The sequence below is a fragment of the Bidens hawaiensis genome, unplaced genomic scaffold (assembly GCF_021521415.1).
Source record: "Bidens hawaiensis isolate Kalapana, Puna unplaced genomic scaffold, B.hawaiensis_p1.1 tig00007028_1, whole genome shotgun sequence".
NCBI lineage: Eukaryota > Viridiplantae > Streptophyta > Magnoliopsida > Asterales > Asteraceae > Bidens > Bidens hawaiensis.
Window position 1 is genome coordinate 931,792 of NW_027491480.1, and position 144,179 is coordinate 1,075,970.

Below are 144,179 nucleotides of genomic sequence, written 5' to 3' on the forward strand. Positions count from 1 at the left end.
GTGGACGCCTGAGGCCGAGCAAGCTTTCAGTGAGATTAAAGAATGTCTGATAAATCTGCCTGCGCTCACAGCTCCACTTCCTGGTGAAACTTTAACGTTGTACCTGTCAGCAGGAGAGCGCGCAATTGGCGCAGTATTACTGGTGGATCGCAAAGGAATCCAAACACCAATCTATTATGTAAGTCGGGTGCTGACAGATCCTGAGACGCGCTACACCATCATAGAAAAGTTAGTTTTATCACTAACGCATGCGTCGCGCAAGCTTCACAGATATTTCAATGGTCATCCTATTGAAGTCCTGACTGGTTACAACATCCAGCAAGTCTTGCGGCGTCCCGCGCTCTCAGGAAGGCTGACAAAATGGGCGCTGGAATTAGGGGAGCACGCGATCACCTATAAGCCTCGTCCAGCAATCAAGGGACAAGTCTTAGCTGATTTCATCGCAGAAATCCCTGAAGGAAAAGTCGAAGAGGCTCAGCGCGAAGTAGACCCTCCACAATCCAATAATGAAGAAAGCGTTTGGAGATTATTCACTGATGGAGCTTCAAACAACGAAGGGTCCGGCGTAGGCCTCAAACTGGTGGATCCAGAAAATCATGAGTATACCTACGCAATCAGGTTGGATTTCAAGAGCACCAATAATGAAACTGAGTATGAAGCCTTGCTGGATGGTTTGCGCATCGCGCACAAGTTTGGAGTCAAAAAACTAGAGGCTCATGTAGATTCATACCTGGTAGCAGCGCAGGTCAATGGCCTTTATGATGCCAAGGAGAACACCATGCCTCTGTATCTTGAGCAGGCGAAGAAACTCACTGAACAATTTGACTCTTTCAGAATCATACACATTCCACCCATTGAAAATAAGTCTGCCGACGCGCTAAGCAAGATGGCATCAACCAGCTTCGATCATTTTGGCAAAGATGTCAGGGTGGAAGTAATGAGCAACCCGTCAGTGGGAGCGAAGTCTGTCCTTGTAATTCATACAACACCCTGATCATGGATAACTCCAATAATGGAATTCTTGAAGGAGGGAAAGGTACCGGACGATCGCGCACAGGCGAGGAAGATAAGACACAAGTCGCAGAACTACGAACTGCTTGATGGTACGTTATATCGACGCTCTTATCTGGGACCGCTCATGAAATGCCTAGACGCTGAGGAAGCAAGCTATGTGATCAGAGAGATACATGAAAGAATCTGTGGAATACATGCTGGCCCGCGCATGGTGGTTGCCAAGGCAATGAACGCAGGTTACTATTGGCCAGGCATGTACTTGGACGCGTTAAAGGAAATCCAAAAATGCAAAGCATGTCAGAGCTATGCGCCAAACACCATGCGGCCAAAGAACAACTTGATTCCGGTGACCTCTGCATGGCCTTTCCACAAGTGGGCAATCGATATTGTGGGTCCCTTATCACAAGCGCCGGGGCGAGTAAAGTTTTTGGTAGTGGCAGTAGACTATTTCACAAAATGGGTTGAAGCCAAGCCACTAGCAAAAATCACAGCCGAGGCAATGAAGCAATTTATTTGGAGCCACATCGTATGCCGTTTTGGCCTGCCCATGGAAATTGTGAGCGACAACGGCAAACAATTCACTGACAGGAAGATATCCAGTTGGCTCAAGGAATTGCGCATCAACCAAGTCTTCACTTCAGTATACCACCCTCAAGGGAATGGCCAAGTGGAGCGCGCAAACCAAAGCTTGCTGAATGGGCTGAAGAAAAGGTTGGAGGGAGAGTCCCATGCATGGGTCGAGGAGTTACCTAATGTCCTGTGGGCGCACAGGACATTAAGCAAAACCAGCAATGGCGAGTCCCCGTTCAGCCTAACCTATGGAACGGAGGCTATGATTCCAGCAGAGATTGGATGCCCGTCCTATAGAGTGCTCATGATGTGTAAGACAGATAACGAGCAAGAAAGGAGGTTGGATCTCAACTTACTTGAAGGGCGCAGAGAGGCGGCTATCATCAGTGAAGCCAAATACAAGAAAAAACTAGAAAAATATTACAATCAGCGCGTGAAAGAATGCCACTTCAAGAAGAATGATTTTGTCCTTCGGAACAATGAATCTAGTCGCGCAATACCCCCGGGAAAGATGTCTCCCAACTGGGAGGGACCTTATCAAGTCTCGGAAGAATTGGGAAAAGGCGCATACGCTTTAAAAGATTTAAATGGAAAGAAGATCCCGCGCACATGGAACGCAGCACAACTCAGAAAATGTTTCATGTGAAAATTGTTAACTTTTTAATCAAGGCTTTTTAAGCCATTATGAATAATGATACGCGCTATTTTTTCTTAATATGCGTTCTATTACCTTTTGCATACATGTTTCACACTTCCCTTTATTAATTTTGAGCAATATGACAACATTGTATTGACATCAAACTAAAAATAAAACGAAGTAAAACATACATGCGCGAGCTTCAAGCTCAAACGTGTTAACGAGTTTCAACTCCAAAACGTCAGGGCCTTAGCCCAATAATATGAGCCTTAGCTCAGGGCCTTAGCCCAATAATATGGGCCTTAGCTCAAATTACTCATAGCATCCATCCTACGTATTGCGCAGCTGGACCATAAAAATACCTAAGCACAGCTAAGGCAAAGCACATGCCAAAGCATAGTTGTTAAGGTCTCAGGTCGAGGTTGCGCATGGGATTATAACGGATATCAGAGTAACACATACTGACACATAAAGGCTAAAAAACTCATTCATAGTTCCCTATAATGAATGCGCGATAACGTCGCGCAAAAGAGGAATAATGAAATGCCAAGGCACGTGTCAGCATATTCAGAATATTGCAAAATAACTTGAAATATGACAACTGTTAAGGATTTAATAAAATAATTTCCTTACAACCTTGTCCAGGTTTCAATGTGTAAGCATACCTTATATTCAACGAGCACAAACATGCAATATAAAGGGATGAATTGGGAATGCGCAAGACGCGAATAAGGGAAAAACAAAATTTCATTCCAAAACATAGAAGTTTACAAATTTACAAATGATGAGGTAAAAACTATAAACACAAAAAAAAAAAACAAGAAGGGCTTTTCAAGTCTCTATATCAATATCAGCCTCTTCATCGTCCTCATCATTATTTCCTCCCTCAGCATCTGGCGCAGCCCGCTCCTCCTCATCTCCAAACTTACCATAATTAAGCTGTTCGTCTTGAAGGCAGTCGTCTTCTATCACGATAGTTTCAGGAGTAGGTCCTTTTGCCACGCCAGAGCCACTGGCAGAGGTAGCATTGCCCGCGCCATAATCACTGCCACCAGACCCTTCGCATTCATCAAGTAGTTTCTTTAATGCGCCAAGATCGGGCTGGTCAGCAAGCGCGGCTATCTGCAAATCACAAGGAACAGTATGAGTACAAAAGATTATAAAAATTAGTCAAGCAAACTCATTAAGGTTACAATACCTGCTCAAGGATGGGAATTGGAGTATTCAAATACTTCTCCCCCACCTCAGCCATGTCAGCGCAGACAACGTCGAGCTGATAAGGGTAGTCGGATGGGTTCTTCCTTAGCATGCCATATTCATAACCATCCTTAAACCCTTCAGCCCGACCCACCAAGCGCGACGCTGCGTTACAGTCCATCACAAGGGTCTGAAACTCGTCTGAGTATTTCATCGCATAAGCGCAACGAGTCACACCCTGTGAAATTAGCCATTGACGGTCCTGCGCAAGGGAAGAAACAGACGTCTCAAGAGCAGGAATCTGAGAGTTTAACAACTCAACAGTTTCCTTGGCTTGTTTTAGCTCTTCTTTGTCAGACGCTGCTGCCGCCAAGGCTTCATTCTTTTCCGCTCGCGCAGCGTCGAGATCTTTCTTCAGGCGCGCAACCTCACTCTCCAATAAGGATTTGTCAGTATTAGCCTGCGCAATAGTTTGGTTACGCGCCTCTGCTTCCAACTCCAAGTCACGCGCTCGACGCGCGTACTTGGCCACGTCTGCCTCTGCCGCCTGTAGCTTCTCCCGCGCAGCTTGCAGCTCATGCCCGCGCTTCACAAAAGCGGCGTTGGCACTTGCCCGGTTCTCATTAAGTTCTGCTTGGAGTTTCTCAGCCCTCTCTCGGGCATCAGAAAGTTTCCAAGGAGAAACCTTAGCCTCTTGCTTGGCCTCCACAAGAGCATCACGCACTTTGATATAATCATTGCGAAGCTCTTGGAGGCAGCAAAGAACGCAGACCCCGCAAAAAGGTGGTCATTAAGCAAGTCCACGCGAGCGCGGTCCTCTTGAAACCTCCTTTCAGCCGGAGGAACAGAGTGAGCCCAGAAGTCTTCACACACGCCCATGGATTGAAATGAGCTATCTTCAGTGATATTCCAGCTCGGGCGGTATATGTGATCGGCTTCCTACGAACACAAAGCAACGCAAAGAAACGTTTTAGTTATCTACACTAATTTGGAAGTCTGCACAGCGGAGCAAAACAAACTTATACCTGAGGAGAATCGGCGGAAAGATTAGCGCCAGCTGAGGAGCTCCTGCCTGCCCCACGAGAAGAAGGCTGCGCCACGAAATCTCGTGGCGCTATAGGGCTTGCGCGGCCACCATCAGAACCTTCAGAATTAACCTCATCATCCTCTAGAACAGGTCTCTTCTCCTGCGACTTGGAAGAATTAAAAGTAGTCTCACGAGGAGGGCTGCGCGCAGGAGGAGGTGAGGGAGGTCTTGGCGCTGTTAGATCAGCGCGTAAAATAGTCTCCTGCTCCTTAGTGATCCCAATGAGAGGAGATTCAGTGCTTGTTGGAGCAGGAGCAGAACTAACGGCGCCAGCGCTAGTGGTACCACCAGCAGCTTGTGTACCAGCTATAATTCCTATAAAAAAATCAACAAGGAGAAATGATTCATGACTTGAACTAAAGGAAAAAATCACAGTCAAAGCGCAATAAATACCTTGGCGCACCGCAGTCCGCGAATTGAGCATCGCCATAAAGTCCATTTTCCCCCTTTTCGAGGGTAAAACAGGGGACTTCAAAACAACCTTCGGCGTAGCCTCGGCACCTTGCTGCGCCTGAGGTTGAGCCACCAACGTCGCCGACTCTACAAATATTTGAGTGAACAAAGTTTCATTAATAACTCTATCGGAATCACGCTCATAAAATCACAAAATATAAACAAAGTATACCTGTTGGGGAAGACGAAACAGCAGGTGCAGCGCCGCTTCCCTGGTCCGCCGTGCGAAGAGACGAGGTGGCAGCACCATACCTCGTGTGGACTGGAGGATGGCCCACACCTCGAGGAAAAGAAAACGAGGAAAACTGGGAGGTAAAACCCTTGGTTTTCTCAAATCCTTTCACCTGAGCAGGAGGAAGATTCTGGGCAACAGGGGCATCATCTTTTTTCTGTTTTTTACTGGCCCCTGCGCCAGTTTTGCCTTTAGCCTTGCGTTTGAGTTGCGGCACTTCAGCTTCCTCCTCCACTTCCTCTTCTGCAAGCTCCAACTCATAATTCTCGAGCGCATCTACAATACGCGCAACAGAAATGGTAAAACAAAACGCAGGTATTCTAAGGGCCTAAGCACAAATACAAAGGCTCACCAGGCGCATCGCTGTCAAAACAAAATTCTAAATCGACAGGGATGAACATATCATCGAAGCGATCAGGGAAAGCAACTTTCCCAGCGCTCAGCGCGACAGAGCCACCCTCCATATGCTCGTCATAGGCGGCGTGGATGTATTCCTTGCTTTCTGCATAAAACAAGACAAATGATATCAGCAAAACGAATTATACTCGCGCAAAATTAACGCAATGAACAAACAACCCACCTGAGCCATCAACTTGGATGACAGGCTCAGTCCCGCTGTCAATCCACCTCTTGCTCATGCCAACCCCCACCAACGCTTCCTCGCAAATTTTCCTAGCGGGGGATGGTTCAGCAGATAACTTATTAACCCATGCGCCCGTTGGGTTCTTAAGAACATTGTCATCCGCGGGCGCAGAAGTGATCGAGCGCATAGTCATGCGAATTGGGATAACACCAGCCTTGATGAAAAAGAATTTTTCAGCCCAGTCATGAAGGCTTTTGAAAGAAACAGTGCAGCACTTAACCTTCTGACTGCGCGGTGTGAATGAGAACCAAGAATCTTGGATCTTTGGCTTATAAAATATTGAAAGCGCCGAGGGGTGGGCTCCTCGCGCTGAGCTTTGCACATGAACTCAAAATGAGTCATGCGCACTAATCCACAGGGATGGACTTGGGATATGTGAATCCCATAAAACTGAAGGAGCGCACCTATAAACCTTGTCATCGGAAGACGAAGGTTACAGTGAGTAAAAAAATGAGAATATAGAGAGATGTAGCCGGCATGAGAATCTGCCGCCGTCTGCCCGGCTGCCGGAAGCAGACAACCATACTCAGGGAGAAAACCCTGAGAAGCAAGGAGACTATCAAAGTCAGCTTGTTTCAACTTGCAGGGAATCTCGTCCCATCTCTTCACTGCCTTATTCTTCCCTCCCTCCTCCGACGAGGCCTCTGCAACCCGTTTACCCTTGCCGATCTTCTTCAAAGTAGACATAACAACAGATTTGACACGGCGTTTACTAGGGGAAATTGTGGTGTCTGGGTTATCAGACATATAATTGTGAACCAAACAATATGCTTACTTTAAGCACGGAGTTCAGGGACAAAGATAAAGGCTCTCAATCGGAATGTAAATGGAAGAAGCAAAAGGCTCTGAAAATAACAATGGAGATGAAGAAAAAACCGTTCAAAAGGTTTGATTTTATAGGCCCAGGGGAGAGAAAGAGAAACAAGTAATGAGCAGATCTACGCTCACGCGCCCCCACGCGCAGGCGTAGGCCAACATAAGCGCGACACGTGTTCCTGACACTGTATGAGGAGACGTGAAAGACAACTGTAGCACCTCGAGCACGCAAAAGGTCTGACACATGACGTCTCCATCTCTGATGCACGTCAGCATCAACCAACCACGTGCAACCACGTGCAACGCACACATGACGTCTCCATCTCTGACGATTCGTTTTAACCAAAGGGATAGAATTTCGCGCAACGCACATATGAGAAATGAAAAAGAAAAGACAAACCCTATTAAAAGAGCAAACTATTAAGTCTAATATCTATCTTACCTCGCTCGCGCGAGACAAGACACACATTAGACTGGGGGGGCTTGAAGGGGTATGCACCCGCCTTAACATCGAGCGGGGCGGGTCAACCCACAAGATATAGACAAGAGGCTTGAAATCAGGATGTCATGAAGACACAAAGCCAAAACCTATGCGCGTGGCGCATATCACACTTGCTCACGCATATCACATATGCTCACGCATCACATATGCTCACGCATATCACATCTGCACGTGGCGCATATCACATATGCTCACGCATATTACATATGCTTGCGCATCACATGCTCACGCATATCACATCTGCGCATGAAACATCTGCGCGTGAGAATAAAGAGAAGACCTCGCGCATCCCCAGGATAGGCGCATATCACACATGCACACAATCACCACGTCCTTATCCAAATCAGGATAAGGACAACCATGATTGTGCTCATCAGACAACCTTCCAGAAGGTATCTTTTAAGGAATAAAGAATATGCTGATGTTGACAGCTGCCAATGAAGGGTGGACAACTCAGCAAAACCCATGTGCTACCATGTGATGGCACATGGGTCAGGTGAAATACCTTGGTCAGAGAATAATCAATAAAAAAGCACCAGGTGTCCTAAGTACACGTGGCGCGAAGCAATAGGAGGAGGCCAAAAAGGCCCTAATTGGGTCTGAGCCCAATCATTGGAAACCCTAATACTATAAATACCACACCACCCCACAGTGGGAGGTAAGCAAGAAAATATATTCTAAGTCCTTACTCATTTTCACATTCTCATTATCTTCTCCTACAATATCTTATTCTCACACCGGAGGGTTACCCCAAAGAGGACCCCTCTGTCCCTTTCTGAGGGGTAAGTTCACGGTGTTGTTCGTTTTGTAGGTGAAAGAACTCATATTCCGGAAAACCATCGGTGACATAGCATACTCACACCCGAGGAACGTAGATCGAATACAAGTAAGTCGATCCACGCTTCTTCATCACACATACATGATACATGTGCTCAGGTGTCTGTTAAAGTTACTTTAACCTTGTCTTCAAATGAAGGTAAGAATAAAAATTACAACCAAGCAATTGGAATGTTATAATGGATAGTATTCAATCCCTAACGTATTGTAAATATAAAGTTAATTCCACGAGTTTCACATGAATAGTGGCTTAACATATAATAATACTCCAATAAAGTTGAAGTTGTCTGATATGTTACAACTTACAAGTATTTCAGTTTTTTTTAAGTGTTAAATCATTATTTACATATTTTTTTAAATAAATAATCGATGATAGTCATAGTAAGAACAAGAGCACTTGGCTAACACCCTTCTACACATCAGCGATGAAAGACGCGACACACCATTACACAATTGCCATAGGGTGCGTCAAAGGGCTGGCTGCCCTTTTTTGGCGACACTGCTTTAACCTATTTTCCAACCAATCAGATAACACCACTCAATTTTAAATATAAAATGAAAGTTAAATAATAATTGTCTTGTTGGTTAATATATTACATGTATTTTTTATGAGAAAGTTAGTGAGAGCAGTCGTGTCATCTCTCGTTTCCATCCAAAACCGTCTGCCAAATCCCCTTCATGGGCTGCTGTTTCTTTTTATTCGTAGACTATGATTTCTTATTGTGATATCCCTAAGAATGAAGTTACAATAAGACAACAGGCTACTGACCTAAGGATAAGTTGGATAACATGTTTCAGCAATAAGTCTGTCCAATTAGAAAATTTCCTTATTTATAGTGTTAGTATTTATACCATTTGTTAAAACTCTGTGGGATTTTCATGCAAATTTTTTTCGTCTAGGTCATCATGCAAAATTGCATTATTGACATCCAACTGATGAATTATCCAATTCTTCTTTACTGCAATTGCTAAAATTGTACGACCAGTGACAAGTTTGCCACCAGGGCAAAGGTTTAATGGAAGTCAATTCCTTCTATTTGAGTGAAACCCTTTGCCACCAATCTTTCTATCTCTCTGTTTGATTTGTATATTACTTTGTACACCCACTTTGAATCTATGGCACGTTTTTCCTCCGGTAGATATATTCTCAAGGGTTCACGTACCATTAGTCTCAGATGTTCGTATTTCTTTCTTCGTCATCTCTCTTAGTTGCTTGATTATAAGTCTTTGGCTCGTCATTTAAACTAATGGCCGTCAAAAGCTTTATGCGAATAAGAAAACTTATCGTGAGAAATAAAATTGACAATAGAGTATACCGTCGAGGATTGTTGATTGGACTCTACTGAAGCTTGATCAATGGATGGTGGGAGATTCACAACATAATAATTGAGTCGCGCATGACGAGTTTTAATTCGTGTTTCTCTTGTGGGTTGTTCATGTTCTATTTTTGTTTGGGTCATGGATTTGGTCACATTGACCTGCCCAATATTTTCAGCTCGGGCCATGGGTTTCGCCACTTAGGCCGAGTTTCATTTTGTTACATACTGTCACTGTTTGTATCTTTTCTATAGTCCCTATATTTTCAAAGATTTGCCGCTTCTTAGGTGGTGTTTGTTTTTTTAGAGTTAAGATATCTGTAGTCTACGGACCACATCTGCAGGCTAGCAGCAAAAGAGATTGACTAAATATCTGTAGTCTGTAAGAAGAATACTGTTTGTTTTTAAATATCTGATTGATAAACTGGTAGTAGTGTATAAACTGTGGTAGTGGGTAGTGGTGGTGCTAGATGATGATACTGGTAGTGGTGGGTGGATGTGGCGAACGGTGGGTGGCGGTGGACGGTGGTGGTGGATGGTGGCGGTGGTAGAAGGAGGTGGTGGGTGGTGGATAATGGTGGTAAAGGTGGTGGTGGTGTGCAACATCTCGGATTTTTCAACCCCATATTCGTTTACGTATAACCTGACCGGAAATATTTTAGATCTTTAAATGATAATTAAAAACAAATATTTATAAGTTATTAAGTTTATAATGTTCATTTTAGGCCCCTTATACTTTATATGTTGTTCAAATCTTAAACTACGCATAAAAAGTTTATTAAATGACCTAAATCCAAACTATAGGGACTAAAGTTAACAAAAACTGAAATTTCCATTTTTTTGGCTGGAGCACCACGTGGTGGGGTGGCCTAGGCCCACCACGCGGCGCCTTGGGCTACCGCACAGCTCGTTTCGTTTATTATTGATTCCTAGTTCGTTTTTGGCCCGAAATCGCTTATTTTAGGACATAATCGAGTGAATTAAGCTCCAAGAAATCCCACAAAGCTTAGATACATGTCCATATTCATTAACCCTTGTCCAAGAACGAAATTTACTGATTATACTATTGATTTGATCATTAAAACTCGATTCAGTTTCCTAAATGAGTGAATATACTAAATATGGTTCGTTATTGCTTTTCCTATATTAACAACCCCTAATTGTGACATCTGCCCGATCCGACCCGACCCAGGTACCCGTTTCTCTGACCCGATCTCTTTCTTTTATGATTTAATATTTATTTATACTTATATTTTACTTTTAATAATAATATATATATTTTCCTTCCCGCCTCTCTCTCTCTCTTTCTTTCCGCCGTCCCGTCCCTCTCCTTCTCTCTTTCCGCCTTCTTTTCCCTTTTGTCGCCGTCCCGCCCTTAAGCCTTGTTTCCCTCTTTTTCTTCTAACTCTTTGCTTGTCCTTTGTTCCTTCCCGCCTAAGGTTGTCTGCGCAGCTCCACGCGCCAGACCCCTTACAAGGAATCCTGCGTGAAGACCACCTGTTTCAGCGATTCGCGAGACGAACTCTTCTCGCAGCGCGCTAAGAATTGTAATTCTTCTCGCAGCGCGCTAAGAACGGTAGTTCTTCCCGCGACGCGCTAAGGATTTGTAGTTCTTCTCGCAGCGCGCTAAGAGTCGTAGTTCATCCCTCGACGCGCGAAGAATTATAGTTCTTCCCGCGGCACGCTAGGAATTTTAGTTCCTCCCGCGGCGCGCTAAGAAATGTGATTCTTCCCGCGGCGCGCTTGGAAATGTAGTTCTTTCCGCGACGCGTTAAGGTTGGTTCTGTCTGCCTTCGCGCTCGCGCTCTCTTGACCTTCTGTGTCTGCCTTCGCGCTCGAGCTTTCTCGCGCTGAACCCCTTTTGAGTTGTCTTCTGTTTAATCTAGCCGTTGCTTTTGAGTTGTCTTATCTTTTGAGTTGTTGACCTAATCTGCTTTATGTCTGAAAAGTTACTTTCGGCGCAGCATGCGCACCAACCCCATTGGTTGACAGATAAAGTGACTGACATAATCTTTTGAGAATCTGCTTTTGCCATGCTTGACCAGTAACTTTATCTGTCCTCTCCCATGCCTTTTTCTGAATCCTGTCAGCCTTTTTCTCTTTTTCCCTGCTACCATATCTTTTGATATCTTTACTTTTCAGAACTTTTTACTGTTGATATCTTTTCTTTTACTTTTGGAGATCTTTTCTAGGGTTTGTGTCCCCTAGGGTTTGCCTATATATAGTACTATTTTCTTAACACTTCACACACTACACTTACTCTCTCCTGGTTTCCTTGCTCTCTGCCGCCTCCCTCTCTTGCCTCCGTTTTCTCCTCTCCTCTGCCCTACTTTTCCGGTAATATATATTATATATAATAATTTACTTATTAATTATGCTAACTTATAATCAAGACTTAAAACCAATCATTAAAACAACAATCTTATTTATAGGTTAACTTGTGCTTGTTTAAGTTGATTCTTGCTTTATCTTACACCGCACCGATTATCAAGTGAGTAATCTCGTACCTAATCCCTTTTTGCTTTTAATGTTTTGGGATGTTCATGTGTTCATACAAACTTTGAGTCTTAAACTTGTTTATGAACTTTAGTCGCGCAGTATCCCATGTGTTGAGGACGTAGACTTGGCTGTTTATTTGTATGTGTGGATCATTAACCGTCTTGTCGGTCTATTCCGCAGTTTTCATGGTACCATTAGATGAACACGGGAGAACTATCGTTTATGATTTTCTCTTTTGTTACACTTGCACAGTTAGTCTTGTTTGTGAGCTCAATTGTGAGCACTGGCAGTCTTGTCTCTTAGAGTTGGTCCCGATCTGATTACACCCTTGTTGAAACCCAGACATACACATGTTGCGCGCAGATTTGTTGTTATCTATGTATTGTATTAAACTTGATTTCTCACCAACACGCAAGTGTTTGACGTTTATTTTAACTCATGTTCAGGTTTGCAGTAGCTGTTTTGGAGCTTGTGGACACGTAGGAAGTTTTCTTTATTTTTTTTGACCTAGATTAAAATGTATCAAGACAAGTTATTGCTGTTCGAATATTATGATTTATAATATATTGATTTATGATGATTTATGTTATCTTATGTTTACCCTGCGCGTGCGCGAATGAATGTATTTATTAAATATTGACACCCAATAGTGTCACGAGTAATGAAACAATATGTGGCGCCCCGATGTATAATCCGCCTTTGGTCGGGGTGTTACAGATTGGTATCAGAGCTCGTTGACTTTAGGATAGGTGGTTAGACGTAACGGCCTAGAATACCTAAGAGTCCCTTCTCGCGCATGAGAGAAATCTCATGTTTGCGCGCTTATTGTTAATTACTCGTTATTTATGAATATGCTCGCGCTTGCGCAGTGTATGATTTTATGTTCTATTTCGCGATATTTCGATTTTTGTTGAATTTCGATTTTTACTGATTTTACTTACATATTCGTTTGTTGGATTTGAAAATCCGAAAAGTCATGGTGATACATGAATAGTTGATTTTCAATTTTCATTTACGATTATGTTCTGAGGTTGGAGACTTGAAAAGTCATGGTGATACATGAATTGTCAACCTCCAATACTCATTTTCTTGTATATTTTATATTGAAGATTGAAAAGTCATGGTGATACATGAATCGTCAATCTCCAATACTCGTTTACTAGTCATTTTAAATTGGGAATTCGGAAAGTCATGGTGATACATGAATTGCCGATTCTTGGTTCGAGTTTGTTACCTTTATTAAGTCTGCATTTAGGGTCATTTATTTTACTTTAACTTTTGACAGTAACTGACTCCGTGAAACCAAGCTTTATAAAGTTATACTTTGCGATAAAACCAAGATATTAACTAAAATTAAAACTTTTATAGAATGCCTCCGCTATCTCGCCGATTTCAGAGAAGAGAAGCCTCGCGCATGCGTAGACAGCAACGTTCCCAGGAAATGGCCGCCGCGATAGCCCAAGCCTTGAGCCAAAACAATACCTCCAGTTATAACATTAAGTCCTTTAACGCGGGTAACCCTCCAAAGTTCACAGGTCTTGAAGGAGCCACCGTGATGCTCCAATGGCTCGAAAAGATTGAAAACACTTTCCTCCATACCCAATGCCCCTCAGACAGACGAACCCTGTATGCTTCCAGTGTCCTGGAATCTAGAGCGCTTACATGGTGGAATGGAGTAGCTCATGCGCGTGGCGCAGAGGCTGCTTCTAGCATGACATGGGAGGAATTCAAGGAAATTCTGACGCGAGAATTCTGCCCTCCCAACGAAATTAAGCGCCTAGAGGAGGAATTTTGGAATCTTAAGCAATACAGCGGTGAAGCGCGCAAGTACGCGACGCGCTTCCATGAACTAAGCCTGCTTGTCCCTCACCTTGTTACCCCTTCCCGCAGAGCCATAGAGAAATTCCTTGGGGGTCTCCCCATGGAAATTCAAGATTCTGTATGGGCCAGAAACCCAGTAACCCTCTCTGACGCCATCGAGTTGGCCGCTGTGCTCAGCGACAACCATGTCAGAGCAGGAACCCTGTTCCTGCGGGGAACAGAAAAGACCAAACTCACCAAGACTGTCACTGAACCAACAGAAACCAAACCTGAACCCTCGAACCATAACAACCTCAAGCGCAGGCGCAAGGCCTATGCGCTTACCAACCCGCCCATTGTCCAGCAACCCATTTACCAACCTCCAGTTTATGCGCCTAACCCTCTGTCAACCTACCCAACGCCTCCTGTAGTCCACAACTATGCCCTAACCAATCCAGCACTCCCTGCCCCGCCAACTAAGAAACCTTACACAGGAAACCATCCCTTTTGCCCAACCTGTAGATTTCACCACCCAACCCAAACCCCGTGTCGACTTTGTACCCGATGTGGCCGTACTGGTCACCTTGCAGAAAACTGTAGAGTCCTTCTCGCCAATCCAATTGCACCAACACCACCAGTCTACCCGCAGAACCCACAACCAACCTACCAAAACCCACGACCCAGATCGTGCTTTAACTGCGGTGATCCCAGTCATTTCCGGAACGCGTGCCCGAGACTACAAGTGCAAATCACACAAGCGAATCCGGTGAACCAGATTTCGAACCAAGTGACGCGTGGACGAGCTTTTAACATAACCGCGCACCAAGCGCAAGCGAATAATGACGTAGTTAATGGTACATTTTTACTTAACGGATTTTATGCTTCTGTACTTTTTGATACTGGCGCCGATCGAAGTTTTATCTCTCGCGCCTTCGAGCAGAAGCTTGCGCGACCGCGCAGCGATTTAAAAGAAAATTTTTCAGTTGAATTGGCTAATGGTGAAACTGTTTTAATTAACTCAGTGATTAAAGATTGTACGCTTAACCTTAACGAAAACGATTTTCTGATTGATCTCATCCCTATGCCTCTTGGAAGCTTTGATGTTATCATTGGTATGGACTGGCTTACGCATAATCGCGCCGAAGTTATTTGCGCCAAGAAGATGATTCGCATACCTCGAGAAAATGGTGATCTTCATATCTACGGCGAGAAACCCTCCCGCGGTCTTAAACTTATGTCTTGCGCCGAAGCCCGAAGGCTCATGCGGAAGAAGTGTGTTGCATTCTTAGCCCATGTGGTTAAACCTGCTGAAGAGAAGAAGCTTCGCGATATCCCTGTTGTGCGTGATTTCCCTGAAGTTTTTCCTGATGATCTTCCTGGTATCCCTCCCGCTCGTGAAGTCGAGTTTCGTGTTGATCTTGTCCCTGGTGCTTCCCCCGTAGCTAAATCTCCTTACCGTCTTGCACCCGCTGAGATGCAAGAATTGGCCAGCCAACTTCAAGAGTTGACTGCTAAAGGATTCATTCGCCCTAGCTCTTCGCCCTGGGGTGCTCCGGTGTTGTTCGTTAAAAAGAAAGATGGATCGTTTCGCATGTGTATTGATTACCGCGAGTTGAACAAACTCACCATTAAGAACCGGTATCCCTTACCGCGTATTGACGACCTCTTTGATCAACTCCAAGGTGCCTCTTGTTTCTCGAAGATTGATCTCCGCTCTGGCTATCACCAGTTGCGCATCCGCGATGAAGATGTTCCGAAGACTGCTTTTCGAACTCGTTATGGCCATTTTGAATTCTTGGTCATGTCCTTCGATTTGACCAACGCACCCGCCGTTTTCATGGATCTAATGAATCGGGTGTGTAGGCCTTTCTTGGATAAATTCGTGATTGTGTTTATCGATGATGTTCTGGTGTATTCTAAGACCAAGGCCGAGCACGAGCAACATCTTCGGTTGGTGTTGCAAAAGCTTAGAGCTGAACAACTCTATGCTAAGCTTTCCAAGTGTGAATTCTGGTCTGATGAAGTACAGTTTCTTGGTCATGTTGTCAACAAGATGGGTATTCATGTCGACCCATCCAAGATTGAAGCAATCAAGAACTGGTTTACGCCATCCTCTCCTTCTGAGATCCGTTCCTTTCTGGGCTTAGCTGGTTATTACCGGCGCTTCATTTCGAACTTCTCGAAGATCGCTTTGCCTTTAACAGCTCTAACGCACAAAGGTAAACCGTATATTTGGGGCTCGAAGCAAGAAGAAGCCTTTCTGACGCTCAAGCGTTTGTTGTGTGAAGCTCCTGTTCTTGCGCTACCTGAGGGTAATGATGATTTTGTCGTGTATTGCGATGCATCCAACCAAGGTCTCGGTTGTGTTCTTATGCAACGAGGCAAGGTTATCGCTTACGCATCAAGGCAACTTAAGGTTCATGAAAAGAATTATACAACTCACGACCTCGAACTTGGTGCAGTTGTTTTTGCCTTGAAGATCTGGAGACACTACCTTTATGGTACTAAGTGTATCCTTTACACTGACCATAAAAGCCTTCAGCATATCTTTGATCAAAAGGAACTTAACATGAGGCAACGCCGATGGAACGAACTCATCAGCGATTACAATTGTGAGATCCGGTATCATCCTGGTAAGGCTAATGTGGTAGCTGATGCGCTCAGCCGAAAACCCTGCCAACTTAACTGTATCTTGCCGCGCACCCAGCTTCACTTCGCGCCGATTCAAAACAACCTTGAATCGCGTATTCGTGACGCGCAGCGCGCATCCATCAGTAATGGTAACCTTCGCGCCGAGTTAGCGTGTGGCGCGGAAGCACATTTTGTGCCTAATCTGAGTGGAATTCTCTGCTATCTCAATCGCATTTGGATTCCCTTTGATGAGAATCTTCGCGCTGATATCCTGAGTGAAGCGCACAAATCTCGGTATTCTATTCATCCTGGCGCTGATAAGATGTACAAGGATTTGCGCATTACTTATTGGTGGCCCGGTATGAAAAAGGATATTGCTGTGTTCGTAGCTAAATGTCTGACTTGTTCTAAAGTAAAAGCTGAACACCAACGCCCATCTGGTTTGCTCGAACAACCAGAAATTCCTACGTGGAAATGGGAAGGTATAGCGATGGACTTTATTACCAAGTTACCTTTGACAGCAAGCAAACATGATAGCATTTGGGTAATAGTGGATCGTTTGACTAAGTCTGCTCACTTTCTGCCCATTCGTGAAAACTACCGTGTTGAGCATCTCGCGCAGCTTTATGTCAAGGAAATTGTCTGCCGCCATGGTACTCCTTTGAGCATCATATCCGATCGCGATGGCCATTTTATATCTCGCTTTTGGAAATCTCTCCAATCTGCGCTAGGAACTCGCTTGGACATGAGTACGGCATATCATCCCCAGACTGACGGTCAGTCTGAGCGAACTATTCAAACTCTTGAGGATATGCTCCGATCTTGTGTTCTTGATTTTGGAGGTAATTGGGATTCACACCTGCCTTTGATTGAGTTCTCTTATAATAACAGCTATCATTCCAGTATCGGTATGGCCCCATTTGAAGCACTTTACGGTCGTAAGTGCCGCTCCCCGATTTGTTGGAGCGAAGTGGGTGAAACTCAAATCACAGGACCCGAACTTGTTCAAGAGACAACCGATAAAATCGCCAAGATCCGTGATCATCTGCTGACTGCCAGAAGCCGACAGAAGAGTTACGCAGATCGTAGGCGGAAGCCTCTCGAATTTCAAGTTGGTGATCTTGTTCTCCTCAAAGTGTCGCCTTGGAGAGGTGTTGTCCGCTTTGGGAAGAAGGGTAAGCTTGCTCCTCGTTATGTTGGTCCATTCAAGATTCTCGCGCGTGTGGGAAAAGTTGCCTACAGACTTGACCTGCCGCCCGCGCTCAGTAATGTGCATCCAACGTTCCATGTATCCAATCTCAAGAAGTGTTTAGCCGACGAGAACCTTCACATTCCACTTGATGAAGTTCAAGTTGATGAAACTATGCATTTCGTTGAGAAGCCTGTTGAGATTATGGATCGCGAGGTAAAGCAAACCAAGCGCAGTCGTATCCCTATCGTGAAGGTTCGCTGGGAGTCCAAGCGCGGAGCCGAGTTTACATGGGAAAGGGAAGATCAAATGAAGATCAAGTACCCGCACCTGTTCTCTGCGCAACCTACTTCGAGATAAATTTCGGGACGAAATTTCTTAAAGTAGGGGAGACTGTGACATCTGCCCGATCCGACCCGACCCAGGTACCCGTTTCTCTGACCCGATCTCTTTCTTTTATGATTTAATATTTATTTATACTTATATTTTACTTTTAATAATAATATATATATTTTCCTTCCCGCCTCTCTCTCTCTCTTTCTTTCCGCCGTCCCGTCCCTCTCCTTCTCTCTTTCCGCCTTCTTTTCCCTTTTGTCGCCGTCCCGCCCTTAAGCCTTGTTTCCCTCTTTTTCTTCTAACTCTTTGCTTGTCCTTTGTTCCTTCCCGCCTAAGGTTGTCTGCGCAGCTCCACGCGCCAGACCCCTTACAAGGAATCCTGCGTGAAGACCACCTGTTTCAGCGATTCGCGAGACGAACTCTTCTCGCAGCGCGCTAAGAATTGTAATTCTTCTCGCAGCGCGCTAAGAACGGTAGTTCTTCCCGCGACGCGCTAAGGATTTGTAGTTCTTCTCGCAGCGCGCTAAGAGTCGTAGTTCATCCCTCGACGCGCGAAGAATTATAGTTCTTCCCGCGGCACGCTAGGAATTTTAGTTCCTCCCGCGGCGCGCTAAGAAATGTGATTCTTCCCGCGGCGCGCTTGGAAATGTAGTTCTTTCCGCGACGCGTTAAGGTTGGTTCTGTCTGCCTTCGCGCTCGCGCTCTCTTGACCTTCTGTGTCTGCCTTCGCGCTCGAGCTTTCTCGCGCTGAACCCCTTTTGAGTTTTCTTCTGTTTAATCTAGCCGTTGCTTTTGAGTTGTCTTATCTTTTGAGCTGTTGACCTAATCTGCTTTATGTCTGAAAAGTTACTTTCGGCGCAGCATGCGCACCAACCCCATTGGTTGACAGATAAAGTGACTGACATAATCTTTTGAGAATCTGCTTTTGCCATGCTTGACCAGTAACTTTATCTGTCCTCTCCCATGCCTTTTTCTGAATCCTGTCAGCCTTTTTCTCTTTTTCCCTGCTACCATATCTTTTGATATCTTTACTTTTCAGAACTTTTTACTGTTGATATCTTTTCTTTTACTTTTGGAGATCTTTTCTAGGGTTTGTGTCCCCTAGGGTTTGCCTATATATAGTACTATTTTCTTAACACTTCACACACTACACTTACTCTCTCCTGGTTTCCTTGCTCTCTGCCGCCTCCCTCTCTTGCCTCCGTTTTCTCCTCTCCTCTGCCCTACTTTTCCGGTAATATATATTATATATAATAATTTACTTATTAATTATGCTAACTTATAATCAAGACTTAAAACCAATCATTAAAACAACAATCTTATTTATAGGTTAACTTGTGCTTGTTTAAGTTGATTCTTGCTTTATCTTACACCGCACCGATTATCAAGTGAGTAATCTCGTACCTAATCCCTTTTTGCTTTTAATGTTTTGGGATGTTCATGTGTTCATACAAACTTTGAGTCTTAAACTTGTTTATGAACTTTAGTCGCGCAGTATCCCATGTGTTGAGGACGTAGACTTGGCTGTTTATTTGTATGTGTGGATCATCAACCGTCTTGTCGGTCTATTCCGCAGTTTTCATGGTACCATTAGATGAACACGGGAGAACTATCGTTTATGATTTTCTCTTTTGTTACACTTGCACAGTTAGTCTTGTTTGTGAGCTCAATTGTGAGCACTGGCAGTCTTGTCTCTTAGAGTTGGTCCCGATCTGATTACACCCTTGTTGAAACCCAGACATACACATGTTGCGCGCAGATTTGTTGTTATCTATGTATTGTATTAAACTTGATTTCTCACCAACACGCAAGTGTTTGACGTTTATTTTAACTCATGTTCAGGTTTGCAGTAGCTGTTTTGGAGCTTGTGGACACGTAGGAAGTTTTCTTTATTTTTTTTGACCTAGATTAAAATGTATCAAGACAAGTTATTGCTGTTCGAATATTATGATTTATAATATATTGATTTATGATGATTTATGTTATCTTATGTTTACCCTGCGCGTGCGCGAATGAATGTATTTATTAAATATTGACACCCAATAGTGTCACGAGTAATGAAACAATATGTGGCGCCCCGATGTATAATCCGCCTTTGGTCGGGGTGTTACACTAATCTCCTGCCACAATACTTTACACAAACCCTAGAGGAGCCTTCTTAGCGTCCTACCTTTGTTCATCACTAAGCCCTTCGGTTTTTGCTTATTCGTTGAAGATACAAGCTTTTGTAATTAATGACAACTCAGCGGCCACATTAGCGGTTTAATGACAACTCAACGGCCACGTCAGCTGGTTAATGACAAGTCAGCTGTCACGTCACACAAAACTAACGGAAGGTTAACTTCCCGTTAATTTTCCACCCACATATAGTTAGTCCTTATATTTGCCAATGAGCCATAGTTGGGATTATATGAGGCCAATATTCCAAGATTAAAATATTAATAAACTTTGTATATTTTTTAATGTAAAAACATTGACATAGCTAGAAACTTATAACTTAATATGTGTATGTGTATGTGTCTGTGTATATATATATATATATAATATTTTTATGTAGGGGAGGGATAATTTGATAACCATGTTGAGTTTTAATAATTTAAGAACTCAATTCATGGCCACACATTTAATTAAATGGATTGAAATATGTGGCTAAGATTAAATCTGGCAAAAAAGTCAAAGTAGAAGAGAGAATAAAGATGTAACTTGTTATACTAACTTTTACGTCCGTTACACATGTGTAAAAAGTCGACACGGTACGTAAAAAATTCTGTAATTTTTTTACGTGTATATAACCTACATATATTACGCATGTGCAAAAAAAATTCGAAAAAAAAATCGTTGCACTGAGTTCTTTCGAGTTCTTAAAACTCAAATGGGTTTAAAATGAAAAGATAAAATAATAAAATAACAAATTAAAGTAAATAGAAACTAATTAATTAGAAAGGAACTACAAAAGCCTTCGTAACCAACTAAAAAATTAAATTTATTTAAATTATTCTAAAAAGTCAAATTAAAACATATGCAGACACTTAATATATATCCATTTTTATATCAAGTTGTATTCCCGAGACTCAAAGTCTCGAACCATTAAGTATTTCTTCCGACAATATTTCTTTTTCTTCTTCACCGCTGCAAATCCTCACTCGCCGGACTTTTTTCCGGCAATATTTCTTCTTCACCATTCTATCTTTTCTCCTTATTTTCTTAGTATTTAACAGGGGTCGGTGTCTAAATTCTACCGGATCAGTCGGTATTGGTACAAAGATGATATGTAATATTCCTAAATATATGTCTACTTAAAGTTACTTACATAAGCAAGTGCTCCCTTATGGTATATATACACTGTCACACATACATGATACATGTGCTCAGGTGTCTGTTAAAGTTTCTTACTTTAACCTTGTCTTCAAATGAAGGTAAGAATAATAATTACAACCAAGCAATTGGAATGTTATGATGGATAGTATTCAATCCCTAACGTATTGTAAATATAAAGTTAATTCCACGAGTTTCACATGAATAGTGGCTTAACATATATAATAGTTGTCTGATATGTTACAAGTGTTAATTCAGTTCTTTTTAAAGTGTTAAATCATTATTTGCCTATTTTTCCAAAGGTATATTGGTTTTTAATGATCCCAGTTATTGTTTTTTGGTCATCATTGGTCCCAACTAATAAATTGACTACTGATGGTTTCAACTTTTAAAGTATTTATTTCTAACGGTCCGCGACTAACAGAATCTTAACGTCGTTAGTTTCAGGTCGCCGGAAAAACGGTTTTGGCCGGAAAACTCAATTTTTCTCCCGAAAACTCAACATTTTCGTCCCAAACATCTTGGTAACTTCGTATCGGACCTTTAGGAACCTTTTTCTAGTAAAAGAGGGAATTATTGAGGTCGGCGGAAACCCTATAATCATCGTCGGAATCGGTTGATGGTGCTCAAGTGGTGGTAGTTTGTTAGCGGTGAGTCAATTAGCGATGGGTGCGGTGATCAGGTGGTGTTTTCCGGCAACCAATTTGAATTTTCCGACCAAAAACGTTTTCCCGGCGACCTGAAACTAACGGCGTTAGGATTCTATTAGTCGCGGACCATTATGAACAAATGCTTTAAAGTTGAGACCATCAATAACCAATTCATTAGTTGAAACCAACAGTGACCAAAAGGCAATAGTTGGGATCATTAAAAACCAATATACTTTTTTTAAATAAATAATAGATTCTAGTCTTAGTAAGAACAAGTGCACTTTGCTAATACCCTTCTACACATCAGTGTTGGAAGTCGCCATACACCATTACACAGTTGCCAAAGGGGGCGTCGAAGGGCAGATTGCCTTTTTTGGCGTCAAATGTGCGCAAGACTAACCTATTTTCTAACCAATCACACTATACCACTCAATTTTAAATATAAATAAAAATTAAATAATAATTTTCTTCTTAGTTAATACACTCCCCGTTTTTTATGAGAAAGTTAGTGAGAGCGTCCATGCCGTCTCCCCTTTCCCCTTTCCGTCCAAAACCGTCCACCAAATCCCCTTCGCGGGCTGCTGTTTCTTTGTTCGCAGGCTACGATTTCTTATTGTGATGGCCCAGCCCATTTGCTTCTCTTTTAATTCTCCTTTGAAGCCCAAGAATTTATTGTTTCTTTTCAACCCACGTTCCATTTTCCGTTGGGCCATTTGTGTTTCCTGTAGGCTTCTTGTTTCCTTCCATGGGCGGAAATAAATTAGGGCTGTTCACGAGCCAAGAAAAACCGAACAAAGGCTTGCTCGTTGCTTGACTCGTTTACAACCGAACCGAACGACAGAAATTCAAACTGAGCGAAAATTGAATCGAGCATTTTTCGATCGAATATCGAGCGATTTTCGTACACTATTTATTACTTTTTCACATTAAAATTTTCAATAAGAAACACGTTTGAAGGTTGTAAATAGTATATTTGTAAACATATTTGCAGTTTTTAGACAAGCGTTTAATAGGTTGTAAACTTTTATAAGTAATAAATTTGAACTAAGATATAATGAACATGTAACAAACTTCATGTATTTTGAAAACTTGAAACGAACAAATAAAACTATAAAATTGAAGGAATTGGGAAAATTTTAAAGGGGTTAAAAGGTTGTATAATTATATTTATGTTTGTTGTTTATATATTTATATATTTGTTCATATATAATTATATATAAAATAAATTAAAAATATTCTAGCCAAACCGAGTGTAGCGGACCTTTGCTCGTTGCTTGGCTTGTTTACAAACCAAACCGAGCAAAGCGGCTCGTTTACAATCGAGCGAGTGAGTTCGAGTGGCAAGCGGTTTGGACGGCCCTAAAATAAATGTCCAAATAAGTAGAGGTGCACAAATCGGGTTTTTCAAATACCCGGTTTGTAACACCCCGGCTAAAGTGGAAACGCCTGAGTGTGACGTACAGATTGCTCAAACACACGTGACACTATTAGGTGACCATAATAACATTATTTCATTAAATCTTTATATAACACAAGTTTATCAAATAATACAAGTAGTAACAAATAAATAAACAATGATAAGTTGTTCTTTGAATATCCTATAGGCATGCTATGTGTCTTTGAACTTTCATCCTTGTATCTTTACACATGTAATATATGTATAAAATAAAGTCAGCTATGAACATAGCTGGTGAGATTTTCACAGTTTGATATAATATGTAAAAATCATACAATTCATGGACAAGTGATAAACGAGCAAGTAAGTCCTTTCCAGTTGGTAACAACCAACGTACTTGGGTAATCGCGCAAGTAAGGTCCTTTCCAATTGGTAACAACCAACGTACTTGGATAATGAGGCCCTTTTCCACTCGATACAAATGGACCGGAGTGCAAAGGGGGGCGTATGATCATACTTAATGAGGCTTCCCAACGTGCAAGTAATACAAGTAGCACACAAGTCCATATACGAATTGTAGTTTTGTAATAGAAAAAACAATGCTTGAATTTATATAAGGATACATATGCTACCCCAAAACATTAAAACATTAAAAAGGGGTGGTGAAAAACTCACCTCAAAATTGAAGATAACATTGCAATTGAAACCGAAAGTACGATAATGAAACCGAGGCAGCCGAAAGTACGTTTAAAGAATCCCGAAACGATTGAACTTTTCGAGCTATAAATGAAATGTAAAGAAAAATCAAGACTAGCTAACGGAATAACAAGAGTTAATTATTTGTTGGGAATATCTATTATTTTATTATATCTTTTATTAGCATTTTATGGTATTATAGTATTTTTAAGTTTTAACGGATTTTAATTGGTAATCATATCTCGAATGATATTTATGTTAACGAATTAAGGTTAAAGAAATTAAAAGCTAAGAAAGCATAAAGCTACCTTTAATGATTTAATGAATTACAAGATAATGAATTAATGTTTGATGAATTAATATTACCGAACTAAAGTTTAACGGGCGAATTAATATTAGCAAGTTTTAAAGTTATGACGATTTATTTTAATGACCAAAGTAATGAGGTTCAAAACATTTATTAAGTGAGATTTGAAAGATAAAAACTTATTTTAACGATGCAAGGTTAACTAATTATTAATATAATATTAATCGGGTTTAAAGGTAACTAACGGTTTAACGGGTAATGATTTATTAATATTTTAATATTAATCTTGTAATTTATAAGAATTAAAAATAAATTAAAGGCTTAAATAAAATACAAAGAAGAATACACTGACTCGGGTCCTCTTGGACATATTAACATGAACTAACCACTAGGCCAGATTAATTATTTGTTGAAAGATCAGAAATAAACATATATATGTATTATACTTTGAACTCATCTTCTCCATTAAAACCCTAAATTTCAATCCATTAATCCGTTCAAGTTTGGGTTTTCGTTTAACAGGTTATTGAGATACAAAATAGTAGCTTATTTACCTTGTGAGGTGACGGGAAGATGGTGAACCGTAGTCGCCGGAAAACAAACTTGAAGGATTGATTCTGAGTTCCAGAGTGTTTATTATGATGATTTGTCGTAGTGAACGAGTTTAGATGAATATTTAAGGTCTATTTATACTTTTAATTAGAGCGTGTATCGATTAATGTTAGTTAATTGATTTGGCCGGAATTCCGGCGACTTCAACGGGATTAAATTGAAGATTATAGGACGTTATAATCTAATTAGTATATTGATTAATGTTGAATGACGAAGACTAAAGCCGTTACCATAACTATCATGGTCTAATCGCGAGATTTATGGGGTTTTACGCTCTCGCCTGAACCGCCGCCGTCGCCGGAATCCACGCCGGAAAAACGATCAGCGGGGGGCGCTGTAGGTTTGGGTTTTATATAATTTAAATGAAAGTTACACAACTAGTCCTTGCTCTTTCATGCTTCATTAGATCATAAAACAAAAGTTATTTTTACAAGCTTAGTCCCTTAACCTTGAATTGGTTTAAGATTAGAAAATTTAAAATGGAATTGACGAATTAAATACTGAACTTTGAAACGTGATAAAAAGGTGGAATAAATGTTTAAATACTTGGACTGGTTTTGTTTTGTTATAAGTGTATTGTTTGAGGATCGTTTAACTAAGAAATTAAATCTCGGAATTTCGTGAAAATGAAAAGAAATCGAACGAACGATAAACGTACATCATTGTGAGCGATGAATAATAAATAAGAATATACGTAAAGGATAAATCGGGTTGATTTAACGAATCCAAAAAAAAAAAATCAACGAATATTAAATACAGTAAACAAAACTTGAGTTGTATATAAATATATATCTTTTTAACAAAACCGAAAGTTTGAAACGAGTCGGATTTTCGGGTTTGAAAAATAACGAATGTTACACGGTTCCAGGTATGGAGTCGGATTCGGGTTTGACCGGTATTGGGAAATCGGGTATTGACGATACCCGGTCGGGTCTGGGTATTGTCTCTAAAAACCGTACCCTGTTCATCGGGTTCGGGTCGGGTATAGAACCGGTATTTTAAAACTGGGTTACCCGATTTTCGATGGGTATTGAAAAAACCCTATTTTCGGGTTCTTTTCGGGTTTTTTCCGGATTTTTTAAGGGTTTGCACTTTTTAGAGGTATTTTCGGGTAATTTTGGGCATAGATCGGGTATTAGAAAAACCCAGTTTCGGGTATTGGAAAAACCCGGCTCCGGGTATGAAACCGGTTCCAGTTTTCGAGTATTACCGGGTATAAATCAGGTCTGGTTCCGGATACTGACTTAAGGATAACATATTTAAGCAGCAAGTCAATCCATATAGAAAATATATTATTTGTGACGCTTTCCTTATTTATAGTGTTTGTATTTATACCATTTTGTTAAAACCCTATGATATCTTCATGTAAATTTTTTCGTTTAGGTCATCATGCAAAAATGCATTATTGACATCCAACTGACGAATTATCACATTCTTGTTTACTGTAATTGCCAAAAGTGTACGAACAATGATACGTTTGCCACCGAGGCTGTTTTTACGGCGAGCTTTAACTGTTGAATTAACGACCAAATTCGGTTCACAGGTTGACTCGAAACTGTTAACCGAGCGTATCGCCACCATTATTGGAATTTAATTCGTGTTTTTAAATCTCAAATCAATTGAGCCGAAATCACCGGCAAGTATCACGGGTTTTCCTAAATTATGAAACGCGATTCTTTTTTTTTTTTTTTTCCTATAACAAGCTTTCCGCACCTCTCACAAATCGATCATACGAGGTAATTAAGTTTCCATTCTATTCGCTTCCTAATCAATGTTCTAACTGTTATTTTGTTTATACAAAACGATAAAAAAAAAATAGGCAAATACTAGAGTTTGTACAGGGAAGAAGACGAGATGAACAGATGATCTTTTTTATTTCCTTGGTTCCTGTTTAAATCCAAAATATGTGCAGAATCCACCCATTTTGACCAAGGTGGGTTTTTTTATATTCATCTCTTTTTTTATAAAAAAAAACTTATATATTGTTTAATTCAATTAGATTTGTCGTTTATGAAACCAAAAGGGTAAATTTTTGTTTTTCTTTTAATGAATAAAATATTGCAAATGTTCATTTAGAAGATATATGTTTGACGGTAAACGAATATCGTTATGCTTTTAACAACTAAGTTATAAAATATGGTTATTAGTTTAGAATTTGTCAAAACTATTTTATTTACAAGAAATCGTTAAACTAGTCATACTTATCATACCAAAATTTATATAAGAACCGCTTGACCCGGTTTTGTTTATATTTTTTTTATCTATTGTTTTAATTTACTTTAATAATAATAATAAATAAACATTATTTTAGTGAAACCGAATTCAAGAGGCATTATTTTGACCATGGCTTCACGTCGTATTAGTAGGCATACATATATACGTGTAAACATACATATATATTATAATATTTTTTTTACAATTACATGAAACAAATATTATTTTATTTATTTATTCATTTATTTGTTTTCTTTTTTAAATCGAGCTAGCTTAAAAGCCTGAATAATTTTCCCGTAATACATATGTGTTACTTTTATAAATGATTAACATTAGTGTTTAATCAAAACATATATAATGTTTAATAATACTTAATATCGGTTATTATTTATTTAAAATCCATTTACTTGAAGATATGAGCATGGATAAAATATATCACTTATATTATACTAAATAATAATATTAACACGAATAATAATAATAGTTATAATAAATATAATGCTAATACTAACAATACTAAAATTAGTTAATAAATAACAAATAAAATAACCAAAACCCTACAAGACTCCAAATTTATTTTAACAATAAACTATAAATTCGTTAATCACAAACCACCATCGAATCTCAAATCATTACGTCTCATTAAATCTTCTTGGTTTATTAATATTATTGTTAACAAATAGGCCCTTTAGTTGATGTATCTCGAGGAGCTCGACCGTTTTCACTTTAATTGTTTTTTGTCGCTTCATCTTCACTGCTCTACTCGCTAAAGGTAAGTAATTCACATCCCCCTTTTTACCGTTTTATGTTTTGGGGGCGTTATGCGTTCACAATTTAATCATTTTATTTCACACTACAATTCCATTATTTGCGTTATATGATATTGCTCAATTAGTTATACGTGCAAATATGAATATGTGTTTATTTTATGTTTTGATGGTTGGTATCTCATCCTCATCCTCATCCTCATTAGTATGATCATATGCCGTCGGAGTAGCTCGTTATCTATGTGATTCGAGTGAAAAAACAATTTTTATATTTATTGTTATGCTAGTTGTAGTAGTTCATATTTACCGCAAGGAATTGTCATTTTCAATATTATATGTATTCAAAAACCGTGATTACTTGCTCAACTTTATGTTGACAAACTATCTATTTTCACGCATGATGCAGGTAGCTATATTGGATGAAGAAACAAGCTAAAGAATAGTTGGACCTTAGGTTGCATGATGAATAAAAACTTATTTATTGAATTTTATTTTTAATTATTTAAGATGTAATGTTTATTCATTTGAAAAAATGTTTGTGCTTTTGCGTACTTGAATAATATGAAATAAATAATTTAGATATTGACACGTGTATTTACTTTAGTGTCTTTTGAGTTATGATACAATTATGTCGCGCCCCGGCATATTCCGCCATAGGTTGGGGTGTGACAAGATCTACAAGTGTCCGTGCGCCATTAGTCTCAAATGTCTATAGTTCTTTCTTCGTCACCTCTCTCCGATTTTCATTCAAATTAGCTGCTTGCTTAAAAGTCTTTAGCTCATTGTCACACACCAATCTACGGCGGAAATGCCTGGGTGCGAACCTTTTGTTCACAACTCAGAAGACACTATCAAGCAATTTATGACAATATCTAATTTATTTATTTATTGAAAATTTCCAAATCAAGTGCATATCTTTCGTCCAAGTACAAAATTAATTCAAAGACAAATAACAAAGGTAAATAATTCAAAACACTGTCTTTCTTTTATTAAGTAGCCTAATATCCTTTATAAATGATCTTCTCCTTCACTTCAAATCAGATGATAACCTGCAATATGCGTACAAAATATGTAGGTTTGTCAACATGAGGTTGAGTAAGAAAATCACTAGTTTTTGATAATATGATAATGTGTATAAATGAGTAAACCCATATTGTGAGTATCGGCAATTAAACAAATTCAAGTAATTGGTCTCGTTTGGCCATTGTTATTCGAATCAGGTTTTGACTACTAAGACGTTATCAATGAGTTTCTAAAATCAATGATGGACCTCTTCGAATGCTAGAATTAAACAAATAAGCAAGTAAGCAAATAACAAATAATCATTTAATCGATCAACACAAAATATTCGCAATTTGCTAGTTGTGTGTAGTATGTAATATGTAAAGTATGAATAGATATGCATAAGTCCCCAAAAGGTTTTAAAAGCAGAAAAATAGGGGATTCATTACGCACCTTACTAATTAAGCGGGTTTAATGATAATAAGAATGAAAAACAAGAAACTTGAACTTTAACGTGCTAACTGAGGCAACATGAATGGACCTAAAACTTGGAGGCAATAAAGTATAATTAAAACCAAGAATAATGCAACTGGAATTAGGTTAAATGGATATGCAAAACTCAAGTTATGAGATTTTTAAGATTTAAACGAGCTGGTATTGTTCAGAATTCGAACTCCAAGTTGGAAGTCGGGTTCTAACCAGTACACTCAATATTTCATGGTGAACAAAAAAGTCTTCTGGCCCGAAAGTTAGTTTCGACCAGAATTAGAGAAGTTGAATAGTCAAAGGATTTGACTATTACGCCCTTAAACAGGCCGGAATCAAATTAACCACCGAGACTCCTCAATCCCAGAAACTGATTAATGGCTTTTGTTAATTGAATGAAAACAAATGAAATCACATAAGACAGCTTACTCGGACGATGAATGAAACTATGAGAAAACACGATTTAAAGGGTATTGGAACTTGAAAGTCAACCCAAAAGATGAAAACTTGATGAAGAACACCAAAAACACCAAAGGAATCGACTCGAGGACGATGGAGGCTTATGTTGTAGAATATTTTAGGGTTTAGGAATATGATTTGATTGTATAACAATCCAAATCAATTTGTTAGGTAATAGCTCGATTGAGGAAACTGAATAAGTTTAATATAGCAAAATTTGGTCAATTAACCAAGAGACTTCGGTTTGATCAACAAGAAATTGAATGTGGATAGGTTATAATATCAGAGGACATAACTTGAGGCTTAATTTTCATGATTTAGGGTCGTTTAAGGAAAGATTTCACAAGAAACGAACCAAAAATAACAATTTGCTGATCTGAAGTTAGTAGAGATACGCTATGGGGTTTAGGAAAACCCATCGCGTATCCCTGAAGGCAGATTTCTACCAGATTTTGATTTTTGACAGTTTTAACCCCTGAAGTTTCGAAAATACGTTTTAGCCATTTTAAGCGATTTTAAGAATTTCTAAGGGTTGCTTGACAAGTTTGAAAGTTATAAGGATATAAAATAGGTTAAACCAAGTTAAATACTTCAATATGAAAATTCCGAATTGCATTCCCGAGTCGGGTAAACGAATATGAATACAAATACGAAACTTCCGAAATGTTACACTCATCATTTAGACTAATGGCCGTCAAAAAAGCTTTATGCGAATAAGAAAATTTATCGTAAGAAATAAAATTTGCAATAGAGTATACTGTCAAGGATTGCTGATTGGACTCGAGTGAAGCTTGATCAATGGATGGTGTCCGATACGTCTCATAATCATTTAGCCAAGCAGGACGTACTAATTTTATTTTTTTTTCCCTTATAGGTTGTTCATGTTCTGTTTTTGCTTGTGTCATGGGTTGGTCACACTGACTTGCCCAATATTTTCAACTTAAGTCATGGATTTTGTCACTTAGGTCGACCCTTCATTTTGTGCCATATTGCCAATGTTTCTCTCTTTTCTATAGTCACCATAGTTTTGAAGATTTACTACTTTTTAGTGTTGTCAAATGTAATTTTTTTTCTTCTTTTCTTTTTTGTTGAAATTTTTTTGGAAAAGTTAATCTTCATAGATTTATGAGTAGGTTTAAAAGGTGTTTGAGTTAGTTTTTTTTTTCTAATATGCATTATGTATTAATCAAATGTATTTGCTCATACCATACAATATATGCTTCTATGTTTTCTAGCTCGTAAATGTTTTGATATTTAATAACTTGAGGATTTAATCATGTCCCGGCGAACATTTTTGGGACCTCAATATTGCTCGCAAATCTGTCGCAAAAGGTGATTTGTAATCTTCATTAACTTTGCCAATACCCATTTTTCTAGAAGTTAGTGTTTTGATTTGTAGACTCTCAATCAAGAAGAGAACAAAAACTATTACGTTTGCTAATACCCATCGGGTCACATTATTGATATACCGGCAGAACCCAAAACACCAACCGAACACAAAACACGAAAGTGAGCTAGTTCTATTAGTTTTCTTTTCTTCTTTTTCATAATAAAACTTGGTTAGTTTCACTTTGTTCGAATTTTCACACACAAACGAATACAAACACGAAAGCAGATAAACAAACACGAGGGTTTAATATGGCCCGGTCTAGACTGACCTACATCCACAAAAGCAAATATATGCTTATGTAGTAGTTGTCGAGTAGAATTAAGGAAGTGCATTATATGTTAGCAGTTCTAGTATAAAGACAAATCTCTAGAAAATAATAACATACTTTTACAATTTCACCAATTTCACCAACAGCAGCTTAGTTAAAACATTATCATAGAATAATAAAATACTTTTATTATTTTACCAATCATAGTAGCATCATGATTACACTAAATTAAGAAAAAGACCAAGCATATTAATTGGAGTTGCAACACTCAAATCAAACACAACACACCAAAACACACCAAAATAAGATACAATAAAAATCAAACACCACACATCAAAACACACCAAAAGATACAATAAGAACGATAGAGTTGAAGACTCTCATAAGTGATGGTTCTTCTTCAAAAACTTGCAGAGATCATCGCATTCACCAGTGAGACCTGAATAAGTTTGAACAGCGGTAAGTACAAGACCTAACAAAGCTCCAAGAAGTACAAAAATTGCCCATGGGCTCTTGAAATATTCATTCTTCAGTTGGGAGAAAAGTCTATTTCTCCGACTTCCATAATGCATTTGTGTCTTGTGCTTGGCTTCCAAATATGCATGCTTATTCGGAACTAAACAGTGGCTATTTCGTTGAACAATTTTGCGACTTCTTCATCGCTGCCTAAAAAGGTTTCAAGCACCCAAGCTTTTCTAAGAATCCTAACGTCCTCAGGGTGATCAATTAGAGAATCAAGAAGACATACGTACGATTTAACCCACGCATTTTTATCACGTAAGGATATTTCATATGCTATCAAGTTTAACAATATATGCTTGGTGAAACCATTCACTTTTATTCGAGGGAGCTTTACGTTCGCTGAAAACCTCCACCAGCCTCTAGAGAACTTAACGTTAGACAACAACATGCTGTCACTTGGCTTGAAATGAATCCCTGAATTCGCAAGCTCGCCAGCATTACGTAAAGTGCACCAGTCGCCTTTTGGAGTGAATTCGTAATCACTGGGAACTTTGACGTTGTCGGTAACACTACGTTGTAAAATATGGAGAATATGATCACACTCATCGAACTTAAAAATATTCCTAATAAACCTCCTTCCTTTCGGCCACACAGGTGTTACAAAAGTACTGACTTCGATGAACGATTCAAGCGATTCTTGAAGAGGAACGCCCATCGACCCCTTCACCTCTATTAGAACTTTGTACGGAATTTGGTTTTCCAACAAAAGCAAATCACGATGAGCAAACTTAATCTGGCTGTCTTCTAACTCTTGACAATTTTCGGGCCTATTAAATATATAAGTTTTATAATACAAAATAAAAAAAGCATCCAACAACATCATCTTAGCGAAGTCCATATCGCTAAAATCTATTGTCGAGTTTTCTTCATAGAAGTCTCTTAATTCTTGCACCATTTTTGGTTCACAAAGCTTATTGCACGCACTTCTTATTAGGTCTTCCCGCTGATCAAGGTACTTCATTGCGAAATGAGCCTTGAGTTTCTCTACCGGCTTGAGTGCTGGCCTCCCAAAATGGTAGGGGCCAATGGAGACAACCTTCGGAACATAGTATTCCATGTAGTCATCTGACTCTCTCACCGTTTTGGGAGCTCTGGGGATTCGTACGGGTGATGGCGGTTGGGAAGTGACAGTGGTGTTCCTGGCTGAGTCAGAAATCGAGTGAAAAATCATGTCACTAGTGGCCTCGATGTTGCCTTGGTTTTGGTCTTGCGCCGATGTCATCTTTTGGATTTCAGAGTTTAGGTTAGATGATTATGCAAGTGTTTGGTTATGGTATTGGTGAAAAGATGGTATGTATACACACCACACACACAAAAGTGTTCATGTGTCTTCAGCAGGTGCTCGTTAGAGAATCTTGAAACTATATTACTTTAGCCATTATGAAGTAAAGAATAATTAAAGAAGCTATGGTGCGAGTACGACGCATGAGTTCCTACCACTTAGGGTAGTAATATTCTTAAGGCATATTGGATTTTAATAATATTAACTTTGGTTTATCCGGTATTAATTCCAACTTAAAAAAATTCTCTAGGTTAATCCCAACGTTCATTTTATTAGCCTTCACCGAGCGACTAACCTAGTTAGTTTTAAGGGAAAAACTGTCATTTCTCCAATTTAAGAGAATAAATAAACTTCAAAGCCCATCGTCACCTCCGTCACCACCAGCGTGGCCAGCGGCACCTCCGCCGCCGCCCCCACCACCTCACCTTCGCCGTCACCACCACCACTACCGCCATCATCACCTCCATCGCCATCACCGTCGCCGCCATGCAGATTATAGGTATATGAAGGAGTGTTTTAAAATTTATATTATTATTATTAATTAATATAATATAATATATATATAGTAACAAAAAAATAAAGAAATAATGCATATTGTATAATATTATTTTTATATATTCTTTTAATTATAAATATATAAAAATTGATTAATAAAAGGTAAACGAGCTGACCTCGAGTTTGAAAAATCATTCATGCGCCGAGCTCGAGCTTTAGAAATAAAGATGGAAGCGAGTCGAGCTTGAGCTCGTCTTGGCTCGTTTGCACCCCTAGTTTGAGAGAAAGATAAAGTTGGTTTATAATAAACAAAAGCTTTTACCCTGTCAACTTAAAAATGTGACATATTTTGTCAAAAAACTAACTGGGTTAGTCTTCGTGAGGAAAAAGCTAAGTGGAGACCAATATAATAAAAGTTGGGATTAACATAGAGAATATCTTATGTTGTGATTATGCCGGCCAATTGGCCAAAGTTTGTATTAATGTATTATTATTAAAAATCCAATATCCCTATTCCTAAATGCATAAAAGTTATTCCCTTGAGTTTCGCATGCTTAATTAAAGGGTTTCCCTATGAGATTGGAAGGCCGATGTTAGGTGTGAAACTCCTTGGGGGAGCCGTTAGTTGGGATGCAGAATTCATCAGCGGACTTGCTGTGAAAAGGACTTCGCGGGCTATAGAACTGATGAGCCATCTCCCACGTTTGCGGGACCCTCAATGCGAGCTCCTTTCGCTTCGATCATGTATGGAAGTAGGTAAGTTGTTGTTCGGCCTCAAAACGTGCCAGCCCGAGTATGTAGGGGAAGCTGTTTCTGTTTGTGACAATGGCCTTCGGGGGGCGATTGAGGACATCGTGGTTTGTGGTGGTCCCTTCTTTGGAGATTTTCAATGGAGGTTGGCATCACTTCCAACTAGTTTTGGAGGTTTGGGTTTATGTTCAGCTTCAGACGTATCTGCATATGCGTTTGTGGCCTCGAGGGCACAATCTTGGAAATTGCAAGACCACGATCTTCGAGATTGTGGTATTGATGAGTTTGACTCCGATTATGGGAGTGCAATAGATCGGTTGCATATTTCACTTCCTGATTTTGATATTAGCGGTTTCTCTAATAAAGGCACCGCCCCACCTAAAGCCCAGCATGCTTTGGCGGTGCCCTTATAGTGGAATCATTCAGAGTTCGGAAATGAAGTTTGATTTATCTCCTCGTCAAAAAGCGGTGTTTGAGTGCCTTCGAGCTCCACGGGCCCAAGATTTCTTAAGTGTTATCCCTATTGAAGGACTGGACCAACATATGTCGGCTTTGGAGTACCGAACCATCCTTAAGTATCGGCTAATGATTCATTTGTTCCCGGTAGATGAGGCATGCCCAGTTTGCCGCAAGGTCTGTTTGGATTCTTTTGGCGAGCACGCAATTCATTGCAAAGAGTTTCCTGGGTTTAAGTACATACATGATTTGGTGAGGGATGTTCTATGCGATGTTCTTAAACGGGCAAGAATTTCAGCTAAAAAGGAGGCTCCCGTAAACTTTCTTACGGATCCTCTTGAAGGAAGGTCTACGTTACGACCGGCCGATATTCTTGTTTTTGGGTGGGTAGGGGGGAAACACGCCTGTGTGGATCTCACAGGAGTGTCCCCCCTTGTTGGGCTAAGGGACAATGGGTTTATAGCCTGTCAGGCAGCTTTGAAGGCGGCATCGGGCAAGGTTGTTAAACACGAGAAAGCTTGTTTGGAGAATCAACACGTGTTTATCCCATTTGCCTTCGACACTTTTGGTTACTTAGCTCCAAATGCCGTGGACCTTTTAAATAGAGTTCAGAAAGTCATGCATAGCAATTTATCGACCCGTAAGAATTAGAACTTTGTTTTTAGTATGGTTGGGTTTGCTATCCAAAAGGGGGTTGCGGCGCAGCTTGTTGCCCGCTTACCTGCTATTTCATTGTAAATCGTTTGGTTGTTTTTTATTATTAATAATTTAAAATTTGTAAATTAAAGGGTAAATTAGCTTATGACGAGTACTTTATTTGATATAATGCAAGTGCTCTTTTCTTTTTTAAAGTTTTAAATCATTATTACATATTTGCAAAATAAATTATATGGAAGGATTAGGCCAACACATGTTGGGGTTGGTGTGACAACTGCCCAAATCCGACCCGACCCAGGTACCCGTTTTCGGATCCGCTTTTAAGATTTAAAATTTGATTATAATCTTTATAAATTTATCATATATATATATATATATATATATTACTAATAATAATAATGATAATAATAATAATTCCTTTCCGCCGTCCCGCCCCTTTTTCTCTTTAACTCTTTGCTTGTCCTTTGGTTCTTCCCGCCTAAGGATGTCTGCGCAGCTCCACGCGCCAGACTCCTTACAAGGAAGCCTGCGTGAAGACCAGCTGTTCCTGCGATACGCGAGGCGAACTGTTCCCGCGGCGCGCAAAAGATTGTAGTTCTTCCCGCGGCGCTAAGGATTGTAGTTCTTCCCGCGGCGCGCTAAGGATTGTAGTTCTTCCCGCAGCGCGCTAAGGATTGTTCTGTCTGCCTTCGCCCTCGCGCACTCAAGCCTTCTCGCGCTAGACAATTAAGTCTTTTCTCCAGTTTAAGCCAGCCTGTAGGCTTTTGAAATATCTTATCTTCTGTGCTGTACCTGCCAAGGTATGGGCACAGTAGGCCAGATCTGACATCTGTCCGAAAAGTCACTTTCGGCGCAGCTTGCTTACCAACCCTCTTGGTTGTTAGAAAAAGTAACTGGCATAATCTTTTAAAATCTTCTTTTCCAGGTCTTGAACAGTACTTTGACTGACCCCTCCCATGCCATGAACAGTAACCTGTCAGCCTTCCCCATCCCCTGCAGCTGCCACCATATCTCTTGCTTTTGATATCTTTTGCTTTGATTTGATAAGATCTTTTTCCCCAATTCAAGGGATGTGTTCACTAGGGTTTTCCTATAAATAAAACTAATTTCTTGGATAATTAAACACTACACTCAAACACTTAAACACTCCCCAAAAATCTTTCTCCCTTACCCTCAGCCGAAGATCCTCAGCGACGCCTCCAACTCCCCTCTTTGCAATCCGTCTTCTCTTCTTTTCTGCCCAGAAATCTCGGTAAATAAATAATATATAATTTTTTTTAATTTTGTTTAAGTGACTTACATATATTCAAGACATAAAAACCAATCGTTAAACCAATAACCTCTTATTTATAGGTTAACTTTCGCTTGTTTAAAAGTTGGTTCTTGCATTATCTTTCAACGCACCTTTTACAGGTGAGTAATCTCGTACCTAATCCCCTTTTATTTTTAACGTTTTGGGATGTTCATGTGTTCGTACAACTTGAGTCTTAAACTTGTTTATGAAATTATGAGCGCAAAACCCATGTGTTATGGACGTTTACTAGTGTTGTATATTTGTATGTGTTGATCATTAACCGCTTTGATCGGCCTATTCCGAAGTTTTCATAGATCCATTAGATAAACACGGGAGACCTATTGTTACGATTTTCTTTGTTTGTTTGCACATACACGAATGATTATTTGTTTTTGCTCGATTTGGAGCACGCTATGAACTATGAGCTATGATCTATTTAGGCTTGATCAAAATCTGTTTACACACTATGTTGAACACCAGTTATACACATGTTGCGCGCAGTGCTTTGTTATTATCTATTTATATCCATTAAACTTGATTTCTCACCGACACGCAAGTGTTGACGTTTTATTTTAACACATGTTCAGGTTTGCTGTAGCTGCTTTTGGAAACTCGGGGACACGTAGGATGTTTTCTTTTACTTTGGACCTAGTTTAAAATATAACAAGACAAATTTATGTATTTGAATATTATGAGTTATGATATGTGATTTATGTTACTTTATGGTGTGTTATGCGCATGCGCAATGAAATGTATTTATTAAATATTGACACCCAAATAGTGTCACGAGTAATGAAACAATTCGTAGCGCCCCGATGTATAATCCGCCATCGGTCGGGGTGTTACAGATTGGTATCAGAGCTCCGTGACCTTAGGATTAGGTGGTTAGACGTAACGACCTAGAATACCTAAGAGTCCCTTCTCGCGCATGAGAAAAATCTCATGATTGCGCGCTAATTGTTAATTACTCGATATTTATAAAATATGCTTGCGCATACGCAGCACATGATTTCATGTTTTATCCGCGATCTTTCGATTTTTATTGTTAAATTTCAATTCGTTTCTTTACTTACATATTCGTTTGTTGTTGGGACTTAACATTGAAAATCCGAAAAGTCATGGTGATACATGAATAGTTGATTTTCAATCCCCATTAACTTTATGTTCTAAAATTGAAGATTTGAAAAGTAATGGTGATACATGAATTGTCAACCTCCAATACTTATTTACTCGTATATTTTAAATTGAAGATTTGAAAAGTCATGGTGATACATGAATTGTCAACCTCCAATACTCATTTACTCGTATATTTTAAATTGAAGATTTGAAAAGCCATGGTGATGCATGAATTGTCGATTTTCAATTCGAATTCATTACCTGTATTAAGTTTGCATTTAAATTCATATTTTACTTCAAAATTTGATAGCATTTAACTCCGCGAAACAAGCTTTACAATGATATACTTTGCGCTAAAACGATTTCCCATACCAAGATATTAACAAAAACTAAAACTTTTATAGAATGCCTCCGCTATCAGCTCGCCGTCATCAGAGGAGAGAAGCCTCGCGCAGACGTATGCAGCGTCGTTCCCAGGAAATGGCCGCCGCAATAGCCCAAGCCTTAAATCAAAATAATACCAACCCCTCCGGATACAATATTAAGTCCTTTAATGCAGGTAACCCTCCGAAATTCACAGGGCTCGAAGGAGCCACCGTAATGCTCCAATGGCTCGAGAAAATTGAGAACACCTTCCTCCATACCCATTGCCCTCCAGACCGACGAACCTTATACGCTTCAAGTGTCCTGGAATCAAGGGCGCTTACATGGTGGAACGGAGTAGCTCACGCGCGTGGCGCAGAGGCTGCTTCTAGCATGCTCTGGGAGGAATTCAAGGATCTTTTGACTCGAGAATTCTGCCCTCCCAACGAAGTAAAGCGCCTTGAGGAGGAATTTTGGAACTTGAAACAGTACAGTGGCGAAGCGCGCGAGTACGCTACGCGCTTTCACGAACTAAGTTTGCTTGTCCCGCACCTAGTTACCCCTTCCCGCCGCGCCATCGAAAAGTTTCTTGGGGGTCTCCCCATGGAAATTCAAGATTCTGTATGGGCCAGGAACCCTGTAACCCTCTCTGACGCCATCGAGTTGGCCGCTGTGCTCAGCGACAACCATGTCAGGGCAGGAACCCTGTTCCTGCGGGGAGCCGAGAGACCAAACTCACCAAGACTGTCCCAGAACCAACAGAAACCAAGCCAGAACCCTCAAACCGTAACAACCTCAAACGCAGGCACAAACCCAATCATCAAGCCTACGCGCTTACCAACCCGCTCATTGTCCAGCAACCCGCCTACCAACCTCCAGTACACGCTCCTAACCCACTGTCAACCTACCCAACACCCCCTGTAGTCCATAACTATGCCTTAACCAATTCCGCGCTCCCTGCCCCGTCAACTAAGAAACCTTACACAGGAAACCAACCCTTTTGCCCAACCTGTAAACTTCATCACCCAACTCAAGCCCCGTGTCGACAATGCAACCGATGTGGCCGTATTGGTCACACTGCTGAGTACTGTAGAGTCCTTCCCGCCAACCCAATCGCGCAAACACCACCAACCTACCCGCAAAACCCACAATCAACATACCATAATCCACGACCCAGGTCGTGCTATAACTGCGGTGACCCCAGTCATTTCCGGAACGCGTGCCCGAGACTGCAAGTACAAATTACGCAAGCTAATCCGGTTAACCAAATTTCAAACCAAGTGGCGCGCGGACGAGCTTTTAATATAACCGCGCACCAAGCGCAAGCGAATAATGACGTGGTTAATGGTACATTTTTACTTAACGGACAATATGCATCTATACTTTTTGATACTGGCGCCGATAGGAGTTTTATTTCTCGCGCATTTGAACAAAAACTTGCGCGACCGCGAATAAACTTAAACGGAAACTTTACAGTTGAAATGGCTAACGGTGAAACAATTATAATAAACTCCGTGATCAAAGATTGCACGCTTAACCTTAATGAACACGATTTTCTAATCGACCTCATTCCCATGCCTCTTGGAAGTTTTGATGTTATTATTGGTATGGACTGGCTCTCGCAAAATCGCGCCGAAGTAATCTGCGCCAAGAAATTGATTCGCATTCCTCGGGAAAATGGTCAAGATCTTCTTATCTACGGCGAGAAACCATCTAACGGTCTTAAACTTATGTCATGCGCTGAAACCCGAAGACTTTTACGAAAGAAATGTGTCGCGTTCTTAGCTCATGTGGTCAAACCCGATGAAGGAAATAAGAAACTTCATGAAATCCCCATCGTGCGTGACTTTCCTGAAGTCTTTCCCGAAGATCTTTCTGGTTTACCTCCCGCTCGGGAAGTCGAGTTTCGTGTTGATCTTGTTCCTGGTGCATCCCCCGTAGCCAAATCTCCTTATCGACTTGCACCCGCTGAAATGCAAGAATTAGCAAGTCAACTTCAAGAGTTGACCGATAAAGGATTCATTCGCCCTAGCTCTTCGCCGTGGGGTGCTCCGGTTTTGTTCGTTAAAAAGAAAGACGGTTCGTTTCGCATGTGTATCGATTACCGCGAGCTGAACAAGCTCACCATTAAGAACCGGTACCCCTTACCGCGTATTGACGACCTCTTTGACCAACTCCAAGGTGCCTCTTGTTTCTCCAAAATCGATCTCCGTTCTGGCTATCACCAGTTGCGTATCCGCGAAGAAGATATTCCCAAAACTGCCTTTCGAACCCGCTACGGTCATTTTGAATTCTTGGTCATGCCCTTCGGTTTAACCAACGCATCCGCTGTCTTCATGGATCTAATGAACCGGGTGTGTAGGCCTTTCTTGGACCAATTCGTGATCGTGTTTATCGATGACGTTCTGGTATATTCCAAAACCAAGGCCGAGCATGAACAACATCTTCTGTTGGTGTTGCAAAAGCTCCGAACCGAACAACTCTATGCCAAACTCTCTAAGTGTGAGTTTTGGTCTGACGAAGTACAGTTTCTTGGTCATGTTGTAAACAAGATGGGTATTCATGTCGACCCATCCAAAATTGAAGCAATCAAGAACTGGATTACACCGACCACTCCTACCGAAATCCGTTCCTTTTTGGGCTTAGCTGGTTACTACCGGCGATTCATTTCGAACTTCTCAAAAATCGCCTTGCCTTTAACAGCATTAACGCACAAAGGCAAACCGTATATTTGGGGCTCGAAGCAAGAAGAAGCCTTTCAAACGCTCAAGCGAAAGTTGTGCGAAGCTCCTGTTCTAACGTTACCAGAGGGTACTGACGACCTTGTCGTTTATTGTGATGCCTCCAACCAAGGTCTCGGTTGTGTACTTATGCAACGAGGCAAGGTTATCGCTTACGCGTCAAGGCAACTCAAAATTCATGAAAAGAATTATATGACTCACGACCTCGAGCTTGGCGCAGTTGTATTTGCCTTAAAAATCTGGAGACACTACATCTATGGTACTAAGTGCATCATTTACACCGACCATAAAAGCCTTCAGCACATTTTTGATCAAAAGGAACTTAACATGAGACAACGCCGATGGAACGAACTCATCAGCGATTACGATTGTGAGATCCGATATCACCCTGGAAAGGCTAATGTGGTAGCCGATGCGCTCAGCCGCAAACCCAGTCAACTCAACTGTATTTTGCCGCGCAGCAGCTTCACTTCGCGCCGATCCAAAGCAATCTTGAATCGCGCATTCGCGACGCGCATCGCGCATCGATCAGCAAAGGCAACCTACGCGCCGAGTTAGCGTGTGGTGCGGAAGCGCATCTAGTCCCTAACCTGAATGGAACTCTCAGTTATCTCAATCGCATCTGGATTCCCAATGATGAGATTCTTCGCGCTGACATACTGAGTGAAGCGCACAAAACTCGATATTCCATTCATCCTGGCGCTGACAAAATGTACAAAGATTTGCGCCTTACTTATTGGTGGCCCGGTATGAAAAAGGATATTGCTGTGTTCGTAGCTAAATGCCTAACTTGTTCTAAGGTAAAAGCTGAACATCAACGCCCATCTGGTTTGCTCGAACAACCAGAAATTCCTACGTGGAAATGGGAAAGTATAGCAATGGACTTTATCACTAAGTTACCCTCGACCGCAAGCAAACATGATAGCATTTGGGTAATAGTGGATCGATTGACCAAGTCTGTCCACTTTCTGCCCATTCGTGAAACCTACCGTGTTGAACAACTTGCGCATCTATATGTCAAAGAAATTGTCTGCCGTCATGGTACTCCCTTGAGCATCATATCCGATCGCGATGGCCGTTTTATATCTCGCTTTTGGAAATCTCTCCAATCTGCGTTAGGAACTCGTTTGGACATGAGTACTGCATATCATCCTCAGACTGACGGACAGTCTGAGCGAACCATCCAAACCCTTGAGGATATGCTTCGATCTTGTGTTCTTGATTTTGGAGGTAATTGGGATTCACACCTACCTCTGATCGAGTTCTCTTATAATAACAGCTATCATTCCAGCATCGGTATGGCCCCATTTGAAGCACTTTACGGTCGAAAGTGCCGCTCACCGATTTGTTGGATCGAAGTGGGTGAAGTTCAAATCACAGGACCCGAACTAGTTCAAGAGACAACCGATAAAATCGCCAAGATCCGTGATCATCTGCTGACTGCCAGAAGCCGACAGAATAGTTACGCAGATCGCAGGCGGAAGCCTCTCGAATTTCTAGTTGGTGATCTTGTTCTCCTCAAAGTGTCGCCCTGGAAGGGTGTTGTCCGCTTTGGGAAGAAAGGTAAGCTTGCACCTCGTTATGTTGGTCCGTTCAAGATTCTTGCGAGAGTGGGAAAGGTTGCCTACAAACTGGACCTGCCGCCCGCGCTCAGCAATGTGCATCCAACGTTCCATGTATCCAATCTCAAGAAATGTTTAGCTGACGAGAACCTCCACATACCACTTGATGAAGTTCAAGTTGATGAGTCTATGCATTTCGTTGAGAAGCCTGTTGAGATTATGGATCGCGAGGTGAAGCAAACCAAGCGCAGTCGCATCCCTATTGTCAAAGTTCACTGAGAGTCCAAGCGCGGAGCCGAGTTCACTTGGGAAAGGGAAGATCAAATGAAGATCAAATACCCGCACCTTTTCTCTGCGCATCCTACTTCGAGATAAATTTCGGGACGAAATTTCTTAAAGTAGGGGAGACTGTGACAACTGCCCAAATCCGACCCGACCCAGGTACCCGTTTTCGGATCCGCTTTTAAGATTTAAAATTTGATTATAATCTTTATAAATTTATCATATATATATATATATATTACTAATAATAATAATGATAATAATAATATAATTCCTTTCCGCCGTCCCGCCCCTTTTTCTCTTTAACTCTTTGCTTGTCCTTTGGTTCTTCCCGCCTAAGGATGTCTGCGCAGCTCCACGCGCCAGACTCCTTACAAGGAAGCCTGCGTGAAGACTAGTTGTTCCTGCGATACGCGAGGCGAACTGTTCCCGCGGCGCGCAAAAGATTGTAGTTCTTCCCGCGGCGCGCTAAGGATTGTAGTTCTTCCCGCGGCGCGCTAAGGATTGTAGTTCTTCCCGCGGCGCGCTAAGGATTGTTCTGTCTGCCTTCGCCCTCGCGCACTCAAGCCTTCTCGCGCTAGACAATTAAGTCTTTTCTCCAGTTTAAGCCAGCCTGTATGCTTTTGAAATATCTTATCTTCTGTGCTGTACCTGCCAAGGTATGGGCACAGTAGGCCAGATCTGACATCTGTCCGAAAAGTCACTTTCGGCGCAGCTTGCTTACCAACCCTCTTGGTTGTTAGAAAAAGTAACTGGCATAATCTTTTAAAATCTTCTTTTCCAGGTCTTGAACAGTACTTTGACTGACCCCTCCCATGCCATGAACAGTAACCTGTCAGCCTTCCCCATCCCCTGCAGCTGCCACCATATCTCTTGCTTTTGATATCTTTTGCTTTGATTTGATAAGATCTTTTTCCCCAATTCAAGGGATGTGTTCCCTAGGGTTTTCCTATAAATAAAACTAATTTCTTGGATAATTAAACACTACACTCAAACACTTAAACACTCCCCAAAAATCTTTCTCCCTTACCCTCAGCCGAAGATCCTCAGCGACGCCTCCAACTCCCCTCTTTGCAATCCGTCTTCTCTTCTTTTCTGCCCAGAAATCTCGGTAAATAAATAATATATAATTTTTTTTAATTTTGTTTAAGTGACTTACATATATTCAAGACATAAAAACCAATCGTTAAACCAATAACCTCTTATTTATAGGTTAACTTTCGCTTGTTTAAAAGTTGGTTCTTGCATTATCTTTCAACGCACCTTTTACAGGTGAGTAATCTCGTACCTAATCCCCTTTTATTTTTAACGTTTTGGGATGTTCATGTGTTCGTACAACTTGAGTCTTAAACTTGTTTATGAAATTATGAGCGCAAAACCCATGTGTTATGGACGTTTACTAGTGTTGTATATTTGTATGTGTTGATCATTAACCGCTTTGATCGGCCTATTCCGAAGTTTTCATGGATCCATTAGATAAACACGGGAGACCTATTGTTACGATTTTCTTTGTTTGTTTGCACATACACGAATGATTATTTGTTTTTGCTCGATTTGGAGCACGCTATGAACTATGAGCTATGATCTATTTAGGCTTGATCAAAATCTGTTTACACACTATGTTGAACACCAGTTATACACATGTTGCGCGCAGTGCTTTGTTATTATCTATTTATATCCATTAAACTTGATTTCTCACCGACACGCAAGTGTTGACGTTTTATTTTAACACATGTTCAGGTTTGCTGTAGCTGCTTTTGGAAACTCGGGGACACGTAGGATGTTTTCTTTTACTTTGGACCTAGTTTAAAATATAACAAGACAAATTTATGTATTTGAATATTATGAGTTATGATATGTGATTTATGTTACTTTATGGTGTGTTATGCGCATGCGCAATGAAATGTATTTATTAAATATTGACACCCAAATAGTGTCACGAGTAATGAAATAATTCGTAGCGCCCCGATGTATAATCCGCCATCGGTCGGGGTGTTACAGTTGGAGTACCGGGCTATCCTTAAGTACCGGTTATTGATCCATATGTTTCCGATTGATGAGCCTTGCCCAGTTTGCCGCAAAGTCTGTTTGGATTCCTTTGGAGACCATGTGGTGCATTGCAAAGAATTACCCGGTTTTAAATATATGCATGATTTGGTTAGGGATGTCCTGTGCGATGTTCTTAAAAGGGCAGGGATTTCTGCAAAAAAGGAGGCCCCAGTTAACTTTCTTACAGATCCGCTCGAAAGGAGGTCCACGTTACGACCAGCTGATATTCTTGTGTTTGGGTGGGCAGGGGGGAAACACGCTTGTGTGGACCTTACAGGAGTGTCTCCTTTTGTCGGGCTCAGGGACCGCGGATTTGTTGTGGGTCAGGCTGCGTTGAAGGCCGAATCGGGCAAAGTTGCCAAACACGAGAAAGCCTGTTTAGAAAATCAACATGTGTTTCTCCCTTTTGCTTTTGATACATTTGGGTTTCTGGCCCCGGAGGCCGTGAATTTTCTAAACAGGGTTCAGCGTGTCGTTCATGGTACTTTGTCGTCTCCAACGACCCAACGCTTTGTTTTTAGTAGAATTGGTTTTACTATTCAAAAGGGGGTTGCGGCGCAGCTTGTTGCCCGTTTGCTTGCCACTTTATTGTAATCGTTTTGATTTTAATGATAAATAAGCGTGTTATGATAAAAAAAATTATATGGAATAAAAACAATCTTGAAAACACACCGACAGAAACAAATCATACAAAGATTAATAAAATTAACTTGGTTTATGGGTGACTTAGAAAAACAGTATGTTTTGATCCTAGAAAAAGTGAGTGGAAGTCACGTATTTGTGTTTCATTGTGTCACATTATTTCGTCTTAGATAAAAAGTAAGAATTATAACTATTCTTTCTACATATATATTTTTTGAATGTCGAATTTCTTTTAATATTAGTTGTATGTGGGACTTGAAATAAAGACCTTCACTTCATCTCAAACTCAGGTGTTTAAGGGCATTCTTAACCTATTCACCATATTATATAAGTGGGATTTTTACGATATTGGAATTGATTTAGGTTGCTCTGAGTGGGGGAGGTGACGGTGGTTGTGAAAAATTCATGAAGCACCTTATAAATTTTTATAAGGTCTTCTCTAATCACAACCATTTCTCCAAGCAAATGTTGTGATAATGGTTGTGATTTTTTTGTATATTTGAAAAATTTATGTAGCATCTTATAATTTTTTTTAATATTTTTTAAAGTGGTTGTGATTAGAGAAGAGAAAAAAATATAATGATAAAGATATAAAAAAGTATTATTTAATTAAAAAAGAAAAAGAAAAAATACATTTATTTCTAATTTAATTTTAAATTTGAAGATAGAACGTATAAGAATGCTCCAAAGGTTTTGTCTTTCTTAATAGAATGCCACCCATTAATGAATATTCTTTTTATATATACGACCGATCATTGTTCAAGTTAATACAGCTACCAATCAATTTGAGTATTATAATGGGTAGTAATATTCCTAAATGTATATATAAAGTTACTCCCACAAGTTTCACATAACTTAAAAAGTGTGTGAACTAGCTTATGATAAAGTTGTTTGATATGTTACATGCACTTTAAATTATCATTGTTTGCATATTGTAAATTAAAAGATGAATTGTGATCTTTATTACCTTTGCCAATAACCATACTTTAGTTTTTTGATTTGAAGACTCTTTTTTGGAAGGGAACAAAAATAAATTACCTATTTATGTAAGACTGGTTTCGTTAAGAAGGAAATAATATGTAGCAGTTTTGAGTAGATTTACAAAAATGCATTATATGTTAGCAGACAGACATGGACAGAGACTATGTTCGTTCAATAGTGTCCGTGAACGTCCAGTAACGTCCGATAACGTTCATTAGTGTCGTTTATGTATGTTTATACCATTAATTTTCATTAGTGTCTGTTAGTGCATTAATGTCCGTGTGTTCGTCTGTCCGTTAGTGTCCATTAGGGTTGGTTAGTGTCATTTTGTTTCTTAGCGTCCATTTACAATATTAACGAACGGACAAAAATGGACATGGACAAACATAATTCCTTAATGTACGAACACGGACACAAATTTTCGGTCGGTAGAGTTCTGTCTATCCGACAAAAGCTTAACGGAGGAATACGGACAAGATCTCGTCCGATTCAGTTCGGTCCTAATGCATCACTATCTGCTGGCAGCTATGATGTAAGCCGTGCAAACCGAACAACCATCCAACCTGCATTTGATTTGACATGACAGGCCTCCGCCTTAAAAGTGAAAACAATCGTCTTCTTAGTTGCCAAACAACCATCAGTCCATGATGGCCGTCCATATATAACACGGACAATGGTTCGCACGTATTTTATAATTAGAACTAGATTTTCTCCCGGCGCGTTGCGCCGAGGCATTGGTAAAACCTCAACATTGAAACCTATGTGTTGGTAGAACCCGAGCGTTGGTAAAGGCCGAGCGTTACATCGGTAAGTTGACGTGAATTTAGTTAGTATCGTTTACGTTCGTTACGGTACAGACACCATTAACATATAAAAAGTATATTCGTTAAATTAGCATATAAAATAAATAAATTCTTTAAAACGACGTTTGTTTGGTCGGTAAACTTGGGCGATGGTAAAACACTAAAACCCAATCGTTATCGGTGCCGGGCATTAAGGCGGTGACTTGACACAAATTCGGTCGGTTCCGGCTAGGTTACGTTTGTCACGATACCGGAGCTAAAAAAAAAGAAAAAAAATATAAAAATTGAGTGGACCAATGGAGTGGTGTCGGTCGGTAAACCCGAGCGTTGTCGGTCTCGGGTGTTGAGACGTTGAGTCTATGCGAATTCGGTCGGTTTCCGTCACGTTCGTTATGATATCGGAAGTAAAACAAACAAAAGAAAAAACAGAATTAATGTCATTTGGCCAACTTTCGTTATGTTTGTTACGACACCGAAACGAAAAAAAGAAAAAAAAAACAAATGATATGGACAGGTATGGTGCCGCCAAGTGACACAATGGTAGCCTAGCAGCACCAAACTTATGTTTTATATATATTAGATAGATAATACACGTGTAACTAACACGTTTCTCCTCTTTACGTGTAACTAAAATCCAAAAAAACCCAACCAAACCAAAACAACCCATGTTCGATCTAGCCCAAAACAAACTGATCCAAGTCCTTACATAAGTGAATTTCGAGATAATAAGGTTGTAAGTTTATAACTAATAAATGATAAGGTTGTAACTTTTATATTTTTTCTCGAAATAGTTTTTGGGGCCCGACCCTTATCTCCTTATTCAGATAATCCACAAAATATCTCTAGCCGTTTTTCAGTTCCCACGTGTAAGTTCCTCACATAGATCATGCACACGTGTTAGCATTATGCATGCATAACAAAACATCGTAGCATGTGTCAATCCTAACCGAAACACTCTTATCCAAACATATTCAAACCCTATATATATCTCACTCCACTAGTCAAAATATATATAACCAACAACCCAACTATCATATTATTTATATAACATATTAATTATTATTTATTTACAGCTCAGTTAGTTAAGGAGCATAAAACTAGCATAAGACTTGAAACAATAACATGGAGCCATCAATCCCATGGGAAGTTGTTGATCTTGTTGCAAATAATCTAGACCCGAAAACCCTAGCCACCACAGCCTGCGTGTCGAAATCATGGTTCTCCACCATGTCCTCGGACCACCGGTGGGAACACCTGTGCACCTCCCACTTCCCATCCCTCAAACACCTCCGGTCCATCGCCTCGCCGCCTCTTCCGTACCACCGCCTCTACAATATCGGCTCCACCGCCTTGAAACGCCGCCAACGGACCCCCCAAAACCCTAAAATCACCCTAAATTGTCTAATTTTCATAATAACTTTAAACAACCCTAAATCTAAACCAGTTAGTATAATCCGACAAGGTACCGAGCTCGAATTGGACCATAAACCCTTGTTTCGGTTCGATTTTGACGTTCGGGACCGAAGCAAGTGGTTGGATTTCGAGGTGTCGGACGAGACAACGGTGACGTGGAATGTTGTGTTGAGAGGGTTTGAGGGTGTTTTTACTATGATGGATTGTAAAGGGAAGGGGAGTTTTATTTCGGGTAGTGACGGGTGGTTTTCGGCCGAGTTGCCTACCTCAGGGTGTTGTTGTGCGTCGAGTTGTGGCGCGTCTAGCGGGATGGTGTCGGAGATGCGGTTGGTGATTAAGGAGGAGGGTGGTGGTGGTGGTGGTGGTGAAGGGCGGAGGACGGTGGTGGGGAGTGTGAATGTGGGAGTGTTGAGTATTGTGAGTTGGAGATATGTTAGTGTGGATGATTGTCTTAGGTATTTGCAACATTTTCTTGAACCTTTTAACGTGTGATATATGTTGGGTTGGTTATATGTGTGTTTATGTTTGGTCTTTGTAAAATAATTAAGTTGTGATTGATAAAATAATATCATTTATATTTACTTTAGTAAAAGTTTCGTGTTCATCTATGTAATGCTTTCTAATTATTTATTTATTTATTTATTTATTTATTTATTTTGTTTTTACCCATTCTATCTGATAACCTGAAAGATGAAAGCAAGACCAGTAACAAGTGCAACCACCAGAAAGCAACCCAATTACACACATGGGATCAGGTGAACATGTCCAAAACAAAGAAGAATTGTCTGGTTTTTAACTACCCATCAACGGATCAGGATGAATCCAATAACTAAACATCCAGCTGGACCTCTAAACTAGTTAAAACTCAAGTCCATGCAGCTGGGCCTCCCTGAATTATTAAAGTTGGTTGATATTACCTTTTCCTTTCTTTTTAAAAGAGTTTGTGTTTTGTGAAGTATTAGTCTCATCGTGTGTTACGCCAGAGACTTCTACCCTTGTGGTGACACAACGACTGTCAAGTGGCAGTCGGTGGTATGGTTTTCGGAGGAAACACCTAAGTCAAACTCTGCAGCCAGCGTGGACTCAGGTAAGACAACATAGTCTGATCAGAATGAGGCAACGAGACTCTTCAAATTAAAGAGTGCGGCTTAATGCACAAAAATTCGGCATTCTAAACGAAAAATAATTGTTCTCTTTAGTTAAGAGTATCATCAGCAAACATATTTAGTTTCATCACTTCATGCATAGATCTTTAATAACTGAATAATAATTTGGGCCACTTATAGTTCAACATCAAATTGTGCCTATGTTAATTGGGCTACAAAATTGAAATTCTCAACTTCATATTCACAGAGGTCTTCAGGAAACAATTAGCATATAGGCCCGCGAGAACCGTTTTGTACCCGAACCGCATTAGAATAATGCGGCCAAGTCCCGGTTCTGACTTTTGTCTGTTACTGGGTAATGGGTCCAAGTTGGGTCGGGTTTGACCCGTTGCTAAGGTCTAGCTACCGAGCCTACATGTCCTTTCATGACTTATATATAAATTATAAAGTCCAAATCAGCTCAAATATAAAGCCTAAGCAACATCACATTATGAACATGAGCACAAAAACATGCCATGATGCAACTGCATACATCCAACAACAATCATAAATTTGACCAGTAACTACTATTTCCATTCTTTAAACATAAGTTCATTGACCTGGTCAATTCCAATATCAGAATAAGGCTCGATCGGTCGATCATCTTCCTCTAACGCAGGATCAAAGCACGCCGGATCTTTGCTGTTTTCGTCTGCATAAAATAATTATTAAAAACTAAAATACTAATTATTAGTATTGAAGGAAAACCAACTCACCATATATAGAGTTTAAGGATGTTGGAGGTGGAGTTGACATAAAGTTGAGGCCAATGTAGAATAAGAGCATGGTTACAACCGTCACCATCACGTACGTTGGAAGTGCTAAAGCCCAATACCTTAAAAAGGCGATGTTTAAGAGCATAAATATTAGGGTTTGGGTTAAGTCTGGTAATGCTGGACAAAGTTAAGTCGGTTGACTGCCGTAACTAGGGGTGTGTGTTAAACGGGACAAGCATGAACCCATACGCGACAAGCATGTTCGCTAGTACACGAATACGACCCGTTTAACCCTTATTTTTTTATATTAATATACTTTTTGTATTAACAGTTTTATACTCTAAAACAACAAATTTACAACATAACATAAATATATAAATATGTACAAAAAACTACGTTTAATTATATCATATGATGCCACGTTCTCTTTTAACTTTTAAAAGACGTAAATTACTCAAAAACATTTCAAGTAATGAGATTAAAAAAGCTTTTTTTCTGTAATAAATAAACTGGTTAAGTGGGTCGACCCGAACCTAACCTGCTTAACTAAACCTGTTCGCAGGTTCAACAAAAAGTAGCCCAAACATGTTCATACCCCTACATAACCTTTTCTGTCCAAAAAAATTCGAACTTTAGTACATGCTTAGTGTCTATGATTACAAAACAGAACAATTTTTTTCTAATTCATTTTCCACCAGACAGTCAATCTCGGTTATGCAGACATTATTAAAACCTAAATGAATGAAGGAGTTTTACAGAGAATTGTATGTACTTGCTAGGATAGTAGAAGATCCCAATGGAATGTAACCAAGGGTCAGGAACGTACGCCCATACCATAAAGATAACTGTCAGTATCACAAAGAAAAGAAAATATTAAGATCCTTCAAACACACAAATATATAAATATGTTCGTTCATTTGCATTCATTTATGTTCAATACTTTACGTCTGCTTAAGTCCGTTTGTTTGTAAATACATTCATTTATCTTGTTTAGGCCCATAACATGATAGTCTAGTTTTAACAGCTCTTTAGGCCCAAAACATTGTTGTTCACATCTACATTTAATTAGTTTTAGCTCAGTTATATTTGTTCAATTATGTTTGTTCGTGAACTGTTCATCTATACTGTTAATAAACGAACGTAAATGAGCACATACAAGTTCATTTTCTAAACAAATGAAAAACTCCGCTCGTTTAATGTTCGTGTCCAATCATTTGTTCAGGTAAAGTTAAACGAGCAAACACGAACATGCTCTATTCGTGTTCATTTAGTTCCCATTTGAACGGTTCCTCTTTTAGCTAGCTATTTACCATTTTACCCTTTTGGTCTGTTATATATAAAACATATCCAAATCAACACATTCATAAGTAAAACATGTGTAAAAGGAGAAGAATACCCGTGGCAACAACGGTTGAAATGGCTCCAACAAACCCATAAACTTCAGACGGGTTAGGACCCGAAACACCAACACCAGAAGCCTTATTATCCGCTTCAAAAACCGAGAGCGTTGCTCCCCTGTTTCTTGAATAACTAAGGGTCCTTCTAGGGCTATTGAATGACATCTGATCTTCCATTTGACTTTTGTATGCAGCCCTCAAAAGTCAAAGCTAGTATATATGAGCTATTTTAGTAACAAATAATAAGCCACCTTAAAATTGTTATAGATGAGCTATAGGCCTGTAAATGAACCGAACGTTCAGTGAACTGTTAGTGATCGTTCATTTATAAACGAACGAGCACGAACAAAAAGTCCGTGTTTATTTAATTAAGCGAACGAAGATAAACACACTTTTCGTTCGTTCATTCCTTGTGAACGTTCGTATATGTCCGTTCATTTACGTTCAGTCATGTTCGTTTACATATTAATAGAAAATAATTAAACATTATTTGTGTTGTACAAATTATATCACCCTAATATGTTTTATTGTTCCGAAAACATGTTCCGGACACGCAAACCGGCCCACGTCAGACCGTCCCAGGCCCATCACGTGAGAGATAAATCAGCCTCACGCAGAGGCAAAGCGATTGGCGCTTAGGATCGGATTAGAACCCACTCTAGGTTATTGTTCCAAGTCTTACGCCCCCTTAACCAACTGAGCTACACGACGGGGACCCTAATATGTTTTATATTTGCTCCTTTGTGTTCATTTATGTTCGTTTACGTATGATCATATACGTTTGTTAATGTTCGTTTATGTTTGTTCAATTATGTTCGGTTATGTTCGTTTATTTATGTTTGTGAACTTATGTTCGTTTATTTGTGTTCGTTTATTTATGTTCGTGAACTGTTCGTTTAGATTTTTAAATGAGCGAACATGAACACAACTATTTGTCTGGTTAAGTGTTCGTGTCGGTTTAAAGTTAAATGAACGGAGCAATTTTTAAATTTTAATCTAAATCCCTAAATTTAACCTAAACTAGTGGATCAAAATTGAGCAAATAAAGATCAATTGGCAGCCAAAAGAAATCAAAATATCTAATTGAAGAATCAAAATCGATCGGCAAAAACGAAATTGATACCTGTTAGCAGACAACGATGGAGGTGCTGGTGAAAAACCCGACCCGAATAAGCTGGGAATTCGCCGTAATTAGATAAGGAAAACGGGGATGGGGTTCGGGTTTGGATTCGGGTTCGAATTTAAATTGTTCAAGAGTGGTTAAAATAATTTGAGTCTACTCAATGAAGGTGTTTCACATGTTCGGTTTAAAACCGTAAAACTATTCAAACTTATTATCGGTTTGGTTTTTTTTGGTTGGTTTTATTCTTCTAAATGTTGGTTGGTCGGTTTAAAATCTTCAAATTGTAATGTGCGTTTTGGTTTGCGCTTCATACCAAGAACTGAACGTTTTGGTTTAGTTTTATTTCAGTTAATACCCCTCTAAGTGCCTACAAATTTTGTCCATATGGTTGCAAGAGTTGTTTAAAAAGATCATGTTTCTTTGAATTGAATTTATTTACGTAATGACTAATTTATATCTATGAACTCCAATAAAAAGCTACAAGTTTTGTCGTTTCACTCTCACATTAAAAATCTAACTCTTTTTAACAATTTAATAAAAATAATAATAATAATAATAATTTTGAAGACCAATGAATCCTTCAAATAGATTGCTGGTTAAATTCACCACATCGGGATACACTCGTCTTTCAATCCGGGAAATACCATCACCTAAGGCCAACGTCTGTAAACACTCGCCCGAAGGCACAAAAATTGGTGAGATAAAGCCCGTTCAGTTCAAGCATTAAATAATAATAATAATAATAATAATAATAATCATCATCATTCTTAAAATTTATGCTAAAAAATTGTTAATTTAATATTACTTTCAATTTTGTTTGCAAATGCCTGTAATTTATCTCTTATTCTATTAAAAAAACTTTAGATAGGTTTATTGTTTATTATGTATCAATTATTTACTAAATATTATTTTCATGAGTTATCAATGTAATAGACGGGTTTTAAACTAGTTTGATTTATTAATAGAATAATAAGTGCATTGTGCATCTGCATTTTATTTGTAACAACATGTGCCCACTAGATCTGGAAGTAAATAAAATAAAATTCAGGTGGTGTTAGATATTTAAATATAAATGAAGAACTCATAAAATGACCAAAAGGCAAATATAATATTATTATATATATTAAATTGCAAAAATCTCATCCGAGGGGTTTCTACTATTCCTTTTATCTGACTGCTTTACATGTTGTAAACAAGGCTTTATATTTTGTGCTTATTTGTTTGCCTTATTAACCCTACACGTGTGTACACACGTGGTGTGTATGCTAACTCCCCTCAGCCATATCTCTATGTACAAGTAATTATTCATATATATCTTTCCACGTGTAGCCGAAAGACGAGGGTACATGCACCAATCAGCCGGTGTCCCGATGATTGAGTGCTATGTGCTTTATGTCCAAGGCTTGATGCAAAACTACTATCGAGCCGGGGGTCTCATCGGAAGCAGCCTCTCTATCCCTATGGGGTAGAGGTAAGGCTGTCTACATCTTACCCTCCTCAGACCCTAACATAGCTTTGCTATTGGTGGGATATACTGAGTACGATGATGATGATGATGATGATGATGATGATGATCTTTCCACGTGTTGCTATTTGCCTTCCACTTTGTTAATAGCTGAAACCAAACAACCTCAGATTTGCCATCGTTTATCCATCGGAACCACCATTACTTTAATCAGATTATAACCAGATTTGGCATGTTTCCATCGATTTCGTTTTTATAATATAAAAATTGAATTATTAATAATAATTCATAAATTGAATTATTAATAAATTTAATAATAATTTATAAATTGAATTATTGTTATTATTATTACAAGTACAAGAAAGAAGTTTGCAAGGTTTGGTTGCCTGGATATTTTATTAGCACCTATCAATAATAGATCACAATTTGTGATTCTGTGTGTTGTTTGTGACTCACATTGTGGTTCAAACTCTTCTACAAATGATGCTACTTTCTATTCTTAAATTGAGGACCTCGGATTTGTGGTCCGTGGCATTTTTGGGGTTTTATATGTACCACGTTTAAAAACGTGTGTATAATATAATATAATATAATATATTATGTTATGTTGTTTTATGTTGTGAAGTGCACGTCTTATAATACACGAGCTGCAAAGGTTGAGACAATAGATCTCAAATCCGAAATGGGGACAAGTGGTTGAAGCACCACCTGATGTTTTGGAAGTTATTTGTTTAACATGGCAATGTTTCATGTAATGTTTGCTACTTTGTCAAAGAAAAGTTGCGCTAATTATAAGTTATTGATGAGATCTAGCGTGTTCGGTTTTCTTAGTTAAAAAGGGTATTTTAGTAACTGACAAGTTTAATACTTTGGAAGGTGGAGAGGGCAGTGAGATGTGCAAGCTGAAGTAGATGTCGAACGAGAAGAGACCAAGACATGTTATCAATTTGTATCGTAAAAAGTGAAAACTGGCTAAACAAAATAAAGTTGTAGGGTGCTAGAGAGAGATATAGTGAAATATGAAAAGCAGTTGAAAGACGGCGCCCCACTCAAACCATGATATCGCGTTCACTATTTACTTTTGTTTCACGGTCTTCTAGACTGTGTGTAGTGGAGAGGAGCGGGGGCCAACTAGGCCGAGTCATCACTCCTTTTGGACGTGCAAGGGCAGGGGTGCAAGGGGGTTAACATATTTCCTAGGCCTGTAAACGAACCGAACGTTCGGTGAACTATTCGTGAACCGTTCGGCAGGAAGTTCGTTTATGTTTGTTTATTTAATAAACGAACGAACATGAACTAAACATTTGTGTTCATTTAGTTAAATGAACGAACATGAACACATGTTTCGTTCGTTCATTTATGTTCATGAACGTTCGTTTATGTCTGTTTATTTATGTTCGTTTATGTATTAATAGAAAATAATTAAATATTATCTTGATAGGTCATCTGTTTAAAGGTTTTATTTGTTAATTTGTGTTCATTTAAGTTCGTTTATGTTTGTTTGTGTTTATTTACATTTGTTCATGTACGTTCGTTTATCTTTGTTAAGTTATGTTCGTTTAGATTTTAAACAAACGAACACAAATGTCCCTTTTTAAATAAACAAACATGAACATAAATATTTGTTCGATTAAGTGTATGTGCTCTTTTAAAGTTAAATGAACGAACACGAACATGCCCTTGTTCGTGTTCATTCGATTCGTTTACAGGCTTTCATTATTCACATTGATGAATACATCGGTCTCAATCTCTAGGCTCTGCCGAGTTTATTTGTGTTGTGAACACATTAATTTCCTTAACACGAACATAAAATCTCTTTCGGTAAGTGTTCGTGAACACATTATTTTCTTAACGAACGAACATGAACAAGGCCTTGTTTGTGTTCATTCGGTTCGTTTACAGCCCCAGTATTTCCTTTTGATTTGGAATAGTATTTTACACATGTTTAAGTGTTAATTCTGATTCATTAAGTAACATTAAGTAACAAAAGAACATAAAAAAAACATATCTCAAATATTAACATGTTAACATCTATGTAAGTTTGATATTATTCATTTATATTTATAGAGTTGCAAGTCTCCATGACCACATCAACATAAAAACACAAGAACATAACAAAACAAGAACATAAAAAAGTTTGATTACTAGAATCACTTAGTCATCTAATCTATATATATCACACAACCATCTCTCAAAGATGGAGGCATGCTCATTTTTGTTTGTCGATCACGGAAAGCTTGAGCGTCTTGACTTGCTTCTTGACGCTATTAGTAGGCTTCATCATGGTCATCTCCTCACGTAACACCTCTGGCTTCTGTGTATTCAACAAAATAGTTTGGGAAAGGGTTTTATCTGTATTAACCGATGCAGGTTTAGGATACAAGAAATCTGTGGGGAAGAAATTGTATTGGAGGCCAGCCATCAATGCGTGAAGATTATATGAATATGAGTAGATGGAAGAATTGAAAGAAAATCAACTTCAAGGAATTTAGTTCTTGAAATAGTGTATTTATAGAACTCAAAAATCAAAATTTGGCCACAATGTAACGTTGTGATAACACGCCCTTGTTGACCATTTGAACCTATAATATAAACATGGCCTAATTTTTAGCTTATATACATTATTATATACATTATTCACCCTCAAGTTTTCTATTTGCAAATGAGGATCCATTAAATCAAGGATGCTAATCGGGTCGTCGGGTTCTAATTGCGGGTTAAGAGTTTCAAACTAAACGTGAAACAAAATCGAAAAACGTATCAGACATGTGAACTCGAACAAAGAAAGTGTGACATTTTACTATTTTTCTCGCCCGCAATCATATTAGAAGTGAAATTGTAATCGGAGTATTCATGGGGGACCTTTTATGCCAAAAAACTGAAAAACAAAACAAACATGAATCATGAGCTCATTTTGAATATTCAACTTAAATATAAAAAAATACAATATTTTATAATTTTATAATCACCTTTAATAGAAAATTGATTAAATTTCACCAAAACATAAAATGTTTGTGTTCGTCCGTTTAACTTTAACCAAACACTCAGTTACCACAACAATTTAACGAATATGAGTTTCGTGTTCGTTTATGTTCATTTTTTTGATAATATAAACAAACGAGCAAAACTGGACATAGATTAATGAAAATCATTGTGCTACAACCGAATAAAGTAAATGTAAACAACAATGTGTTAGACCTAAAACGTTTCTAAAAATAGACTAAATTGTAATGAAATATTAACGAGCATAAACAAGCGACTTAAAGAAATTAATATAAACTAGGGGTGTAAACGAGCCGAGCCCGAGCTCGACAAAGCTGAGCGCGGCGTTTAACTTACACAGAGCTCAAGCTCGAACTCGGCTCGTTTTGAGCTCTATTTTCAAAGCTCGGCTCGTGAGTAGATTCTCAAGCTCGAGCTCGGCTCGTTTACCATTTCTCAATTATTTTTTATATAATTATAATTATTTCTATATATATTTTTTATTTTAATTTTATGTATAAAAATATATTATTTAGTTATTTTTATTTATTTTTTCATAACATTACATATATTAATTAATAATTATTAAATATATATTTATAAAAATTACATAAATGACAGCCTTGTTTAGCCTTGCGAGCCGGCTCGAGTTGATAAGTGAAGCTCGGGCTCGGGCTCGATTATAAAACGAGCTTACTTTCTGAGCTCAGGCTCGATCAAGCTTTTTAACGAGCCGATCTCGAGTAGCTCGTGAGCAGCTCAACTCGTTTGCACCCCTAATCTATACAAACATAAACTAACATAAATAAATGTAAACGAACGAACATAAACAAATTCAAATAACCGTTCACATATTCAAAGCGAGTGCGTTTATTTCTCAAATTAATTATAATAATATTTCATTAAACTCCTTGTATGCAAAATTCATAACTACTATAACTAACATGAGAAACAAACAACTGATGACTATACAACAAAAATTGACTGGAAATACATTTGTTTTACCACTCAATAATCAACAAATATCTATATACCAACACAAGTATCAAACTATCAATACGAAAACATACGACACGTCGTTCGCAGATCAACCGTACCTGCCTTAACGCAACAAACGTTTAAAAGCGTTGTCGGATATTCAAATGTCTGGAAGCGGGACGACCGCCTCGAAAGCTTCAACGAGCATCGAGACTCTCTTTTTACGACTGGGAGTTAACTTAGTCACGATATGTTGAACCGCATAATCCAGCATCCATTGCTCAGCTTTCTTCCGTTCATCCATCATTTGTCGCCTCAACTCGACCCGTTCATCTTCGTGGTCACTTTTTAATGTTTCTCGTTGCGGGGTTTGTGTTTTCATGCTTCTGAAACCTTCTAAAGCCCGGATCGATCGGTTTAGCAAGATCAGTTTCTTCAGTTTGGCCCAGTTCTTTGACTTTTGATGCTGTAATCTTGTAATTGTCGGTTTCGTGTTTTCATCGGGGTTTATAATGGGTGCTTGTTTGGGCTCGGACCCGATGTCGGTTGCAACCGACTGAGTGTTGGGTGAAATATTATCAGGAGTGTCGGTTGCAACCGACTGAGTGTCTTGTGAAATATTATCATGAATGTCGGTTGCAACCGACTTAGTGTCAGGAGCGTCAGTTGCAACCGACTGAGTGTCTGGTGAAATATTATCGGAAATGTCGGTTGCAACCGACTGAGTGTCGTCTGAAATATTATCAGGAACGTCGGGAAGGAGGATTTCGTTGACGGATTCTTGAACGAGTTTAACGGCGTCACTTATGGTGAACTGGATCCGGTAACTTCGTTCGGTTTGATTATTATCATCTTCTTGCGGATTCTTCTCGTCACCGTTTGTTGACTCTTCGTCGCTGACAAGGAGGTCCGATCCGATCCTTGTCGCGATGTCGGTCGCCACGTGTTGGTAGATCATATGCCACATTTTCAAGTGCTTTTCTTTCTCCAAATCCTGTTTCGGGTCTTCAGTCTTGTTAGGAAATGAACTCGATACATTCACCTCTTGAAGTTCATTGATCTCTTGAAGTTTGCCTGTAAATGAACCAAATGTTCGGTGAACTGTCTAATGGAAAGTTTGTTAATGCTTGTTTATTTGATAAACGAACGAACATGAACAACATAAACACATGTCTCGTTCGTTCATTTTTGTCTGTAAACGTTTGTTTATGTTCGTTAATACTTCTAACTGGTGTTTGCTTGATTATGTTCGTTAATCTATGTTCGGCCTTTAGTGTTCGTTTATGTCATGAACATACTCATTTCTTAACGAATGAACATAAACAAGAAAACCCCATTTGTTTAATTGTCCGTGTTCGATCGTTGTTCGGCTAAAGTTAAACGAACAAACGCTAACATGCCATGTTCGTGTTTGCTCAAGTATGTTCGTTCATTTGTGTTTGTTTATGTTCGTGAACCGTTCGTTTATAACGAGCATAATTGAACACGAACACGTTCATTTTCTTAATGAACGAAGACAAACGCAAAAGCCCGTTATGTTTGTCAGTTTAGTTCTTTTACAGTCCTATCTCGAAGTTTGTTTACCTTTCGATTCAGACCCAGCTCGTAGAATTTCATCACTACATTCCGATTCCGCTAAATCATCGTTCCCCGGAGCCACGGTTTCAAACGCCTTAACAAGCAAAGCCACTTTCCGTTTCTGAGTCGGAGCGAGTTCACTCACCACCTTCTGAAGAGCATAATCAAGCATCCACTCATCCGAGTTTTTCTTGCCGCCTGCCGCCAATCGTCTGAGCGACACAGTTTCCGGTTCCGCCTCCGCCACCACCGGAAGGTGTCGGGGTTTCCGGGGATTGAATTTCTTAACCTTTTCGAGTTCTTTAACGAACTTCGTTAAAAGAATGACTTTCTTTAGATGGCTCCACCGGCTCGGTGTATCTTTCACGGTTTTCTTGGCGGGTTTTCGTTCAGTCACCGGTGCCAGAGATTCATCTTTCGGGTCACTCGATATTTCAGTCTTTTTTGATAAATCTTGTTCGGATATTACTTCACTTGTAGTCGACTGATCGTCTTGAACTTCTGGAAGAAGTATCTTCTCGATTGCGTCACGTACAAGTTTGATCGCGAACATCTTTCTGAGCTCGGTTTCTTGACTCGCAGCATCATCAAGATCTGTTATAAAAAATTAAGTTAAATCAGCAACCTTTGTATTTACCGATTCTCATATATCGTTTAAGGCATAGATATGTAACTGAGCCGAGCCCGATTCAAGCTTTATTTCTAAAGCTCGAGCGATATTCCTTATGAATTAATTTATATATACTTTTAGTTACTTTTATATAGTTCAATTATAATATTTATTATATAAATATACTTAATATATTATTATTTATTAAATAAAAAATAAATAAATAATAGGCTCGTGAGCCAACTAGAGCCTGATAAGTGAAGCTCTGGTTCAGGCTCGTTTATCAAACAAGCTTATTCTTAGGCTTGAGCCCGTTTAAGCTCGGCTCGGGAGGTTTTAGCGAGCCGATCTCAAGCAGCTCATGGTTGCACCTCGTGCATGAAATGGTATCTTAATGAATGAAAAACATGAATTATGAGTATGAACCTTTAGTTTCCGATATCGGTTCTTCATCCACTTTTTGAACATTAGTGTCCCCGGATTCTGCTGCAAGACCGGATACCATATGCTGATGGATCATACCCCACATGCTTATCCGGTTCTTTTTCCTTAAAGATTTCTTCTTTTCAAGAACCCGCTTCGACCCGTTTGAGTTCTCGTCTTTCTCGTCGTTTAAATCACTAAAATCACGATTTTTTGAAACGGGTATCTCGCTTTTCGTCATATCAGCAAACTCAGCATCATCATGACCATTTGAATTCTTTTTCTTTAAAGATTGTTTCTTTTCAAGAACCCGCTTCGACCCATTTGAATTCTCGTCTTTCTCGTCGCTTAAATCACTAAAGTCTTGATTTTTTGAAACGGGTATCTCGTTTTTCTTCTCTTCGAGGCTGTTAACCCCGAATAACATATCAGCAAACTCAGCGTCATCATGAGCATGAGCATGGCCCGAATGCGGTTCAAATCTTGTTTTAGCATAAAACTCTATCGAGAAATCAACATCTTTCTTGTGGTCAGACACCTTTTTAGTTACTTTCGGGTCTCGTTTTTTCACAAAACTTTTATCCGTTTCTTGGGTCTTGGAATTCGTGATCTTCGGGTTGTTTGCCGTGCGTCTTTTAAGGTATGCAAAGCGTTTTACTGGGGGCTCGTGGTGGTGATGGTGGCCGTGCAGAGAACAATGTTGATACGGACAAACTTTTGCTACCGGGAGTACTTCTTCGGGTTCTGATGGGTGGGATTGGTGTTTAAGGTGTTCGGGAAACTTTGAGTCTTTGAGAATGGACGAGAATGTGGCCCGTTCCACGTGGGATTCTTCTGAAACTTGTGAAAAGTTGTCGGTTGAAGATGTTTTCGCTTTGGAAGTTGTCTTGTTCTTATTTCGGTTCTTGCTGTTGGTTCTGAAGATCTTGACAGATCTTAGACTTCCTGTTCTTGTGAACCTTGGCATAGGTTTCTGAAATAGAAACAATCATATGTTCATTATTCGAATCAGACTCGAAAAATTTGAAATCCTAGATTTTTTATTTAATATAGTTTTTAAACAGTATTCGTAACAATTGTTCATTATTCGAATTAAACTCGAAAATTTTGAAACCCGGTCTGTGAATTCCGAATTTGCTTTCCGAATCGTATTTGAAGTTGTGATTTTCGAACCGAATATCCGAATTCAAACTATCTATGCATTCTTTTAATTTTCAATAAATGCATACATATAGTTTTTTTTTCTTAATTCAAACTATATACACGTATTATTACCTTTTTTTTAATAATAAAACACATACAGTTTTTTCGAATCTAATTCGAGCTTGTAAACGTTGACCCGAATATTTGAATTCAAACTAGATATGTACTTTTATTTTTTTTTTAATAAATAAACACATATAAACTTTTTATTTCTTTCATATATTTAGATATAATATACTGAATTCTAAATCATTTTAAAATTATTGTAACTCAAATAACTTGGAAAAAAGCTGTTCAATCAACACCTGAAACTGTCAACATTAACTAATAAATTTGCATTTAATATGCACAACTAAAATCTTGAAATTTAGAGGGTTGGGGTGGGAAGTCGGCAGTTGTCCTATGCATTTAATTCTTATTCATTCTCACAACTCACCACTTGACTATTGGTCAAATGTGATATATATTGATAATGACAAAATAAATTAATTAACCAGATCATATTGTCTACATTTATAATAACAACAATTGACAAATAAGTATGCATCAATATAAAATTTGGTAAATTGGAGTTAAAAGTTAAAATTACTACATTTACGCGAAAGGTAACGCGCGAGTAAAAGTAGATACACGACCAACGATTCGCGTTTTTTATTGCTATATGTGTGAAATTGTTCTGACATAACCAATATAACACACCCAAGAAAATGACTATTTTCGTGATTTTCTGCATAATCAATTAGTAACTAACTTTAAACAAAAAATTCACAAAAAGCATCCATTTTTCAAAAACCATGATAAAACTGTTCGGTCACATTTTACGGGTTCGGATCAAAATTGGTCAAGATTTCCCTAAATAATCAATTAGTAACTACTTTTATAATCTAATAACCATTTCATGGCATTCATGAGTGAAGTAAAAGTATGATACCCTTTATTGCAATTTTCAACTTTCGTGGGATGATGTTTGTCTTATGTTTGACTTATGAAGTCAAACATGTTTTGTGTTTTGACTTTTGTGAATATGAGGAGTACCTGAACATAATTAAAAGATTCATCCGATACTTCAATGGAAGAAGGATGTGTTGGTGTGGTTGAAGTTGACCCATCGTCTGACAATTTTACGGAAGTTTGACTGAGCTTTGACTGGGCCCGCCTTCTTGAAGACATGAAGCTGCCGAAAGACGCGACTGTCTTTGAAATCGACTTCTTTAGTTGTTTCTTTTGTGAGGTTTCTTCTTTGACATTGCTACTATATTGATCGAGTGACGATGTGGCACTTGATATTGAGCCTTGCATTGATGAAGAAACCGAAGAGGATTCCATATCACCATCTCCCTATCAAACACAAGATAATGCATGAATCTTAAACGGGTGTTTGGGATTGCTTATTAAAACTTTTTATTGGTATCCGTGCAAACCCATCCGGGAAAACTCACTGGGCCCCACCAATACCCTATAACTCGTAGTTTTCAATAGGCATGTAACCTTTAGGAGTTAATAGTAATACATTATACATAATTCAAAACTCTGCTAGACGGGAATCATATGCATACCCCCTAAATATATGCATAGGGGGGTATGTGGATAACTTTTTAACATAGACAAGTTATAGGGTCAGTGGGCCACAACCAACCCATAAAATGGCTGGATGTGGCCCATAATCAGGCCCAAACTCGATTATTTGGCTTCTTTATCTTTTCTCCTAATCTCAATATATGTTTTCTTTCATTTTTCCACCACCCCCCCCCCCCCACCAAATTTAACTTCTTTATGATCTCCCACAACTCGCTTAACCATTAATAATCTTATGCATGGTTGTAAAAGCGGGTCCTGAGACGACTTTCTCTAACTCCGCCTAGTTACTTGGAATCAGTCAATGGTGGTCAACATTAGCCAGAATTGGATCTAGTCGGTTAACTTGAGCCGATTTTAACTTAAAAAGGTAAAACATAATTCCCATGTTGGTTAAAAGTCAGGCTAGGTGACGCTGAGTAGGCTAGAATACCTTTTTTTACGTGAACCATATTAATTTTTGACATATATATAATACCAAAATTTGATTTTCTTTATATTTAGCATGTCCGAGTACTCTCCGACTACTCCCCGAGTAGTCCGAGTAGACCCAACTCCCCAGTCGACCGCCTAGCGACTTTTGCAACCTTGATCTTATGTGAGCTTAAAATCAGTTCTCATTTTTCAATTATTCATAACTCTAGAATTAATGGATTATATAACTTTAATTTTAAGTTATCTTATCTCATTTTTCAATTGTTCAGCATCTCTTCCAAATCGAAATTCTTAAAAATAAAATAAAATAAAATAAAACCCTTCAAACAATTGATGAAAATACTAACCTGAGTCAACGATGATTCAACCGAATCGCAGTCGAATTGCTCCAACTGCGTTGTCTTCTTTCCCGCGATTTGTTGAGTCAAAGATGATTCAATCGCCATCTTTGAGCCACTAACCGATTAAATCGTCAATACCCAGATAGAAAAATTCAATCTTTAGGACAGTAATCGATTGAATCTTCAATACCCAGATGAAATTTTTCAATCTTTATCACAAATTCACCTTCAATTTTCTCGATTCAGTTTATAAATTGAACGAATTTGATAAAAATCGATTGAATCGTCGATACCCAGATGAAAAAATTCAATCTTTATCACAAATTCGCCTTCAAAATTCTTGATTCAGCTCATAAACTGAACAAAATTGATAAAAATCGATTGAATTTTCAATACCCAGATGAAAAAAATCAATCTTTATCACAAATTCGCCTTCAATTTTCTCGATTCAGTTCAAAAATCGAAAGAATATGACAAAAATCGAGTAAATCTACAACACCCAGATGGAAAGTTTGAATCTTTAAGAAGAAATGTGAAGGGGTTTAGGTGAAATTGGCGGTGTGATTGTGTAGACAAAATGATGAAATGAAGCTGGCAATGTGATTTGGTGAGGTGTGATTTGGTTAGGTGTGATGACTTTTGCATGTGGGATATTTGTGTGATTGAAGAATGGGTGGTATTGACTTGGCCTTTTGTTTGACTTAAACAAACAAAGCTTGCTTGCTTTCTCACGGAATGATGTAATGTTGAATCGTCAAAAGTTGGATTTTATCATTTAGGTCTGGGGTTTATATCAAAATTCAAAACTAAAGATAGAGGTGGGTAAAAATATGGGTTCCATATTCGATCTAGAATCGGTTCCTACCTAGTTTGACCTGTAGATACGAATTGAGTTTCGGTTCTTCGGAAGAATCGTACACTCGGAACCGGACCTGGCCCAGACTAGCCAGAAACAGTTCCACCTTTTCCCCGGTCTAAACCCGGACCTGACCTGAACACACCCGGAAAACCCCGGTCAAATACCTGACCATGCCCAAAACTGGTTCCTACCTCTCATATCTGTAGCTGGTTCCTACTCAGTTCCGATTTTTGAAAATACCCAATTTGTGCAAAAGGCATTATTTAACCCTTGCACGCTTCCACGAAGACATAGCAAGAATTTGGATGGATTGGTTTGCGCGTTATGATAACATTGTGATATTAACACTCGTTATAGCAATCACGAGAGAAACCAAAAAAATATAGTTATATGCTTAAAAGTGTATCCAAACATGTTCAGTTCATTGAATTCTTTATTATTTTAGCTAAAAATTAATATTTTTTTCTTTTATTTTATTATTATTTAAAACTTAATTAAAAGAATATTACAAAAAAAATTCAAAAAAGGAAAACAAAATATAAAATAATGTATGACACATTTTTCCACTAAACCAATTAACAATTTTAAAAATCAATAAATAAACAAGAATTTTTTTTTTATTCTAGACTGTTTATTTCATAAAATCATCAGTCAGTCATATTTATTTGACTATAAATCATGTTGATAACAAGATTTTTATTCACCTAAAAAATATCAACTAGAAATGTTACTTGTCATTGTTCTGATTGTGACCATATTACTTTTATGGAACCTTCCTACACTTGTTTGCCAACCCCTAAAGGCCGTAGATCTGGCATAAACCCAAAATCTTTTATAATTACGTTATATTGGGTTCATCTTCTTCATTATCAAGCACGCGTGCACGCTTGATTACATCTCAAATATCTAACACGCATCGAAAGAGTACAAGTGTCATAAATATGATTGTGAACTAAAATAAGTATATTTGACATTATATTTTTTTATTAAATGTATAAAATATTTATGACATAACTGAGATATATAAATCGAGCACCCGCATCGTAGCTGTAGGCATACACGCTGTAGCAGAGGTATTTTTATTTTAGACTTTCGGATGTTTTGTGGAGACATAGTTTTAGAAAGAATACTTGTGGATGAAGTATGATGAAATGCATTAAATTGTGTCCATGACTTGAGGCTTTTTTGAAATAATACTTTAATTTTTATAAAAATGTAGGAATTTATGATACGATACTACTATTGAACATAAAACGTAAACTCAAAAAAGTTATCCATTTAAAACGTGTACTAATATTTTACATTTATTCACAAAAGTAATTATTATTTAAAAAAATAGCAAAGTATATAAAAGTTTTTATTGTTTTACCCTTTTAGTCATTAAATCAAACAGTTTATGGTCATATAACATCTTAATACAATAATTAATTTGAATTGATTATATTGCTCACTATGGGCTTTAACATGGGGCGGTAAAGGGGCATTTAAGATGGGGAGGGGGTTGCTTCGGACGACCAGCGGACGACGGTATAGGGGTTTTGGTGGGGCCATGTGTTTTTTTTTCTCTCTCCCTCTTTCATACACACACATACATATACATGTGTATATATATAATGGGACGGTAAAGGGGCTGTAAACCACAACGGATTGTTATGAAGAAAGGCTTCAAAGCCCCGTTTTCTACGTAACGATAACGTCGAGGGACTTTAAAGCCCCTCTGAACAACATTAGAGGTCTAAATCACTTTCTACAGTCTATACTTTCAAGAATAAATAATAAAGTTTGTATTCTATTCTTATTTTATATATATACTAGTCTATATACCCGTGTGATACACGGATTAAAAAAATATATTTAAAACATATTAATAAATATAATATATGAAAATTTAATAATGAAACAAAATATGTAACCCAAAATATTTATGCATGCATTAAACAAAGTATCTTTTGTATGCTTTAGCGGGTCAGACTTAATCATCTGCTTTTGTTTTCCATCAAAAGCTTGATACACTTGAATGGGCATGCGCTACGAGGCACGGGCGTGTTTATGTATTTACATATAGCCGATATAAAAGAAGACAAATGACAAAAGATATATACTCTATAACTAATGTCGAAGTGAAATAATAAGCATTGAACATAGAACAAAAATTGATATTTGATGCTTTTATTTATTCTCTTTTTGGAAAGAACTTTGTCTCATCATTCCCATAGCTTTCTTTAACGGTCTCCTCCACACCAAAACTATATTGTTACACCACGCGTCATTTAAACACATCAAACACAAAAAACAAAACACTATTAGAATAAAAAAATAACTCTTCTTATATTGACCCGGCTTTCATAATCGCTAGGGCTAGTCTCTTTTGACACCAAAATTGACCCATATCTCAATTACTCATGAACTCAAATATCAAACCAAAAGAGTTAAAACTCGCAATTACAACAAATTAACCCAAATTAGGTTTCAAAAACTTCACAATCAAACATGCCCTACAATGTTAACAAGTTTAAAATATATACTTAATTGGCTAACTGTATTTGTTAATGAAAACATAACAACTACAATCAACTAAAAATTTACAACGCAAGGTAATAGAATAGCTTCAGGCCCGTGTATTATATATGGTTTTTTTTTAAAAAAAAAAAAACTTACAATGATTGAGCAACTATTATATAGAAAGAATCATAAACATATTACAAAATACGATTTTGTTTACCTACATTAACTCCACTTCAAAAGGGATGCTATTCTTCGAATGTACAAAAGTTTGAACTTTACTTCATCACGATGTTTCCATCCTTGGCTAAAAATGCAGTTGTAACCAAGTTTCCCTACATTAAGGAAGGATTCAAGTAAGTAGAATAAACAAAAAAAATCACAATATTTCCTTTTGTCTTCACAAAACAAACCATATTCATGACTGTTTGACCTCTAAAAGTCAAACTAACGCATCCCTTGCATTCGAATGGACCAAATTGGGCCAGACTTTAGAAATAAAAAATGACCAAAATGAGCCAGTCATTTAATCTATTTGCATATTCAACTTAATCATAGACATAAAAAAGACCTATATACCCTTGCGTACGAATGCTAAAAGGCCTAGGTTCCATCGCCAAATGGCTGCATAAAAGTTCAGTTACTATGACTGTATTTATGTTTCAATTTTCAATTGCAAAATGCATATGGGTCAAAAAAGCATATTAGTGCTCTATCCATAATTCCATATAAGTCATAATAACTCTTTAAAACATCAATTGTTAACGGGTCGAATCATATTGAACGACAAATCATATACCTTTGAAATACATAATTGTATTAAGATAAAAAATATGAAGTAATAAAAATCAACGGTGATGTACCTTTCCGGTGGCCCTCTTTTGTCTAAGCATAATAGAACTCATAGTCCAATAGCTTCTGATTGTTTGCCCCCACATCAATGGTTTTCCATCATCGCCCATTCTCTTGTCCTGAAAAGCAAACCAATTGGGAATTTGTAAACATACTGGCATATTGCTACATCAATAAGAACTAATTGCTTTTAGTTTTAAACTTACGTTTATATATTGATAAGTCCATAAAGTCATATACTCACATAAAACTAACAAATATTTATACATTTGTAAGCATACTGGCTACACCTAAAAGAATAATATTGTACATAATTTTAATAAAAAATGTTGGTCGTTAAGTAGCCAAACGGAAGAGAAGCAAAACGTTGAAATTAAGAATGTAGATTAGCATGCTTTCATTTTATTTCAAGACATAAAGTTGTGACCCAATGTTTTTCAAGAGATTAGCTGATGTAAACTATACCAAATACAAGCATCCCAATTAGTCCCAGAAAAAAACATGATTGCAAAAAAACCTCAAAGCGAGAAACTAATAATCTTTTATAACTTCCATAAAAGAAATGGCATTATTGAATTGCTTGTTTGTCTCCTATAGCTGTTTGTGAAAAATAGTTCGAGCACCCTTAAAAAGGAGAGGCAATTAAAAAGAACATTAGTTTATAGTCAAATAATATTAGTTAAAAATTTTCTAATAAATTATTCCGGTTAAAACAAATTGACCAAATATAAAACCAACCTGCGTGCTGTTAACCAAACACCGATAACCGAATTATCGAAAATTGGCCGGTTAATACAAACCCATGCTTGCAAGATGTTTTTTCCACTAAAAACCAAATTATCAAAAACTTTTTTCATTCCTACTTTGTATTTTGATTTATGGTTACTCAAACTTATAATTTCCCTTTATTGCAACCAAAAAAGAAATCTACTTAAAAGATATTCATAACCCAATTCAGTAATTTGGGGAAAAAATGACCTAAAATAATATCTTCTTTCAGCCTATCAATCAAAATTTGTGCCAATTAAGGACATAAACGCAAAGTTTCAACCATAATTTCCACAAATCATACCTTTTTTAAGCTTCTTCGACGATTTCCACACTAATTTTCAACCGAATCGCCCTTCATACTTCTTCACCTCAGCAACGCCGGCCCTCGCAACTGCTCGGCTTACCAAACGAACGACAATGAAAAACAAAAGACTGAGTTAGGGTTTGTTGAGATTGAGTGTAATGTTAGTGTTAAAGCAGAAATTAGAGAATCGTGAACTCAAAAATAGGAGTGTTCAAAACTTTTCAAGAGAGAGAGTACAGATCTGTCGTCACATTCGTCAATTTCGGGTCTTATTTGTATTCGTTTTTGTATTTGTTTATTATGTAAACCGACCCGATTTGTAAACCGAAGCTTATGTTATAATCAAAATGATGGATTTATGTTACAATATTGTTTCACACTTGTTGGGTCTTGAAAACATCCTACCTTTATTTTTATTTTTTTTATTATTATTTTTTTTTTATTATGTTTTTTTTTGTTTTGTGTTTTTGTCTTGATCCATTTTACATGAAAACTCTTGTGTCTCACACCCATATTTGACCACCAACATTACCCTATATATACACCACCTTTCCTCTTCATTTTCCCTTGTTACAACTCCAAAAAAAAAACTCTCTCAAACATCAAAGATTCAAGGTTATCTTCTTAAGTGTTCTTGAAGGATTTTGGTTTTTCATCTTAATTAGTTTATGTAGCCTTATTAATATTTGTTTATGGTTGTGCAACATATATATAATATACACCCCTTGTTTACCTTTGGTAGTTACTTCTCCGATTCCGGTCGGTGAGGTTTCGGACCCCATAAGGCAAGGCTTCATGGAGGACTTCGTGTCCTTGATATATATACATCTATATAACTTGTTCATACATATTAATCTTGCTTATTTTAGTTTGTTGGTCATGTTTACAAGTTCCATGGTTATGGGTTTTTAAAAGTCTATGCTTCGGTTTAACCGTAAATAGCTCTAAACCGTAAACCGAACTTTGTTACTAGTTTTGTTTGTTTAAACATACTTAGTGTTAGATCTAAGTTTCTAAAATCATTTTTACAAATTCTATGGTTATGGGTTTGTAGAATCTTACCTCGGTCTTAACCCGAAACACGATCTGAACCGAAAACCGAACTTTTGTTTAAAGACTTTATTGTTAACTTTTGGTATTTTTTTTATTTGTACATTATTATACAAGTTCTTTAGTGATTGGACATCTGGAAACCATCTATGAACTTGTTGTGAGATGGAAACCGAACCAAACCGATTCTTGCTCGCTTAAGACACACAAGTGTGTTTTTTTTTAGCCATCAAGACTTGTATATTTCTTTAAAAATAGTTACAAATTGATTTTTAAATATTTTCTTAAGTACTTGGAAATGTTGGATCCAACTTGATCTCATAACAAAGTTTGGACCGACAAAACCGAACACTCGCTTAACGTGCGTTGTTAGTTCTAAAACAATGGAACTACATACTTGGTTAAGTCTTATTAAATTTTACTGAGTTATCTCATAACATTCAATATTTTGGAAAGTTGACTTTGTGTTTGACCAATTATCAAGACCCGAACCGACAACCCGAACACTCGATAAAAAAAACCTGTTTTAGTATCTTTATTCCAAAGGGATTTGCATTCTTGCATTTTACCCACCTTATTACTTAACATAGGTTGAGTAAATATTAAGGTTAGATACTTTAACCCGGTTTCGAGCAAACTTACATTTTTAAAGGGTTATTATTATAAATTCTTAAATAGTCACATTTTAAACCTTGAACTTTAATTATTTACATTTCTCAACATTTATTTTGTTTAAAGACCTTCAAGACAACCTTTCTAAATTCAAGACTTCTTTTCTTTTTAGGCATTGTGCGTTAAACTCGTCGTTCCGACAAATCTCCAAATTATCATCTTTCAAGTTTACCACTTGAAGGTGAGTACTTCATATCCCATTTTCCATCTTTTATTTTGGGGGTGACATTTCATACTTATTCAACAAAATGTTTTATATTTGAATCTTAAACCACAAACGTAGTTGTATACTTTACCTAAATAATTGTTCGATTTGGTGTTCTATGCTTATATGCCTATCTGTTTATCGCTTTTGGTTGGTGGAACTATAAAATCCTAGACTATTTGGCATCCCCTTATAGCAAGGTGTCGTTAACGTAATGCAATTAACGATAACTATAAAATCCTAGACTATTTGGCATCCCCTTATAGCTAGGTGTCGCTAATGTGTTTAGCGATATCTATTTATCCAAATTACCACTTTTATTTATCGTTTCGTATGCAAGTTTTGTGGCTATCTTTATTATATACTAATATGATTAAACTTATGAATTGCTCACCGACCTTTGTGTTGACAAACTTTATTTTATGAAATGTTGCAGGTTTGCATCTTGGTTGATTTATGATTGTGAAGAAAACGACATCAAAGACCTTAAGATATTAGTAAAAATGAACAATATCAATTTGCCATATTTTGTGATATCTTGTTTATGGTTATTTTATGGATAATTTTTATGTGACATTTTTGATGTTGTGAAATGAAATGAGTTTATTAAATACTGTCACTTTAATTAGTGTCATGTGCTTATGAACAATCATTACACCTCGGCATGTTCCGCCGCCTTTGATCGGGGTGTGACATCTGTGTTTTGAATTTTGAAATTGCAAATGAGAAGGGGAAACATATGTAGCAGGCTTTCAATTTCAATTTAGGAGTTTACGGAAGAAAGAGAGTGTTTGTAAGGGTGAAGCTTCCATAGGAAGGAAGCTATGTAAAGGGGGAGAACGTGGATAACCTAGTGACGAATATGGTATCAAAGTTAATATTCTGGTGACACGTGTCCCAACAGGTTCTTTTATTATATAGGGTGATATATATATATATATGTATATATATATATATATATATATATCACCGACTATTCACTGGTCACCTGTCCAAGTTGTCGTCCCCGCTATTCTTTTTAATTTTTAATTTAACCAAAATGCTATGATAATAAATATAAGAGTAAACTATCTCTCTCATCCCTGCATAAATAAATAAATAAAATATTTAAATAATAATCGTTTCTTATCTTAATCTTAATTCTTACATAATACAATTAATAATATGCTCCCTCTTTGGTCAAAGATAACACAGATCATTTATAAGCAAGTGAGGGCTTTTTGGTCTTAAAAGTTGTCTCATGTGTTATTCAACATCCATCTTCTTTAGCAAACGATTTGATTCTCTACAAAACAAATGAAGAATCTTAGGGGGTGTTAGGATTCCTTATTTTTGTCTCCTTACGAATTATAACTTATTAAAAAGTTAAAAATGTGTAAACTTCAGGTATGACTATAAGGTGGACAAATATGTAGTAATCAAGCATTATTCGTCGATGATTTAACTCAATAACATTGTAAACTTCAAGTATCCTCGATGGGTGCAGAGATGGCAATAGCCAACAGGTTATGTTGTGGACGGGTTGAGTCAATCATACTAGATTGTAGAATCATGTCTCATACATAATTTGGATATCAATTACATAGGGTTGTCAATTTATAGCACGATTTGCTCACCGACATAGCTCAACATGAAGTTAAAAAAAGCCATAAACGGGCCAACACGTTAATGACAGAGTTAAAGGTGTCTAAATGGGTTCAACCCGCTTACCCGTTTCTAACACGCATAACATGCTTAGCTTATCATGTTAAATAGGTTGATCGGCCGATAAGACATGCTAGTGGTCCATTTATTAAAATGATAGGTTTTTAGCTTTATTTTAAAAAATAAATATTAAATACTAATTGCATATCATCATCATCGTACTCAGTATATCCCACCAATAGCAAAGCTATGGTAGGGTCTGAGGAGGGTAAGATGTAGACAGTCTTACCTCTACCCCATGGGGATAGAGAGGCTGCTTCCGGTGAGACCCCCGGCTCGATAGTAGTTTTGCATCAAGCCTTGGACATATTACATAAGGCACATAGCACTCAATCATCGGGACGCCGGCTGATTGGTGCATGTACCCTTGTCTTTCAGCTATCAACGCCACCACATGATGCCTGATTAACCTTCCATCACTTTTAACGTTATTTTCACAAAATTAGTAAAATAACGTCAAAATTAGTGCAATTTTACCTTTGCCCACCCGAGAGTTCACACATATATACATTATATGCGCGCACCGCAAGCAGGGCACACTAATTGCATATGTTGGTAACTTTTATTTATCATGTTTATTATGTCCTGTTATTTTTTAACTGTGTTTAGTCAATTATTTGTTAAATGAGTCGTGCCATTCATGTTATTGAAGTCATTATGTTTAATAGCGTAAATATGCCCGAGTCTTGTAACCTGCTAATTGAGCATATATACGTGTTAGGCTCGTTCAACACAGCACGCTTTACCAACTCTAATGCCCGCTTATTTCCATACACGGTTAAATCTTACAGATTAAAATTCCAATTACACGAAACTTGATCTTAAACTCACTACAAAAGCTAACTTGAAATATCAAATAAGTACACTACTAATGATATTTTCAATAACTTTAAATTTTCTAACAACTTCAAAATACCAATAATAAATATTAATGCCTAATAGGATACTTGTACCGCTGTACAAAACCCGAAAAATACCATTGGTACTTTACCTTAAAGACCAAGTCATAGATCTCACTCAACTCGCTTGCAATATGCATTCCAACCTTGGACTCGATACTCCCTAGCCGCATCAACAGGATTATCAGCCTTTATTATTCCCCGTCCGACAATAATAATATCACTACCCCTCTCATAAATCACCTAAAAATCAAAACATTTATATTTCACAAACCTGAATAAACACACACATAAAAAAAAAATAAAAAAAAAAAACATTTCATAACTTACAGAATATGGGGTGTTATACTGCTGGCCCAACCCATCACCTCCTTTAACCAACTGAACACCCGGGGTTGCGTGAATAAACGCGGGATTAGACGGGCCCACAGGCCACGATGCGGGATTAACCGAAATAAACCCAATTACAAAATCAGAATTCTCTTCTGCAATTTTTACTGCTGCGGTTGTGTAATCACCTTTAGCATAGTTACCAGCCGAACTCATTTCTGCAAGCAGAAACAACCCCCTTCCACGAAGTAAGCCCTAAAAGTCAACAAATTAATCAACTCGTTTATGTTGACCCTAGGGGTGTAAATAAGCCAAGCTACTTGTGAGCTACTCGTGATCACCGAGCCGAGCTTAAAGAGCTCAAAGCCTAAATAAGCTTGTTTGACAAATGAGCCCAAGCCCGCGCTTCACTTATCGAGCTCGAGCTAGGTCATGAGCCTACAAGTCTATTATTTATTTAATAAATAATAAACCTGCTGAACCCGAGCCAAGCTTGAGCTTTAAAATTAGAGCTCAAAACGAGCCCCTAGTACTGGTCACTACGGGACTCTAAACCGAAAGAGATCAAAGAGTCAACAAACCTTTGATTTCAGACCGTCAACGATTCCTGGACCCGAAATAATGTGACAATTCACTATATCTGCCCACTCCAATATACGAAAGATGCCTCTGCGTTAAGTTAGCGAGTCGGCTTTGATTAGTTCATTTTCAAAAATCTGAAATATTAATAATACTGTTATTCTGCTAATAATTTTGTTAGTTGAGAAAAATGCATAATACTCACCCTTCGTACTGCATTGTTACCGTGTTGCCGATGTCAGCAAATTTACGGTCTTCAAAAATAAGGAAATTATGTTTGTCTGCAATCTTGGTAAATTGCAGGGAATGTGAGCGGAATTAGAATAAAGGCCATTCACCATATTATTATTGTTAAATATTAGGGGTTTTAAAAAACCGTTAAAATCAACCGAACAGTTTAAACCAAAGCAAGTCAGCCAGTTTGAGATTCAACGGTCTGGTTTGAGCAGTTTAACGGTTTGGTCTAGTTTAAAACATGGAACCACCTGTGTAAACCGAACCGTTAAACGACCAAACTACCCCCAGCACACCAAACCTAGTCGGTTTAGTTTACGTTTCTCGAAACCACAGTTAATGGTCTGGCTCTCTAGCTTTCATTAAAACCGGTCGAAATACCCTATTAATCAATTTAAAATGAGTTCATCATAATATAAGTACAAACAACTTACTTAGCATATAAGTACAAATAAAATTTTCAAACTTAGAAATCGAAAGCTGAAACCTTTGTAAGAGTTTATAGATATACCGCTCGAAGCTTGGATCCAAAATCAGGAGTGAAATCAGGCAAAATGTCCGCATGAGTTTTCAACATACAGATCTCGGGTCCAATCTGCATAATAAATGAATAACCAACACTAACCACAAAATCAAGAACCACAAAAAAATTGTACCTTTTTTATAGAGAACCAAAAACAAAATGTTAGATTATGATTTTTAACTTGTTACCTACTTAGTAGCAATTAGATACCACCCGAACCCGACCAGTTTATTAAATGGATTTAACGTGCAAATCCAAAGCACAACTTCAAATAAATTCAACAAAACAGGATATTAAATTATTAATCACCTTATCAGCAAATGTCAACAATTCAGAAGCAGTGGACACATCAGCTGATAAGCACAAATTACTCTCTTTCTCCACCATAATCTGAAACAACTTTTTCGCAGTCGGATTCTTCACCAATTCAGCCCTCTCCCCATACGAAACCCTAACCTTAACCGCCTCCGCACCACTCGCCGAAACACCACTTGACGGAGCAACCTTATTATTCTCTTTCAAAAACCTAAGCACCATCGCCTCATCCTCCTCACTAACCCTACCTTCTCGCCTTAAAACCCTAACCAAATCCCTAATTTTCATCACCGAATGAAGCCTAACCCCATTCGCCGCCAAATTCTCCCTCCCGCCCTGCTCCCGATCAATCAACACCACCGCATCATTAACCTAAATCAACATAAAGAAACAAACTTAAGCACACATAAATGAACAAATATAAGCGAACACAAATGAACAAAATTGACCAAACATAAACGAATACAAACAAACATAAGTTGACATAAAATTATGTAGATTAATAAGTTGAGCAAAATATCTTGTTCATGTTCGCCCGTTTATGAAATAAATAAACATATACGAACTTCCAGCCGAATAGTTCACTAACAGTTCGTGAATGTTCGGTTCGTTTACACGTACAAGCCTAAATATAACTACTTATGTATTTATTAAAATTTAAACGAACAAACATAATCGCATGAAAATAAATAAGCGAATGAAATAAATAATTGCACATAAATTAACATAAACGAACGTTCATGAACATAAATGAAGGAACAGAGCAAAACATGTGTTCATGTTCGTTCGTTTGATTAAATGAACACAAAAAAAATGTTAGAGATGGTGTTACGGATGTCGTTCGTTTAATTAAATGAACATAAAATCTTGTTCATGCTCGTTTGTTTATTAAATAAATGAACACAAACGGACGTTCACGTACATAAATGAACAAAACAAAACGTGTGTTCATGTTCGTTCGTTTAATTAAGCAAAAAAAAATCCCGTTCATATTCATTCATTTATTAAATGAAAGAACATAAACGAACTTCCTGCCGAACGCTCAGATCATTTACATGCCTAAATATAAATATGACTACTTGTGTAGTTATTAAAACATAAATGAACATTCTACCAAACAGTCCGTGAACGTTCAGTTCATTTACAACCTAAACAAACAACACTCGTTTAATTAACCTAAGTAGAGGTGCACAAACCGGTTTAGAACTCAAAACCGGTTTGGTTTGGTCAACAAAAGTCAAAACCGGTTTATGATCGGTTTCGGTTCGGGTTGAAACCGGTGTCTTACCATGGTACGATCAGTTTCGGTTCGGTTTTGACCCGTTTTTGCCCGGTTTCGGTTCAGTTAATCGGTTTGGAACCGGTTTTGGTCGAGAAAATTACAAACAGGTTTCTACATAATCGATTTCAAAACTAGTTCGGTTACTTCAGTTTTCGGGACGGTTCAGTTAATCGGTTTATTTGCTTTATTAAATAAATGAAAGTAAATGAAGAAATGTTCACAAACATAAACAAACAAACAAACAAACGATTGTTTAATTAAATGAACTCCGTTCATTTATTAAATAAATGTTGTGTTCATTTACACGCTTAAGACCTTAAGTCCAGCCGCACGCAATGGCCCCACCGTCTCCAAAACCGAGGCGCCACTGGTCACCAAATCCTCAACAACCAAACACGTATCACCACCTCTAACAACTCCTTCAATCGCCTTGGCAGTACCGTAGCCTTTAACCTCCTTGCGTCTCATAACCATGGGGACATTGTAGGACGTGGAGATGACGGTGGCGATCGGGAGAGCGGTGTACGGAACGCCGCAAACGACGTCGTAATTGGTGGACGGAGGGAGAGTGGAGACGAGAGTGTGGGAGATGTGGCGGAGGAGTGTGGGGTTGGAGATGGTGAGGCGGAGGTCGATGTAGAGAGGTGATTGGATGCCGGATTTGAGGGTGAATGGGCCGCCGAATTTGAGGGCGGAGAGTGAGTGCAGGTGGAGGATTAGGGTTTGGGTATCCATTGTTGAAGATGATGTGGGTGATAAAGGGTATGTTTGTCAAAATGATGGCAAGTAGGTGGAAGCAGCTGGTGACTAGTGGAAGCTTGTATTTTATATATATTTTGGTGTTTGACGGACTAGTTGGAGCGATGTATAAAATGATCAAAATGGGCATAACTAAAAACTAATAATATTAAATATACTTATTTGAAAGGTTATTTAAGTAATTAAAATACTAAAAGCTTGTAGCTCTTTCTAAATGCTACTGGTTAGAGTTTTAAGCTTTTTCTCATGACCTAAAAGTTTCAAGCTCCTTTCAACCAAACAAGGATTTTAAATTAAGTATTAGCTTTTTCTTAAAAGCTCCTTGCTAAACATACCCAAAAATTGTTACTGTGATTATACGTAAGTCAAAGTGTACTTTGGGATTTAGTCAAACTTTGGAATTTATCCAAAATACATACATAAAATTAAGATATGTAACAAGAGGTATAACCAATGTTTTCATAACCTGATCAGATAGTAAATTGGATGGACAACCAGTTCATATGTTTAATCAGTTAAAAAACTTTTCTCCCATAAACGACGATTAAGACTGAAAAATAAAATTTTTTTAAAAAAAATTCATAATAAATCAGTTTAACCGGTCCGGTGAACCGAATCGAACCAGCCGATTTTCTGGGAGACGAACGATATACATAGAACCGAACCGGTCAGTCAACTGAATGCCATTCGGACCGGTTCGATTCGGTCTCAACAACATTGAGTATAACTGTACATGACAAGAGTGGAGTTCGAGATAGAGTAGCTCGAACTCGTCTCATTCTAATAAGGATGAGCAAATTCGATGGTAAAGGTACCGATTCAGTAGTTTTGAGTTCGGAATCGGTACCGATATTTCCTAAATTTTTACCTTCAATACCGGTACTGTATCGGCACCGGTACCAAGAATTTATGATTTTCGGTACCGATACAATACATATCTCATCCCTAATTTCAAACTATTATTCTAAAGCTCAACCTCATATTGTGAGCTAAGCAGTTAATGCGGAAAAATATCGGGTATCGGTCAAGGGTCGATATTTGAGGTATCGGTGGGATATAGATAATTTTAATATCATGTAGAATTTATATATATAGCACTTTAGCACTGACAATTCAGTATATTCTCATACTATTATCAAATTAACCTTTTGCAACACTAACAATTGTAGCAAGCAGGAATTGATTAAGATTCAAAACACCAACATTAAACACTAAAAGTTGAAAATTAAGACTTAAAACAATGATATCGGGAATATTGGTGATATATCCGTGAAATATCGGTCAATATCGCCGATATTATCAGTACCGATATTTCACGTGAGTACCGATAATCGAGATAGACTGCATAGCTTGTGATCGTGTGTTCAAGCAAAGATCGGAGTGACTCAAACTTGGCATGTTTTTTGTTTATTAATTAGTTTGTATATATTTTTTATTATTTTATATATTTTGAGAAAAAATCTTGGACGAGTTGTAAGGCCCCCGACACGGGTGCCCTACTTTCTCGCTGGTTGAATTTACTCATTCACATAATTCGTAAATCAGAGTTAATTAAAACATTTCGCGGAATTAAAAGTCAACCCTTCATACATAGCATAAACATCTTGTCTTAAAATAACTTAACATAAGTCTTTAAACATAAATTATAAATAACACGTGTCTCTTACTTTCTTCGATGTCAGTCTTCTTTTATTCGCCACGTGTCTCCCTCAAGCCACCTGTCTCATCCTACTCACCTGCGTGCATACTAAAAGTCAGATACGCTGAGTGAGTTCTAGTTAATCAATTAACATACAATACATTCACGTCCATACCTATACGCGTCCGAAGATACGTATTTCATACTTTTCTTATTATTACTTGTTCATATATATACTTTAAGTACATACGTACATATTTACACACCTTCCTTACTACTTTCCTAATGTATACCGTAAACTACTCTACTTCTACTATATCGGATATTATTAGGGTTCGGTCCCTCTATCTCAGTTATTTTTAGGGTCTGGTCCCTCATCTCAGATATTAATAGGGTCTGGTCCCTCTAATCTCAGATATTATGAGGATCCGGTCCCTACTATCTCAGATATTATTAGGGTCTGGTCCCTTCTATCGCAATCTCAGATATTATTAGGGTCTGGTCTCTCTATCACAATCTCAGATATTAGTAGGGTCTGATCCCTTTGTCTCGTTTAACCATATGACCATACATGTCCCGTCAACTATCCATATGTTCATTCCATACTTTTATTATCGTATGTGCATACTTTACCTGCTTCATGTATATACACAATATACATATATATATATATATCCATACGTTTATTTTATACTTTCATTATCGTACATGCATACTTTACCTGTCTCATGTATATATAATATACATATATACAATACACATTCTATCATATAAACATTATATAATAATAGCAGTCAATGCACAATCATACACGTATCTTACACTTATCACTTAGGATAAGTGTTTCAACTATCATATAGGAGTATGCACACAACCCCGAAAACGTCACAGAGAAAGGGGCTAGAACTCACCTGGATCCTGTTGCGTTCACCATTAATAGTAATTCCTTTATTCATCTGGGCTCGACTAACTGTTAATAACGTACACATATTAATCATCTATAATTTCTTATTATTCATCTCTAAAGTTAACGGGGTTAACTTTTTAAGTTAACTAAACCAAACATATAACCTTCTTGAACCGATCGTATTAGCTCAATGTACTTAACCTCGTTTTATTAACGAACCGTCTTCATTAGTTTACATCCTTAACTATATATTTTTATTATATATATATATATATCATATATACTTATTTTATTATTATTAGTTCACATTCGTAATGCGTTTATATGTCAACGTTTCCTTAAGCGAGTTCGGGTTCGTGTCAGGTTTATATTCGACTCTTGTTTGGTTTATGTTTTCATAATCATATATATTATTGTCTTACACACACACACACTTTATAAGTTAACACTAGTTAATGAGTTTCCATTTTTAGCGAGTTAGTTGCTCGAATCTCCTTCCAATCGTATTAATTTGTTGGAGGCGGGTTACGGGTTCTAACTGAGTCGGGTCTCGGGTCCGGATCTCGTTTAGTTTTCCACCCTTTTCTTTTATCATAAGCTAGTAATATTCATTTATTACCTTTACTTTTACATTATTATTTATTATTATTATTATTATTATAATACCCACACACCCACTGACCCACATAAGACCCATGACCAACCCCCTCCCCCACCACGCTGCCATTTCCATCGCCGGCCGCACACCACACCGCCCCTTGACTCCAGCTCCCACACAACCCGTACCCGAACCCTTTCGCACCGAAGGGGTTCGCACGAACATTTCGCGTCGGGTTTTTCGCATAGGATTTCGCGTCGGGTTTTTCGCACGGGTATTTCGCATGGTATTTCGAATCGGCAACTTCGCACGGTGACATCATGCGAAGCGAAACGTTGGAGTTCGCACGTCATGCGATGCGATGCTCGGAGATAATCTCGCACGGGTTCGCATAACAGGTCCAGATCTGGTTCAGTTTGGGTCATGCCTCGGGTTTCGTGCTTGCCTTCAGGTCGCCGGAGCCGAGCCTAGCCTTCCCGGAGCTCGATTCCAGACACGGGTTGTACCCTTGGACCTCCAATTCCGTTTGGTTTTGGTGGTAGACCCCCGGTAGACCCCCCCCCCCCCCCCCCCCATATACACACACACACACTTGCTGGCTAAATATAAAATGAATGAAAAACTGCTTGAGTTGTGAAATCTCTATGAACCCATTCTCAATCACATTTTTTAATTAATGTTTAATTCTTGTGGTTTACAATTAAAATGAATATAAAATGTAAATATAAATATAAATTTTTCTCTCTATAAAGATTAGTAAAAAAATGTTAAAAAATAGCAAAACATTTTTTTTTATGTTTCGGTGTTTTGTATTAAATGTTACAGCATATATTACATGTAACAAAAAATAAAAATAAAAAACGATTTTAGATAAGGTTTTCGCGGGTTTTCAGAATTCAAGTGGGTTTTCATTTTAATCTTATCCTATGCTTGCATTTGTATAGATACCCACATATATATACATATACATTTATACCTCCATTTATAATGTATAGATAGATCCTTATTAATCCCACTTCTTTCACCGAGATCCGTTTCTCACTCGGTTCGGTTCGGTTCGTTCTCGTTTTTTAACCTTTACTTGTTTATTTATTATCAATTTTATAGAAAAGAAAACGAAACGAAAATAGATATAATGTTACCTTTTTGATGTGGTAGAACTAGATATTGGATGGTTGAAATTGGATTTTGGAATGTTTGGTGTAGTGGAGATTTGTGTTGTGTGTATGGGTGTATGATTGGAATGATGATGGAAATGATGAGGATTTAGGGTTTAGGGGTTTAAATAGGCAAAGTTTAAAAGGCTTTAGGCCTATAATCATTTTTGAGTCCATCAGTCTCTCTTAACCTTATCCATTTTCTTAAAATATTTAAATAAATTTAAACGACGCCATATAATACGATAACTAAAACGACTCGTGACATTTTATTTATTTATTATCGAAACTAGGGCATTATACGAGTCTAAGCTTGGATTGAGCTCAAGGGTAACACCTTAACCAAGTCAAAGCTCGGTTCGAGTTTGATTGTGCAATGTAAAATTAATAAATAGAATCAAAAGGGTTTAAAAATAGACAAGGCTTATTCATGAGCCTAAACGATTTTTCCTTACAAGCTTCGAGCTTTATTTGAGGCTCAGCTCGTTTCAAGTCTTTTATAGATTCAATCTCAAGTGGCTTGCGAGTAGCTTAGATCGTTTGTAGCAAGTGTGTCCACATTTATCGTTGATTTTGTTAGTACGTACATTTTGAAATACACAAAAGATGAAACACCATTTGAATTGGGCTATCTAAATTCTCAGGAGCACAATAAACTTATTCAGATTAGCCCTGTTCTAAACTGAGGCCCAATACAATTTTAACCCACGAATCTTTTGAGCCTTGATTTCCTCAGATGTAAAAGGCCCACAAGACAATTTTAATTATATTACAGTGAATTAATTAATAAAATTTCCAACCTACGATTATATTATTTAAGTTAAAGATTCTTTTTTTTTTTCTAAATTAAGGGTACTTTATTATTTTTGTAAAAAAATTATAGGTTTGTTATGCTATGAACCATCTTTTTTACGGGTCTTAAAACATAGGGGACTAAACCCATAATATCTAAGAAGTAGAACCAAAATAATAATATGCATAAACTGAAAGACTCGTGTAATTAACTATAAGACAAGGTATAGTGGGGCGATAAAGTCTCTGAAAATACATGTAAATAATCATTTTGGTCAAGCTCATTTTTCCTTTATCATATTAGTCTAAAAATCAAAATATTATCCGTGCCATTGTATTTCTTTTTCATTATTACAGATACTTTTTCTAAATGTTGATATTTTTCGAGAGTTCATAATTATTCCGATTTTGGAAAGGGTTTTGCTATATCTCATACATGTAGATATCCTCACGTGTCGACGCTTATGTCAAATTTCCAGTGACTAGATTGTAATATTTTCATATAAATTATTTAAAAAAATGCATATGGTCCTGTTTTAAGTTCTAATAGTTAGTATGCTATAGATATAGTTAAGAAAAGAAGTTAAATGCAACTAATTTGAATCAAAATGATTACTTTGGTGAATTTTATATACATTTTGTTGTTTTTGTATGCTTTTATTTGCTCGTTGCATTGTGACATTGGTGGCGTCATTGCATTCTATGCAACTTAGATATAACAATGCTTATATATATTCTTTAACCAATCACTTTCTTGTTGTCTCATCCAAAAGTCACCTGTGAATCAAAAAATATAAATATATTTTATATATTATTAACTAATGCTTTATGACTATAGACTCACAAGACATTATCATTAACTTTCTTTGAAAAGTAAACTATTTCTAGACTTTATACTAGGATATATATCTATAGGCATAGCAACTTAACACAAGTTGTGAAACACATGAACATATTTCCTATATTGGCTTTATTGGTTATTTTCTTTCAATGTAGTAGTTATGTTTGTCCACTTTCCTTTTCACCCTTAGAGCATGTGCTGTCAATGACTACTGACTAGCATGAGGACACATTTTATAACACAATGTACGATATGAATGATGCCTGATACACTTAACAAGTAGGCAAGTGCTTCATCTTTCACCACCTAAGGAGACTTGATGTCAGTCATAGAAGATATAGACAAGTTCTAACTTCTATGTAGGGCTGTAAAAATCCTGATTATGTGCCGATTAATCGCTAGTCCCCACCCCACTAATAAATTTTGAGCTAGTCGGTCAATTAATCAGTCAATGGTCAAATCCGGCAAAATCGAGATTAATCGAACTTAGTTGGCGTTTTCTAACGAGGTTCCAGCCAAAATCGGCGTTTTCCAGCGATATTCCAGCCAAAATTAAGGGATTTAGGTGAGATTCCGCCAATTTCAGGCAAAGTGTGTATATGTATATATAAACCAAAAATTACATATAAAACTGTGTGTATGTGTGTGTAATTGAAAATTAAACATTAAAGTCTGATCCGATTAATCTCGATTAATCGCTAGTCCCCACCCCACCTCTCGACTAGTGACCTTAACAACCTTGCTTCTATGCATATACTGCCTTTTGTCATATTGCATATACTTATATGTTTTTAAGCGCATGAGTTTTTCAGGTAATATTGTTATAACCGGTTAAAAGGTTTTTTGAATCGTAATATATTAGTTAGTTACTAAGTTCTTAAATTCGTGCATTTATTCTTTCACAACATGCTAATGGTTGGAATAAACGAATGTTACGATCTCAAGAACAACCAATTATAAAAACAGCAAATTACTGTGTGATGCATTGTACACTTCTATCATCGGCTATGATAAGTTGTTAGCTTGTTACCACTTACTTGTTATCCTATCAACAACTTAAGACACTTGTTGTCAATAGTGGGACGTTGATATAATGATATTACAAGTATATTATCTAATTAAAGATATTTCTTCAATATAATAAAACAAGATACAATATTTATTTTCTAAGTTCTTTTGCAACTACTTAACCTTATATGTATCCCTAAAAAAATATTTTCTTTCTTATTGATAGCAGTCAATGTTGTATTCTTAAGGGAGAGATACAAGAGCCTTAGATCATGATCGTATTTGTTAATTGTTATGCACTTTTACTCATGCCATATGATGTTCAGAATAATATCCATACATAACAGTCTGCCACATCACTACCACATAGACATTGGATTTCAACTTACATCCCCTTTAACAAGTTCATTGCAGTTTAACTAAAATAATAAATAAAAGAAAATTTGTTAAGTGTTATTGGTTGGTTTTGTGTGGACTCCCTCTCCTCGGTTCCTTTAAGGCGTTAAGAGGGTGCCGTCTTCCATTTTGGCGTCCAACTTTAACGAGCTCGTTTTGATTTAGCGCACACATATGTGATGATGTGGCTTTATCGGTATGGGGTTTAACGCACACAACCCGTGGTCTAAAGCATGGACATGAGGCTAAGGCCTATGGTATGATGGGTATCCAGCAAATCCAAATGGAGTCTCTATTTTCCACCATTCCAATCTTCCACACTTAATGCATATCCTTATCTCACAATAGTTATGATATCTTTCAAAAAGTTGTATAATTTTATAATTTATATTCCCCTTTATAGGTTATATTAATTTGCAATAATAATAATTATTTATAGTTTATATCAAATAAATAGTTATAATGATAGAAAAAAACTAAAACATCATAATAAAAGCCGATTTTTTTGGTTTGAAAACGTCATGAACAACCCGTCAGAAGGTCCAACAAACCAAAACCCCATGGATACTCCAACAGTTAAGCCAGTGATCATACACGAACCGATGCAATGAGCGTATACACGTGTGGATCTCTCAAGGTGGTGGGTGACTTTAAAAGCTTTTAACCTATATAAATTATACTTGTATACATTATCCTAGTATTTATTTAAATGGACATATTCCAGCAAACACGCGCAATGGGACATGGAAAGTAATTTCGAAAGTATTGTCCGATACATAGAATGGTGCATGTGGCCAAGTGCCACCCATCGGTCCAGTCCAACTCCATAATGCATACAATTGTGACTTGACTTGTCCTCATGACCAATCATGCTCAATTCATCCTACCTAACAACAACTATTATAATATACCTGTATCATCTCATTTGATGTGTTTTTATTCAATTTAGCAGTGCTAAATTTCCTAATCCGAATTCAAACCTATTCCAGTTCTAATTCGATTTTTGTTAATTACGAACTTATTTGCCCCAAGCTGATTTAGGCATTTAGCGAGCGCGGGCATGGCTTTCACAAATCTTGGCAGCCCAGCCAAGCCTTTTAGAAGGCACAGTCATGTTTTATCTAGACCGTTGTTGGCCGAGGCGTGTCCTTTCTAAGACACAAGCATGCCAATTCTAAGTACTTGTCAGCCCAGGCGTGCTTAATGGGAGACATGATCGTGCTATAAGGCGTGTCCACGTATGATGTGTTATTTGAGAATTGAGACACATAATCTCTTTACTTTCTCTCATCATTTTGCGTTATTAGTAGTCTTCCTTGTGTCACACTTCATGCCATCCAGATATTATACAGTTATACCTTATATGTCAAGAAAAAGTTATTCAGTATTTCAGTTCAGATTGTTAACGAGACCAACCTTTCTATCTTTTTGGATAAAGAAAATGTTTGACTTAACCTATCCATCATCTCCAAACTTACCAACAATTTGTTACGAGTGAGATTTTACTTCACGTTTTTTTGGTAATAACTCAATTTTTTCATGATACATGCGACTTTGCAACTTCTCACACTATTAGAACTTACGGATACACCTATTGTTTGATCGAAAGAAATAAACACAAGATTTCATCTCTTGTTATTTGTAAGATGCATGCCAAAAATTATCATGATATACGATCTAGTGGGGAATTTATGCTACTAAAATGTAACCGAAAACATGTTGTAAAATCGACTTAAGGGAATTCATCCCCAAAAAAAAAAGCCATGTGATTATACCATTCCATGTTTTCTCGATCTTTGATAATGAACCCATTAGAAGAGAAACCAACGGTCCAACGTCGAATTCACACTCACTTGTGTAATATGGTGCACCTCTAATGAGAGTATAAGCCTTTGGGTCTTCGAGGACCAAACCCGTACGTATGTAATCCACCATTGTTTAAAATTTTCAAGGTCTATGCAATCTATGATGAAAAGTAAACGGAACAATGTGAAATTGTGAATATACATATCGTTGTGTGCACGTCATAGTCTCAACTCCGTGTTCTTACCGTGTGATATGGGATATATTCGGTAGTCTACTCCTTTATTAATAACTAAAGTAATTGATGTGATGGTTTAATCGTATTTTATTACTAAGAATAGTAGATCATATATATTCCACAAAACTTGGATCAATGTGGAAGTTATTTATTTACGAATATACCAATTGGATTATCACTATTAATAACGTTTTTTTTAATAAAATCTAAAAATTCTATAGATAAAAGATAACGTGGTCACATGTATTTAAAGTATTTATTTTCATTGTTTTATTTGTTTGTAATCATGTATAAACACTTAATTATTTATAAATTAAGTATACACTGTATATAAAATATCCTGAACCAACGAGTTTGCCAAAGCACGCATTTGACTAAAAAACATGGAAAGTCAAGGCTCTGGGCAACAGGAGCCTTGACTTGACCCGATGCCTAACGGGTTATGAGCCAGAGTTAAACTTTTATAATCAAGTATGAAGTTGGAATTTGACCCATCATCATCATCCCTACTTTTCACGGATAAACACCATATGTTTTTGGATCCATCTTTCCTTTTCAGCATTTCAACAAAGAAAGAGAACGTTAAAGGGACCTAGGTGAAGCAAGAGTCGGAGTATAAGTTAAGTATAAGATGCATCTATGGATATATCATATAGGTCTATGTTAGGATATATGAAAACAGGTGTTGTTGATGTTTATAGAGATGTCTTAAGTTGTTTCCTCGGCACACGTGACAGATGCGAAAAAGTCTAAAACTCGAGCTCGACTCATGAATCGTGTTTCTAGTTGATCTTGACTCGCTTATAATTTATCAAATAATTTGTATACTTTCTCATTTATTTCAAGAAAAGCCATAAACGAGCCTAAAGTTTAACTCTAGCTCATACACGGTTATTTAAACGAACCAAAAGCTCACGACTCAAGCTCAACTTTGCAATGTGAAACTAATACAAAGAAGTCCCAAAGATTTAAAGCTTAAGAATACACAATGCTCAAAGAACCTAAACAATCTTCTCATACGATCCTCAAACTTTGGTCTAACTTTTTTTTTAGGCAAATGTCATTGTTGTCCATGGGACTCGCATCCAGAACTTTCATGTGTTCAAAAGACTTTGTCTCTGCAACATGTCTGGGTGATATTTATAAAGTTAGAGCTTGGTTCATAAATCATTTATCTAAACTCGATCTCGACTCGCTTGTAATTTATCAGTTAATTAATATACATTTTCATTTATTTTTATATATTCTAAGAAAAACCATAAACGAACCTAAGTTTAACTCTAGCCCATACACAGTGTCTTAAACAAACAAAAGCACGACTCGAGCTCAATTGTACGACATGTAACTGATGCAAAAAAGTCACACAAAGTTAAAACTTAAATATACACAAGGCTCGACGAGCCTAAATGACCTTCTCATACGAGGCTTAAGCTTGGGTCCGATAACCTTTTTTTCTCGAACGACAAATTTCTTTGTTATCCGTGGGACTCGAATCCAGAACTTTCAAGTGTTTAAAAAACTTTTTCTCTACCACTAAGACACCAACCACAAGACTCTTTATTTCAAGCTCTAACTCATTTCAAACTTTTATCAATCCAATCTCAAGTATTTTACAAACAACTCGACCCGCTTACACCTGTAGCCAATGTTGCAAAAATCTCGACTAGGCACCGATTAATCCCCGACTAATCGCTAGTCCCCACTTCACTGATTAATTTCGGGCTAGTCGGCTAACTAATCGGTCAACAGTCAAATCCAACTAACGTCAGCGGCTTTCGATGAGATCCGGCCAAAATCAGTGGTTTCCGGCGAGATTCCAACCAAAGTTAGCAGTTTCCAGCGAGATTCCAACAAAAACTAGCGGTTTCTAGCGAGATTCTAGCAAATTTCTAGCCAAAATATGTTTGTGCATGTATAAACTGAAAATGACATATAAAAATGTGTGCGTGTATATATAAAACTGAAAAATATACATTAAAGTCCGATCCAATTAATCCCGATTAATCGCTAGTCCCCACCCCACCGCCCGACTAGCGATTTTTACAACACTGCTTGTAACTAGAGATGGGCAAATAAACCGGTTGACCGAACCGAACCGAAAACGGAACCGAAACCGAACCGGTTTGAAACCGTTTATGTAGAAACCGGCTTGGAACCTATTGAAACCGTAGGCTCGGAACCGGTTTGTAATTTTCTCCACCAAAACCGGTTCTAAACCGGTTAACCAAACCGAAACCGGCCAAAACCGAGCAAAAACCGATCAAAACCCGAACATAAACCAATCAAAACCCGAATCGAAACCGATCGTAACATGGCAAAAACGGGTTTCAACCCGAAACGAAACCGATAATAAACCGGTTTTGACTTTTGTTAAACAAACCTAACCGATATTAACCTAAACCGGTTTTAAATTTTAAACCGGTTTATGCACATCTACTTGTAGCTACGTATATTCACTATTTAAAAGCATACCATGTTTAATAATAAAAAATTCAACACATCACCCCCAATAGACTTAACACTTTATATCACCCAATAAATTGTCATCCAACGGCTCCAACGAAGCTTCCTCGAAGCTCACTATGGACTCCCCTTCATTCCTACTTATAATCCCACCCTTCTTCCTCCCTCTTTCCATCCCACCAAAACATTATTATTATTATTGTTTCTATTATCATTTTCATTATATTATTATTATTATTAATCATGAAACTCGCAAAAATAAACCCTAAGAACCTATTCAAATCAAAGAAACGCACCTCCGTTTCCAGATCCGATACGTCGTCGTTCCACTCCTCCAATTCCTCCAATTCATCACTCGCCACGTCATCCGCCTCACCGGAGTCCACTCACCGGAAGTCAAAGTCAAAATCCACCGGAATCACCACTCCGACGAGCGTTCTACCACACCAAACCACTTCCGACGAACTAATCCAAGCGTTCAACATACTCGACACCGACGGCGACGGCAGGATCACCAGATCGGAGCTCGAATCTCTATTACTCCGGATCGAACCGATTCCGGCGGAGGAACTGAAGCTCATGATCGACGAGATCGACACGGACGGCGACGGAAACATAAGTTTGACGGAGTTCGAGGCGATCAGTGCGGCGTTCGGTCCGGCGGCGCGTGAGGAGGAGATAAGAGGCGCGTTTGAGGTGTTTGATACGGACCGTGACGGACTGATAACGGCGGAGGAGTTGTTTGCGGTGTTTGAGATGATAGTTGGTGAGGGGCGGTGCACGTTAGAGGAGTGTAGGCGTATGATAAGTGAGGTGGATAAGAATGGGGATGGGTTCGTGTGCTTCGAGGACTTTGCGAGAATGATGGACTCGCAGAGATGAACAAATATGCTTTGATTTGAGATTTGTTAGATTCTCTGGAAATTATTGTTTTTAATATGGAATTTAAAATTAAATTCTTAGAGTTAATTATATTAATCTTGGTTTTATATATTTAACTGTTTTGATAAATATTTAATGTTTTTTTGTGTTTTATGCTACCATGCTCTTCAAATTGAAGAGTTTAGTTGCCTTGCTTTGACGGACTATATTGTCTTAACTAAACCCACTATAGGTGCACAAATCGGGTATTTTCAGGAACCAGAACTGGATAGGAATCAGTTCTAGGTATGGTCAACAAAAGTCAAAACCGAGTCCGAGTAGCAACCGGTTTCGGATATAGTTAGGTATTTGACCGGGTTTTGACCAGTTTCATTGGGCTTTTTTCGGGTAGGGTTGGGTCAGGTTTTGACCTAAAGCCCGGTCCGGTTACACTGGGTCCGGTACCTGGTACAATTCTGGGAGGAAACCCAAATCCCAGCCCATACCCGCAAGTAGGGTCGAGTCCGGTTTCGGGTAGGAACATCCAGGTTAGGTTCGAAACCAGTTTTTTTGTACCTCTAGCCCACACTATTTTAAGAGTTTGGCTTGGGGGTTCCCCTGAGAAACAATATAGTCGGCTGTCATTTTATAATCGTTGTATCACCACAAGAGGCGAACTCTCTGTTGTAACACACGGTGGGACGAAAACCCGGGTAGACTCGGGATTCGAACTGACAACCTTGCATAAGGGCTAACTCAAATATTTTATTATCTTAATTCACCAAAAGTGTCACAAGTGAGATCGAACTCGAGTTTCCACTAGAAAACCCAAACCTCCTACCAGTAGACCAAAAGTTGTTGATATAGTCGGCATTCGAGTCAAAACATGTCTTCTATCTCTTTATATATTTTTGTAATTATTGTTATATATAAATTTATGATTAAAAGAGGTAAATATTGTCTTTATGTTATATGTAAAAAAATTAAAATTAAAATATTTATAAAAAATGATTAGGAAGGGAAAATATGCAATTTCAAAGGGTTAGAAAAGAAAATAGACAGAATTACAAATTTTGTCCTTTAAAAAAAGCCAAAAACCGGTTCGTGTCTTTTTCTAAGTTTCCTTGCAGACGGTGTACTTTAAACTTTTTTTTCTACACGTTATGTCCTTTACGCTAACTGGGTTAGAAAAACACAGTTAAATGCCCTCACGTGAGGCGCATGTGAGGGCATTTTTGTCTTTTCACCTGTACCTGCAACTCCTTCTTCTTCTTCTTCTTCTTCTTCTTCTTCTATACCTTCACTAACACCATCACCTGCCATCACCCTTCCTCAACCATCACCCAACCTTAACCACCTGCCACAATCGATTCAACCTACCTGCAACCAAACACCAAGCCGACCCTATGAATTCAACCACTGCCACCATAGCTTCACCTCCGGCGAGCCACCACCAGAAGTTTCACCCTTCCTCCGATTCACTTATTTCCCCGATTCACGTGGAGCGCCTCCTGCCAAACTCCACTGGCCACCATCGTTCTCTCTCTCTCTCTCTCACTTGCCGGAAAAACGTGGACCACCGCCGGCGATGAAGACTTGCAAACACCACCTATTAACTACCACCGTAGGCGACAAAATCATCCGTATTCAATCCCCAAATGCCGGTGACTGTACGGAACGTGGGTTTCAGGTAGATCGAGTCGTAATACTTTAATGGAGCTTTAATTAGGGTTCCGATTTGGCCGGAATCGAAAGAATGAACTTTTATTAGGCTTCCGATTTGCCAGAATAGGATGAATGAACTTTGATAGGCTTCCGATTTGGCCGAGGATGATGAATGGGCTTCTATTAGGTTCGGATTTACCAGAATATGCTAATGGATTTTGATTTGGGTTTTGTTTTGATCGGACGACAATGGTGGTGGTGGTAGTGTTGGGGGATGAGTGAGAGAGAGAGAGAGAGAGAAAGAGAGAGAGAGAGAGAAAGAGAGAATGATGTATGGTGGTTCCGGTGGCAGTGTCGGTGGCTTGCCGGAGAAGACAGTGGTGGTGGCTCGCCGGAGGTGAAGCTATGGTGGCAGTGGTTGAATTCATAGGGTCGGCTTGGTGTTTGGTTGCAGGTAGGTTGAATCGATTGTGGCAGGTGGTTAAGGTTGGGTGATGGTTGAGGAAGGGTGATGGCAGGTGTTGGTGTTAGTGAAGGTACAGAAGAAGAAGAAGAAGAAGAAGAAGGAGTTGCAGGTACAGGTGAAAAGACAAAAATGCCCTCACATGCGCCTCACGTGAGGGCATTTAACTGTGTTTTTCTAACCCAGTTAGCGTAAAGGACATAACGTGTAGAAAAAAAAAGTTTAAAGTACACCGCCTGCAAGGAAACTTAGAAAAGGACACGAACCGGTTTTTGGCTTTTTTTAAAGGACAAAATTTGTAATTCTGTCAAGAAAATATGTAAAAATTCAAATAGTACATATAAAACAAAACTAAATGTTAAATAGATAATGAGCGGAGCTCGTGTGTAAACAACTGCCCACGAGCAAGTTAAATCTCAAAACGAGTCAAGCTCGAGCTTGAGAGACTACTCATGAGTTGAACTCAAGTTTGGCTCGACTCGTTTACCCCTAGTTTATACGCTAGTGTTTGGTCGAGCTTTGTTTGAAACTTTTTATCAGCTGAAACATAAGCATGAACTCGGTTTTGGGGTGCTATATGTAACCACTCGTTGGATATTCAATAAACAAATATATATGTAATTAATATTATTTGAGCTCGAAATTTTAGTGAGTTGGCTCATCTTGAAAATATATATGAGCCAACTTTAAACAATCTTAATTGTAACAACACCTCTAGAGCATTTATGGATACTTGTTAGATACATTGACGCGTTTCGAGATTAGTCTTTTAAATCACTAACTTTTAATATAAATCTATAGCACTAATCACCCTAAAATACCAAATAACTGCCATTAATCAAAGAAAACCTTACAAACCTTTTTGAGAGAATATATCAAAAAGCTACTTGTTTAATATGTAGTTTCATGTGTGTGAAAAACAAGCCACGGGGAGCTAAACTACAACAAAAGAGATGCATTCAATGATTCAAGAATCAAACAAAACACCAAAACGACTCATACAAACAAACAAACAAAAAAACACTCTTCCCATGTGGTAGGATTCCAGTTTGATCTGTTCTTAGTTCATGTGTACAATTGAGATTTGATATTGTCTCTGTTTATCATCTTTGAAGACCAACTCATTTCTTGCTTTCCAAAAAAAAACCAAAATACAATGCTGACAAGCGCAAGCACGTGTGTTCTCACAGACTTTCTTGACGACTCATGTTCAGGGCCGTATCTGAAAATCACCTAAAATTTTCGGGCTTAGAACGAGTAAAAAGCGGGCTCCTAAAATCGCATTATCAATTATATGATAGATAATTTGACAATTTATCAACATGGTTGCCTTTCAAAGCTTAAAACTGACCAAAACAAAAGGTAATAACAAACAATTTTTTTACTAAAATGACTTGTATAAAAATAAATAAAAGTTTTTTTTAATAAAGAAAAAAATAATTATTTGTGGGATTGAACTCGTAAAATCAAAAAAGAAACCATTTTAAAGAAAGAATCATTTGTGGGAATTGAACCCATGAAGAAAAAAGAAAAACATTTGCGGGAATTGAACTAATGACTTTAATTCCATAGTCAACCTTTCTTCCATCCAACCAATGAGTCATTTTGTAAGTTTTTTTCTTAAAACAAAATTATATATAAAATATAAATATATTTTTTTTGGACAATTATGGGCCTTTTGGTTCCAAGAAGGTTTGGGTCCGCCCTTGCCCTCCCTATGGGTCGGGCATGCTCTTGTTGTATAATTTAGTAACTGGGAAATCGATTTTCATTTATGAGAAGTCCTGATTGCACCAATTGGACACCCTTCTCCAAATATCGATTGTGGGAGGGCGCATGTCAAACACATTAGTAATGATTTCTGTCGAAAAAGTAACAAAACTGACAGTCTATAGACTGGATAGAATGCCAATGTTCATTAGATTTGGTGATGAAGGTATGTGATTGTGCATAACTCTACACAAAACACGAAATTATCATCGACACCCATTTTGTTCTTGCAATATTCTATGTCTGAAAACCCTTCTTGTAAAATACACACTATTTCTTTTCGTGACATGTTATGAAAAAAACAACTAGTTAAAGAAGTTTCCAACGAGACAAACGATCAAAGCTAACTTCAGGCATGCTGATGGTTCTAGATTTTCCAGCGATTATAAGTCATACATAGTTATATATGAACCACGGTGTTAGGAAACGATAAATAAAAGACAGTAATTATTTTTTATTGAAAAAAAATTCAAATCAACCCGAGTAATGGTCAAACCAAATTAGGATTAAAACGGGTTCATGTCAAAGTAAGCTGCTTTAAAAAAAACCAAATCAATTTGTTATGGTTATAAATGAGTTAAAGTCATTGCCTTATGCATAAGTTGTTACACAAGAAGACACAATAATAATGATCAAACTAATAGTTTTAGAGCCAGAAAATGGTGATAGGTGACGCTTATTAGGTCTCGTGTAAAGCTATCATGTTATAAAAGATAAAGTAAATCGGTTTTTATTAATTCTAACTATTGCCTTTTGGTCACTGTCAATCCCAACTAATAAATTAGCTACCAACGATCCCAACTTTTAACGTATTTGTTCCTAATGGTCCGCGACTAACAGAATCATAACGCTGTTAGTTTCAAGTCGTCGGAAAAACGTTTTTGACCGTTAGGAACAGATACATTAAAAGTTAGGACTGTCAGCAGCCAATTCGTTAGTTAGGACCGGCAGTGACCAAAAGACAATAATTGAAATTAATATAACCAATACATCAAAGATAAATGATGATTATGTGGTGTACTTGAAAGTAAGGAATAACTTACAACTCACATTGATATTAAATTTAATAAAAAAAAAGAGATTAAGAAAGAGGTTCACTGGATTATAGTAATTAAGAATGTTGGTCAAAATGCAATTAGAAACCAATCAACCATAATGGTACGAATCATTTTCTCAACCACTAGGCAACTTTGATATCATGAAATCTTCTTTCATGGCTGATTTTGCGGATATTAAAGTTTAATCTATATTAATATAATAACAACGCTTGTAATATATAATTTGTGTTTAAATGAATTTTACTTTGTATTTGTGTATTACTGGTTTGGTCGGTTTTGGTTATTTTAGTTACCGTACAAAAACTTAAAAAAATGGGGAAAATAAAAAAAAAATGAAGTGGACTAATGGGGTGGCCAGTGGCGGATCCATAATTTTTTTCCAGTAGGTTCACTGTTTTTAGGTGCTCCGAATTCATAGGATTGGACATAAAAATTTTGAGGTCGATTCAATGGTTTGGGTCGGGTAAAGGTAATCACATAATAAAATACGATACAGTTATAAAAAAAACGTCTCCCTTAAAAACAACGAATAATCCGCATGCCTTTGCCATTGGTGTAACTACACGAGTGGGCTAATGACTGTGTTTTTTCTTACGGTTAAAACTACGCTTAAATTTCATCTTAATTTCACAAGTTATAAATAGATAAAGTTTCATAAACATAAAGACAAATGCTACAATTGCATACACTTTTACACTTAGAACAATCCTATTTGTTAAATTAGGCCACATCTTCATCTTTTTCCCCATATCTAGATATATATATGCATCGGTAAATAAATTATTAAACCAAGAATGTAATCCTAAATATTTAAAAAAAACAATGCATCAGCACAATTACATAGCACAGGAAAGCTAACATGAACCCATGTATCTCCAACTATAAAATAGAGACTTAACCACTAGAGCATTTGTTTAATTTGTGTATGAGTTCACTATATATTTTATATGTGGGTTCACTCCAGTCTTTTTATATGGACGTTCTACTTAAAATCCGAAACTCAGTGGATTCCTGTGAATCCGGTTGACCCACACTAGATCCGCCCATGGGGGTGGCGTCAGTTGGTAAAATTGGTCGTTGGTATAACCCGAACATTGAGGCTTAGTCTACATGAATTTGTTCGGTTTCCGTTATGTTCTTCACGGTACAAGGACCAAAAAAATTAAAAGAAAAAAACAAGAAAAACAAAATTCAATGATCAATGCGGTGCCGTCAAATAACCCAATCTAAAAGCCTGATTCACATTTGATTTCTTTTTTACTTTTGTATCTATTTTCACTAAATTTTTTTATTATTTTGTTGTATATTAGATACTGATGCATTTTAATATTCTATGAAGTTTAATTAGTTTCCACTTTCCACATTCCAAAACATTTAACATTATACACTAATATAAAATTTATATTAATACATAATATAAGTTTACCTATGTTGTTAGTATATTTTCATAACCGGATCGGACACTGAACCGGTTGGGTTACCGGTTCACCGGTTTAACCGGTTGAACGGGTAGGACCGGCCGAACTAAAAAATTATGAAAAAAAATGTTAAATGAAAAAATATATAAAAATTTCATAATAAACCGGTTGAACCGGCCCGGTTTTGCAGTCGGACCGGTGAACCGGTTCGGATCCGCCGGTTCTTTAGGAAGCGAGTGAACTATATTGAACCGGACCGGTCGGGTGACCGAATCCCGGTCGAACCGGTCGGACCGGTCGAACCGGTCCGGTTTTAAAAACATTGCTTGTTACAATGTAGATAGAATCTTGTTGCCACATAAATTAAAAAAATATGCATCTTCTTGTGATTTTCTCATAATTTATTGAACTAATTTGACACAAAGACAATCATACTTTTATTTTTAGATAGAATCTTGTGATTTTTTCGCGCCTGAAGCTGTGGAGCTACTTACCCGTGTTCAGCGGGTCATGCATAGTAATGTTATGACTCCAAGATCAGCAAATATAATTTTTAAAAGATTGGGTTTTGCGATTCAAAAAGGGGGTAGCGGCGCAGCTTGTTGCCCGCTTGCCTTCTGTTTCGATGTAATCCAATGAACATGATTGTTTTAATTTAAAAAAAAAGATAACTTTTTCCTTAAACGGCATTTTTATAATTAACTACCATGATTAACTCATTGGTGGCCTCAAAATGCTATCATTGATTAATCATTTAAATTAGTAGCACATTGACCGGTATAAACCAGTATTATCTTTGACACACCATTAAAGTATTGTCTTTATTGGTCTTTATTTTATTTGACCCTAAGAATGTATGACCAAAGGTTGTTATATGTTTTCACATTTGTTGGTCTTCATATTTTGTTAACGGCCAAATTTTATAAAAAAGCCAGTTAATTGTAAATATGGTTCCTGTGGTAGAACCCTAAACGCATATTACAACCCCGTGGTGTCGTTTTTACAGATATGTAGTGACACTTTTTTCAGATTACAATAAGCGTTTGAGGTTCCACCACATGGATCATATTTGCAATTAACTCAAAAAAACAAAATTTAATCTACTCACAAAAACTTTGAATTTGTAATGAGCTAGTATTTTACCCGGCGCGTTGCGTCGGGGCAAGTCGATAAAACCTGGATGGTGATAAACTTAAGCATTGTCGGTCCTGAACATTGAGGCGGTAAGTCAACGCGAATTCGTTCGGTTTCAGTACCATAACTAAAACTAGAAATAAAACCAAAAAAAATATATATATAAAAAATGGGGTGGACTAATGAGGTGGCGTCGTTTAAAACTAGGGCGTTGAGAAGCGCACACGGTGGTCTACGCAAATTCGGTTGGTTTTCATCACGTTCGTTACGGTACTGGAATTAAAGCAATATATATCGCATTCGGTCGGTTTTTGTTACGTTTGTTACCGTACCGGAAATAAAACAAAATTCGATGAGTATATACAAATTCGATCGATATCCGTCACGTTCGGTCAGATACCAGAACGTACTAAAACTAAAAAAACATAATTGGCATTAGGCCGGCTTTCATTACAATATCGAAAGTAAAGCAAAAGGAAATAACAAAATGTCGTTGACATATATGATGCCGCCAAGTGACCAGCGGGCCTTAGCGGCACCAAAGTCCTTATTTGTCATAACAATAATTTGAATAACAAAACAATTATAAAGAAACTAGAATCTAACAATGTGTCCACAACTTACCAGTTTCACAATTTTCGAGGCGACTCCACTGCAACCATTTTAGGCACCATCACCACAACCACCTATCAATCATCACCGCAGGGTACCGTCACCATATAGGGCGACGGTGGCAAAAATACAACATTAACTTCTTTTAAAAAAAAATGTTTGAAGCTACCCCAAATACGAATATACCCGATTTCATGTTTTCTTGCCCATACCCGGTTTTTCTAGCACCTCTAAGTTAGAGGCCCACGAATAATGGGCTAATAAGTAAATAAGTAATAACTAACCTTCATTTTGACTTAAAACCCATTAATTTTATTGGGTTCATTTAAACTAATTACGATTCTCATGCATATTAACTTTAGCCGAAAAACACGATTCAACAAAACGTGAAGGGATTAAACATTAAACAAAAGATTTACGCGTTTTTTATGTTGACGGGAACGCATTCCTACCAAATAAAAGTTCAACTTTAAATTAAAATTTAGTTATAATTAGTTTAAATAAGCAAGTAAGATTGAGCATGTGCTCCTCGAGCATATAATACCCTACTTGCCCTAGCTATCTAGGTTAATTAGATTTTTGCATGACTTAGAACGACGGTCATCAAGTACAAATGGCATTGTTTGGATTTGTCACTATTAATCTTTTATTTGAACTGTTTATTGCCAATGTATTTTTTAATATTGTTTTTATTCTATAAAAGATATGAATACAGTTGTGTATCTTTTACAAATATGTAAATGATGATTTAAATCATAAAAAAGAAAAAAAAAATACTTGTAAGCATATCAACCAAATTTTATCATAAGCTTATCCCACTTTTTTAAGTCATGTGAAACTCATGGGAGTAACTTTATATATACATTAAGTTAGGAATACTACCCCCTTAATATACCAAAAGTAAGTGGTAGTTACTTATGCATCGTTTCATGATTCTTAACTTGGAGACAACTAAAGTAAAAAAGATTTCATTATTCTCTAGCAAGTACAAGTACCTGCCTATCACACACAAGAGAAAACACACCCATATATGACCTTGTACCAATACCATAACCAAGCACTTGCTTATGCTCCCATAATCACCAACATCCTAAACCCTGAAATCCAAAAATGTCGGTGGAAGATATAATCATAAACCCTGAAATCGAGGTCAATTATGGCGATTATGTTGACTCGATTATCAATGCCAATCCCAGTGCCAGTACAGCTAATGCCAATCCGTCACAACCCGCACCGATCCCCAAAGTTGTAGGATTGGTTAAAAAGACAGACGACTACGAGGAATACTATGTTCCAAAGGCTGTCTCCATTGGTCCCTATCATTTTGGCAAGCCAAACCTCAAGCCACTCCAAAATCTCAAGCCTGAGTTCACAAACAAACTCCTTAAAGGCAACAAGGAGACCGCAACAAGTTTGTACAATAAGCTTGGTGAAATGGTGCAAGATTTAAGAAAGTTTTATGAAGAAGACTCCACAACCGGGTTTAGTGACATGGAATTCACTAACATGATGGTGCTAGATGGTTGTTTTATTGTGTATTGCATTACAACCATCTATGTCGTAGGACTTGAACATTGGGGAGAGTTGAAAAACTATGAGTTTGCCTTGGTTTTTCATGATTTGTTCTTGCTGGAAAATCAAATTCCCTTCAAAGTTCTATGGGAAGTGAGCAGGTTGGTTAAAATAGACAAACGACTTTTTATATCTATCATTCAAGCGTTCAGCTATTATAGAATTTTAGCATATAGGAGGCCGGAAAGATTCAAATGGTTAAAATCAATACTTCATATCCTAAATGCTCAAAGTCAGCGAGAAGAATTAAATTGCTTGCATGAATCCCTAGAGACGTTTATCAGCAACTCACCCGATCATCTTCTCCATGTTCTTCATCATAGACTTCGTTGGAGCATAAAATCAGAACTTCCCACGGAAGAGTATGTTGTTGCGAATTATGCCAGTTGCAATTTTCGCAAAGCTAGTGAGCTTGTGGATATAGGGATCCATTTCAAGCCAAGTGACACAATGTCATTTGCTCGCATTGGGTTTTTCAAAGGCTGTTGGGGGTTCTCCGCAAATGTAGAACTCCTTCCAATAACCGTGAATGACTCCACCAAGCTTCTGTTGTTAAACTTGATGACGTATGAAACGTCCAGGTACTCAATTGCTGATTCATGGGTTACATCGTATGTAAGTCTTCTTGATTCTCTTATTGATGACGCTGAGGATGTTAAGGTTCTTAGAAGAGCTTGGGTGCTTGAAAACATGCAAGGGAGCGATGAGAAAGTCGCGGAATGCTTCAATGAAATAGGCACTGGTCTGCCTGTAAGTGGTTTAGAATATATGGAGGTTAAGAACAAGATACAAAAGCATTATGAAAGTTGGAGGAACACACTTTTCTCCCAACTGAAGAATGAATATTTCAAGAGCCCATGGGCAATTTTTGTACTTCTTGGAGCTTTGTTAGCTCTTTTTCTTAGTGTTGTTCAAACTTACTTCAGTGTCTGGAGTCCCAAAAGCGATTGTGATGATCTTTGCGTGTTTTTGAAGAAGAACCACCACTTATAAGAGGCGATGAGTCGAACTATACCCTTAATTTCGTTGTGTTGTGTTTGATTTGAGTGTTGTGTAAGAGAATATATGTTGTGAGTGCAACGTTGTAACTAAGGAATAAAAAGGTTTTCTATATATGTATGATTGTGTTTGCGTGTGGCTATTATTTGAAAAATAATGGAAATATGTTGTTATTTTATGATGACTTTTGATTTATGCTTAAAAAAATGTGAAAGTATATTATTAGTCAAAATTTTATGACCCAACTTATAAGTTGTATGATCTTGCTAAAATTCTGTTTGTAAACTACTAAAAAAACATATAGCATTTCGTTCAAAGACTTAAGAACATGTGTAGTTGCAAGCTTCTCTGTTACGTATAATGCGAAACGTATCAGACATGTCAACAAGGGGACGTTATGATAAAATATGGTGTAGTGTATAAAACTTCATAACCACCTCCTTCAATAATTACAAAATTATTATTTTTTCCGTTTCTTTCTATTTTTATTTTAAAAGATGTAAATGTTTTCAACCAATAATATATTTAAAAAAAAGATAAACAATTGCGTGATCTGGATAACGCCATAGATCAAAATTGAGCCCATAACCCCCCCCCCCCTCTCCAGGGGCAAAGTATAAGAGCCGGTGTGACCCCGGTCTCTGCCGTTTTTTGCTTAACAGGGTAAATTTTCACGATTTTGTTCGAAAATTTTTATAGGTATTGAGCATAGTCACCCCCGAGTTATTGGGTCGTTGACTTCGGCCGCCACGGTGACTAAGCCCAAACTTCGTCAGTGCCCCTTCCCAACCACCACGACGTATACTAACAAATAAAGGTAAAAAAAGCCAAAAATGTCAAAAACTTGGTTCGGGTATTTCAAAAACCCAGTTCAAGTACGGTCGAGTTCATAACCGGGTACCCGGCTCTCTTGCTTCTTCCAGGCCGTACCTGGTTTTTCTTTTTTTTTTTTCTAATCACCTCTAAATTAGAGGCTCACGAGCATCGGGCTAAAAGCTATCGATTATTTTATTTAAAGCCCATTAATTCTATTGAGTTCAAGTCTAGGGCGGTCCAAATCGCTCGTTGCTCGCTCAGAAATTGCTTAAAATGGCCGCTCGTTTTTCAGCTCGATTGTAAACAAGCCGCTCGGTTCCATTTTTATAGTCTGCAAACGAGCCAATCAACGAGCAAAGGTCTGTTCGGATCTGCTCGAATATTTTTAATTTATTTTATATATAATTATATATGAAAAAATATATAAATATGCAAACAACATACATAAATATAAGTAGGGGTGCAAATGAGTCGAGCCGAGCCCGAGCTCGACTAGGCTCGAGCTCGGCTCATTTAGCTTACACAGAGCTTGAGCTCAAGCTCGGCTCGTTTCGAGCTCTATTTTCAAAGCTCGAACTCGGCTCGTGAGTAGATTTTCAAGCTCGAGCTTGGCTCGGGCTCGACTCGTTTACTATATATCAACTATTTTTTTTATATAATTATAATTAGTTTTCTATATTTTTTCTATTATAACTTTATGTATAAAATAATATATATTATTTAGTTATTTTTATTTATTTTTTCATAACATTAGATATATTAGTTAGTAATTATTAAATATATATATTTTCAAAAAGTAAATAAATGATAGGCTCGTTTAGGCTCGCGAGCCGGCTCGAGCTCAATAAGTGAAGCTCGGGCTCGGGCTCGTTTATTAAATGAGCTTATTTTTAGGCTCGAGCTCGGGCTCGATTAAGCTCGGCTCAATCGAGCTTTTTAACGAACCGATCTCTATTAGCTCGGCTTATTTGCACCCCTAAATATAAGTATACATTTTTTAAATCCTTTAAAATTTTCCCAATTCCGTCAATTTTATAGTTTTATTTGTTTGCTGCAAATTTTGAGAATACATGAAGTTTGTTTACATGCTCATTATATCTTAGTTCAAATTTATTTCTCATAAAAATTTACAACCTATTATACGTTTGCTTGAAAACAACTATTATGTTTACAAATATATTATTTACAACCTTCAAAACTTATTTCTTATTGAAAATTTTAACGTGAAAAAGAAATAAATAATGCTCAAAAACTACTCGATGCTCGATTCGATTTTGGTTCGGTTCAAATTTCAGTTGTTCGGTTCGGTTCGGTTGCAAAACGAGCCCAAGCAACAACCCCTAACAAAACCCCAACTCAAAACCCCAAGTCAACAACCCCTACTCACTCCAATGCTTTTAATTTTCCGGCGAACCACCGCCAGACTTCTCTGCACCGCCACCGTATCTCCGCCGCCACAACCCCTAACAAAACCCCAACTCAAAACCCTAGTCTTATCCAATTACCACCACGGCAAGTTCACCAACCTCTTCCAAAATGTCATCGTTTCACCCTCCGTCTTATTAACCGCCGCCCACAACTTAACCCACTCACCACACCCACCAATTCCCGCCAATTTCTTCTCAATTTCATCACTTTCCAACGATCTCATCCAAAACACGTTTGATTTCGAGTCCAATTGCATCAAATTGACCAACAAAAACGACCCATGTACTCTAATTCTCCCCAATTTGAAGCTCAAGGTCTTAATTGAATCAATCAGACTCGTTCTTGAACTTGTGTATGACGACCGGTTTGCAACGTTTAGCTACGGTGGCCGGGTTAATCTCGGTCGGCATACCGCGATTCGGTATCTGAAGAACACCGTTGAAAACCCCAATTGGTGGTTTACGGTAACGTTTAATGGTATTAATGATAATAAGTTTAAAAAGATTGAAACTTTGAATAAGTTGTGTGTGATTATTGAACAGAAGATTGAGGATAAGATGTTAATTGGTGTAATTAGGAAGTTGGTTGAGTCTAATTTAGCCCGGATCGAATTTGGAGGTGGGTGTTTAGGAAACGGGTTTCCGCAAGAATGCGGGTTGGATTCGATGTTGGTTAATGTTTACTTAAACGGGTTTGATCAGAAGTTGCAGGATTTGAGGTTGATGATTAATAAGGAGACATTAAAAGATAGATTAGAGAATCAAGATAGTTATATGGTGTATAAGCCGTTAAAGGTTTATGCGGTTAGATACTTAGATGAAGTGCTTGTGATTACGTCGGGGACGAAGGGTTTAACGGTGAAGTTAAAGAATCTTGTGGTTAAGTTTCTTGAGGGGAGTTTAGGTTTGGAGGTGGATAAGGTGAAGACGGTTGTGCATAGTGCGGGTTCGGAGGAGGTTAGGTTTTTGGGGATGGATATTCGGGCGGTGGCGCCTTCGGTTTTGAATCCGCCGATGTCGGAAAAGGCGATTAGGGCAAGGAAAAAGTATTTGAGACAGAAGGAAGTGAGGCTGCAGGAGCTTAAGAATAGACGGGAGACGAATAGGAAGAAACTCGGTTTGAAGATCTTTGATCATGTTTATAAGAAGTTGAAGACGAGTAACGGGTTCAAGTTTGGTTTTGATATCGAGAAAGAGGTTAACGAGGTTTTTGAAGTTTGGGGTCGTGAGACGGTTGATGAGGTTTTGAAGTCGGTTGATGAGCGTGCAGCGTTGTATCGTAAGCTTTCTGGTGGTGATTTTTTGTTGTTGAAACGGATTAGAGACCAACTTCCATTCGAACTTGTGGATTCATACGATAAATTTCAAGAAAAAGTTGATAAATATTTGAATCCAATGAAAGCTAGTAAAGAGATAGAACAAAGAGAGTTAAAGTTGGAAGAGGAAGAAGAAAAGAAATACACGGAACGAACGGTCAAAGATTTGACCATACTTCGTGTAAAAGTCGACGCACCCGACCGGCTTGTTAGACAGGCGGTTAGGCTAGCCGGGTTCACCAACAACATGGGCCGACCGAAACCGATCAGTTCACTCATGATTCTAGACGACGTCGATATTATCAAATGGTACGCGGGTGTTGGAAAACGATGGCTCGATTACTTTTGCTGTTGTCATAATTTCAAGATCATTAAAACCATTGTAAACTACCATTTACGATTCTCGTGCATATTAACATTAGCCGAAAAGCACGAGTCAACAAAACGTGAAGCGATTAAACATTACACGAAAGATTTGCGTGTTTTTGATGTTGATGGGAACGACGCGTTAAGCTTTCCTACCGAACGGGAGATTAAAATGATGGGCGATAAGAATCTTGTTGACCCGAAGCCCGTGGACGGGGCTTTGACCATGTTGTTGACTCGGTTGGCTGCAGATGAGGATTTGTATCGATGTGAGGTTCATTTTTGCGAAAGATTTGATACGAACGTGTATCGGATTCGGTTGCTGCAGAAAGATTTGAACTTGGATGATGGGAAGCCATGGGTTTTGGGTATGGGTGTTGTTCATGATGTTTTTGATAGAAAGTGTGTTCCTTTATGTTCAGATCATGCGAGTGAGATGTACATTGGTGCACTTACACTCCAAGATGTTGACTTTTCAAGTTTACTAAATGTTTGACTTCAAATTTGAGGTACAAACTTGTATTTGTTCATATAGATAGTCAGAGCATGACATTTTTTTTGCTTTATTGATTTAAGTTCATCATCATCGTACTCAGTATATCCCACCAATAGCAAAGCTATGGCAGGGTCTGAGGAGGATATGATTTAGACAACCTTACCTCTACCCCGTAGGAATAGAGAGCCTGCCTCCGGTGAGACCCCCGGCTCGATAGTAGTTTTGCATCAAGCCTTGGACTAAGGCACATAACACTCAACCATTGGGACACCGGCCAATTGGTGCATGTATCCTTGTCTTTCGATTATCAACGCCGCCACATGATGCCTGATTAACCTTCCGCCACTTTTAAAGTTATTTTCACGATATTAGTAAAATAGTGTCAAAATTAGTGCAATTTCACTTTTGCCCATATATGCGCTACCACAAGCAGGGCGCTTTACTGATATAAGTTTGAAGAGAGTAAATTTAAGCTGCTTATAAATTTCATATTCACCCAATAATTAATAAATCTTTGTACAATGATTCTACAACAATTATTGTATTTTAGAACACTTTATTTTAGAGAATTTGAGTTTGATGTACAAGTATAACATAACTTGAGATGATGATAAGGAACTTACTGTATCACACATTCTCCTCTTCATATCAGTATAGAAGCTTTCTGAAAATCATTCATGATTCGGTTTTTTGTTTACGGTTAAAAAAGTTATCCGTCAAACCAAAAATATAAGCGAACTGGACTCATGAAGTTCTGAATTGAGCTGAAAACCAAATTCGAATTCGGTTTGATTTTTGATCGAATAATCTTCTTTGGTTCTTTTTACGCAATCATTTAACATAAACACTATTTGATAGTGGGTTTAGCCGAATTCGAGTTTTTGAAAACCTAAAGTTGAATTCGATATGTAATTTGGTTTGTTTTTAATATATTTCGATTTAGTTCAGATTGGCTTTTGGTTTAATTGGTTTGAAACCAGATACCGAAAAAACCAAACTGGAACAAAAACCGACGGTTTGGTTTTATGTTTTTGTAAAAACCGAACTAACGGTTTGGCTTTGGTTTTGCATGTAATAAAAACCGAAAAAACTGAACCAAACCAAATTCCTAAATTTTTGTTTCTTTTATATTTTATATTAAATAATTTATAATAAGAATTTAATAAATATGTAATTCACATATTTTTGATCAAAATGTATAATAAGCCTATTATTTTACAATTAACAAAATTATTTATACCTAAATTCATTTTTTTCTACAACTTTATTTTCGGTCAAAAATTTCAAGCTCAAATGACAAAACCTAAAAAACCGAAACCAAACAAAAACCGAAAATCGAAATCGATAAAACCGAAACCGAACAGTTTCAAAAACTCCAAAAACCGAAAAGTTTTGGTTTTCAGTTATGTTTTAGCCGAAAATCGCACCGAACCACACCTCGAACACCCCTACATTTGATCTGCTGTCATAGTTATAAAAGGCCAATAGAAGTAACAAAAAATTAATTTTCTTGCAACTGTCGACACGTGTCTCTTCAACTCATTCTGGAGCTCAAACATTCATGACACATTATTACCAGCTAGCTGCATGCTTAGTCTTCATACTATCAAAACCAAAACCCTAATTCCACTTTACCTTCAAAATTATTATCAATCAAATGGCCCGATTCGGCTGGTCGACATCATCACCTTACAATTCAAAATCAGGGCGATTGATACTGCTGGTTGTTGTAGTGATCACTGCGTCTTTCTTTACCGGGATGTATTTTGGACGGAATTATTCTAATTATCCGGTCATACCATCGTCTAAACTATTAGGTACTAATATTTGAAGCTTGAAATTAAGTTAGTTTTTGAAAAAAAGATTGTATCTTGATTCTTGAATGAATTAGTTACAAAGGAGGGTAACTCATACTCGGGTTGGTTTGTATACGAGCCGACCCGGGCTTGGTTTGTAAACGAGCGGAACGGGCCGGCTTGGTTTGTAATCGAGCTCACCAGGGCCGACTTGGTTTGTAAAACGAGCTGACCCGGGCCCGCTTGGTTTGTAAAACGAGCCGACCGGGTCTGCTTGGTTTGTAAAACAAGCTGACCCAGGCCCGCTTGGTTTGTAAACGAGCGGAGCTGGGCCAACTTGGTTTGTAAACGGGCGGAGCTGGGCCGGCTTGGTTTGTAAAACGAGCGGACAGGGCCGGCTTGGTTTGTAAAACGAGCGGAGCGGGCTGGCTTGGTTTGTAAAACGAGCAGACCGGGCCGGCTTGGTTTGTAAATGGGCGGAGCTGGGCCGACTTGGTTTTAAATGATCGGAGTGGGGCCGGCTTGGTTTGTAAATGAGATGAGCTGAGTCAGTTTGATTTGTAAACAAGCCAAGCCGAGCTGAATTGGCTTGTAAACGAGACGGGCCAAGCTTGGTTTGTAAATGAGATGAGCTGAGTCGGCCTAGTTTGTAAACGATACGAGCTGAGTCGGCTTTGTTTGTAAACGAGATGAGTCAAGCCGGCTTGGTTCGTAAATGAGACTAGTGGAGCTAACTAGCTGGCTTGGTTTGCAAACGTGACAGCTGAGCCAGCTTGGTTTGTAAACGGGCCGAGCTGATCCGGTTTGTTTTGTAAACGAGCCGGGCTGGCTTAGTTTTTAAAAGCAACGAGCTGAGCTGACTTGGTTTGTAAACGAGACGGGCCAAGATGGCTTCTTTTGAAATGAGATGAGCGGAGCCGGCTTGGTTTGTATAATTGTATGTAAGCGACACAATTTCGAACGAGTTTATTTCGAGCATTTTTTGAGTCACGAGCAATTTGAACATCTTTAGACCTAGTATCAGGGGTGTAAATGAGCCAAGCCGAACTAAACTAGGCTCGTTTAACTTACTAGAGCTAAAGCTATATTTCTAAAGCTCAAGCTCCGCTCGTGAGAAAAAAATTTAAGCACATGCTGAGCTCAGCTCGATTTGTTTATTATTTGTTATGTCATTAAATTAAGATACATTTATAAATTTTTTAATATATATTTTAATTACAATATTAACATACAACTTAACATATATTTAGTTATTTTTATCATAAATTTCTACATAATAATAGTTAGAGTAAACTGCGGTTTTCGTCCCTGTGGTTTGTCCAAATCTACGGTTTTAGTCCAATAGTTTCAAATTTGCTATTTTCGTCCCTATGGTTTCATTTCATTTGCAATTAAACCCGATCACACTAACCCCGTTAAGTCTGGCTGTTCACGTGAGGGGTAGTTTTGTCCTTTTTTCTCCCCAAATAAACCCCAGCTTTAATTCACAAGCCCCCTCACGTGAGAGGGCTGGGTGTATTTGAGAAAAAAGGACAAAAATGCCCCAGACGTGAGGGGCACGCTGATGGGTTTAACGGTCAGACTTAACGGAGTTAGTGAGATCGGGTTTAATTGCAAGTGAAATGAAACCACAGGGACGAAAATAGCAAATTTGAAACTATTGGACTAAAACCGCAGATTTGGACAAACCACAGGGACGAAAACCACAGTTTACTCTAATAGTTATAAAACATGCATATATTTGCAGGTACTCCAACATTTAGTAACAAAATCACACTTACTCATCGTATATCACCGCTTACAATCCCCGAATCCGGGATGAACATATGTCCTATAGAATTTAACGAGCACATTCCGTGTCACGATCCATCATATATAAAAGAATTATCGTCAATTTTGGATCATGCTAAACGAGAAGAATTGGAGAGACATTGTCTGCCACTAGAAAGACGTTTATTTTGCTTAATACCGCCACCCGAAGATTACAAGTTGCCGATAAAATGGCCGACGAGTCGCGACTACGTGTGGCGGAGCAATGTGAATCATTCGCACCTCTCGGAAGTCAAAGGTGGTCAAAATTGGGTGCATGAAAAAGGTCAACTTTGGTGGTTTCCGGGTGGTGGGACTCATTTTAAACATGGGGCTAGTGAGTATATTCAGAGGTATGTTAAATGGACTTCCTTTTAGTCTGCATACTTTCTTGATTATACATTTACCTCAAAGTTTGACTTTTGACTATATATGCTATATGTGAAGAAATTCAAGATTTTGAATCTTGAAATTTATAAAGGGTCAAACTTTTCATTAATTTTGATTAAATTACTCACTTTTTTTTTTCTTTTCTTTAGTTTAAGGATTATTGACAATTAAAAGTTTAAAATGACCATATGCATTCTTTATTTTTTTAACACTTTTGAAATATATAAAATTTTTTAACTCTCAACATGTCAACCGCTATCCTAAACGCATTAATACCGGTGATGTACTTTGTCATACTGAGGACCGAAAGTAAAATTTGATCATACCATAGAGACCATCCGTGTAACTTTTTCTTTATTTAATTTCTTATTAATGCAGACTAGGCAATATGACAACAAACGAGACAGGTGATCTTCGTTCAGTTGGGGTATATCAAGTTCTTGATGTCGGTTGCGGTGTTGCTAGCTTTTCCGCGTATCTTTCTCCGTTAAATATAAACACAATGTCGTTTGCTCCTAAAGACGGACACGAAAATCAAATTCAGTTTGCTTTAGAACGCGGTATCGGTGCCATGATATCCGCTTTAGCCACAAAACAACTCCCTTTTCCTGCCAATTCTTTTGAAATGGTTCATTGTTCAAGATGCCGTGTTGATTGGCACGAAAACGGTATTTTTTTTTCAATTTATCGTATTACTTTGAATAATGCACGACCTTCAACTAGGAGTGAAGGTTTCGGTTTACGGTTTGGAGCGGGCTGAATAATCTTAATAAAAGTAAAATATGTTTTCATGTATAGGAATCAAACAGTTATAATGCATGTAAGTATTTCTAATTATTATACCCATATGCTGTTATTTTAACTGATTTCGCGGTACTAATTTTTTCATAGCTCTTATATTTTAAACTCTTTAAATTTGATCTTTTTTTAAAGCTATCATTTTATATAAATCATTTGTAACTTTACATTATCATGTGTATCCGTTCAAAATACCAAATCTTTTAGTTTCTACCCATTCGGTAGTAAATATAAAATCAGTTATTTACTGTAAATAATTACAGCACATAACATTCTCTTCGTTTATTAAGAAGTAGTTGTTTTCGTTTTATTTTCCATGGAATGAATAAGTATGTCATTTTACTATTTTGAAAGGGTAAAAATATGATATTATGACCAAAAGTTCAAACATCTTATGACATTTGTTATGTTCTTATCATTTAAGGGTAGTTTAGTCATTTCACACGCACTTAACTGAAAAACGTACGCCTGTGGGACCATCGAGTAATTATCTCTTAAGTTAACTTTATTTATTATGTGCAGATGGAATTCTACTAAAAGAAATAAACCGACTTCTTCGGTCAAACGGTTATTTTATATATTCGGGTCCTCCAGCTTACAGAAATGACAAAGATTATCCTGTTATTTGGGAAAAAATGGTGAATATAACTTCTAGAATGTGCTGGAAGCTTCTTGCTAGGAAGGTTCAGACCGCAATATGGATTAAAGAAGCTGACGTGGCATGCCTTCAACAGAATGCAGAACAAAATCTTATAAGTATATGTGATTCTGCAGATGATGCTAGCAATAAACCTTCATGGAAAATACCATTGAAGAATTGTGTTACACTTGACACCGCGGGTCCCAATTTGCGCAAGCTTCCCCCTGTACCGCAACGGTTTTCTTTTTATTCAGAAAGTCTTAATAATATAGGTACGCCCGTACGGGTTTATATATGTCATATGTGTGTGCATTCACACGCACACATACACATACACACTACCAAGATCATTTCAGAACTTTCAAATATTTTAAAAACGTTCAGAACTCTTAACAACCAGTTATATTATTTATTTATTTTATATGTTTAAATTTATTTGAGGGTAGTTTTGTCATTTGTTATATTAGAGAACAAAACTATTAACGGTTTTCCTCCAAAGAGTTCATACAAATTTAATATTTAAAATATGTAAGTCTCGTTTATATTAAGATAGTTTGAATAGGTTTGATTAGTTTTTATTATACATTTAATATTCCAGATTTGTAGCTTGTAACCGATTTTCTTTTCTTGTATTTACACCTTGCTATTGTTAATAACAAAATCAAGTTGGTTTGATAAACTTATTAGTTTTGTCATTTGTTGTTCGTAATTTTATGATTACATATATGCAAATTGGTTCTTACACACATGACATATATGAAATTTGATTATTACACATATGTAAACTCATGATTATGTAAAAGTTGTGTAAATTTAATAAATTTTTAGATTTGCGAGTACGCGCAGAATCAATTTTAGCTCTTCATTTTTTGATTGTTGATTTGTATTTTTTAAATTTTGTACTTATTACATATGCATGTGTAGGTTATTTACATCAAAGAATAATCAAATTAATATTTTCATACATATTTTGACTTTCTTTTGTTTATTTACAGATATGCAGGTTATATACATAAATGAACAATCGAACTATTTCTTCAAATTTTTGTTTAATTTTGTATTGTTTGTCTGTTTAGCTACATATGTGTATAGCTTAGCTTATATACATAAACGAACAATCAAACTAATTGTTCGTTTTCGTTTTCTAACTTCGTACCATTTCTAATTTTGTATTGTTTATCTGCATATTCGTCATATAGTTATTTATATACATAAACGACAATCAGTCTAATTTGTTCGTATTTTCTTTTATTTCAAGAGAGGAAAGAAAAACAATAACCATTACATTTATACGTTTTTCTCTTATATTAAAACTTTTTGAAATGAATAAAATAAATAACTCGAAATTGTTTTCTGCATGTTCTCGCAATATATAGTGTTCTGAACTGATTTCTCATACAAATTAATGCATATTTGTGACTTTTGCAGGTATGACACGAGAGAAGTTTTTATCCGATACCCTTTATTGGCAAGATCAAGTTCGTGAATATTGGAGGTTGATGAATGTTGACCACTCAACGATAAGAAATATTATGGAGATGAATGCCCATTATGGTGGATTTGCAGTTGCTTTTAGTACTTGGCCTGTTTGGGTGATGAATGTAGTCCCGACAACAACAAATGACACTTTGTCGGCTATTTATGAACGAGGTTTAATCGGTGCATCTCATGATTGGTAAGTTTAATTATCAGTTTTTATCTATATAATATGGCTGTAAATGAGCCAAGCCAGGGTCGGCTCAGCTTGTTTATCTTAACAATTAACCTGGAATGCTGAGCTCTAGCTCGGCTTGTCAAAAAGTTATAACCTGATAGCCCTCACAGCCCAGGCACAACGACGCAATTATCAGGGGCGCGCTCTACCCACTAAGCTAATAGCCCGTCGTGCGAGCCCCCCACCGGGGGCCCACTATGCCAAAAGCGAGAGAAACCCCCAACCATTTATGCGTTGGAGAGACCGTTTCTTATTTTGTGCCGAAGCTATTTATAAATCACAAGCTGAAACAGGTGAAATCAAAGGGCATTACTTGAATGCTACTGCGGGTACATGTGAAGAAATGATGAAAAGGGCTATATTTGCCAGAGAATTGGGAGTTCCTATCGTAATGCATGACTACCTAACAGGGGGATTCACTGTAAATACTAGCTTGGCTCATTATTGCCGAGATAATGTCTTGTTTATTTCTATAATTTAAAAAAAATAATTTTGAATTTTTTACACATATTGATATACATAAAAACAAAAACGTAATATTTTTAACATACATATAATGTAGAATTTATAAACTACAGAATATATAATTTATGTGCATTAAAATTTGGGTTGTAATTTATGTATATGTTACAGTTTGGGCTTTAAGTTAGAAGAGTTAACGGGCCAGATAACCATGGGTCACGCTCGGTTCATTTATCATAATGAGCTGAAACGTTGAGCTTGAGCTGAGCTGCTCAGCTCGTCAAAAGCCCAACCCAACATATTTATTATAAAAAAAAAGATATTGTTAATTATTAGTTTCTGACAAATTGATGTTGTACAAAACAATAAAATAATATTTTTGACATACATGCAATATTGAGCTTATAAAATACAAAATTTATAAAATTTATATTGAAGTTTTGATTATAAACTATATATATTAAAAAATGGGCTTTATTTGAAATGAGCCAGACAAGCGAGCCATCAAGCTATCTAACCTTGTCTTGGGCTTGGCTCATTTACAAACCTAGCTGTTTTCTAGCGAGTCTCGAGCCTCAAGCTTTTTGAACAACCCTATATGATACTAATCTTTTTACACCATTTATAGGTGCGAACCATTTTCATCATATCCGCGAACATATGATTTGCTACATGCAAATTATCTCTTCTCTCACTATGGAAACAATAAAGAGGGTTGCTTAGTTGAAGATATTATGCTCGAAATGGACCGTCTTGTACGGCCTCAGGTATATTTTTCAGTTTTTATTAATCCAATTATAGAAATATGCACATACCTTAGCATGAGATTAGATTTTTTAAATAAACTTGGTCATTGAGCTTGTTTAAGGCAGGGATTTATTATTATTAGAGACGGTGAGTCGATTATATCAAGAATAAAAGAAATTGCCCCAAAGTTTTTATGGGAGGTGAAGTCATTTGTGCTTGAAGATCAACAAAAGCAACTAATAATTTGCCAAAAGAAGTTTTGGGCAATTGCTTGATTATGATCCAAAGTATAAAGGTTTGGAGTTTTAAACTTGTTTAACAAATTTAGTTATTAGTTTATGTATAATATTAGGTATATTTTTCATCATTTGGCTTTTTAACTCACATAGTTAGCTCTCAAGTTTGTAATTTATTTCTCTTTTAGTGCTTAGTATTTTTTTTCCTTTTCTTTATGTTTTAGTTTATATTTCTTTGTCTATCTATACATTTAGCAACTTTTTTTCTTTTTAATTTTTTTTTAGGTTGCAAAATTATTAATTATGTGAAATAAAGGTACAAAAATGTATTGGATTACATCGAAACAGAAGGCAAGCGGGCAACAAGCTGCGCCGCTACCCCTTTTTGAATTGTCTTTTCAAATCAGATTTATATTTAAATCTTTTAATTGTCTTTTCAAAACTTTATCAAAGAATCAATTTTTAGTATAAATCACAAGTAACTTAATATTTCTACTAAAAAAGAATTCGTAGTTTTCTATTGACGTGACATGAAATTGCAAAACAAAACAAAATTTCAACACCAACCCAAAGATAGAGCCCCACGAAAATAAAACATAAAAACAAAATCATTAAATTTGGAAATCAAACCAGTAAACCCTAGATCTCAAATCAAATCATGAAATTTTGATCAAATCATCAAATTTGAGAAGATGAGGGTGGATGTTTTGCGGTGGCGCTGTGGTGGGTAGGGACACATAGTGCGGTGGTGCCGAAAGGTCGGAGAAAGCAAGGTGACTATTTGCGGTAGTTTGTGTTGCATATGCAATCATTAGGAACAAAAATGAAAGCAGGCAGTTAAACACATGTACAAACACATGTACGAGGTTTGTAAACTTTAAAAAACAATTGATGTCATTAAACGAATGTATTAGAATTAATGCATTTACGTAAAACTTCTTATAGGTGTCATAAGACACGTTGATATCTGTTGAGATTCGCCTTTTTACAATTTGTGCGGTATTTTTTAAGAGAAACTAGAATTTGGAATTTCATAGGCCCATGAACATCAACGAATACCACATTCATTTAAGTTTTTACAACTTTGTTTATATGGAAATTTTGGTTCTCTATATGTAATAATTTTTGTTATATTTATCTCAAAAAGTTTAGTTCTTAAATAAATGGATAATAATTAATTTTCTTAATAATAATAATAATAATTAGTTTCAATAAAATGGGTTATTCTGATAAAATTTCAGTCTATGTTTAGACATAAATTTTATTCAAGGCGTTTTCTTTTCATTACGCATATTTTATTATTTAATTATTTTTAAAATACAATACTTAAGTTTTCTGAAAATGTTAAAATGGGTAAGTTACACGAAACTTTTGTTACATAACGAATCTATAACGAATCTAACTGATGCTATACGAATTCTGACCGCATCTCCATCGCATTACGCCCAACTAATTAAAACAGTTATAACAAAAAAAAAAGACATAATGAAGAAGTCAAATATAGAGGGGTCATTTAATTTCTTCACAATTAGGTAACAATTAAAAAACTCATTAATTTAATTCACAATTTAAAAACCATCGTATTTTTTGTATTTTATGTGGAAGTTAAAATTTGGAGAAAGCTACCAAAGATTTAAGTTTGATATGACTAGACAACCCCATGCTTGTCGGCCTTGATATATTGCTTTATTAAAACACCTATTTATATTTATAATATATTTGCAATGTTTAGAATTCAAATTTTAAACTATTATAAAAATAAGTTATTGGCACAAGTGATACGAAAATACCATGAGAACATACCTTTTCATTTTACATCAAAATAATTTTTTATTCAAAATACTATAAGAACATACCTATAAAAATGCATTTTTTTCACGTAAGTGTTTGACTCTTTCATTGTCAAGGTCAATCCTATACTAAAAAAACTAATGTTGTTTTCCCTTAAGTTTCATTTATATTGTGTATAAATACTTTATTACATTCTGGAAGAGATAAAATAAATTGTTAATTAGAATTACAAGTTGCTTTTTCGTTGAAGCGGCATAACCTATTGTTCTTGACAACGAAAGTGAAGGATAAAAATATTGTTGATCACATTGTCAGTATGAATATCGTTCCTACACAATTTATAAGATTCTGGTGGAGATAAAAACCAGTTGTTAATTTTATTTTTTTATTATTAAGTAGGGAACTGATACCGCCGACACGGTGCCAAATCGAGCACCGTACGTTGGTACCTATTCGGTACTGACCTTTTGAGGTTGGATTGGTATGACACCGATAAATTTAAAACACAATAAAATGTATTACATGCATGGTTTTTAAAAACACCAGTAAATTTAAAACACAGGTGTTTTAAAGTTAATGTCTAAAATACATTTTCATTGTCGCTGTGTTTTAAACTGTTATATATGATTTTTTTTCTATATAATACTATGCCAAAAGCATTCAAGACATCATTCCTAAAATTTAAAATTCAATGTCTACGTAGACTTCTTATATTCTTTTTAGGGTTTTAGAGCATTCTCAGACCATTTCTTATAAATATGTGAGTGAGTTAATTATATAGTATGGTTGTAAGTAGAGGAAAGAAAAAAATGTTACTTGACAATGTTAAATTTGGGTTTATATTGTTCACATCGTATAATTCTTTAATAATTTATAAAAACGGTTGTGAGTAGAAGAGAAAACAAAGATAATGATTTAAATGTATAAAAAGTATTATTTAATTGAAAAAAAAAGAAAAATGACTTTCAGTTTAATTAAATTAATATGGATATAGAATAAACTAAGAATGCTCTCAGGTCTTCTTAATCATAAACATATATACAAATATAAACACAAATAAAGTATAAAAAATATAAATACTGTACTTATTTTGTACTATATATAAGCGGCAGTATCTTAGCTTCTTGGCTTCATTTGCAACTCAACTGCCAGTTTCCCTTATAAGTTACAAGGTGCTTATTTCATATATGATATATATGTTGGTGATCTACACTCACATGACCATGTGTTCGGGTCCTGAAGAAACACTAATTGACCCCGGGCATATTACGGATGATCTGGGGGTTAAATAGATGTTTCCCACGAGGGGTTAGATCCGGCGAAGATGGTTCTTCTGATAACCTGCAAAACAGACACCGTGAGCTCGTCACTGAGAAGGGGGGGTACCTCCTTGTGACCACCCTCCGGCGTGAGAATCATACTAGATTGCTCTTGAATATAAGTGTATATTAAGAGAATGACTAGAGCAGATATCAGGTAATATATCAAGATATGAGATATAAGATAAGATGATACCATTCCAAGGTGTTGGAGTATTTATAGCCGAAGGTAGGTTTCCAAGCAGGTACAGCCGGCTGAATAGTGTTCCTGTTCTGCCAACTGTGGGCTACGCACATGCCATGCTGGTGGTTGGTGGATAGGCAGCGGCTGATAATGACCAGGCCGGCTGTGTACTATTCCTGTTCCACCAACTGCAGGCCATGCCATGCACGTCCTCCGACAGGTTGGTGAGTAGGCAGCGGCTAATAGTGACATACAGTACAAGAGCGTGCTGCTCGTCATACTGTTGTCAGTGAGCTGTCGTATCCTTGGTCAGATCTTTTGTCCATACCTCGTCAGGTACAGTACAAAAGATCCTCCAGTATCATACGGACTGGCTTATTTGGGCGGGAGTTCTCCCGGCTTTGTGCGGGAGTGTTCCCGGCTTGCTCACTCCTTCTTCAGGTGACATTACTGAATTATTTTAGAGTTAAGTGCCTTGTGCGTGTAGCTTTGCTGCGCATGTAGCCTTCCCTGATGGCTTGTATCCGCAGCTGCGGGAACAGGCAGAGTACTTCACCATTGGGAGGCTTTTCTTGCGGGAACAGCTTGCGTACTGCGCGTAAGGACGTCACGTCTCTGAGCATGGTGGGTCCTGCGGACCCAGTTGGTTTCTGCGCAGACGTCCCTCTTAAAGGTGAGTCTTGGGGGTCCAACTGGGCTCTGCTGGGACCTACCTCTTCAAGTCCCCCCAGTCCAATGTTCTTCTCATGAATTTAATAAGTGAGGTGAACTTTTGGACTTAAGCAAAGGGTTTTGAAAAGGGTTTAGTTTTAAGGTTTTCCATGGGGATTCTTCCCGCGGAAGTCCTAATGTCACGTGCAGAAATTCCCGACTTTTCTGCTTGATCTTTGGGTATGATGCGGGTAGGTCTGTAACCTCCTCGCAAGTCAGGAGCGTTGAGTTCCACTTGTGTAGATTCTCCATGAGGTTTTGGTAGTTATGAACATAGTGATCAATTATGTTTAAACAACCAATTCCATCTTGGAGCTTCAAACAATCTAGTTCTCGACGTTCCCGCTATGCGGGGATGTTATTCCCGTTTCCGCAAGCATAGCCCAGAAGATCCTTCTTGGTTTCAATTCCCTGCGGAGTGCTAGGTATGTGAATGGTTTCGCCTTGACACTGTACCCGCACTCGTCTTATAGTTACTTTACTTCCAAGGTATTCCTGGCTTCAATTCCCTGCGGGTGCCTAGTATGTGAAGGGTTTTGCCTTGACACTGTACTTGCACCCGTCTTATGGTTACTTGGTTGCCGAGGTATTCTTGGCTTCAATTCCCTACAGGTGCTAAGTATGTGAAGGGTTTTGCCTTAACACTGTACTCGCACCTGTCTTATAGTTACTTGGTTGCCAAGGTAAGGGGTATATTCCCGCTTACTTTTGAATCTTTTTGAATCTTTTTGAAATTCGAAGAGTTGGTGAAAGGATAAGAACAGTCCAAACTGTTGAAACGTCGTCCGACGGTTTCTTCTGACAGTGTCAGGACGTGCAAGAAGTTATGGCGACGTGACAGTACATGGTCATTCCAGACGCTTTTTCAGGCGCGTGGGCGCGAGTTTTCGGGCGCGTGGCCGCGAAATTTATGGCATGCGTCCTTTCGACAGCTGTTGCCAGCTTGGTCTTTGCCACGTGTCATAGTTTCATTGCACCTGTGATTTCTCTCTCTTCCGCATTAAATTCATCGCATTTATTGCGATGAGTATATAAAGGGGGAGAGGGTCCTTTGTAATCCACACTTTCACTTCTATCTTCTCCTTCTAAGCGATTTCCGGCGAATATTCTCTGAAATCGTTGCCTTTCATCCTTCCAGAATGTCTTCTTTTGCCGAGGAGTCTGACGTGTTCGTCGAGAATCCGTCGTCCACTTCCGATAAGGATGACAAGAGTACTGCTGGCGAGTGCCAGTGTGCTCTTCCGGCCGACCTCTATCAGTACGTCGTCCGGAAGTTCATGCTCGAGCCGTTCGAGCCTGAGTTTCCGGAGCCACACCAGACGGTGTACGATGCCCCCAAGGGCAAGATAGGGGTGTACGCTGCATTTTTCGTTTATGGGAATCTCAGGTTCCCATTGACGAAGTTTGTATACCGTGTCTTGGAGAGGCACGGTGTGCATCTGACGGAGGTACACCCGATGGCGATCGCCAAGATCCGCCACTTTGAGTGGGTGTGCCTCATTCTGGGCGTGGAGCCCCACGTTGATCGGTTGATGACCTTCTATTCCTGGAGGTGCATCCAGGGGTGGTACACCTTGGTCAATCGGATCAAGGGTTTGAAGATCTGCGCTACCGAGCGCAGTCTTCGGTCGTGGAAGCGGGAGTTTTTTTATATCTCCGCTCGCGTCGTCCCCCTTGCGATGACGTTTAAGAATGGGAGAGCACTCCCCGCCCTTCACGCCCTCAACTACCAGGAGGCGGGATGGTTCGCCAAGATCTCCCGGATCCAGACTCCGGTGTACCGCTTTGCGGAGTCCGGGATGGTGATGCTCGGGATGAGCCGGGTGTGGAAGGAGGCGTCCCAGATTCCCATCGTCCTCGAATACGGTTTGAACTCTGTCCCTTACGGTATGCTTCATATTATCCGTTAATTTAGGGTTTTTGTTCTAACCGTTTTTTCTTTTTGTTTACAGAGGGAAACGACTTGCAGTCTCTCCTGCAGCCGCGGGAGAGTGATGGTCCCGCTCGGATGGGTACTCGTGCTCTAGATGAGAACGAGTTGCCCATCCTTGAGCAAACGGCGGATCGGTTCGTGGAGGTCTACCCGCCAGGCCACGAGATCCTGAGCGCCAGGCGGCCAGGTAAAGAACTTTTTGACCCTCGCCCTCTCAATGCTCAAACCTCTGCGGGAATTCCTCTAATCTTGTCATCTTCTGACGAGGAATCCGCAGATGGTCCTTTGTTGGTGCGGAAAAAGAAGGCTGCCGGCGGGAAGGGGAAGGCGAAGGTTGCCTCCACTGCCGATCCGGGGAACCGGTCAAATTCGGAGACCGAGAGCGAGGAGGCGGCGGGGAACCCAGGTGGTGTTGAGACCACTGTTCCGGAGGCTGAGACGACTGTCACCTCCGAGCAGCCCAGGACGACGACGGTGACCGGTATGAAGAGGCCGGCTCCATCGGGTTCGTCCCCGCCTGTTCGCACCTTTAGGCTCAAGAAAACCCGTAAGTATAATCTTCCTTTACTTTTTACTGCATAGCTTTCCACCATTATACTTATATCTTCTTTGTGCAGGCGTGGATGCTACCGCATTCCAGGGTGGAGCGGGAGGTAGCAGTTCTGGACCCATGAAGGTAGGTTTGGTCAACCTACCTGAGGCGATGACCCAGGCGACTGCGCCTGCTTCAGTTGGTTCAGTTGCTCACCCGGTTGAGCCAACTGTTCCAACTGTGATGACGTCCCCGCCGGCTGTCAGTGCCATATTTACTGATTCATTCACTGAGCCGGCGGTGAGTGTTTCTGTGGATTCTTCCGCAGCCGCGGCCGCGGTTGTGAGTTCACCTCCGGTGAGTTCACCTCCGCTGGTTTCTACCGCGGCGGCCTCTGCTATGCCTCCTCCGGCGCCGGCGACTACGGCCGATCCTTCAGGTATGTCCGGGTTGGGGCGTCAAGCCAATCTCTGCCTCCTTCCCATCTGCCTGACCTCTTGGATGGATATCCGTTAGGTTCGAGTGATGGGTTTGGCGGCTACAGGCCTGTCGTCGACCCTACAGGTGCGTAGGGTTATTTTGGCCTTTATTTTATATATATATATTTTTTTATCATCTTTTCCTAACTGCTTTTTGCTTTTGCAGTGTCGGATTCCAATGAAGTGTATGTTCCACGATGGAACATCCGCCGAGGAACAACCCTTCGGACGCCTGTAGAATGCGTCGAATGGGCGCGCCACGCCGCCCCCGCCGGTGCGCTGGGGGAAGCCATGTCCAGCTACCAGGAGGGTAGGCTGTCGAATGAACTGCGAATTCTCCTTGCCCGAATGCAGCCGCGCGTCGAGTTACTTTGTCGTGAAAACGACAAGTTAAAGACGGCGCGTAGCCTGGAAGTGGCTCAGGCGCGGGCCATCCGGGAGGAGAACAAGAGGCTTGCCGCTGTGGCTGCGGAAAAGGAGAAGGCCTTCCAGGCCCTTGAAGTTGAAGTTCAGGCCCGTCTCGAGGCCCGTTCCAAGGCTGCCCAAGCTGTTAATGAACAGCTTCGGCTGGCTAAGGAAACTGCACGGAACTCAACTGAGAGGGCCACCAAGGCTGAAGCTGTTGCTGAGCCTCTACGCATTGAGAATGAGGAGCTTAAAGCCAAGCTAGAGAGGCTCCAGCAGGCTCATGATGCCTTGGCTATGGAAGACGCCAAGAAGCTCCAAGAGATCTTGGACCAGAGGGGCGTGCTTGACCACACTGAGCGGAAGCTAAAGGGCGTTGAAGAGGCTGCTGCTAAGGAAGTGTTGCTCGCCAACCTTAACAAAAGTGAAGCCGAACGCGCCCGTAACCAAGCTCAAGCTGCCCTCCAGGAGGCTCTGGTTGCCAAGGAATGGCTTCTTCGAGAAGCGTTGTCTCAGGTATGCGTAATTTCATAATATCTTTACGCTTTTCTTTGTACATAGAAAAGGTTTTGATACTTGTATTTTTTCTTGTAGGTTGTGCATCGAGTCTTCACAGACACATCATACGACGATGCCATGAGCGCAGCCCTCAACGCTTCTCATGAGGATGGGGAAAAGGCCGGCTTCCTGCTTGGTCTAGGGTTCGTTGAGAAAGGCATCCCGCCTTCCAACTTCCCTTTATATGATGTGGATACTGAAGCTGTATATGACCAAGCAGTGAACCAGTATGCCGCCTTCCCGCATCCGGTGGTGGAGAAGGTGAACGAAGTTGCTGCTGCTGATGATGGGCTAGCCATTCTAAAGACCTTCCTTGAACCGCCACAGCCAACTGATGGTGCGGGTACAAGTGGGTTTGGAGGGAGTGGTCCTGAAGCTTGAACCTTAAGATCCATTCCCACTGTTAGGATAGGTTTACATTGTATAGATTTATATTCATGTAGGCGGGTAGTTACCCGGCCATTCTTGTAATACTTGAATTATTATGAAATATAAATCTTTGTGCGGGTAGGACCGCTACTTTCACTGGATGACTTGCTTTATAAACGTTATATGACTTGCTCATGCATACTTTAGTTTAAATTAGCAACCTTCCAAGTGTTCTGAATAAGTTAACCTTTGAACGTGGTAGATAATAGGTTGAAGTTTTGCTTCCTCCTTCGTGATTGTGCGGGTAAGACCGTCACTTGCACTTAGGATGGCTAAACTTTACCTATATCTGACCTGCGTGGAGGTTTTCCTCATCTTTTCCTTAGAAATTTTCTAAGTGTTTAGAATAAGTTAACCTTTGAACGTGGTAGATAATAGGTTGAAGTTTTGCTTCCTCCTTTGTGATTGTGCAGGTAAGACCGTCACTTGCACTTAGTAGGATGGCTAAACTTTACCTACATCTGACCTGCGTGGAGGTTTTCCTCATCATTCTGTTAGAAATTTTCTAAGTATTTTGAATAAGTTAACCGTTCGACGCGCGATTGTCAATAGGTTAGTTCGGTTTCTTCTATAATGATTTGTGCGGTTAGGACCGGCACCTTCATTTAGTGGGATGACCAAACTTTACCTATGACCGACCTGCGTGAAGGTTTGCCGTTTTTTGTGTTTATGCGGGTTTTGCCGCCTTCCACACGCAACGACTTCTTTCCCCACTTATGTATGCGGTGAAGACCGGCATATCAGTGTGGAAAGTTAGTAAGTATAAATGTAAGACCATCAGCGTCAATGTGATAAGGAGAATCATTTCCATTAGAAGTGGCTCTGGGCCTTTTCTTTTACAAGTTTGGAATTGATCTACATGCAGACTGTGTAATTGAGCTCCCTTCCATGTTCTTGGGAGTGTCATCGAGCCTTTCGAGCCGATATGCACTTGGTTCGGAATCTCGTTGTTTACGCAGTATGTAGTCTCCCGCATTGAAGCTGCAGTTTTATTCGTGTTTTCCCCAACTGGGGTTCTACATCAGCCTGCTCAGCGTTCGTTACGCCACGAGGTGTGCGAGCGTTCCATCTCTGACAAATGCTTCGACGATGTCCTTCACGTCTGTGCATTCTTCAGTGTTGTGGCCTTTTGTCCTGTGAAAGTCACAGTATTTGCTCCGATCAGCATTGTGACGATGTCGGATTATTGGAGCCTTTGGCCATGGGAGCTTCTCAGTGGCGAATATCTCGGTGACGCTTTTGGTGAGTGGCGTCCATCTGGAGTTCTGGTTCGACTGTACGTTATCCCTTCCGCCTAACCGATGTTGCAAGCCGGATGAGGTGTCAAAGTTTACCCTTGACTGCCAAATGCCTAGCTTCCGCTTTTTGTTTAGTCGGGCGGTAAGGACGTTGTCTTCTCTTGTTTTCTGGGTGTAGAGGTTTGTGCTCTGGGGGAGATCTCTACCCAGTTGCTTCTCCGTTTCCGCAAAGCGTTTAGCTGCTGTCATGATGGCATCCCATGTGGACGGCATGCCATCTTTACCCGTTAAGGTGTGGATGAGCTCTGGGTCTTCCGCGCCCTGGATGAAAGCAGCGCGAACAAGATCTTCGCTAATAGTGCCCAGACTTAGCTTCTTTGAATTGAAGCGCGTGATGAAGTCTAGTAAAGACTCATCTTCCTCTCGGATGCAGTTGAGGATTGTCCATTGCTCTTCGGTATACTTTCTTTGTTGGCTGAAGTGTTGGCTGAACTTCTGCTGGAAGTCTTCCCAATCGTAGATGTGGTGGACCGGTAGACGATCGAACCACGCTCTAGCTGCCCCAACAAGCGTCATTTGGAACATGTAACACCACGTCATTTGGAACATGTAACACCACGTAGTCCCACCCCACCCACAGGTGCATGCACATGAAGACAATAAAGAGTAGATTCATTTACAAGTGTGGTTGCATGATGTTGCTTGTTGCCCCGTCTATTTATGACATACTAAAAATTCAAGCCTTATGACGCATTTTGATTTTATTTCATTTTGAAGATGACAGCTTCTAGTTTGTTAATGGGTCGGGCCCTAAAAAAACGTGTGGACGATAGGACGCGATGGTTTGGATAGATAAAGAGGACGACACGATGAGTTTAAGTATGTGTTAGACACTCGTCTTATATAATTATGGGTTTTTGGCATCGTGTTTATAATGTAATCTTTTAACATAGCGCCCACATACAATTATAACTCTAGACTTTATTAAACACATGTTGCATCTTGCAACGCATGAGGGGTGGTTCATGGTTTTTGCAAGCTAAATCCGACTTTTAAAACTAGCCGCTTAATTAAAGGTGTTTATGGATTGATATATTATTTTTATATAAAATAAATTTAATAGCTTTTAGAAACAAATTTCCTTATTATGAAGATGGTATGTCACACGTCACAATTAGATTTAAAGAACATTTTGGTCTTAAAGCTCAAAGTCTAAACCATTTTTCCTTCACTCGAAATACATCACAAAAATTCAAGTACAAAAAATCCCAAAAAAAAAAAAAAAGTTCAACAAAAACAATTCATCACAAAAATCCAGCACAAATGTTACACAACATAACACACAATTTTTCTAATTGTCATTTTTTATATAATAATATGTACTTAAATTAAAGATAAAAAATGCTCGATTTTACAGTATATTAAGAAGATTTTGAAAAAAGTAAGTATTCATTGCAAAAAGGTTTTCTTATTTTTTTATACATTTTAATCTCGGCCATCGGTTAAAAATGAAAGACAAAGATGATTTCATAACCTACTTAGGCAAAATCAACCTTTTTATTTGACCATCTTCGCAAATCTTGATAAAAATGCTTCTTTATCTAGGGATTAGTCTTTTAATCAAAGATGCTTGCCAAATAATATCACATTTTTATATAAAATTACAATAAATTATTCAAGCAAAATCTTTAATTACAGTGCCACACATTGACTTAATTTTAGTTAATAAAACAGCTGGTCATTCAATATTTCTTGTGAATATATAATTAAATTACAAAGAAATAAATACACAAATTCAATTCTTCGTTGAATGCACATGTAACGAACTATTTATGATACAATTAATTGCCTAATTAAAACAATATATATTAACTTTTTTTTGAACGACTAATTTGTATCACTAACGGATCACTGGAGTATTATCGTGCCACCAGTGGTATCACGCGATCATATCCACCACCAAGCCACCAATTCAGGAGGAAACTCAATATTTGAGAAAAACCCCCTCTTGTGAGATTCTAACCTAGGACCTTATGGTTACTAAGATGGTGTTTGTTTTTGCTTAAAACATCTGCAGGAGACTTATGTCTGTGGGCGCGTAGACATAAGCTTCTGAAGACTTGTTTGTTTTTTTTAAATAAGATCTGCAAACTGCTTTTATGGTATTAAAAAAGAAGCTATTGTTTAACATCTTCATACATCTTCACACTTCTTAACATCCTACCAACACCCAATGTCCAACACCACCACCACCACCCATCGTGCGCCGCCACCACCACCATCCACCGTCCGCCACCACCACCACCCACCGCCCACTACCAACTATTTTACTAGTCTACAGACGTTAAATGACTTCTGTCTACTGTGATATGTATGATAGGTAACTAATATTCAGCTTATGCAGACGATATCCAGTTTATAAAACAAACAGTATTATATTTTCAGATTGCAGACATTCAGACCACATTTTCAGTTGCAGACATGAAATTAGATGAAATCAGATTGCAGACAGTTTTTGTCTTAAAAAACAAACTGCACCTAAGTCTTATCCCACCACCAAGATAACATTGAACTATAAGTCCTTTGGTAAAACAATATATATTAACTACTAGATGCAAAAATAAAACAAAAGACAAAAAAATTAATAATAATAAAAATAAACTAATGACATAATTGAAATACCTCACATAGTAATCTGTATAGACACACTGGGATTAATTGGAAGTTCTTGATTCTATTTAATTCATTTCGAGTTACAAAAGAGATATGCTTAAGTCCATTTATAGTGGTCTCGTTGTGTGTTGTGTGAGGAAAACTCGTAGTTGTTCTCTGCCATCTCACCCATGAAGCTGGGTAACGCCCAATCTCTCTCCTCAAAGCTTCATTTTGTCTGCAACCATATGAAGTAGACCCATGTGAAGAGTGAGGGGCGCCAATGCCCTCACCATAACACACAATCTTGTTGTATTAGGAAATCTATCCGACTAAATTGGGGATAAAACTAACCCACATTTGAGTAACTTTTTCATTTATGTGACGATGAACTGGTAAGTAAAAAGTGTGAGCGAAATATTAACCATAAAAAGTTCAAAGATCGTGAGAAACTAAAGACAAATGTACGGTAGGCTTGACTAATTGATTTAGGTTATAGTTATATTAACCAATTAGGGTAAGTATCTTAAGAGAACTTTGATAACCATTTTAGACCAATATAAATAACCCCTCCGAAAAATATTAAAAAAAATTATAAAACAAGAATAACCGAAAAAATTAAAAAAATCAAAATGTCTATCTAGCATCCCAGTTTCAAAAAAAAAAAAAAAAAAAATTCGGTGTAGTCGTGTTTAGTCTGTGCATATAAGCATATTATCATTTAATTTTCAGTTACATAATATTAACATATCTACATCATTTATTTTAATTACACATATATAAATACATAATTACTATTTTCCTCTCCATTTACATACTTTGTTATGCGTATACAGAGAAAAAAAAAAAACTTGTGTATACGCAAAGTTGCAAAAAGATATGTAGAAGTAATGATAATTTTATTCGAATTTTAACTTGATCTTCCCCTAATATCGTGTATCAATAACAGAAATCTGTCTAATCAGGTTGAAGTCTTCTTTAGCATCAAATTGCTCAAATAGCAGCACCTTTGTCTTCATCAAGCTTCTTAGTAGCACAAGTTACCCGAAAAATAGTATATCGACTTAAATCTTTAGTAGTAAGTGTCATCAATAGCAACTTATCTTTTAGGTTCTTTAATGGTAGTTTTTTCCACAAGCAGGAATATCCTTTGGCACTAGCTTTCTTGACTTCTTAATTAACTTTCCATATATGGAAAGTTGTTCTTGCTCTTTTATCATTATTAGAACATCTCTTTATCAACATTGCTTCTACCATTCCATGAATAGAAAAGCTCTTTCCTCATCAATTTACGTCATCGTGGTAGTAATTTTGTTTGGTATCAATCGGTTCTAATGACCTTTTTTTTACCTAACACTTGTATGTCATCCGCAAATATATATTTAACAAAAGCACGGGAATATATACATAACAATGGAATTAGGGTATATGACACACACAATGGTAAAAAGGTTACTATCTTGATTCATTTTAATGGTTTTATTAATATTGCAATCGAACTAAAGACCCCTTGTGATTTTTTATGTTGGTTGAATGATCTGGTATGTTTGTTTGCTTTTATATATTTTTTTGGTTTTCTAAGTTTTTGGGGCTTGGAAGCCAAAATTTGCAACACAAAACAAAGGAAACAACTTGAAGATCAAAAACCGACAATAGATGGAGACTTGGGAGTCAAGAAAAGGATGTCGAGGCAAGGGGAAGTAATCAAGTATGCAGATAAAGTGGTTATTGTTAGAACGTCCTATTTTACCCACTCGGTGTATTGTTTGATCACAAAGTACCAAACACAATAATGGTCCGGTTTTGTAATTTGCGGTGGTTTTATTTTACTATTTTCATGGTTGATTATATATAGGACACTTAATTCGTGCTAAATGTTTTTCAAATAAAACTAACTGAAAGAATATGAAAACGTTAAAGCTTATTCGATAAAAGACAGGAAACAGATGAGGCTTGAGGAGGAGGAAATATCTAAAATCCACACATCTGCCTTGTTGAACTATATAGATGTTCAATTTTTTGTTACTTTGTATGAATAACATATACGGAATATATACCCAAATGTTATTGAATATTGATGCAATTGTGGTCCTGTGGATCAACTTAAGTAACACAATAATAGTATTATTATTTTTTATTAATTATGTATAACTAGGAACTAACTAATTACGAAATTAAGCTAGCATGACTTGACGATGACCAAATATGAGATGATGGATGTGAGATCATGAAAATGCAACCCAATGAAGTATAAATGGTGGGACCAATTATTTTATTGGACCAAGAAGGTTATAGCCATCAAGAAGGTTATAGCCATTGTGGGCCAAGTAAAATGTGAATGATGGTGGCAAGGAATAAATCCCTTTGTAATTGCACCACTTGGGCTCCATGTATTCCATTTGTTCTCTTTATTCCATTCATTTTTTAATATAATTATATGACAAATAACTTTATTATTTTTAAATAATTATTACAATAAAAAAATGACTCTTGTTTTTAAAAACTAACCATTAAATATCTCTTTTTTTTATTGAGTAACAGCTTAGAATAATGATACATACACATAAATTTTCAATGTTTCTTTTAATCGTGAAAACTCATTGTTAAAAACCTCAAGGGACGTTATTGATACTCTGCAAACCAATTAAATCCGATGCGAAGCAACTTAGGTTCAACATATGACAATTCGCCGGGGGGGGGGGGGTTTGGTGTGATATTAACATTGATTTTGTTTAGTTTACTTAGAATCGGTGTGCATGTTTATTCGTAACTAGTCTGTAACTAATCTAGTGCTGTTGGTTTTTAGAGTAACCGGTTGGTTCGATATGAACCGGGTTTAAAAAACAAGGAAATTTATAGACTGAAATCATAAAACAGTATTGTGTTTTGACTAGAGTATAGGGGTTGCAGATGGCATGGTGTATAGTGTTTTTCCTTATACAACCATTGAAAAGAATTGTAACTGCACTGGAGTTCCTGCAAAGCTTTTGGTCAGATTATAGAAACAAAGTCATGTTTCTTTAAGGTGAGCAAACATAAATTGACAGCCAAAAGATGGTGTGCATAAGAAGTACCTTTTCACTCATAATTTCTAAAATTACAATATTTAATTTAATATTATATAAAAAAAATATAACCAATTATTGATTATACAATATGCTTTTTGAAAAAAGCTAAACTAAAAGGCTAGCTTCTTAGATTACTAAAGTGGAAAATAACAATTATCAAGAGCCAAAAAAGTATAGAATGGGTTTAAAACAAGTAAAAGAGAAGCTTGATAATGACAGTAAAAGAACATGAATCCAATGGGAAAATCCAAAGCTTTAAGGATAATTAACAACATATGTATTTTGGTCTTGGTATGTGATTAATTATTAACATCTTATGATTTTTGGACGAGTATAATATTGAGTGATACCTACCTGATTACTCAAACATGTTTTTGTTAAAACTTCAAAAATTTATAATTGTAGCAAAGTATTTTATATTTTAAATGTGTCTCAGACTTGAGTTTAATATCAGGTTTATATAGGTTTATATATATGCATCTACTCACTACGTGAGACTATAAAGGGATCTTCTTTCCATACATGGTGAGACAATAAAAATTTGCATAGTACACTTTCGTTTACAATATGCAAACTATAGTTTCAAAGCACAGATGGTGTATGAAAACTTAAACCCCCATTATAAGCGGTTATACCTAATACTCACATGCTTATCGTGAATACAACGGATAATATCGATGATGGCGAGAATATTGGATTAATTATGAAACATATTACAAATGTATATTTTTCATTCCTATAAATATATATTTTTTTAGTGATGAAGCATTATTTTTTGAAATTATTTATTAACTTAAAAAGGACACTGTTTCTACTTTAATATAACCTATTCTTGTTCAGCCATAATCAATGAAGAAACTGAAAGATGTTAGGCAAACGTCACATTGTAGTCAGAACAATTTTCTTGGAAGTCAGTGCCAAATAATTCAGAGAAAAAATATATATACTTGATATAATGTAGATTAATATAAAACCTTTGTACTTAAATTATATTTGACACCAAGCTAAGAATTAAATTTGAATAATTGTTGTAGCCCGACCTGTGCAATTGTGCAAGTCTGTTAACTAAAAGAATTAAAATCTATTTGAAACATCAAAAAGTGATGATTCATTCGAATGCTAGTTAGAGAAGAGTTAGATCCGCCTTTAGCGTTTGTTTAAGTTAGTAATTTCATGTACGGAATTTTTTAGAAGTGACAGAAAATACCTCTAAAAAACGTTAATCATTACGCATGGTCTTAAAAATTGTTGTTTTTATAATTGTTTGAACAAACTGTTCATCCCATTTATAATGTTGTCTAGAACAGGTCTTAACTTGGTCTAAAAACATATTCCCATAGTTTCAAAGAGTTTTACTATTGTATGTGCTTTATCACTTATTTATATATTTATTCATTGGAAATTACATGTTTGATATAGGACAAATAATATATAGTGTTTTATTGTTGTTTCTACCACATGACAAAAATAATTTTCTTAATTCTTGATATTTATACTAAAGTATATATTTTAAGAGAAACCTCCCATCTCACATTTTAACAAGTTTCTAGTGGATGATTACTATATAGCATTTGAAAACTATCTTCAATGCTCTATCGAGCCTTTATAAGACAAGATGTCAACCGTCAATATTGATTTTGACACTTCATGCTTGACTCGCTTAGGAGCACCGTCAAGAAGAAAACCCATTATTACTAGAAAAACCCTTGAGTCAGATTTTGAATATGATACCATAAGATTTAAAACCTCAATCATAACCCATATGTGATCATTCGACCAGAATACCAAGTAGGCTAGTGGATGATTACTATTAATTAATCTTTACATTTAGAAAAATGAAAAAAAAGGGACATGGTGTATTTCTGGCTGTATATATAGGGACATATGTAAGCCCCGAAGAAGCTCGCTTGGTTGTTTGCTTAATCCATGTTTTGGCTCTAGTTCCTTGCTAGAAACTAGCTTAATTATTTTAATTTCTAACGATATCCATCGTCTAAAAAAAATCTTGAAAGTTAGAAGGGAGCGCCTTCCACTTGTAGGGCCAATATTCTATATTGTTTTTAGGATTGTATATGTCGTTTTAGTTTGCTTTTAGTCGGTGTAGTACATACTCGGTACGTTTAGTTTGTAAGTTTTGGATAAATGGGGACCCTATAAAAAGGCCACTTAACCCATTTATCCAACGAACTCCAACCCCTTTTCACAACTCTTGGAAATAAAGAAGTTTCTTTCTCTCTTGCACTTCTCTCCTTTTCTCTCTTTCAAGCAAATAAACCAAACAAACTAGGATCCGAGATCCGAGTGTCGGTGATTTCCGCTAACCAACAACATGGATTGATCCGAGTCAAGTCTTGAGATCCATTTAGAGGACCTACAAGTGGTATCAGAGCTTTCGGCTCGACTTTTTGTGGTTTTCGGGTCAAACTTTTCGGGTTTTGATCTTAGTTTTTGTTGGATTTGAGGTTGATTTCGTGTTACTCATCTCTTTTGGAGTCCCTTACACCTTGGAAATACACGAGAATCACTAAATCCAAGTTTTTAGTATTTTAAGTTTTTGTGTCTGAGCTCAGATTCGACTTAAAACTCAGATCTAGGCCGATTTATTGATTTTTATACTAAAGTCTTTTTGACTTTTTGGAAGTTTGGGTGCTATATTCTAAAAAAAAAAAAAAAAATTCGCATCGGATACTGTAGCAGTCGCTTCCGAGGTACTGTAGCAATCGCATCGTCGAGGTACTGTAGCAATCGCTTCGCACGGGGGGGGGGGGGGGGGGGTACTGTAGCAAATCGTTTCGCTTCGCACGGGGGTACTGTAGCAACCGCTTCGCTTCGCACGGGTACTGTAGTAATCGCTTCGCATCGGTACTGTAGCAAATCATGCGAAACACTGTAGCAACTCATGCGAAACACTGTAGCGACTCGGTACTGTATCAACTCATGCGAAACACTGTAGCAACTCATGCGAAACACTGTAGCGACTTGGTACTGTAGCAAAAAAAAAAACTTAAATTTTTTTTTCTCTTTCCAAAAAAAAAAATTAATCGAGTTAAAAAAAAATGTATTACGAACCTAAGCTTAGAGGAAATCTGGATATGGGAGAAAGCCCAAAGGAAATATTGAAAAGAGAATTCGACATGTTTACACATATTAAAGGAGAATCGATTTCCTCTCTCATCAACAGATTTGAGTCACTCGTCACCAAAATGAGAAGTGTTGGTATCATTAATGGTTTGTTTTAGATCAACATGAAGCTGTTGAGTTCACTACCTTATACATGGAGCATCAATGTGGTTACCATCAAAAGAACCACAAATCTGTATATTATGACACTCTCAGAGTTGGCTTCTACCATCAAGTCTTTTGAAATAATGGAAGATAAGCTCCAAATGAACAATCAGTTCAAAGAAAATAAAGTTGGGACAAGTAATAAAGTTGGGACAAGTGCTGCCGGTAAAAGTAGTCATGCATGTCCTATCATTCCCGACACATCACAAGCTGATGAGGTAAATCACAATCTTTGTTCTCAAGCATGCATCGAAGTTTCTGATAAGAAAGAAAAGGAAAAACAAGTCGAAAGATTTGAGGCATCATCTGAGAAATTAGATGATCTTATTGGAGCCCAGAGAAGTACTAATGTTAAAGCGGGGTTGGGGTACGATTACACTGCCGTACCACCACCATTCAATGATAACTACACCAGTTTGCCCCACTTTAGCTATAATACTTTTCCAGAGGAAGAAATGGAATATGGGGTTGGTAGAATACCAACGCCTATGAAATTTGTTCCTGCTGCCTCTCAAACTGCTGCTCCAGTCCCATTATCTGATAAATCTGACATCAATGTGTCTTGTGTAGCAGTTGGTGATGTAAATGGTGGTGAATGTGGGACGGTTAACCTGGGTTGTAAGCTAAAAAGAAAGTTAGAACCACATTTTGAATCATGTGTGGATCTAACCAAAACTATTAACAATCCAGTTTGTAATAAAGTTTGTGAATCCATGTTGGGATGTTTGATGTCGGAATCAAAAACTGTATTTTGCGAAACCACTAGTGAAGACAGTTGTAATGATGTACGTAATGAAAGTGAATGTTCTTCTTCTGACTCAGATTATGAAACCGTTTGAGATGAAACTTTTGTTGAAAAATGTGTCAACGAAAGTAGGCCTGTTGAGGTGAACATATCAAGTTGTTCATCATCAAGTTGTGAGACTGAGGATAATTCATGTAAAAGCAAAGTTTTTGAAAATGAAAAGACAAGTACGTCGTGTAAATATGTTCCACCAAATAAACGATCATTTTCTCAAACAACCAATCAATCAAGAAACCCTCAGTCATACAACTTCTGTGATAACAACTACTATGGTCATTATCAACAAAATTTTGTTGATCCATATTATACAAATGTGTTTTATAATCATGTTCCTTTCCATGGATCACCTTTCCCACCACACCAACCACATTACAGTTCAGATGAGTTTTTTGGCACTCCCAGGAGAAAGTGTTGTTTTGTGTGTGGTCACTCTTCTCACCTTGCAAGACATTGCAAGCACTGGTTCAAGCAACAGCTTGATATTCAAAGGCGGCTTAGTCAGTCCCCAAAAAGAGCTTTTAGTAGCCCTGATTCAAGGACTGATCAAGCTGATAGTGAACCTAGTGAAATGGATGTGAGATCCAAAGTAAATAAATTAAAACACAAAAAGAAACTTTTTGGAAAACCAAGAAGGATAAAATTAAAAATGATCCAAAGACTGTAAAGTCTGAGGATTTACCAAAAACAGTTTCAAAAGCAAGAAAAGAGAAGTCCAAAATTGCCAAAACCAAGGAACAAGTTTTTGCTTGGATTCCTAAGGACCGCTCTTCATCAAGTAAGGCTCCAACAAGAAATAAATGGTTTTCAGGAAATAAAATCAAGTTTGGTTGATTTACGGTTGACCTTCCCGGGACAAAAGTATCCAGGGAACCCATGTCTATTTGAAAGCTTAGTGCATGCAGGGTCAATCAAGGAGGACTATCAATAGTATTAGGTACTTAGATAGTGATTGCACCCGACATATGATGGGAGACGAACTCTTGCTATTTGATGTTAAACCATTTGATGGCGGATTCGAGTCTTTCATAAGAGACATGGGAGGACAAACTTCATGGAAGGGAAGCCTTGTTTAAATGGTTCAACAACAACTTTTCGAGCGTTTCTCAAACCAACCTCGTCCAACTGCTTCTCTCAAGTGATGGATCCAGCATCAGCTGGTGGATCTCGGTTTGAATCTCTTCAATTTTGTCATACAATGTGATAATGCATGCTTAAGATAGTTCATCTGACAACAACTTTGCTGACCTTTTCACTAAAACCATCGATCATGCTCGATTTGAATTTCGGGTCGAATAGATCGGCATGATCAATTTTGATTAAAACAAACTATCTATCTTTTTGTATATAAAATTGTAAATATTTTTCAAATATGTCACAATTTTAGAGGGAGAAAATGAGTTAAGTTTAACTCACTAAAAAGATTTTCAATTCATCTTAAGAAAAGCAAAATCAAATCATTCGATTTACCAAAAAGATTTTATCTTACTTTTAAGAAAATCTAAAAAAGGAATTGTCCCGTTTAGAGGGAGCTCCTGCTTAGAGGGAGTCGGATATTTAAAATTTTTAAAATTTTGAGAAATTGATCCGACCATTGGAATATGATAAGAAATTATCTCTAACGATTCTAGCACATGAAAAGAGTAGATAAAAAGCCAACAAGATCATTGCGTGATGTGTAGATAGGCTTGACAAATGAGTACGTGTCATATTGATATAAACTTAAATATCTGCCTATGCTTGTGGTTACACGTTATGAAGCGGTTGCCGACTCCAACTAAAGTCATATTAATGAAGGCTGAAATGCTATTAAACATGTCATACCCAAGCCTCTTTTTACCTTATCACAGTTTTCTTATGAAAAATCAGTGTCATTTTTAATTTTTATTGAGTCTAATTTTTATTGAGTCAAGAAAAGCGTCAAGAAAAGCAAGAAAAAGAAAAACAAAAGAGTCAAAAAAAGAGTCAGTTCTAGGAATTTTAACTTCTGCTTTATTTCTTCATTTATTTTGATTCAAGCCTTGGACTTTCTCCTGCGCGATAATATGGTATTATCCGACCTGATTGTTAAGGCCCTGAATCTTCTGCTTTGTTTTATTTTCTTTCTTTTGTTCAAGCCTTGGACTTTCTCTGCGTGATAATATGGTATTATCCGACTTGATTGTTATGGCCTGAACTTCTGCTTTATTTTAATCTTTCTAGATCGAGTTAAGTGTACAAAGTTTCAAGTGCACAAAGTCAAAGTGTCAAGTGTGTTAATAAGATTACTGTGATCAACTAAGAAAGGTTTAAGTCAAGTTGAGGTGACATGTGAAAGCAAATTAAGCCCGAGGTATGATGGAGTCTGTAATTTGTAGGATTAAATGGGGACCACACAAGCATTGCGCCTAATTGTACCTTAACGTATCATGTTGACATCAAAATACTTGTTAAGTTTAAAGTGGACAAATTATATCTACAATCGACTTTGGGTTCTTGGCATAATAATGTCCAAATAGAAGTGTGATCTAGAACGTTAACAGATAATGTGATTCCATGTTGTGATATTTCTCAAAAAAATAATTTAGTAAACGTTTTCTGTAAATATTATTGATATATAATATTAATTTCATATTTACTCCTATCTTTTATTGTTTATTTGGATTTTGTTTTATTTTAGTTTTAACTTCAAAATGTTATGTATATATTTAAAATATATGAAAATGCCAAAAAGATTTTAAGTTTTTATTATGTTCGTACATATTTTGTTAAACTTTGTTTCTTTCAAAATCATGTGTTTTGTTGTCAAGGTCGTTCATGCAAAGTTCGTTAGAAATCTGGGACTTAAACAAATCATTTACAAGTTGAGGGATTGAAATTGGAAGGGCCTATGAACGATTTCTTCTTGACCCTCGAGAGGGTCTGTGAGCGAATCTTATCGTTCTAAGGTTTGTGGAGCTATACATGGACAGGTAGATCAAGATCAAGTCTGCTTGGAGTTGCAGATGTTGAAGCATTTAAAAAGAAAACGAGAACGTGAAAGTTGGTGGTTGAACCTAAAAAAGGAATTGATTGTATCTGAAGACAAGGAAAGAAACCAGTTGGCTCAAGAAAGTCAACAAGAGAAAATTAGATGTCGAGCCTCCCGCATCTGATGTTTCTAAAATTTGCTGTTGCCGATCCTTCCCAGAAAATAAGATTGAAGTTCAAGTATATAAGACTGGAAAATAAAGAACTGTTCAAGATCCAATCTGGTTCAAGATCCTGGATCAAGACAAGTACTAAGTTTGAAGAAATAAAGACGAAGCAAAGAACTTGACGAAGGTTTCTCGACATACTCAATCCTAGAGGGAGATTGTAGGGCCAATATTCTATATTGTTTTTAGGATTGTATATGTCGTTTTAGTTTGCTTTTAGTCGGTGTAGTATGTACTCGGTACGTTTAGTTTGTACATTTATTTTGTAAGTTTTGGATAAATGGGGACCCTATAAAAGGGCCACTTAACCCATTTATCCAACGAACTCCATCACCTTTTCACAACTCTTGGAAATAAAGAAGTTTCTTTCTCTCATCCACTTCTCTCCTTTTCTCTCTTTCAAGCAAATAAACCAAACAAACTAAGATCCAAGATCCGATTGTCGTTGGTGATTTCCGCTAACCAATAACACGGATTGAACCGAGTTAAGTCTTGAGATCCATTTAGAGGACCTACACCACTCTCATAGATTATACCATAAAAGTTAGTGTTTAAAGTGATTTGTGCAACTTTTCAAGCTATATCTGATTAGTTGGAAGTGATAACTGATAACTCCATAAAACGTATTTAATATATTTGACAAAATTAAGTTTGAAAATAAAACATTAAAAATGTTAATGATGTTATGACAACCCTAATTAGGTTAGGCTTTTGAGTGTAATATACTGGTTGGACAAAAATAGCCTTACTTATGTTAGACTGTCACAAGTAATTATGATTTGGTCGTAAACAATAGTACTTAAACATTAAACCATCTAGTTTCGTGTCTACTTTCAGTAACTATCTTACAGCTTTCAAAAGATTAAAGATGGGCTTTTGCCACGTGTCCATTGATTTAGGGTTTTGGTGATGAAAAGTGATCGTACGGTTCATAGTCAGTTTGGTGTTATGATGATGATGGTGTGACAGGGATGGGTCAAGGTCATTGGTCAATATCATATTTTTTTTCTCTTGAATTGTCCCATCAGTTTTGCAATATTTGGAATCCCACAAGACTCCATCAAAGTCTTTTGTAGGGCATGCAGTCCCTTGTGGTTGTGTGTTTGGGTGAAAATTCATCCATTTTGCACCATGCTTCATTTTATTCTTAAAGACTGGTTGGTTTACCACATTTTATTGTAGGCCAAGGTTACAATGAAAATCATTTTTAACTAGAAAAACTACTTTTATATATATATATATAGGGTAACGATCCTAAAAGAATCATTGGCAAATTGAAAACTTTAAGAACTATTTTGAACCATTAAAAAAAGCTTCTAAAAAAATATTAAAAAAATTATAAAACAAACAAAACCGAAAATTTTAAAAAAGTAAAAAAACCAAAATTCTTATATTTTATTCCGGTTTCATTTAAAAAAAACCGAATTTTTTTTCTTTTTAATTCGTATTATACATATACACATATGTATACTTTCATTTAATCTCTAGTTACGTAATATACACATATGTACATTATCATTTACCTTAAATTATACATATGTATATAGGAAAAAACATGTGTGTACATATTATACATATATGTATAATAAAAAAAACCGATTTTTTTTCTTTTTAATTCGTATTATACCTATACATATATGTATACTTTCATTTAATCTCTAGTTATGTAATGTACACATATGTACATTATCATTTACTTTAAATTATACATATGTGTATAGGAAAAAAACATGTGTGTACATATATGTACATATTATACATATATGTATATGTATAATTTAGCTAAACCGAGAATTTTTTTTTTACGTTTTTTTTTGTTTAGAAACCGGGATGATAAATAAGAACTTTGATTTTTTTACTTTTTTTATTTTTGTGTTTTTTTTTGTTTTATGATTTTTTTTTATTTTTGGGTTTTTTTGTGGTCCAAAATGGTTCTCATAGTTCTCAATTCTCAAAAAGTTCTCACATGATCCTGATCTTATATATATATATATATATATATATATATATATATATGGTTGGGTTAAAATAAAAAGAGATTTTTCTAAGAAGACTGAGAATAAATCATAGCCATTGGATCATGTTAATCAATGGTTGAGATTTAAAATTACCAAAAACCGACATAGTTTCCTAGAATTACCCTTTCACCATTATAACTAACATAGTTTCCTAGAATTATTCTTTTATCATAGGTTTTAATGTCAAATGTTAAAAACAAATTGGTTCTTACCATTCTTAGGAAACTTTTTATTCTTATCTGAACCCTTTTAATTTTTGTTTTTATATGTTATTAATCTTTGTCAAAGTCAAAATAAAATTTAAAAACATATATCAGAAGTACATATATGTATTTTGTGAAGTTAACATATATGTATATTATACGGGGTTAAATACATGTACGTTATGAAAACCATGCATTTTCAGTGACCGTTGATATTCAAACATCATGCATGCCATTGGTAAGTAATCTGAGAAGGTCATATGATATAACCCTCATAATACGACCTCAAAATTACCAAAATAGGTGGCATCCATTTTAATGGTGACATTTGTGATTCTTGTGTTAAGTCTAACATGACAAGACAGCCTTTTCCGATTACCACTACCAAAACTTGTGCTTGTTTAGACTTATTGCATTGCGACATATGAGGAAAGTATTTGACGCCCTCTTTTTCAAAAGCAAGCTACTTTATTTTAATAGTCGTCGATGACTATAATAGGGCGGTTTGGAAATTTCTTCTCAAACACACGTATCTTACAACCATGTGCGGTGTGCCTAATTGATTTTCACAAAATAACCAAAATACAACTTGAAAGAAACGTTAAGAGAATAAGATATGATACGGGTGGAAAGTTTACTTCAAACCAAACTTCTTTGTCGAACAAGGAATCATTTTGGAAACAAGCTGATGCTCACACACCCCACAACAAAATGGAGATGTGGAACAGAAGCAAAGGCGCTTACTTGAAACGGATCGAGCACTCAAAATTGAAGCAAAACTTTCAATAAGGTTTTGGTATGACTACATCTTGGCCGCACAATACACATCAATAGGTTGCCCTCCAAAGTAAATGAAGACATTACACCATATGAATTTTTATATTATCAAAAACCATGTTATGCCCACAAGAGAATCCTTGGCTATATGGCAAATTATTGGAGCTTCGACACCAAGGGTGAAAATTTTGAAATAAGAGGAAGATCAAGTGTTTTCATGGACAATCAGTTCCACAAAGTGGTATAAAATCTATGACCCAAATCATAACAAAATCATTATGTCTATAGACATGCGATTTTTTCGAAAATACATTTCCTTTTGCCACAAAAAATAAAGAAATTGAGCAAGAAGAGGAGGATGTATTTCGGTATCCATTCACTGAAGAACAAGGCCTTAGCATTGATGAAGAGAGCGAGCCCAACATGCCCATCGAAACAAATGAAGAACATCTGGCCCTAACAGCCCTATTGACAACCTTGACAGGCTTAAACAAGCAAAAATGGAGAAGCTAGACCTTAATAGCTCAATTGAACGACCAATCGATTTTGAAAGCTCACACCCGTCAAAAGAGGTTGGCACCATTGTTAGGCCAGAAGGTCCATAACTAAAGAAAATGAAAAGCATTGAAACCTAAAATGATCATATTGTGCCAGAGAAACGAAACATATCAATGCCCGTCCATCTTAATGACTACGATGCACAACTCCCTCTATCCATATACCATGTATGTGTGTCCCCGCCTCCACTCACAGTTCTTGACGGTATATCCCATAGTTAATTTTCTCTTAGATAAATTTTCTAACTCACACAAAGCGTTTTTAAGGACATCACTTCCAACGTTAAGACAAAAGACTTTAAATAAGCCATACATGATCAAAACTACAGATATGCCCTTGAAAAAGAGTTAAAAGCACTTGAAAATAATGGAACTTGGATCTAAGAAGATTCGCCGATGTGCAATGAACTATAGACTCGAAATGGGTCTATAAAATAAAATACAAACCAAATGGTGAAATAGAAAAGTATAAGGTGAGACTCGTTGCGAATGAGTATACAAAACTGAGGGGGTTGGTTACCACGAAAATGTAACATCCTAGGTGAATCCCACATCAGCCGTGGATAGGAGAGATCATTGGTAGTCTCGCTTTTTGTCACCAACGCATTTTGGGGCTTAATGCTAGTGGATGAGAGGAGAGCTTCATTGTTAAGCGTGCTGAGGTGGCCAGGTGGGAGTAGTAGCAGGATGGGTGATCTCCTGGGAAGTCTTCATCTGGGCAACCAAATATAAATCCGTGAGCTCTTAGTGAGCAAAACAGATGATATTGGTGGTGCGAGAGGCTTGGTGTTACAAGTTCTATTAGAGCCACTCCTATGCCATTTGGAATGGTGGGGAAAACAATCAAGGATGGTGAGTCCCCGGGGGTGTCCTGAGGTACACTTTAGGCGAATCCCGCATCCTTGATAGGATGGTGGGGCAAACCTCATCGAGGACGATGAGTCCAAAAGGTGTGTTTGTAACACCCTAGGTGAATCCCACATTGGCCATGAACAAAAGAGATCCTTGGTTCATAAGTAATATTCCGCCGGTTAAACCACCAGCGTGCTTTGGGCTTAATGCTAGTAGATGAGTGGATAGCTCCACATTTAGGTCTGCTCAGATGGGAGCAGTAACAGGATGGGTGACCTCTTAGAAAGTCTTTGTCACACCCCCAACCTACGGCGGAAATGCTAGGGTGCGAGCCGTTGGTTCACAACTCATAAGACACTATCATGCAAAATTTATATGACAATATCTTATTTATTTATTTAATTTCAACCAAGGATACAATGTTTCATATCAAAGACAAAATCATCCCAAAACAAACATATATTCCAAAACAAACATCTCAAAATAACTAATTCAAAATACTTTGTCTTTTTATTTAATAACCTAAAGTCCGATAACTAAATGAATTCATCAACTTTCAATTATCCAATATAATCATTTGCAATATTCGTAAAAATAATATAGTTTGTCAACAATACGCTGCGTGAGATAACCATCAATTTAATATGTACTAATAATAAAACAAACAAACCATATGCGTTAATGCAAGTAATACAATTGATGTAACAAGTAGGTGTCGTTTAACCATTGCCTAGCGAATCAGGCTTTGACTACTAAGATAAAATAAATACAAATAATAGTGTCAGTTGGCCATTGCCTAGTGAATTGGGTTTTGGCTACTAAACCACATATTATCATACTTAATGAGATAAACTGTAATGGACCTCTCCAATGCAATCAAATAAACAAATAATACACATTACACATAACAATCAACTTGCATACAACAAATAAGCAAACATGATTTGTGATTTAAATTGACATTTGGTGTAATAAATGAGTTTTTGAACGCATACTGCCTCCAAAGCGAAAGATGGAAAAAGGAGGCAGTGATTAACTCACCTTGGCAATTAAAACGGTCAAGAGAAAATGAAATAATAATAAAATAGCTGCTGATCCAAATTCAACCAAAAATACTAAAAAAATTACAGTAAATAATATTAATAAAATCAAACATTTAGCCGCAGGAATCGCATCAAACGACCTTATGGTTCAAAATATATGATTAAAACAAATTAAACGAGTGTTTTAAACTAACAGAGTCGGATCAGAACTGAAAGGTCATGTCCGACACTCTTTAGATGTGAAATTGAATAACAAACACAAAACTCTTCTAGAGCAAAAGTAAGGGTGCAAACGAGCCGAGCCGAGCTGAGCCCGAGTTCGACAAGGCTCGAGCTCGGCTCGTTTAACTTACACAGAGCTCGAGCTTGGCTCATTTAAGCTCTATTTTCAAAGCTCGAGCTTGACTCGTGTGTAGATTCTCAAGCTCGAGCTCGGCTCGGGCTCAACTAGTTTACTATTTGTCAATTATATTTTATATAACTAGAATTATTTTTATATATTTTTTTCAATTATAATTTTATGCATAAAAAATATATATATTATTTAGTTATTTTTATTTATTTTTTCATAACATTATATATATATATTAATTAATAATTATTAAATATATATTTTAAAAAATTATATAAATAACAAGCTCATTTAGGATTGCTAGCTGGCTTGAGCTCGATAAGTGAAGCTCGGGCTCGTGCTCGAATATTAAACAAGCTTACTTTTAGGTTCAAGCTCGGCTCAAGCTAAGCTCGATCGAGCTTTTAAACGAGCCGATCTCGAGTAGCTCGCGAGTAGCTCGGCTCGTTTGCACCCCTAAGCAAAAGCTAATTTTGAACAGAAGAGGGTCTAACTGAGAAAATACCGGTTTTTAGTCGTTAAGAATCCTAAACGAGTCGGTTTACAATTGACCATCAAAACCCTTCTAATCCATGAAATTGATAAAGGGATTTAATGTCTTATGATGAAACAATGGTTTTTCTTTTACACAACTTACCTGGATTCACAATAGACAGAGCTAGAACACGAGTAACGATTTAAGCTTGAACTTGAAAAAGTCAATTAGTCTTGAAAAGCTTGAAGAACTTGGAAAAATCAATAAGGAAGAACAAGGTGACGAGGTTTAGAGATGGTGGCCGAGTTTTGCAGTAGGAATTATGGTTAAAGAATAGTTGGTTTAAATATTAAAAGGCTTAAATTCGTTTATTAGGCAATTAACTCGTTTAGG

General features: G+C 37.5%; 7 protein-coding genes and 2 pseudogenes across 9 annotated transcripts; 5 read left to right on the forward strand and 4 right to left on the reverse strand.

Annotated features, from left to right (window-relative positions):
- Window positions 1-31,937: 31,937 nt before the first annotated feature.
- LOC143634199 (UPF0481 protein At3g47200-like) lies at window positions 31,938-33,065 on the reverse strand. Its single transcript, XM_077102353.1, has one exon. It carries the CDS (start codon window positions 33,063-33,065, stop codon window positions 31,938-31,940), a length of 1,128 nt encoding a protein of 375 aa, XP_076958468.1.
- A 15,373-nt stretch (window positions 33,066-48,438) lies between these two features.
- On the forward strand, window positions 48,439-49,230 carry LOC143634200 (putative F-box protein At5g04010). The gene has a single exon (XM_077102354.1). It carries the CDS (start codon window positions 48,439-48,441, stop codon window positions 49,219-49,221), a length of 783 nt encoding a protein of 260 aa, XP_076958469.1. The 3' UTR covers window positions 49,222-49,230.
- A 1,123-nt stretch (window positions 49,231-50,353) lies between these two features.
- On the reverse strand, window positions 50,354-52,194 carry LOC143634149 (phosphatidylinositol N-acetylglucosaminyltransferase subunit P-like). Of its 3 annotated transcripts, none has more exons than XM_077102307.1 (4): window positions 51,987-52,194; window positions 51,363-51,435; window positions 50,591-50,709; window positions 50,354-50,526 (listed from the first exon to the last, which is right to left on the reverse strand). In XM_077102307.1, the coding sequence occupies exons 1-4, from the start codon at window positions 52,162-52,164 to the stop codon at window positions 50,402-50,404; spliced, it is 495 nt and encodes a 164-aa protein (XP_076958422.1). In that variant the 5' UTR covers window positions 52,165-52,194; the 3' UTR covers window positions 50,354-50,401. The 3 variants fall into 3 exon arrangements, with proteins under 3 accessions (XP_076958422.1, XP_076958424.1, XP_076958423.1); XM_077102309.1 differs by having other exon boundaries at window positions 50,360-50,516; XM_077102308.1 differs by having other exon boundaries at window positions 50,360-50,549.
- A 6,476-nt stretch (window positions 52,195-58,670) lies between these two features.
- Window positions 58,671-64,805, reverse strand: LOC143634202 (uncharacterized). Its single transcript, XM_077102355.1, has 5 exons — window positions 64,707-64,805; window positions 63,385-63,687; window positions 61,150-62,119; window positions 60,120-60,707; window positions 58,671-59,609 (listed from the first exon to the last, which is right to left on the reverse strand). The coding sequence occupies exons 1-5, from the start codon at window positions 64,803-64,805 to the stop codon at window positions 58,696-58,698; spliced, it is 2,874 nt and encodes a 957-aa protein (XP_076958470.1). The 3' UTR covers window positions 58,671-58,695.
- Window positions 64,806-74,569: 9,764 nt separating this feature from the next.
- Window positions 74,570-78,532, reverse strand: LOC143634150 (uridine 5'-monophosphate synthase-like). Its single transcript, XM_077102310.1, has 7 exons — window positions 78,097-78,532; window positions 76,494-76,871; window positions 76,173-76,256; window positions 75,633-75,715; window positions 75,430-75,517; window positions 74,849-75,103; window positions 74,570-74,761 (listed from the first exon to the last, which is right to left on the reverse strand). Exons 1-7 carry the CDS (start codon window positions 78,514-78,516, stop codon window positions 74,633-74,635), a joined length of 1,437 nt encoding a protein of 478 aa, XP_076958425.1. The 5' UTR covers window positions 78,517-78,532; the 3' UTR covers window positions 74,570-74,632.
- Window positions 78,533-90,625: 12,093 nt separating this feature from the next.
- On the forward strand, window positions 90,626-91,264 carry LOC143634151 (putative calcium-binding protein CML35 pseudogene; annotated as a pseudogene).
- Window positions 91,265-100,424: 9,160 nt separating this feature from the next.
- LOC143634203 (UPF0481 protein At3g47200-like) lies at window positions 100,425-101,928 on the forward strand. Its single transcript, XM_077102356.1, has one exon. The coding sequence runs from the start codon at window positions 100,474-100,476 to the stop codon at window positions 101,926-101,928; it is 1,455 nt and encodes a 484-aa protein (XP_076958471.1). The 5' UTR covers window positions 100,425-100,473.
- Window positions 101,929-104,137: 2,209 nt separating this feature from the next.
- Window positions 104,138-106,388, forward strand: LOC143634152 (nuclear intron maturase 3, mitochondrial pseudogene; annotated as a pseudogene).
- Window positions 106,389-108,012: 1,624 nt separating this feature from the next.
- On the forward strand, window positions 108,013-114,986 carry LOC143634204 (putative methyltransferase PMT6). Its single transcript, XM_077102357.1, has 7 exons — window positions 108,013-108,172; window positions 109,899-110,313; window positions 110,729-111,018; window positions 111,671-112,060; window positions 113,217-113,463; window positions 114,593-114,731; window positions 114,837-114,986. The coding sequence occupies exons 1-7, from the start codon at window positions 108,013-108,015 to the stop codon at window positions 114,984-114,986; spliced, it is 1,791 nt and encodes a 596-aa protein (XP_076958472.1).
- The last annotated feature ends 29,193 nt before the right edge of the window (window positions 114,987-144,179 follow it).

Coding starts and splice junctions, on each gene's coding strand:
- LOC143634199 (XM_077102353.1), bottom strand. CDS start 33,065: ATGACATCGGCGCAAGACCAAAACCAAGGCAACATCGAGGCCACTAGT.
- LOC143634200 (XM_077102354.1), top strand. CDS start 48,439: ATGGAGCCATCAATCCCATGGGAAGTTGTTGATCTTGTTGCAAATAAT.
- LOC143634149 (XM_077102307.1), bottom strand. CDS start 52,164: ATGGAAGATCAGATGTCATTCAATAGCCCTAGAAGGACCCTTAGTTAT. Junction 51,436..51,986: donor TTCAACCGTTGTTGCCACGG/GTATTCTTCTCC, acceptor TGATACTGACAG/TTATCTTTATGGTATGGGCG. Junction 50,527..50,590: donor ATCCTTAAACTCTATATATG/GTGAGTTGGTTT, acceptor TATTTTATGCAG/ACGAAAACAGCAAAGATCCG.
- LOC143634202 (XM_077102355.1), bottom strand. CDS start 64,805: ATGGCGATTGAATCATCTTTGACTCAACAAATCGCGGGAAAGAAGACA. Junction 62,120..63,384: donor AATCTTTTAATTATGTTCAG/GTACTCCTCATA, acceptor TTTCTATTTCAG/AAACCTATGCCAAGGTTCAC. Junction 60,708..61,149: donor ACCGATATCGGAAACTAAAG/GTTCATACTCAT, acceptor TTTTTATAACAG/ATCTTGATGATGCTGCGAGT.
- LOC143634150 (XM_077102310.1), bottom strand. CDS start 78,516: ATGGATACCCAAACCCTAATCCTCCACCTGCACTCACTCTCCGCCCTC. Junction 76,257..76,493: donor TGTTGACATTTGCTGATAAG/GTGATTAATAAT, acceptor TTTATTATGCAG/ATTGGACCCGAGATCTGTAT. Junction 75,104..75,429: donor TTGACGGTCTGAAATCAAAG/GTTTGTTGACTC, acceptor GTTGACTTTTAG/GGCTTACTTCGTGGAAGGGG.
- LOC143634203 (XM_077102356.1), top strand. CDS start 100,474: ATGTCGGTGGAAGATATAATCATAAACCCTGAAATCGAGGTCAATTAT.
- LOC143634204 (XM_077102357.1), top strand. CDS start 108,013: ATGGCCCGATTCGGCTGGTCGACATCATCACCTTACAATTCAAAATCA. Junction 112,061..113,216: donor AGAAAGTCTTAATAATATAG/GTACGCCCGTAC, acceptor TGACTTTTGCAG/GTATGACACGAGAGAAGTTT. Junction 113,464..114,592: donor ATCGGTGCATCTCATGATTG/GTAAGTTTAATT, acceptor CACCATTTATAG/GTGCGAACCATTTTCATCAT.